The sequence below is a fragment of the Bombus flavifrons genome, chromosome 8 (genome assembly GCF_040668555.2).
Source record: "Bombus flavifrons isolate JBK064 chromosome 8, iyBomFlav1_principal, whole genome shotgun sequence".
Lineage (NCBI taxonomy): Eukaryota > Metazoa > Arthropoda > Insecta > Hymenoptera > Apidae > Bombus > Bombus flavifrons.
The window spans coordinates 16,605,298-16,749,476 of record NC_138449.1 but is presented as its reverse complement, the minus strand read 5'-3'; the positions used below and the strand labels follow the sequence as shown (position 1 = coordinate 16,749,476).

The window sequence follows — 144,179 nt, the reverse complement described above, 5'->3', positions numbered from 1 at the left end:
ACGATACTTGTCCCGACAAGCCAAGGATGCATCATGGCAGACGTTTTATAAATTATCGTAATAAAAAGATACAAAAAAATATTAAAAAATTATACTTTCAAAGATGTAAATATATATGAATTATTAAAATATAATGTCTTTTTAAATTAATTTTTATATAAAATCATTTTATATTACCTACAATACACTCGTCACATACGCGCAAAATTGTCTCGAGCTGCTGCTACGACCAACCGAAAAGGCGGTCGAGTACAAAGGGTAGTTTAAAAGTTATAAATTATTGTTCCAAATGTATTAAATTTACCTTTTGCGGACGAGTGTCGGCAAATAGCTGCCCAAGTCTTTTTACCGTTGCGGACGCGTGTCGACATATAGCTGCCTGAATCTGTTCACAGTTCCGGACAGTTATTTAGAAATGGCTGGCGTACTTCTATTTTTCTGAGCGATAATCTTATGCGTATTTGGGCATGGGTATAATAAACTAAACAGTATTATGTTATGAAGATTTTAGATCTTCAAAAAACTTATCTTCCGTTTAACGTAAACTTGCGATGCAGGATGATAGTCGAGTCAGAACAAATTTCAATCTTTCAATGGCATTACCAGATGAATCACAAAGCTTTTTATATATTTTTTACAATACCTTATACACGATGCCTAAAAGTTCCAGAAAGAACATGTTCGATAATAATAATAGTGGTGACGAACATTATTTTGAACCTGACAAGATACGCGGCCCCGTCCGCAAAGGGTTAATAGTTTAAATGTTATAAATTAATGTTCCAAATGTTACAAATTAATAGTTTAAATGTTATAAATTAATATTTTAAATATTGTAAATTAATAGTATAGGATTATTTATTCAGAAATATTAGAAATTAGGATTTCCAATGATTTCTATTCTATATGATAAATTTATTGATAGATGGATCTACTTACAGTGGATTAAACAGGAAACGATGGTTATTTAACGTGAACTTAATGTAGTAATACGATATAACTAAGACAATTAGATTGATAATTAATAACTCACAACTAATAGTTTACAACTCATGACAACTCGGCAACTCTGTCTCGACTCAACTCTCTCAGCTCAACTCTCGACTCGCAACTAACTACCTCCTCACAATTCGACTATCAATTCACGACTGCCGATTAACTTGCCTTTTTTCCTTAAGCATCCCTTTGTTCTTCTCATACCCCCACCACGTACGTGTTCCGTAACCGTCCGCGATCCTGATCACGTCGCCTTTTTCCGCGGAATCACTAGACTGAAGGACCGACGACACATTGATGGGCCGCTTGGCCCATTGAAGTTTCCCGACCCTTTCGGCCTGTCGGCACTTAGGCTCTCTCGCAAAATTGTTTATAGTTCAGCCGATATTTCTTAGACAATCTGACCACGATACTACAATAGTTTATATGTTTCAAATTAATAGTTTAAATGTTAATAAATTAATCCATTGAATTAGTTAATAAATTAATAGTAAATTGTTAGAAAAGAATAGTTTAAATGTTGTAAATTAATAGTTTAGACGTTATAAATTAATTCCTTAAATGTTATAAATTAATGGCTTGAATGTTATAAATTAATAGCTTAAGTGTTGTAAATTAATGGTTTAGACGTTATAAATTACTCGTTACAATGTTGTTGTTTGATATTTTTTCTTACTTACCTGATATTTATGTTCTTCTTCGATGTTCACTCTCCGGAATTTCAGGCACAAAAGAGCTCGCGCGCGACTTCCGTGTTCCTTATATAACTTAACAAGGCGTCGGTTTGTTAATCAAACGGTAACGATTTTTTGACATAGCAGGAGGCGGTTTTTCCATTGTAACAAAATCAAATTGAACGATTTCTTAATTTTTATCGTAAATTGGCATCTTTTACGATTTAATACGATATCCATTTTTATCATTTTAATAGTTTCTACAAACTAAGACTAAATTCGCACCTCCTTGATACTAGTTTTCGACTATCGATTAGTTTGAACAAAAAGGGAAAAGAGCCTAAGGGCAGTCGATGACGTTACTGTGAAATAAGTTAAGCTATTAAATAATCAGACAGATAAAATTTATATTAAGCGTTATATTATATTATCGATTTTCGTTCAATTAGTCGTGCTAAGTAAAAAATAAAATGTTCTTTTTTCTTGAATAACACTTACATCAGTGTATGCGATATTTACAATTCTTATTTAATACTTACTTAAATGTCAGGTTCTTTTTTAATTCCTGTCAAGTTAAACGAGTAAATTTACTCGTTATAGCTGTAACATAAAATGGCTCTTTTTTCTTTAATAGCGCTTGCATCGATGTACGTGATACAGATATTAATTATGTAGCGAATAATATTCTTCGTTAGATCTATCAAAGGATTTATTAGGCTTGATGAAGTATCAAATTCTATGAAAATTAACTGAATGATTTTATTCGATTAGTATTCGAAAGTGTCTATCATATTTAGCAACCTTTTTTCATAATAAATTTTGCTCGGATCAATTATTTTATAATAAATTGCAGGTTATGCCACTGTATATTATAAGATATTTGCCTATAGCTCTTTTATTTTTCTAATTCATTGATTTTATTATTAGTCTCGTTGATTTTTCCCGTGAGTATCTGTTGTACGTACATCTCCATTATGCTCAGATTTTTAACATCGTCGGATAACTATCTTTTTCCTAAAATAGTAATTAATCATTAGAGGAGTGAACTTGTCGGGGATTTCGTGGGTGTGAATTTTCGTAGAAAGGTATAAAATGATTCGATCTATTGTAGCTTGTCTTTTTTTTAATAAAAATTTATTTCATGCTATTCCTGGCAAATCACATGGCGCGATTAATAACTACGATACACGTTCAGTATGGACTCCAGCTTGCTGCGATTAGGCCATTGAGAAATTAAACGAAAGACGGAGAAAGAGTAACGACCATTCTCGAATCTGGCGAAAGTCTGACGCATCTTTATCTTCATCTCAAATTGACTAGTTTCCATTCTCATTCTAAGACGAGTATCGCAGAAAGGTTCGAAAAATGATTTTTCGTTGGAAAGTCAGATTTTATTCGATTTTTCATTTCTCCAATCTCTACGGAGACTTTCGTTCTTTCAGAATTTTCTTCTTATTTAACGAGTGCCTTGACGAAGGATTTCTACAGTACCAGCCATAATAGAGAGAACTCGTTTGAAACAGTTTATCGCTAGAAAGCAAACACATCATTGGGCTTTTGCACGATTAAACTTGATATGACAAATTTTAGCTTATTTTTTTGTAATAGTAAGTTACAGGTGCTTGGATAGATCTCTTTCTCAATCGAAGAAATCTTAACAAAAGGACGATAACAGTTTGTACTTTAATGTCTCGATGAAAGAAATTTTATATTTTAACGTTTCAATATTTTAATGATGCAATAGTATAATATTTTAATAAAAAGGGAGAAATGGGAGTACATTCGTATACGATTTTATATTTTTAATCGGAAAAAATGAAGTTGAAAGAGTGGAAAAGCTATTGAAAAATATTTGGATATCATCGAAGCATCTGCAGGTCGATCTTAATTCGATTTATCGAACGATGGCCCGCGGTCGGTTCGATCGTAACGTCGATTAACATTTATGAACGGCTGGACCCGCTAGCAACATCAGAATACAATTTGTTTTGCCAAGAGGAAACATTGAATTATAGGCTCGCCCTATCAACTCAAGATCAACTTCAATTGACGACTAATTAGACTCTTTGGAAAGTTTCACATCCCTCACGATCACGACAGACATTGCGCACGACGATTAATTCGTTTCGAAGTTTTTCTTTATACAGAACCAAACCCGCGACCGATGAGTTCGCGGTAGGAAACGGTAACAAGGAAGGCTCGCCGCAGGAAATTCCCGACTCTAAACCCGTGAGCAAGGAGGTTGGAGCGGAGGAAGCGATGGAAACCATGAACTTAGGGGATTAAGAAGATGCGCATCCTCCAGACCAATCTGGGACGGTCAAGACAGGCACAAGACCTGCTCTTTCAAACCATCCTGGAGAGGACGATGGCCCTAGCGGTGGTGGCCGAGCCATACAGAGTCCTGGACGCTCCGGACTGGATCGGAGATACGGATGGCTGTCACCTGGACATCAACGCCGGGAACATCCGCCCACGGGGATCCATGGGGAAAAATTTTTCGTTTGCGGCTTTGTTTTCGAGAAATTTCGACTTTGAATTTTCGCTCGGTACGCGTGCACTTTATCACGTCTCGTTATAACGGATCTCACTGTAGATCGTTGTCTCGATGGAAAAATTAAAAAAAAAAAAAAAAAAAAATAAAATAAAAAGAAAGATTTTTATTCTATATTTTCGACTTTTTTTCGCGTAGAATCACCCCCTTTCCGCTTGTACCACCAGTTACCAACCACTCTGTAGACTGGACTACAAGAATCCATTCTTTTGCTATCCGGAAAATTATATTGCCTTACGTATTACCTATTATCATTTCATACTCTGTTTTCCTTCTTTTCTTACTTCTTTCAACTTTCACGCAACAAACGTCTGCAATCCTTTTACATATTTTACAATTTTCTAACAAAACTAACCCATGTTTTGACAAATTCAATCAATATCAATCAATATCAGCGAAATCAATATCGCTGCACCTTTCACATACTCAAGTTAGGCACGCGTTTATTTTATTTACGCATCTTTGTTACACACCTCGTCTTTTCACCCTATATTTTTACGCTCTTATCATTACCTGCTGTACGCAAAACGTTTCGCATTTCCAAACGCTTTTATTTACACATCTAATTTACACATTTACGAGCTACTTCTTTCTGCCCTTTCCCCGTTTCACACTTTTTCTCCCACGCTCGCACGCAACCAACGAAATAATACATTTTCTCATTATCAGCGATTAAACGCTCTTTTCCTTCTTCCTCTTGTTAATCCTCTTGCTGCTCGTCGTTATTCGTCACAGTCCATTTCTCCAGATGCATCGTCCATCCATGCTCGCAGGGCAATTTATACAAAGAAAAACAAACCTATAACGATAATGATAACCTATAACTAGGCATGAGATATTTGGAATTACTCTTCGCATTGTACTTACCACAATTTGCGATCAACGTACCTTTGCGTTAAATTTCCATATACACAAAATATCTTACACAGTTCCGACCAACGAAAAACTCCGCAACAGTGGAACATGCGCTCGTCAGATGGCCGAGTCACCGTCATGAACTACGTAGAATTCGGATCGATCACTTTGTCCAATAAACTATTCTAATATTTTCGAATAAATTCAATATCGTATAAAAGATCCAATCGACGTATTGCCTTTGTTACGACGCTATTGCGTCTATGTCGTCTTACTTCTCTGTCTTGCATATAATTTTAGTGTCGTCTTACTTAGTTTAGTTAGACTCAACTAATGCATACGCTGCCACGGATGTTACCCAACTGTAAGTAGAATTCACTGCAGTGATACTGGTAACTTTTCGCGAATACTTCTCGACGAAATTTATGCGACTTCGCCCCTTATGTGTATAGGAAAAAGTTGATTGAAATATTGATTTCTACAACATGTCGAAATATCATCGAAATCGAAGCCTAGTCAGTCTTTCTACAGTTTCGGCCGAATCTTCTTTTTAAAACGATCTTAGACTGGATTCTTAAAATAGATTCCGTGGATTTTTCGTTGAGACAACCATTTTCTATGCAAACTTGTGGAAAAAAAATTCAAATTAGAATACTGGGATCAACTACTCCTGATTTGATCATAGCTCGGATAAACAAGGGAAGCAAAGCTGCCCCATACGCAATGCCTAGGGTTATTGGCATGTTCGAAGACGAGAAAAAATCGTCAAGCCGATTTAATAATTCGAGATTGTTTATGATTACATGATGTACACGTAGCATGCAGTATGCTGTAAAATCCACTAACCGTCGCTACATATATGTATGTACCTCGAGAGGAACAACGCGCATATACACTTATCTGTACTTACCGAATCTTTGCATTCAAAAATTCAATCACCGCAACGCAACGAGGAAAAGGGAAAAACCAAGAAGGAGATCAAAGTCAAGATAAAGTGCGAGTTTCAATGTGCGTGCACCATTGGTATTGCCTTTACTTTAATACTTAATTGTTTCGTGTTTTACTTTCTATTTCTAATATTGGTGTTTTTTTAAAAACGTATCCTTATATTTATCGCAGAAATAAAACGAAAGCAATCTCTTTATCTGTCAAACCTCTACGATCTTTATTAAATATGCAACTAAAATATATTACTTTTTAATTTCATTAAAAGTTCATGTAGTTGAAAGCAACACGGTAAAATAACTCATTGCTGTTTGAATAATCTGAAAGTATGTGTTACAATAAAATTATGTATAATCTTACCATCGTATAAAATGAGTCGCGATAGAAAGTATTTACCGCGAGAAAAGTTTCCATTGACATGGTCGCTACTTTGAAAGCTGTGATTTTGCTAAATATTAAAGTCCTTGCGAGTAAAAATTTATATAAATTATGACACTTTTTAGGAAATATATACCACATAGCCTCGCATCTAGATGAATTAATCATCAATTAACTCTTGAAATATAAGAGTGCAAACGTTTCAGAAAAGTAAAGGAGATATTCTTACGCCGCGTTGTACACCTCTTCGCTGTGATTCAATAATCTTTGCCCAGGAAGGCAGAGGACGAATATGTGAGCAACTTGCGCGAATGTAAATGATCCAAATCGTATCGTATCAGCTGCATTGCCTAGTTTCATCACAGTCTAAAAATAGCGAAGCGTTTATAGATTTGAATCAAAGAAGAATATTCTAATTTAATTATATAATGTTGTACAAATACTCGCTTCGACTCCTGCAATGCTAAGGCAGACAACGTTAAAGAACAATTGAACGAATATGGATTTGGCGAACAATGATTCGACAAGATTACAGTATCTAAGAAAAATAAAATCCATCTGTCGGTATGACGTGAAAGAAACAAACAGTATGACTGTACACTAGGATGGACCTTACTCAACTTATTTGTCAAAAGTTAATTTTGAGTTCTTTTTTTCAAAACACCCCTTAGAATAGTACCACTAGATGAATACATAATCTATGAAAAATTTAGAATCGAACGGCAAATCGTGTCACGTTGATTTTGAAAATTTGTTTATTTTTGTGACTCGTTTCTACGCGTTGCGGTACATCGTAAGTAAGTATGATGTGTCACGTGTCTCAGATATATCGTTGAATTTATCTTTTTTTCTTTTTTTGTCTTTTTACGCAAACGTTGCCGGCAGTCTCGCGACGGCAAGATTGAGGAAACAACTAGCCTAAAACCGAATACATTGATGATATTCATTTTTAAATGAATTATAATAGCTGTTTCTTACAGTCTTGCATGCGTACGTTCTGCACGGAGTCGTTAAGCTCGCCCGATCTTCGTGTATAAACAGAAGATAAGCGGCTGGCGGTCGGTAACTAATACCGACCTCTTTTGTTGCGACAAGCGTACAACTGTAGTAGGCAGCAATACCGGTGTAGCGGTACCGGCGCCTTTTCTCCAATATCACGAAAGCTAAGCGAGTTCAGCTCTTCTATGTACATATCCAAAAGTCATTGAAATCGAAGGGTACTTGGCTTTTCTACAGTTTCACGCAATTTCAGAAAGTACAACTGGTACACGATATTAGACGAAAAACTAGTAGAACTACAAGTAAGTACACTAATATTAGAGCCAGAAGAATCAGAGGAGGTGGTATCGAATAGCCGATATAAGGAACAAAATTGAAATCAAAACATTCCTAGATGATAGAGATAAAGCTTTCGCCTCAAGATACTGTCCTATATATAAATATATATGTATAAAGAGTTTAACAAATTCAAACGGGGAAGAATATTTAGGCCTTGTATTACCAATAATATACAGGATTAGGACAATTGTTCAAATATGCTTAGCTGGGAGGCATGAATGTAGTATAGTATCAGAAGGGAAAGGGGAAAAAATAAAAATAAATGACGCGCAAGTATGCCAGCTGTGTAACATGAGAAGGGAAGAAACCTTGAAATTTGAAACATGAAACAATTTGAAACATCGCTGTGCGCGATCGTGGCACAACTCACTTTATTAACGCTTGGTTTAACACTTGACGAATTCGTTTCTACAATGAATTATCATTTACACGACTACTTTGTAGTAGAAGAGCGGAACGCGACCATTTTTCTATCAGGTCTCGGAATCAGAAGTGACTCCCTGTCCTCGAATATCTGATCGATATCGCCGAGAAGATCGTCCTTTTCCTATTCGCCCGGGGCTCGTCCGTTGGCTCTGGCATTCTACACTGCGGCTGTCAATTACTGTCAAATAGCTTTAGTTCCGCGGTATAGCAACGATATAACGTATCTCGATATGTCCCCAATATCAACGATATGATATACAGAGGAGAAGAGAGAAAAGACTTCCGACAGGTACTAAGTATCGAGAACAGAGAAGAGGCAAAAAACATTTTTAATTACGTGCAACCAACGATAAAGATGAGAAGACCGCACTTGGATCTGTAATAAAGCTTAATATATGAGAAAAGATACTTTTATATACAGCCATAAATGTGAATATAGCTGTATGTACGTACTGTATGTATATATCATTGTATCGTATACGCTGTACTAGATATTACATATTAATTATTGAGAGAGAGAGAGAGAGAGAGAGAGTTAAAGTAGTATAATAAAATAGCAATATAATATAACTAACTAGGAATAAGAATGCAACAACCCCTCGTTGTGTATTAGGCTTTGAGCCTAAAGTACAAACAAATAATAATAATAAATATTGTTACAGAGCGTAAGAAGACAAATTCAACGATAAGATGAACATGTATACTTACTATATATACTACGACGTGGAAAAAATAGTCACAAAAATAAAGAAATTTGTTGCAAAATCGATATGGTACCATCTCCCGTTGTCTGGTCGATTTAAAATTTTGTACAAATCACTTTTTCATCCAGTAGTACAAGGATTGTCTCAAAAAACTTTGATAACGGGAGAATACAAGTCCATCCTACCGTACACTATGCCTACCGACCTTATTGCATTTTGATATTCTTTTATACAAAGAAACAGTTTCGTACAAATTTTCTTCTCATCTTCCGGCAATAATTCGATATTTTTGTAGTTTTCGAATAAACGATGATCCTTTAAATTTATCAAACTACTCGCATCCAAAATGTGCACAGTTCTCAATTCGTAGCTAGAAAAATTTCTTTTTCACATCAGAATTTTAAACATAATAGAGATATATGTAAACTTTACCTCACAATTGCGAACAAAGCACAGCCATGTTGAGCGTATAGCATGTACGTAGTATCACAAGAAGCAATTAAATTGGCAATCATGGCTATTGTCATGTATGAATGTATGAACAGATAATAAAAATATCGTTGTGTGTCCACGCCATAATCGAGTTCAATTGGAAAGCTTTTCTCTTCTGAATGATTCGAGGGTATAATGAAATCAATTAGCAGCGATATTGCTGGTATCGTTATGTAAGCCACCACTGTTGTGTAAACGTATACTAAGATGGGAATAAGAAAATTTGTTACCCTTTTAAATAACTGTGAAAAATGTTCGAGATCTCAGACACTTACAGGCATAATAAAGTGTAATTTTTCTTCCTTGTACGTCATAATATCGAAGAATCAGCTTTTCTGGACGATTCGCATAGTAATTATGGTTATTTTTAATTAATAAGAGTACATCCCTCATCTGTTGAAAGAAGAATAGGAGAAACATCATTTAATGGAAATTAAGAAAGAAAAGTTTCTTCTAGATTCTCTAGAATGTAGGAATTCGCAAATATATCTTCGAAAGTTTTCTTCGTGTTTTCATCGTCGTGTGTAAATGTTAATTGCAACGATAAACAAGTTGCTTTCATCTTGTGAAAATTATTCTCTATGCAACGATTCAGATAGAACCCGTTAATTAAATTAACAAATCGCGCTCGATCCTTAATAAATATTACTTTGTTAAACGAAATAAATGCATGTAGTACCTTTTTTGTGTTAAAAATTGCGTTGAGATACATCGACATTGAAAGGAAGAGTGCTATGATCGGTGGCATGCATTCGATGGCTAAACCGTAGTTGACACTCCATGCATTGGACAATCCTCTAATCTGGAAAGATCAATATATACGATATAAAATTAGAAAAATACGTAAATAAAAGTGTTTGATTACTTGAGAAATGTTACAAAATTCTATTCCATGCCAAATTATTACATTCTTCTATAAAAGATGTAAATTCTCATTAACATACGAGTATAAATAATTCACTAAACGCTTGAAATTATCTCTTTGAACTGTCATTCACCGATCGTACAAGATCCACGTATCTTAACTTGGTTGAATGATCATTAGCAAACTCGTTTTATGATCACTTATTCGGGAATTACTGTACTTCAAAAAGAACAATTTCAATTAGATGACCTCGAATAACCTCTCCGCTTGTTTATAATTACAATTGCACAACGTTTATTGCGATGTAAAGAGAAAAGAAGAAAGTATATTATATGAAAGAAATGCTATATATTCCAATCAAAAAATCGCATAAAAATAAAATTAATTCACACGTCACACTGTTAGCTTTACACATCAAGAAGATTAAAGACACCGTCCGCACGAAGGGTTTATTTCATTCTAAAATGAAAATCGTTTTACTGCAGGCGATCATTTTCCTATAGGTTGGTTTCAGTCACTCATTTAATATGATAGCAGTCGGTCGTTTCGCTTATTAAGTACAATGTTCTCCGTATAATGACGAAAAGAAAGAAAGAAGGGACGATGAAACAACAATCTTCTTTAATTAGCTATCATTTTGCGAATATATCTGACATGAAAGGAATAGAAACTGGAGGGAACCTTGTGGGATAGGTAGACGTGAAAATCTTGTCTCTCGCATTTAATGAATACAGAACGATGAACTGTTTCGGCTATTTAAATAATTAACTGGCCCGTTAATAATTCAACAAGCAAATTATCGTCAATTGCCTTCGTGCAAGTTTTATTGATTCGTTTTTACACTAGTCTACGACATACGTTGTATGTAAGTCGGAGCAATGAATGAAATGCGATGATAATCGGCATGGATTTCTTCGAGCAGCCAGCCTTTCGATTGAACAAGCGTCTTTTGTCATTCGTTGGAGTATGGCCATTTCAGAGTACTCTGCCGAAACTGTCAAGGCAAAGTGTTGTTTTAATCCCGATCTTCGTTCTGCTTACGGCCGAGGTAATTGAATAGGAGAGAAACGAATTAATTTTTATAATTACATATAACTAGATTGATTCTATTAAAACAAAAGTCTGTAATGATATAGGATGAAATTACAAAAATACACGATAGAATTTTATTATAGTTTCGTCTATGGTTCGATAAATTTGATATATTCCATGCCAAATCATCTTAAAGCACAACTGTTTGACTATAAATTTGCACTGCGTGTTTGTGATAGTAAAAAGGAAATCCACTGTTTAAACGATGTAATATTTCCAATTAAATTAGATAAGTACGTAAAAATTGTCGAAATTTTGTAATAGGATTTAGCTACTATACAATCTGAAATATATCGATAAATGTAATATCCTATGTTGTGAATGCAAACAAAACAGTTAAGGCGTAACAACAATACCATATGCGAGGATCACAATGAATTGTCACGTAACAGTGCATCGTTACAGGATTTAAATATTTGTCGGAATCAACATTGTCAATTTGGTAAGGTCAACGCGAAATTTATTAGCTTATTTGTACAGGGTATATAAATATTGTTGGTAATGATCATCACAGCGTGATTCTATATTTTCGATTCGGTGAATGTTTGACTAAAGAAAAAGTCTTGTCAAAATTGTCCTTGAAAGTCAAGGTCAAAAAGTCAGACTTTTTTGCTTGCCTCGTGTTCTACTCGTGGCGAAAACCAACTTTGTAACATGAACCACGGACTGCAACTCAACCGTTCTCCTGAAAAGTGATGTCAAAGTTTTGGTAATTATTAAATCGACTGTTCACATGACTTAAGTTTACAATGAGTTTACAATGAGAAAGTATTATAAATAGCGCGTTAATGAAGAAACAGCAGGGAGCTGCAAATAAGCTCGTGAAACATGTCGGAATCCAGTGGGGAATAATGGAAGACCACTACGTGCAGAGATGATTCCTAGGTAACTTGATTTTCAACGATTATATCAACAATTTAATAATGAAGAATTAATATTGTAACGCGTCCGATCACATCACCGAGCAGGCGGATGCCGCATCCATTGGTGGTAAGTTATCGCATTGCTCGTGCTTTTCCACTAATGGGGTTATGCAGAATAGTTTGTCAAGTGCCAATCAATCGTATGACAGTGAGAAAAATAATGATAAAATTTGCCACGTTCAAGCACTCCAACCAAATGACTATGCTGCTTGACGAAATTTTTCCCGCTGAATGCTAAATATTTGCAACACTAACCACGCTTTTGGCAACGTTTGTTTTGTTACAGACGAAAGCAACCATCCTCGATCAACGAAATGTCAAGATTTAGACTCACGGAGATTCCCAAAAATGGTTGAAAGACTTAATCAGGTATGCTTTTCTTTTTTTTTTTTTTTTCTTTTTTTGTCTCGTGCCGTTGCTTTAATGTTCAATATATAAACAAAAAGACAGTCGCTGGATACCTCGGGAACACCTCGGAAGGACAGGTGTTGCTCGTGCACGATCAATTAAGCACCTCTGTGATAGGTTACCAATCTTGATATGTATAATCTTACCAATTTTAAATGTTGGATCAAAATTCATAGAATTAATAAATTTTACGTCATTAGGTCAGCGATGAAAGTAAGATGGATAAATGTTGTGGATCAGAAATCTATCGTTACGTCGATTCTTATCTACGGTCAATTTGTTCTTCTGCTTTTATCATTACCGTAAACGAACGGGCATGTAAAACAGTATTTACTGTCCGTCAACTAGTAAAACTACTATTAAAATGAAATCTAGGTTTTTTTATAATAAAACATAACCGCGAAGAAATTAAATTTCATATTAAACCTAAGAAAAACTTTTGTGTATTGAGAATATATTAAAATTATTGCATCGCTCTCTTGATTCATTACCGTTCGAAAGGAGAGGTTTTCGTTTCTTCTCTAAAAGTAAATATAGTATACAATTAATTTCTCTTTTTAAGGCAACGTAGTTTGATTATTGTGCGATTTTGTTACTTTTATACTTGCCTATCTCGGATAGAAAAGCACGTATGAACTTTTCTGTAGGACAGTACAATTACATATAGGTTCTTGCAGCGTGAAACCACAGACGAGTATTTATTAGTGAACGATGAAATTAAATAGGTTCTTGGATATGTTAGCGTAAAGTTGCTTCCAGCATTTCGCAGATGAGGGTGGGGGAGGGGGTGGGGGCAGTACTAGTCGGGAAACAACCAGAACAATGAGCGTGAGCAACATATAGCGAGCACTCTTATTTCCTCTCTGGTTGAAGACGAGGGGCCGTGTTACAGGTTGCAGCCACAAGTTATCGTGGTCATGCACGATATTCGACCACCGATATGTATAGATATTATGAATACGAGACTCCGTGAAACCGCATGAGACGACTTGATCGCGGCCATATTGCAGCTTTAGTACGAAGCACCACTATAGGTTGTCCGGTGTACTTCGCTCTGCTGTACTCCCCATAACTCTCACAGCACTCAACATTTCGCCACTAGATACATACATACATACCTTATATATTTAATCTTGTATAATCTTGTGTGTTTCTATAAGATTTAATACGAAAACTCTATAATGCTATACGATTTCAAACACGATTCGCACGAATATAAATATTATTTTATTTGTAAACAACCTGTCTGTAAGAGTTATTAGTTCCTATTCCCCCAATCAGAACTGTGGTTAACAATAATTCTCCTGTTCACGAGTTAGGAGGTTTCTAATTGTATGTAAGTATACTTTTACACGATTGACGTAAAGCTGTGTTAATACACAGTTTGTCCTACCTTTCGGTACTACTAACAGTAAAATGCGTGAACGAAGAAGTTTGTCTTGTTCGATATCGAGCTACTTGAAAACAAACTCTCGTTTACCTCGAACGGTGGCGTCAGCAACCCCGACGCCGCCCACGCGCATGCACTAGCCTGATCGGGGGTTGAGAATGAGGCGACGAGCAGCAGAGAGGGAGAGAGAAATCGAACGCCAACACCGTCTCTCACAGTTTCCTCTCGTTGTTCGCGCGTGCATCAAAAATATTTTGCGTAATCGCTGCGTGGCTCTCAGTGGACGTGGAAACAACGAAGAACAGGACTTGAAATCGGCATTTTCGCTTCAGAATTATCCGAAAGAAAATAATAATTTTATGATAACACCCGCGTCTCTTCTATCGTGATTCTGGTGGACTCGATCGTGGAATGCGAGGGCAGCGACATTATCATCGAGGGCATCGTGAAAGCTAAGGACTCGGTTCGATCATAGCTAGGAAACGCTAAGGAATAACTGCTGATTACTAGTGAAAAGGCATGTAAGTAAAAAAAAGTTTAATATGACACGTTCAGGATGCTCGTATACATGTGAACTGGGTAACCATGGAGTCCACACAGAGTCGTACGTGACAATATGGAGGAAAGGCGAGTCGCGTGACGCAAGGACGCTGAAAGACGCGTTTTCGTGCTACTGTTTGGGAAAGGAGCTTGGTGGAATTTCTAAAAGGTGGATTTTACGAAAGGAGTTTGTCGGTTGGGAACTATGCAACGTACGAGAGACGAGTGAGTCGTTCGTTGCATGTCCGATTTAACGAAATACAAGATACGATATGTAGAAGCGGTAATAAGAGATAATTTAGATTATGTGAGATAATTTTAGATTACAAGTGTTTAGGAATTGTTGGATTGCGAGATGGGTAGTTAATGTTTATGTTTTTAAGTTAAGATGATTAAATGAACTCACGCTTACGCGGAAAATATTGAATTTGCTTGTAGTTTATTCTACTATATAGAGAATATTTATCATATCAGTAATTGATTGAATAATATTCACGGTTACAGAAAGTAAGTACTAATGTCTTTTTCTCGTGAATATTTATAATTAGTGCCCGTGTAGAATTTTTATTTTGCTTTAACAGTTTACTTATTGTATTGATAATTTAAGGGACTTTGATATTTTTGTTAAAATTACAGATCATTCTGATAATTATTAGTTACTTTTGTGAATACAACCACAAAAGCAAAGGTTTCGCTCGTTTCACTTTTCAGCAAGATAACGTACATAGTATGTAATTTGGAAAAATTAAATTCTAAATATTCGAATATGTTTTTTTGCAATTGCTTCACGTACGTACAGTTTACATGCGTATAAGAATATGGTGCAATGTATGAATATGAATGCATGTAAACCAGAACGATGTGTGTATGTATGTGCATGCCTGGATATGTGAGAAGCAAAGAAAAAACGGCGCACAATTGATGAAAAGAAACGAAGACGGTTATACATATAGTTATGACACGCGAGGACAACACTTGTATTGCCCTACATTCGGTCTAATAATTTTTTTCTTTTTTTCTTTTTTTCTTTTTAATTTATAAATTATTCTACCTAAGCTTGAAAGACAGTATCTCTGGTTCCTCTTCCGAAACCCCATTCTACGTATATATACGGGCTCGTCCGGGATAAAGACATCTACGACTACACGAGGTAGTGACGAGAAAAAAAGAAGTTGACTAACGAAGAAGACAAATGAGGATGGATGAGTCATCTAGAAAAGCAGTTGAGAAAAAGAGTTTGCACTACATTGCAAACCGTTAGTGGGAAATTATTAATCGGATAATGAAAATATCGTAGAAAGAAACAAAAGATGTACTTGTAAGTTTAATCATTCGATGGCCAATGTCAATGTATGACAGCTGAATGTTGTAAAGTAGGCGTAGAGTTCTCCAAGCCCAATAAATGGGAACAATAACAATGGAAAGTCAAGATGGTATGTTGGCGATGAGTGTTCTCGGCTCTTTGATCGAACGTCCGATTACGTAAATTCCGATTTCGTAAGGCCTCTCCTCCTCGCTTTGCCACATCACATGTTCCTACATCGATATAGTATAGATGCAAGTATTGATATTTAAATGAAATCGTTATCAATCTCCGCGGTGATTCAACAAAAGAATAGAATCTGTGACCTCTGGCTATAGCCAGAAGTGTGTCGTGCGTTATATGATACGATGGTACCGCGAAGTCTGGTATCACATATGTATTATAGTATGAAACTTGGAGCGAGTAACATCATCCTTGCCGCATTAAAGTGTTTGATTTTTGAGAAAAATATTTAAAAAAACGTATTATAAACATTATATTGCATCAAATATTTTTTGATTTACAATATCAAATAAGATATAACGTTACTCAATGTTATGAAAATATATGTATATAGAATATGTTAAATCTTTTATACTTTACAATATTAAAGGAGTAGCTATATATTCTTTTATTTTTTGAATTATCTCGATAATTATGGCTTAGTCGGTACGCGATACTTAGTCGGTATGGCGATTCTACGTATGTGAATAAATTAATCGGAAATAAATGATAGAAAAAGAATTTTTTTCGTACATTTGTTCAAAAAGGTTTTGTTCATTTAGTAGAGTATTCGTAATTGAAACGCTTAAAAATTGATATTTTTTAATCGATCAACTTTTTGATAAATCTCTTCAAGATTTAATGATCAACAGTTTCCATTTAAACAAAAATCAACCCTTTTTCATAAAAATGTAGAAAATAGACAATTATTATTTTTGGTGCTTGTTTCAAATCTATTTCCAAACACTAATTTTCCTCTTATATTAAATATTTTCCTTCCGATATTAAAATAAATAGAAGGAACGAGAATTTTTACAATCCTTGTTTAACCAACTAACTTTACACACCATTAGGTTCATTTCGAAGGAATGAAATAACAATTTTTATCATCCCTGTATATTTCACCATCAATCCTACCCGTTTATCCGCCTCCCTCCTCCTGCTATCAGTGGAACAACATCTAAATGGTTCTATAGTATACGAAGGGCTTGCATTATATTCAAAATCCTCGTCAGTTACTCAAACGAAGAAAGCTTGTTATATTATAAGCAGACATATTATTATTATTATATTGTTTCATCCTCATTCAAAAAACTTGCGGTTTGTCCCGCGCCGCCTTTTTCACGTGCTTATCCAATCATTCCAGCTGTTGAGCGAACACTTCTCTAATATCCATGCCACGATTGCAGCACGTGGCCTTAAGCGAAACTCACTACCAGGAAGGGTAGAAAGGACACGGTCGATCGATGCGTTCCTGTATCTACGATGTACATAATGTATAGCACGCAACCCAAGCGGAGACAGTTAAAAGTTAAAGGGCTTGCAGGAGAAAACGAGATAGGGATAGTAGAGAGGAGAGAGGAAGGTATACGAATCTTCTTTTTCTCAGAAAAATAGTCCGGTGCTTCATAGTTCACAGTGCATATGCAATATGCAGCTCTCATTCTCTTTCATCGTGGACTCTCTTTTCTTCTTATTATTCAACGAACATCCGAGCTTTACGTAAAACGAATAATTGTTACACTATTACACTATGTAATATAGATTATTTGAATTATAAAATACAGTATGCTAGAGAAAATGTAAAAAAATTGTTTTTCGCAAATTTACACTAATTCTAAGGCAAAATTTTATAAAGCTCAGTTTGTTAATTTCGTTCCAATGAAGAAAACCGAAGGCAATATCTCTTTTTATTTTCGCTTAAACGTTAACTAACCTATTGATAATAGATCTTATTCGACCAGACGACGCATGTTCATTCTACCTTGTACTGATTGTATACTGTAATCTTCTAAAAAATGATGGTAATTATCGTAATAGATATTGTAATGAAACTCTCAATGGTTTTCGAAAATCTGTAAACTTAATATTTAATTGGCGTATTTTACTATTATTATTATCAAATTGGCAGAATTACGTACTATTATTAGTACGCTGAGTGATCTTTATTTTTACTTTCTTCCTGAATTAAATTCGTCGATATTTCCAAAAATTAAAGTCTTAGTAAGTAATTGCTAGATGTCTGTTAGTTATCTTTCAATTATTATTGATGGAAAATTAGTAAAATTACTAGTACTGTGATTAGTATTCGGTGAGATTCCTATTTTCTATCCAGTACCTTGCGTTTTCTCCCTTGACAAAAAATACGTTGTTATCATAAAGAAAAATATATAGACATAGCTGAAATATTTAGATATGAATCGCTTTAATTATAGGATAGGCTACATTGCATGAGATTCGAGTAAGGGGGCAGGTCAAGAAATTCTCTGTGAATTGTTCCGTTAATTACCTCCTTGAAGTGCTTTGAGAATTGAGGTAAACGGATGAGAAAACAGAAGCCATAAGAAATAAGTAGGCGTGGAATAACAGAAATAAAATACAAGGCTAGTAAAACCCATACATACTTGCGTAAGATAATCCATTGTTGGTTACGGGCCTTTTACAAACGATAAACACTGCAGAAAGGAAAATTGCTTGATATACATTGACGAGATCGTGGAATATCGTAGAAAAGCAAGATTTATTTAAAATAAGCGAACAAAATATGTAAATCGTTTATTTATTTATGTTGTTTATATGTATTCATTCGTATGTAAGCCGATTTCAAATCTTCTATCGATGTAAAAGTATTAAAGGTCTTTAGGATAAAATAAAAGAAATAGAAAATAATTGAAATAAAAATTTATGATATAATTCTGTTATTTCTGTTTATTTTACTGCTGCTTCATCTGAGATATCCGATATTTATTGCTAATAAGGAGAAGACGTTTTAGAAAAATTATGAAAATTGTTTCTATTGCGTTATTTAGAAATGTAATGTAAACTAAATGTAAACTCAAGCATATCAGTTTTTCTTACGTTTCATTCATTAACTTGTTGAAAATATAAAAAAGGAAAAGGCAACAGATGAAGAATTAAAATATTTTAGTGTATCTTGTAGGCAAGTTTAACATTGAAATGATACAATAAAAATATGTTGCAGAATATATTACAGAATATATTATAGAATTAATGAAATAGTGTACATTGCAAGCATTCCGTATACATAAAGTGTTTCGAGATAAAATTCCAACAAAAAGATTTTAATCATAGAGTACTAAATGAAATATGTAACGCTTAACAACGCAAATAACTTTCTATGTAACTAAAGACTGGGGACTTGTGCAAAACCAAAGGTTTATTTGCTAAAAAAAGAATTTCAGTGACATTTAAAAATTCGTACTTATGAAAATATCAAAGAAATTAACATATGACAAATATTTTCACTCAAACAGACAATGTAATATTCGCTATCTGCACTAAAACGATCTTTTTAATTATACCAAAATTATTCGCTTTTAAACACCATATTTTAAAATCATGCGATTGAAATCAGGTTCTCAGAGAAACCCGAGCAAATGCATCTCTCGAGCCGAAAGCGTGATGGAAGCAGCGATCGATTAAACGTTTTCCACTATGCCTGCCAAACCTTTCAAACATATTCCTTTCGAAAGTACAACCTAACCAAATATAAAGGATATCCTCGTGTAATCTAAATTTCTGCGATACTAGTAAAACTTCGGAAAAAGAACAGCAACTTTTGACTAGTCGAGAAATCGGAATGGTGAAGAAAAATGACGATAAAAATGATAAAGAATCGTTCAAAATACATGTTGCATAGGAAGAGAAAGCACAGAAAGAGAAAGAGAAAGAGAAAGAGACAGAGAGTGAGGAAGAGGGAGAGAGAGAGAGAGAGAGAGAGAGAGAGAGAGTGAGTGATGAGGGAGAGAGGGAGGGAGAGAGATATAGAAAGTCGGGAGAGAAAGACGGAGCAGAGGGAAGAAGGTAGGGATATAGTGGGCGAAAAAGAGACAAGGTAGAATAGCGACGAGAGTGGTAGGAGAGTGAAAGGAGAGCAAACGAGGGTGTTGGTTGCGAGTCGATAAACCACGGGAAACGCGAGCACCCTTGCGCACGACTTCAACATGGCGGTCGGTAAGTCCCATTCCTCCTTTCCTTAGAACCCTCGGACTGATAGAGAGGAAAGAGAAGAGTTATTGGTCATTTTACAATAGGTTCGATCCAGCGTTTTTCTTCTTTCGCTCCGACAGTGAAATGAAATGATTCCGTGGGATTGATGGATATCGCGACCATGTGCGTGCATGCGTGCACGCGTGCGTGTGTGTGTGTGTGTGTGTGTGCTTTATCGTGTTTTATCGTGTTTTATCGTGTTTTATCGTGCAAAAGCAGAAAGAATCCTTTCAATCCACCTGATTAACCAACCAGTCTCTCTTGGAACTGTGTTTTCAGACGAGGATTCGATATGCGGCTCAAGGAGGCTGTCGTCTCGATACCGCTGCATCCTGGAGGATTGAACAACAAGTAAGTGCAACTGCAAATTCGTTGAGTCAAAACCGGGTTAGTCGATGTTCGTGATCCGTCTTCACCGTTCCGTAATCGCACAATTTCGTTTCGTCACCGTGGTCGTCATCGTGATCCTCATTGTAATCGTGATCGTGATCGTGATCGTGATCGTGATCGTTGTTGCGCCGTGGTCACTTTCGTTCGAAACGAGCTTTTTCACGAAAAAGGTTAAACAGTGGTTTTTAAAGGTTTCCGTGAACAGAGACAGTATTTCGTACGACAAAAAGTTTTCTTTCAGTCGTTCTAATTGGAAATTTCTAAACGAATAATAAGGCTTCCTTGCCATCTTTCCCCGCTAACTAGATCGAAATTTGTGTTTTGTTATCTTTCTTATCGGTTTCTTTTAGGTTCGCTATATTTTTATTCGTTCGATCAAAGATACGAACTTTGTTGTAAGTGAAAAATTTAGGGGGTGTTCGATATTACGTTTCGGGCTGGTTTCCCGATTTTTGCGAATTTTGTTGCGTCAACATTTTTATTGTTGTTGCGCTTAATTTGAAATTGTCATTTCATCGTCATTCATTTAATCATCGCTGTGATAATTCCCATGAAATTAATTATTTTGCATTTTTGTTCTTCGATGAATATTATTACGAGAGTGAAGTGAAACATTAAGAGATTCACACGAATAGCATCGTCATGAACTTGAGTGCAATATTTATTTCAATATCGATTAATCACGTTTCACTTAATACTGCATCCCTTTTCTTTATTTATTATCGTTAAGTAGAGTAGCTGATAATCCTTTGTAGAATTAGTAATTAGCTCACAGCTTAACGGCGTAGCTTTCACTGATCTAGCAACGAGTAGCTTTAAATGTTACTTAACTAGTCTAAATCGTAGAATATTTATTCCGTGCCTTATTATTAGCAATGCCAAGGCATTTAACTGAAAAGGAAAAACCATAAGGTTAGTGTTGACTCTAAACGGTTCCCTTTTCATAGAGTTTACCGTATACATATAATATACATATACTCATTTGTATTCATTCTTATTATTTCTCTCTTGTTATCTCCATTTTATTCACGCATTCCAAATATTCGTGCTTCTTACGTGATGTGTCGATGAGAAAGTAGAACGAGATTAAAGTAATTATGTACCTCGTTTAGTTTCTAATTTATCGATGTTGTCATTTATAAATATTTCAACCTTTTCCAAATGCATCAAACACATATACACATAAACGCACGCGCACGCGCACGCGCACTCACACGCATATACTATACATACAGACCACAATAAATGATTGTGCCGCATGTGTTTTGTAACCCATCGCCCACCCCAAGACACGAGTTTTTGGAGAAAACAGTTTTACAGTTACACGTGTCTTGTTAGCGAATACAAAGTTTCTTTTGGTCGTTCAATGATTTTTATAGTTCTCTCCTGTAAGTATCCTTAGACGTAAGGATCGTACGTATCCTTAGCAAGCGATTACGCGAAATTAATAGTAATTTTCTTTTCTTTAGTATGGTGTGTTGCCTTTATTAGATAGAGTTACGTTATCCTTTTTAATATTCGAAAACGTTGCCGCCGTGTGCACGAGATTATGCGAGACCGGACAGAAAATAGTCTATTCGTGTTCTAACGACGAATGTTCGAACCATCGCATACATCTATCTCTGTCTTTATGATCCCATGGCAATGAAATTGCAGAGTAACGCACTAATCACTTTCCTCGGTTGATTCAAAGATTCGACGAAAGCTAGCTTGAACGATGCTCTTCTGCGTTGCCTAACGTTCGAAACTCAATTTAACGACCACCTACTGTTTCATCTCAGAGAAAAAATTCGTCCTTTTGCACTGATATCGGTGTACTATACTCCAACTATTGCAGATACATATTTGTACATACTTTCTCCAATCAATGAATTAATCTCTTTCACAGAAATCTGTTCCTCTTAATAAAAGAGGGAAGAAAGATGAATGTTGTTGGTTAATTTCTGACATTATTAAGAAAGTAAGTTGAAATAGAACTGAGAATTAATATTTGATTGATTTTTGAACAAAATTTGTTGACTTGTCTATATAGGGAAATTGACAGCGATGTCGATAAAATAAAAGAAAGAAAGAAAGAAAAAGTAGTGGGAAAAAGAAAATTAAATACCAAAAGGAAGTGAAAATACACTACATATGTCGTTTATAGGAAGTATAAACAGTTTTTTCGTATGCTTTGAGAATAAGTAATTCGCACAATTTTTTAAACCAAGTGAGAAAATAAAAATTCAGTAAGTTTTAATCAATATCTGTTTAAGGTATATATGATATTTAATTATAGAAATCAACAGTTAGTTAACAGTAAGTTTTATTTTAAACCATTTTTTAAACTAGCTAACTACCTAACTAACTAACTACTACTAACTAACTTTTTTAAACAGTTTGGCAAATAATTGCGCGCCTACTTCACATACATATTCTTCATATACACACATATAAATGAAACTGCAAAAAGATTACTTCATCTCTGATTTCAATGATTTTTGCACAAGTCAAAACACGTTGAAGTCTTGAACAATTTTTTCCTGTTAAACGTATAACCGGTGATCCCGCTTTGTTTTCACGATATTCGCATAAATCTGTCAATACCACTACTACCTATGTATCCTGTTTAAATCCAACTCAAATCTAGCACTTTTCTTCTTTCATCTTTTGTTTATTTTACAATACATATACACGTTAGTTCCTTTAAAGCCGGCCACCGCTTACGTCAAGCGATAACAATTATTCTGTTGTTTCGTAAAATAATATCGATTGATCAAGTGATGTGTAAGCTTTTATCAAGTTTTACCAAAAATATTTTAATTATTCTAATTATAATGTAATTAAAATACAAAACGCGTTCGAAGAAAAAGCAACGATGATCGCGCGTCGATGTCCAAGGGAGATAGTAAATAAAGTATTGAACGATAAGGCTGAATTAGTTGCTCGTAATCGCAAATTTGATTATTCGCAAAATTAGAGCGATGTGAAAGAGCAGAGTGTAGCTCGTGCCACCTTGCAGACGTCTTACATGGGTGTGCTGCCTCTATATTTGCATCGTTATAGATCGTACGGGCCACGGCTAACGGAACGTATCGATCCATTTGGACTTATTTCTCTGTCTCACTCGCAGTCAGTTACGTAGGAGCGACCAGAGCCAGCCGATCGTCGAGGAGATCGGAAATCGTAACGGAACTTCGTCGACGACCGTAGATACGGTCGCCAGGAGCCACCAAATCAACACCGAATTCGTTGTGGAAGTTGCGCAGGATTTTCGCGTCGCCGAAGACACGACCACGTGGTCCTCGTTTGCCATCACCCGCGAAAACGTGCAAACCAATAGCTCGAACAACGAGACCAGCAACTTGAACAACAACCTGACGGTTCCGAGAATCTGTAGAAACAGTTCCGTGGAGAGTTTGGCCGACTACGAAGGTAATCATTGTTTTTTGAAATAAGAAAAATTTGATAAATAATTTGCGCAGTTTAGATAGTTCGATGAAAGTAGAAGACGAACGGAATGTTTTTGACACGCGGACGATGTACCTTGCAGAACGACAAGTACATAACTCGTTGATCCATTGCGTTCTGTCATCTTTCTCGCAAAACTTTAATGTCGTATTATTCTACAGATACACAATGGACTTGATTTCATGGACGAAATTAAAAGATTCTATTGGAAGATGACTATGAGCGCTGTGAAAATGCAGATTTTTTTATGATTCCGAAAAAAGAGATTGCGATGAATTTCATTCAGTTTCTGCGATCGTTATCCTGGCTGAATGCTTTGTGACTGAAGACTAGGTTTCTGTTGAAAATGCTGGTTGTGGTAGAAATTTATGATGGGAAAGGATTAATAATGAACTGTTTTTATAAAATACGAGGAACAATTCATCGTCGAAACTCGAGAATCATCCAAAGAGCAACGATTTAATATACGGAAAAGGGTTGCGCTAGAAAATTATGTGATTTTTACCGAGGAGCTTGTAACTTGATATGAGTCGAGACCAGTCTTTTCAAAATAGAAATATTCAAATAAGTTGGAATGTTTATTGATGCGTGACTGTTACATGATATTGATAAAGTGGAATTCTCGTCGTATTATCATCAACTTGTATTCTTTATTGTCTATACCAGCGAGACATGACAGACGTATGTAGATTGACTAATTACATCTTTTAGAAATATTAGAAAATATTAGAATTAGAAATGGGATGAAGTTGGAAACCAGTTAAGAGCTACGGCGACGATATACATGTTAAATATTTAGGAGTATCTTAGTTTAACAGTAATCTTTTATATCTTAAATTCAGCAGATTATCGCATTTCTTAATATTTCTCCAAGTCTTGAAATTCTTTATCTTAATACCTTAAGATCATGTAACATCCACTTTAAATATTCAATTTTCTAGTTGAACTTTTATTCTACACACACGCGCACAAACACATGTATGTAATTAACTAACACAAACAAGAAAGGAACGAAGAGGAAGAAGCTTTTTGACATCTTGACATCTACATCTTCCTTACATTTACATTGCCAATTCACTAATAGCATTTCCAGCACTTTCGGCTAATTTACTAATTAATTAGTATTAATTAATTACTATAGTGCAATAATAGGGAACTCTAGTAATAGTATAAGAGTTTACAAACAGCCATTACATGTATATCTGCAATTGCCAGAGCAGCGATTCGAACCATGTGAGAATGTTTAAGATCAACATGTGTGATTTAATGAAACGATTCAATGAAATCCCCGGTGAGGGGCGTCTGGTACAGCTGTGATGAGTCAGCCAGTGGCACGCTACGATTATTCAGTATTCCGGCAATGTGCGACGAGCATGAAATTCCGCAGGGCGTAACTCCTCTCACGAAGACTCGTCCCACGAGTTGACACCGTCCGAGTGGTCTGACTGGTCCGAGGAGGGAAATTTGCCTTCAGGTTGTCGCGGTATCGTCAACCCTAACTATCCTGGCTTTCAACACCTGGCGCCTTCTCTTCTATCGGACACAGATCTGACAGAGGATGAACACGAGAGCTGTCCCGATTATACAAGGTTGAACGACATCGACACCAGACCAGCCGAGAACGACAACGAGTACAACAACAACGTTGAAGACAGCATCAATCATTTGTGCGGTCAAAGGAATGAGAGGAAGATTTTTTATGAGAAACCTAAGTTTAATATACAGGTAAATAACATGCTTACGGATTTTGATTGTTCGTTGTTTAGGAAATGAATACTCATCGAAGAAGCTGATTAAAGGGCTTAAAGGACTGTAAGTAAAGGTGAACGAAGGAGGGTGAAATGTAGCGAGCGATATTTTTCTTTCCTTTTTTTTTTTTTTTTTTTTTTTTTATGGTGCACATCGTGAAATTACTTCCAATTATTATCTTTATTTTTATTATTATTTGATATTTATACAATACTTGGCAAAATGTAATTTTCAAAATAAACACAATGATCGAATACTGTAGGCATGGATTAGGTTCGGTCTTATTAGGTTCGAGCTTATTTAATCAGAAAGGTATATTTTACAAAAATATTTCTTTGGATAGATAGCTAATAAAATGAACATTTTTGAAATAGAGGCTAGACAAAGCTACGAATAATGTATCGAGAAACAACCAAGTAAGCTTAGTTAAACGGAATAAGAAACTGAAAGTTGGAAATCAGAGTCACAGCTAATATTGATTAAGCAAATTCACGCGTTTTAAATTTAGCTACAGCTTTCATTTAAACGCCGCCTTTGTTTCCGACTGGTCCAAAATACGTTCAACAGAGGAATTCTTAATTATATTCCAATTTCCCTTCGTTTCCAATTCCAAGCTTGTTCATAGTTTCTCTGCAGATTAAATTTTTCTTTCTCAAACTTAGTAAGTTAACTGTAAGTTTAACTGCATAGCTATGAAAAGTCATAACATTAAGTCAGTAACAATGTGAATGTGTCAATCGCGTTCAACGACATTCCTTTGCGACTAATACTTGACTAAGACTTAACAGTGACTGAAATATACCAACGATTGCTTTCTTTCCAACAACGCCAAACACTTTCCTCGTTATTTAATCAGAGATATGCATAAATAAAATTGCTTTGCGTCGTTTCCTGAAAAATGACATTGTTGCAATTTTATCAGTTTTCCTTCACCAATTCGGTTAATACGTATATATATATATATATCATCTTATCAATATAGATCGTATTTTATTTCCTTTCCACGTATCATCGTAATCATATGGGATGCATTAGGATCCGTTCGAATGTATTATACTAACCGTCTGTGGTCTGTACGATATACGATCCGATTATATAATGACTATATGTAAGTAGTTGGTCGACTTGTTACTGAAGGGTTAAACACGAATCGACTCTGTTTCCAGACTGTAACATCTTTGTACGAGTCGGTGGTGCCGCCATCGGAGAAATGTATAAACTACGTGAAAAGCGTTGAAGACTCTAGAACGGAAGAAAAGATCCTCACGCCGAAATCGGATATCGTGAACAGCGTGGTTGAAGCGGAGACGCATTTGACGGTGCTAGAACCGGAGGAGGCGCTTGCTAACACAGTGGCAGAGGACATTACGGAATTGTCGGAGGCAGTGTTGGAAAAGAATCAGGAACGGGAGATTCCGGTCGAGGTCGAGATCGTCGAACTGACGACTAGCGTCAAGGAGATCCTCCAATTTCCGGAGATCGAGGAAATACCAGACTCGGGGAAGACTAGCGAGGTCGGTGAGGTGGGTTTCCAGCTTTCTATCATCCATGTACAAACTTTGATATCGAATAAGTTTATTGATTTATCATACGCGTATTAGAACCAATCGAAGTGAAATTGTCGAATTGTTTTTAAAGCAAATTGTTTGAAGCAAGTTCGAGGTAACTTTTTTGAAGAATTTATGTGACCCGTAAATACAGATATACAGATATACATGTAAATACATGTGTGTTGTAACGATATTGTTATTTCGACATTGTGATTATAATTTAGATTCTAATAAACTAACATTGTTTCTATATTAAACGTATCATAAACGCTCATCTGTATAAGTTAAAATAAATTTATAATTCGATAACACACCGCGTAATGGTGCCATATCTCTTAGGAAAAAATTAACATCTGCCAGCTTCTCGTAAATCGTATGTCATTTCGGGCATTACGTTACGATGTTTGTATTACACATGTTTTGTGTTCACATTGAATCTGGCAACGATAGAGATTAAGAAAAGTGCTTAATTGTCGCAATTTTCCAAAGCGGTAGTGATACTACAGACCGATTACTGTAATACGAACGATTTCTGTTGCGATGAAGCACGAACAATCAAGATTAACGAGAATTCGCTTTATACCGTCTGTGTCACGCTTCTGCCCGTGTGTGTGGAAGACTAATAACTGCGCAGCACTGCGCACTGAACACACACGCGTGCAGAACACATCAATGTATTCGACAGAGTTCACACTACATTCCTGGTTTTAAAACAGCGTCAGTCGGCATCGACCGGCGACATGTATGTATTATAGTTACACCACTACGTTAATCAGAAATTTCCGCAAACTTTACGACTAATCAGGCTAATTTCTCGAAATCGTGTTAAAGCGTTAGTAATATTCTAAGAGGTGATGAATTTCGCGACTATATCGTGCTGTAGAACGTAGAACAAGTTGTAAAATAAACTCGAAATGAAAATCCACTGTTACACAGATTGTTATTTGAAGAAAGAAAAATTATTCGTATGATAGGGAAAATTTGAAAAATTGATAAAACTCGTTTCAATATCGTATTATTCGTACAAAATATCCTTGTTAATGCCTTTATATATTATTTTATATGTATTATTTTATGAGGTATATTATTTTATGTCATCTATATCTCTATCGTGATATTATCTTCGTGTTATATAGTTGTTTGCGACAGTTTGTTGTGATTTTCTGAAGCCATTTCAATTGCGTTGTTTCACACATTCACAAACCACTCCATCGTAACATGAATATATTTTCTATTCTAAACGATAGATTCTAAGCGATATGGGAACTATCTAAATGAAAGATCTTGCGATATTAGAATATAAAATATCATGATATATATCATAGATGAAGCGAAATCATGACTATTTAACCATTATGCACCAATGACAATTAATCAAACTGATTCGTTATATTACAGATAGAATTATTGGCTAATATTGCGTCAAATATCTATTGCATAGAATACTATTGATTGCATAGAATGCTATTAAATACCACTTTCCAAATATTATACAAATATTCAACCAATTGATATTCACGAATTAAATTGATATTTACGTTTTCCAATAATTTAATATATTCGCTGTTGATCGTAGGTAAATTCTGAAATAAAAACTACAAAAATGTTTACCAACTGTATCATAACGTATAAACATAATATTGCAATAGATATACGTAGCAGAACCCTAACTAAAATTTATGTAAATTTTAATAAATAAAGCGCTTTAAACGAATCGGGCCACTCGTAATCCAAAGTCAAACTAATCGATTCTACTTTTTACGAATTGTCTTAATAAAATTGTGCTGCATTATATCGTATTGCATTATGCGATACTCAATTTTTCAGAAACCAAAGAATCGTGTCCCGCATCTGTTTCTGCGTCGCACACATACACGCACACTGTAAAAGTACGTGCTAATTCAAATTCAAGTCACACGCAGTGAGGATTTTAAAGAGTACGCTTTTCAAGTATAACACGATACGTGTATAACAGTGTACATATTACTAGTGTACTACTAGCGCACATGCTATATGTATATAATACTCTCCATACGATGCATAGCGTTGAATAAAAGAGAAAATGAAAATTTAACTCGAATCACGTTTACGATAAATACCAAAGGTACTCGGTAAAAATCGAATGAAAAACGTCCGATGCATCCAATCGCATTGTCCGTGAAGCAAAAGGAAGCGGCTAACGAGCATTGTCTTTTCAGACAGAGGATATCGTGGTGGAGCACATCGACCTGATACGCGAGGCAAAGGAGTTGCCTCACCAGGCCCGTTCCAAAATAGGCAACCGTCAGACGGCCACGTCGAGCGGCTCCGCCGACGACGACTCGGAGAGCAATACCGACACTGACAGTTATCCGGAGGAGCAGCCCACCTACACGAAGCTCGAGGAGATTGATCTGCTCTCGAGCATCGGCCGTGATATCGGGGTCGATCTCGAGAAGTACGTGCAACCGGTACCAGACGTGGTCGCTATGGAGGCACTGGATCCTATTCACTCGTCCACGCGATCCTCTGTTCCCACGAGCAATATGACGAAAGACGACATGCAAGATACGAACAAGCTATTGGACCGTGATCTTCCGGAAGCATCGGGCGCGGATACCAAGAAGAAAGAAAAAATGGTCAGGAATCAAGCGAAACGCAGACAACAGCAGCAACAGCAACAGCAACAGTTGCAACAGTTAAGAGCGGCGAACCCACAGAAACGTGCGGACAAGAGAAGAGCTGATGCGGACAATGGACCAGGTATACTTATTATAACGTTATATTATTATTATTATTATTATATATATATATATATATATATATATATAATACATATAATAATGTATACGTTATATGTAATAATATCTATATAAATAATATTTCTGTGACATTAAGTGGTGAAAATTGAATATTTTAGCTTTTTATCCAAGTATCGTGTTTCTCTCTACAAGTATTTCACGATTATATTTTTATAGATGTAGTTCTTTTAAGGGGAGTATGTTCAAAACATTTTTTACATCCTGTTTCACATTATAACGTATAATTTTACACATTATATTATATCTATAGTCTATTATCTATAGGATTATATTTGACAAATTTTTTCAAGATCAACAATCCTTACGCAGTTATCATTTATAATTGCATTACGTAATAGCTTGTACATACGTAATTGCTGCTTTGGCTAATTTTCAATTTCCAGTAATTGAAGAAAAAGAGGAATTATTCAAGTAAATATCAAATATGCATATTTCTTTCTTTATCGAAGTTCTTCTTTATCGATGAACAAAGGAAAATACGTATATCGAATGAAATGGAGGAGATTATTTATCAACATTTCTGTTAGTAAATTGATAGCGTTACGATGGTAACAAATATCTTTTCTATTAGGTAAAAATCGCGTATTAAGAACAAATAACATTTACTAATAGATCGGATTACTAACCATTTATCGAGCAAATTATCACAGAAGAAAGATTTCTTTTTGGGGTTAGGTTAGTGTCATTTAAAAGAATAATCGAGCTTTACTGCTCATTTTTCACGTGTATCGCACAGCAACTCTGCATGATCAGTATATTATATAGTATCGAAGTATAGAAGCAGTATATTAGGTATATGTATTGTGCGTGACACGTTCCTTTCACTGTTACTCGTTTACGCTTCTTCCTAAGTATGCTCTCGCGTACACTTGCCGTGCTTCTTCCCATTTCATAGTAATAAAATAAGATTTATAAAACAAAAATTATTAGAAAAAGGAATAATAAAAATGTTAATTTGCTCTTTTCTTAATTCAACTTGTGTACATTTGTTCATTTTCGTTCAAACGATCGCTTATCTATAATGCATTATATGTATATGTTTTATGTATACGTATACTATATATCATATTATACACATAATATTTCGGTGACAAATGTAAAAAGGCTACGACCATAATAGTAAACCTAGAAATGAAGTAATTATGATGGTTGACGAAGAAAATAATAAAGTAAAAATCGTTATTTTCTATGTGACTCGACTTGCAATAACTTAACATTACATAATTAAGATTGTAACGATATCTCATGCGATCATCTCTTCATGTAAGGTGGCTTCGACGTCTACAATATCGAGACAGCGATGCCAAAGATCGATCTGGATGCGATCGAATCTCACCTGAGAGCTGCACGCGAAGAAGAACGACGAGTGAGTAAACAGCTATTTACATATGTCTAATTGCATTGGTGTCGCGCGTAGCAACGTTTTCGTTACAAGGCCGATTCAAGAGAAACGAGGTATGTTAACGTTGTATTTCTCGAATAATAATTTTTAGTAGAAGGGGTAATGATAGAAAGTAACGAAACGTCGAACGTAAGCGTGCAACTGTTAATTACGTTAATTACGATCGCGTAATTTTTGTATAGGAAGGTAAATTCGGCTGGCCAATGTTCTCACAGACAGATGATAATAGGGTAAAATTCAATGAACGTTCACGCGACGATATTGAATCGTCAAAGGCCGAGATATACTCATAATTATAAATGTCGACCGCTGTAAATAAAACTGTAAAGGATGCGATAGGCGTACACAAAGATAGATATCGATCTCAGTTTAGGCGCGATATGCGATATAAAAATTGTTGCAACCAGTAGGTTTAGCGAAAAACTGGAAAGTCGCCAGTATATTCCCAATTGTGAAATATCTTCGTTAATTGAAACCATAATGTTTCCACTTGAAAATCAAAGAAATAGAAAACGCAAAAGTTTGTTTAACTAGTCGAGAAACTTTCTTCGAACATTAATTAACCTAATTATTTCTCAGAAATGGAAAAGAAATACAGGTTTTCTCCTTAGCTTTTCTTTTTGTTGGGGAACAAGAAGGATTATGTCGAGTTTAAATGACAATTGGAAAATCCCGTTTAACCTACTTTATCGGTGAAACAATTAACGAAGAAAACGAATCCGTGAAAGAGAATGTTTCACTTGCGCGTAGGCTCGCAAGAGCTGCTTGCAAGAGAGAAAAGAGGTGTTTCGCGCGAGTAATTTTTTGACCATTGACGCGGAAAATGAGGTCGATGAGGCTTGGGACCTCGTTTCAGGGTCCCGATAGCGATAGTCTCGTTAAATGCACAGACGATCTATATTCGCCGGCGCGGCGCAATGTCCATTGTATGGAAATGGGGGAGCAGGAAACGGATGTCGCCACGAAGAGGATCAATGCAACTGTCATGTCGGATAGAGTGTAACACTATTTAGCACGTAAAACCTTCGAGTAGCCTTAACGATGCGTAATAAATTATGAGAGAAAATAAATAATGGAGACGATAAACACATTTTTGAAAAGAATTTATCGCTCGTATGTGCATGTATAAATGCACATATTACTTTTCGATATTTTATTTTTCTTTCATGTATAGGATCAAACAAATCGATGTGTTAATTTTATGTTTCAATTGAGGATTGTATCGTCAATGACGGTATCGTATTGGGAAACATCGTGTATCTACCGACTATCTCAAAATTTTGTTTAAACCAGTACTTGAATTCCTATATGTGTCGGTAAATGTTTTCAAAGAAATGAGGCATCGTGTGTTTATTGACGTTAAAGAATATTTCACCGTTACATTCGTATAGATATTACAAGTTTATGCGTAAAAAGATAATTACGACTGATCTATCATAAACTAATGCATCGAAAGAGATTTCGTTTTACCCATAAACCAGTTTTGACGAGGTGCAACTAACTCTCTAACATCTTCGGTTCACGTATCCTTTTCACCTTCGGTTTCACGTAGGTGAAAAGAGTACTCGAGCGTGAGCAGTCAAGCGAAACATTTTGCGTACAATTTGTGAAGGTACATATACCATCTTTAGCAGTGATAATCAAAAGATTTGTTTCGAAATACCAAACGTTTTACAAATAGAACTGCGATTTTAGAAAAGCAAGTGCGATTATAGAACTAACAAGGACAAGCAATACCTATGAAATACTTATAAAAGCATAATTTAAGGCATTCGAGAGAAATGTTGAATCAACTCTTTGCTTGATTCATACTCTATGTCTATTTATTAGGTTAAATGTTAATAGAATAACAGAATAGAATAAGCAGTAATTCACTTTCTAAATTACTATTGCCATTTATAATATTTTAAATCAATCAATATCAATCAAAAGAATTCTATCGGGGAATAATCAAATAATAATATCCAATAAGTAATACAATAGCTAATAGAAAATACTATATATCAGCGGTAAAATCAATCTTAAATTAAATTTTAATTATAATACCGAATAGCTGATTTTTTCGAATAATATTCAAACAGCCAACTATTTGCATTAATCATTCGTCGTATCAGAGTCTTAAATTGCTTATTTCGAGCTGTTTTGTCTTACGACGTATAACTGATGTGTAACTTGCGCTACTAAATCAACCGCCTGTGCTTCTGAACGTAGTTCTCTCTCTCTCTCTCTCTCTCTCTCTCTCTCTCTCTCTCTCTCTCTCTCTCTCTCTCTCCTGTTTCCCGTGAAAAGTCGAAACTACTTGCCGAACTTTAAACCGTATAATTGATCAAGAATAAACCGTATAAACTAAATGTTTCCTTGTTGTAAACGTGAATAAACACGAACACTCGCGCATCAAATAAGCTAACTACTTTCACCGAACACTGTGAAAAGCTAGTTCAGCCTCCGTAGACGGTTAATGGCACCATCGGCTTTACCACCTCCTTCGAGTAAACGTTACCGGAAGATCGGTTCGCCGCTCACTTGACTCATTTTATGCCAGTCCCGTGTTGTTCTCGTCTCGCGCGAGTCCAGTCACGTCGTAAAAACTCCAGTATCTTTCCATGTTTCCGATCTGTTGTTTTATCACGAGTAAAAAGCTAGAAAAAATATCTTGTCTCTATGAACGACAATGAACGACAATGAACGACAATGAACGACAATAAACGACAGTGAATCGTGACTCGAGATAAAAGTTTCGTTGATTGATCGAACAGCTATTTGCCAAACTATGTGAAATTTACTAAACTTTAAATGCATCTAACATCGGCAAACAGTGTATAAAGTTTATTTTCACTCGAATCGTCGGCAGTTCGATCTTCTTCCGCATCCGTTACTTGAGGAACGATGTTTCGTTGGCGCTGCGGCTTACTTTATGAGAGTCAAAGGAGAAATTGATATTCTTGGCGTGATAAATGCGACGAAGTTTGAATAACAGTGTCCTCGTGATCTTCTTCGACAATTTGGTTTACTTTAGTAGTGCTGTGCAACTATTAGCGAAATATATATTTCATCGTGATTCGTTGTACATTCTGATCAAAGAATCCCGAAAATCATATAGATCGTATACTTTTTGAAGGTTATGTTGAATATCAGTATTCGCGAGGAAAATAGCTTGGCGATGTTACTAGAGATGGCGTGCGAAATCACTGACATTTGATGATTTATGATTTATTACGGTGATTGCAGAATCACGATTATGGTCTGATCTAGCTTTATTCATAACTATGAACGTGATTCTGTTATCTCGAGTGAATTTGCTCACTGTAATCGTAATTCTTCATCCTGATTGTCTGTGATACGTTTCCTTCGTTTATCGTAGATTTACTTTATTTAATATTCGAAACGAGGAATTATTCATTTTATTCTTTGCCTCTTTTTTCTATCCTATGTCAGTATCTTAAAATTCTGAATTTGTCCTTTCGGTTTCAAAATTGTTGATACAGATATCGTTGATACAAAACATACGGGTTATGTGATGCTTGCAAATAATGGTTATGCTGTTCACCAATCAGAAGCGATTACGAAAAATCGCAAATCACTGTGAGGAACCAGCGTGATCGGTAACGAACGTGATCGAATCACTCTTGATTCGCAAGTAGCAGTTCACGTCGTCTCTAGATGCTACAATATAGATCGAATCGTCATAAATCGAAAGGCGCGTGTAATTAAACTATACTTACGTTTCATTTGCATCATAAACACGGTCTTGTATCTAATAGCGTCTTGTGACGTTGTTCGTCTGCCTTTTATTATATATAATCGAAAGCACGCGCCAGAGTGTCTGCCGAGGTGAACAAACGCGTTATAGTCGTTTGTGACATCGGTAGGAGGAAAGCCCAACTGTTGGGAACGAGCGAGGATATCGATCGAATTGCAAATTGAATCGCAAATTGAATCGCAAATTGAATCGCAAAATATCATCAAATTCTTCTTAAAGAAAAAAGGAAAGACCTTTTCTGTTTACTCTTTTAGTAGATGGCGTGTAGCTTTAAGATTTTAGATTTTAAAATTGATATCTTAAAAATATTTACATCTCTTCGTACAGTAACTTGATTACGATGAATCCTACATTATATATGTACATTAGGAGATTAGAAAGGCAGATTTTTTGTTGATATTGATACTACTCGTAAATAGTATTCTCGTACGATATTTCAATATTTTTTTCAACATGTTTGAATATAGAGATTTAATGTATTTCACCAGACCTACACCAATCACTCGCCCTTATTGTTACCTTATTGTTAGACTTTCATTTTTTAAGTAGAGCCAAGACGAAACTAATGCTTGCTAGAAATAAGAATGACGATGAATAATTTGAGAACAATGTCGACGGAGAATTAGTCTCCGACATAATAATTCCCTGGACGCAATAGGAAAACGAACGATAGAAGAAAGTTTTCACGCTATATCACACGGCGAATGAATGAAAAGAAAGTAACCGATAGATAATATAAGAAAATTGGATTTTTATTCTCGTGCCTTGCGCATATAACGAATAAGAAATCATTCGATGAAGCCATTTATCTATTACTCTCGAGCTGTCCGGCATACGAGCAAGAGGAAGAATTTATTGTTGCGCGCGATAGCATGTAGACGTAGCACCTATTATAGACATGGTGAACGAAGAAATATCAACGGGTCTGTCAAATCTGTCGGCTTCTTCTCCTTCCATTAATGTTAATGGTTTTCCAATTCGCCTGTTGAACTGCTTTCGTACTGATACGCGGAGATGAGACTGTGTAAACAGAGTGAAGGAAAAATGCGTATGGTGTTCTTGTGGAGATAAACAGTTGACAAGGAAAAAGCTTGACGGAAAAGCTTAAAACGTGAAAGAACAACTAGGGCAAAATCTTGAAAACATGGGTAGTAGCAACAAGACAAGAAAACATTATAAAAAGGACTCCCGATTCGTCACGGATCTATACACATTTACATACGATGACTTCGATCTCGTAAGATATACATACATAGCCTCCAATACATTATCAGTTATCAGCCGAAAGAATGGCGATAGATTAAACACGTATGTATATATACGTACGTATCTCTGTTTTGCCGCTTAATGTGCTTTAAAATAACGTTTTATAAAATAATATTATAATATTAATGATAGGATCGTAGAATAGTAAATGTATAATAGTTATAATATAACAACTAGATAGGAAGTAAAAATATGAATACCGATAAGTAACGAATAAGTAGGTGGTCGATAAGCTGCGGACATTTATGCCACGTGTTAATTATTAAGTATTAAATATAACTAGGAATATAATTGTTCGTTAAGAAATTGTGAAAAAGTTTTCGGAAATGATTTCATGTCCTATTGGCAGACAGCCCCTTAGTGCAATTTCTCTACTATACAGTGGAAGTAAAAAGCAAATCATTCTTATTGTTATTATTAAGAAAACACAAAGCATAGATAGGCTTAAAACGACGAGAAACGGAAAGAATACGGATACTGATCTATTCGTCTTTTGGTAATCTCAAACTTTTCATCGAAAAAAAGGGGCGAAACGCTAAAACCTGTCATGGCAGATATGTCATTGTTGAAAAGGGCTACAGTTCATATATATATATATATATATATATATATATATAAATATCGTTTTAGTTATTTATACAGGGTGTCTCTGTGATACCGACATCTTAGAGGAAAATAAATACAAATGGCACGTGTGTTTCATGCGATATTTTTTACAAAATAAAAATTAAAATATCCACTAAACTGATAAATAGTTTTCCCACGTGAGTAGGTTAATGTATTATTGCTGCCATATATATGATGATATGATTCCATTTAGAAAACAAACTTGACCTTTATATGTCCATGTCTTACTATAATGTACTATATTGTACTACTATAATCCAATAGGGTATACAAAAAAAAGCCAATAACACGAATAGAAAAATATACCCAACTCCCCCGAAGCTTTTTATCTCTTACCTGAAATATTTTCGCTACAAATAATAATAGACAAGTAAATGAAGGTGTCGATATCGACTGAAAAATTCTATATGCCGCATTAATACTCTTCTAATGAAATAAATCGCTTAAAATTTAAAATATTCTGATTCCATGAAATTGCACTCTACTCTGAAGTATAATAGATTTCTATCTATTTAAATCTATTTCAAATCAAATCAAATCTATTTCTCTGAAGTAGATATCAAATCTAAATATTTATATATGGTGTGTGTGTGTGTGTGTGTGTGTGTGTGTGTGTGTGTGTGTGTGTTTGTATATTTACTATAAAATTAAGAGAAACGGATAAGACATTTTTTATCTACCGATATATATGCCTTTCTTCAAATTGAAGCATTTGGAAAGTAGTTAAAAACGACACCGAGATGTTATTACATACGAGTTATTGCTCGTCGTCTAATTTCACACAAATACAAAAATACAAAGCGTTAAAGGAAAAGGAGGAAAGAAAGTTGAGTGTTGGCTGAGTACATCGAGCATTGCATTATCACTTATTACTCGTCACTATTCTTTTGCTTTGCGCGCGAATCTCTGTCGCCATTCGCACGACTGAATATCGTTCTGATTATTTTTATTGGTGGTAATCAAACGTATCGATCGTTACATTGAATTGACTTTCATTTCTGGGACATCAGGATGACGATAAAGAGACCGACAAGGAACAGCCAAAGTCGGAAGGAACGACTTTATTGCTACAGAAGCCCGACGAAACAAAAGATGTTGAAAGGGAAGATCTCGTTATGCGATTCGATAGAGTAGTGCGGAGAGAACCGGATGAAACTTTTCAGGTGTGACTTCCGGTGACCTTCCATTCCAAAGAATGCTTCCTTTCTAAATAGTTTTTCCTACTAGTCGCGAAATTTTACTAAAGGGAAACGGTTGGTTCTTAAATTCCGTTACGGTGCAGAATCATCATGGTTTACTTTCAATTTCTTGTCTATAATTCAGTTTAATATACATATTTATATCAAGTGTAGAAATTTTGTAATGACATATTACGGCATATTAGATAATTCGTTAGAATAATATCTAACCATGGTGGATTTGTAATTCTAATTGACTCATAGTAATAGGGAAAAAGTGGAATTCCAATGGCATCATTTATAATAAGAATGGAAATTTTAGAGAAATGATATTTTTAAATAGTAAAGATTCGCTATTCCTATATTTTCTATTAATAATCACGATTATTTATTGTATATAGTTAGATATTAATATTTGTGAATACATTCTAAATTTGAGAATACATTCATTCGTACTAATTTTGAACATTTTTATTTACTACATGGTTTATTTTCAAAAATTATTCTTAATTGATCACAAATCATACAATCATTCTTGTGTAAGAACCACTTTACTCGAATTTACGTGTAATGTACGTAATGTAATTTACGTAATAATAAATTACGTAACCACATATTAAAACAAAAATTCTATCGAAACAGCATTCCATCGTTACGTTACAAAATATAGGATCAATTATTTATTTAGAATTTAAATTAATTATAATAAATAGAATTGAGAGACGTTTGCTGTTCCTTATCACGTAAAGTCATTATAAACATCGCTTCTAATAGATATTATAGTTCTACTATTGGTCCATTTCGTTTCGATTGGCAAACACCAATTACTCTATCCTTCCCACACGTCACCGTGTAAAAATCATAAAGAAAAGTACAATAAACGGATAATCTATCGACAGCAACCCTTTTCCTTTCCAATTAATGACATATTATACGTAGTATAATGTCTAATGTCTAATTTACAGTATACGTTAGAGAAGCTAAATACCGTCAATGTCGATAATAACTTTACTCTCACGCATAGGCACAGTCTCGAAAAAAGCAATTAGGAAGAATTAAAGCATGAAGACGGTTTTCTACCACCTTCGTGTTTACATTTTAGATTTCTCTGTTTGTTCACAGCGGCGAAATGATCGCGAAGAGATACGAAGGAGATTGGCAATGGGTCCAGACGCTGAAGACTTGCGCGCTGAACGCGGAAGAAAACCGAGTCTCCAGTCGCGGCTGCAAAGCGGTCCGTATCACTTGAACATTTCGCAAGAAGCGTATCTCGTTAGTCGCATCTTTCGTGGAAAAGCATCGATCTATACCCATAGATCAATTATAGTTGTAGTGACATTATTGATCGAATAACTGCAATGGTATATGATTATTGATTTAATGTTTGGTTTTCTTTTATTTCAACTTTATTATGGATATGTATCGCGTGCGTGGCGTGGAGTGCGGACTCTGACGATATGTGAAAGATTCAAGTTAGAATAAAATTTTCAAGGCATGGAGATCCTTTGTTTGAAAATGCTACACACATTAATTCTTCGCGACAAATTAATATCTTCGAAGATAATCTATCCTATATACAGAGGTAGATAAGCGTGTACAATTTCATTTTAGAATTACAACATTTTACATTTAGAAAATCAATTGCTTTCTTCAGGGATGAATCTACAGATCTGCTTCATGAACGAAACACCCTCGGACACGGAGTCTCCGTGTTCAGAGAACGATGCATCCCCTGGATCCACGCCGAGCCCACTGAACTCGAAGCAACAACAGAAACAACAAATGCCAGTCAGACCTCAAGTGCTGAGCCTTCCACCTTTGAGACTGGATAGCGGTTTGAATTCAGCACCGATCGACGAAGCCGACTTCTTCGCCAGACAGGCCAGATTGCAAACCGAGGCACGGATGGCCCTGGCACAGGCCAAAGAAATGGCGCATATGCAGATGGAAGTGGAGAGGCAAAGGCTAAAACAAAGTCCCATTACCGAGATGGTGCGATCTAGCCTCGAAAAAGTGAGTTTTATCATATATGTATATATATATGCTTCAAGCTTTTTCCATCTAATCGTGCTTTCCTTTCCGCGAGTTTCCTAGTTTCAAGAAAAATATATTTAACTCGAAAAGTCTTTGATCAAACAAAGGATATTGATCAAATTATAGATTAGATTTACAGTGAGCTCGTCGATTAGCGGTTGCCTCGGTGATTTCGATGATTTTTAAATGTGTCATAATCTCTATGATATCTTCAACGACTCTTTCCTCTCACGAAAATATCGAACTCTTCTTAGCTTCCGAGATATTTGTGGTTATTGGATCGAAAATGATCGTTAGAGAGCTGAAGAAAGATTAACGTTCGTATCGTTGTACTCTGGTCTTTCTTTCAATCTGGGAACCGTATGTTGTGCTATGTCGAATCGCTACTCAATCAGGCTCGCTTTTACGACCATTGTTTAAGAAACGGATGTTCTCGAGCTGGACATAACTGGTACAACTTCTGAACAAGACAAAGACCAGAGACACCCCAACCTAACCCCAACCTAACCCCCCTTCAGTAAAGTCTGCCTCTTAATCTCTCGTATCTTTTTTTCTCACTCCAAGGAACTCCGTATCGTATTCTAGTTTAAACGTGTATGTTAATATTAAAACTATCAGATTCTTCGATCTATATCCTGGAATCTAATAATATCATGAAATTAAGCATTAATCGATGCATTAATTATCCCGTAATAGCAACCAAAACTAAAACTATATATAAAACTTCCTATCGGACAAACAGAGGTGTTCTCCAACTTGTGTTTCCAAAAAGATGCTAACATACGAAGAACAAAGTGTGGAGAACAATTAGATCTATGTGTCGTTATTTTTACTGCTATGAAACATCGAAAGGAAAACGTGTTCGAATAACTGGAATATAATATTTTGCGTTAAAAAGAATAAAAAGGTCTGTTCGTTATTATCCCTAGGTTGGCGTTCAGCTGGGTGAGGATAGGCGCAGATTGTCTCGAGTACTTTTAACGGAGCTAAATGTCGCGCAACTTCAAGTAGTCGCGAACGATTTGCATGCAAGAATCGCTGCTCTGAACGAGGCTCTGGTCGAAGGACTTTTGAGAAGAGACGACTTACACATGGAACAAGATTCGATGCTCGTCGACGTCGAAGATCTCACTCGATATCTGTAAGTTTTTCGCTCACACTTTATACGATTCTATTCCTTCCTTCGTCCTTTCAAACCACGATTATACAAAAGAGCGATAAACGGTAAGCAGTAAGCAATAAGGAGTAAACGATAAGCTGCTGTATGTGGCCTATATAAATCTATAGCAGGAATTCTCAGACTTTATTTTTCGCGGACCACTCGTATATTATCTATATGAATAGAGTTACGTACCATCGATTAAAATTAAGATAAATGTTATAGTGCGCGGCACACGTATGCTACGCTTCAGCAATGTTAGAACATGCTACGAATTTAACTGATTTATGACGCGTAAAAAGTATTAGAAAAAGTATTGGAAAAATTTTAAAAAATTTTTTAAAATACCTGCTAATGAATGAGGTAAATGACGGTGAATGAGGTTTGAAAGAAGCGATCGATATAGTGGATCGACAAGGGTTCGACACAACATAGTTTTAAGCTCGCAGCTTTAGATTCGGCTCGATGATTATTTTAGTTCGGAATTGATTCTTTATCGGCACCATGACAGAATATTCGCTTTCACGCGAGTAAGTGGTAGAAAATGCAAGTAAAAACTTGCTGAGAACCGTTCCTTCTTGCCTTTGGCCAAAATTCAGCTGACCGAAACGTTGTGAATTCGATTTTTGAGCCTCGTTCGCAACACAGCTCTGTTAAAGATTCTTCCTCGTCGTTAGAGTTTCGGCGAGAGTATCCGTGAATGGATTTTTTATCCAGGTATAGTCTATAGTTATCCAGGTATAATCTTTGAAATATACTGAAAAAGTTTCGCCGAGTAGTTGACGATACTCTGCCATGATATGATATCACTGCCAATTCGTATCGCTGAGGCGGTCGTTATTAACTTTCACATGCATAGGAAATAGGCCATATAACAAATGAGCGACAGAGAAGGCGACAAATTTTCGCCGTTACGTCATTCCTTTATTATGTTAATTGTTATTGTAGTAGATACCCGAGCGACAAAAAATACGTAGTAACTAACGACGAATGCGAAGAACTATCTTGATATCGAATCTTTAAGAGCTGAACCGCAGTGTAGGCCGATTTTATGGCAGGATAATCGTAAAGATTACGGAAATGAGTCTATGATGGGTAAAATATGGCAAGAAGTAGGACGTAACCGCTTGTGTATGATTTTGCCGCTTATCGCTCGTCGCTCTCTGTATAATCACGGCCATAGATGTTTCTTTAACGATAGTAGCGTTTTCCGGGCAAGCTATGACGAACCTATATATTTTCCGGCCTGTCGCGTTAATAAACAGCTTCTGCTGCGTTCACATGCACAGAGGTGCCAAGCAGGAGTCACTGAAGAAAAAGCAGAACGCGAGGGAGCAGCAAACAACGAGCAGAAGTCACCAACAAGTAAACGCAGGGCAGAACAAGTCGTCGATGAAGCCAAAGCTTACGCACCGCGGTCTAGTCTCGTTGGTAAGAAAATAATGCCTCGCCACGAGACTGCGTAGTCTCGTTGGCAATTAAGCGGGAATTAAGGAATTATTTACTATTTATCTGGTACATAGCACAACATCCGGAGAACACGAATACGTTAGATTAGATCTGCTCGATTCGACGTTCGAGCTCTAGCTCGAGAATCACACTGATATGGACGAGATGCGATATGAATTGCGCCGCGTTCGGCGGACAACCGAAATTCCGATTGCGATTCCGATGTCGACACTCGGATTCCCTCTTCCATTTGGAAGAGCAACCAGAAATTGTATTACGAAAAGAAAGAGAAATGAATGTTTCGAGGCAACGGTAGAAAAACGGGTAGTTTTCTCTTATCGCGCGGAAAAAGAAGTTATAGCAAGAAAATACAACCGTTTTCTTCTTTCTTAATGGAGATTCGAAGATATACCGTAGTACGTATCGCAACGAAGAATCCTCTTTTTCCCTGTTTGATAAATGTGTTTTCGACAGGGAAGAAGGGCATCTTTTTCCAAAGTTTTTACAGCTTTGTCGTTATCAGCATAAAAGCTAAAGTAATATGTAAATACGTACAGCTCCGTTCGTAATTATATATACCTATGTACATATTAAGACATTTACGGATAATAAGGTAAATCCAAAGAATTATTAGAAAACTATTTTTTTCCCATCCATGCATGCCACGCACGCATTTCTTCTATCGTTACCTAAACTTTAATCGATTCCAATATTTATATTATTATCCCTTTTATCATTGTTATTTGTTGTTATTTAGTTGTACGCGTTATCGGTAATTCCATAAACCGGATTTAGACTTTGACAAACTTCCCTGAATTATCTACTTGATCGTCTTAAATTTGTTCAATCGGTGATTCATCGAGACCAACATATCGCTTCTTGACATTAGCGACCTATCACGCAACTTGGAAAATAAAAATTGTTTGTAACTTACGTTCATCAGTTTGTACCATGTTGTATACACGTTAGTATAGTTTCGTAAGACCTTGTTATTTCTATTCGATGCTGTTACAACGTGACTAAACTAAATTTTTACTCTTCGGGCTATTCTTTTTACTTTGTCTAAATTTACTTAATTCTGGCGTGACAAATTGAGATAGAGATGTATACCGTTTCACGCGATACAATTTATTACGAATAAAAACAAAAATTAATTTCTTTTTTTTTTTTTTTGTCTGCCACTATCTGCGTCGATAAGCGATATGGTAATTCGTCGTATATTGAAATGTCGAACATTTCCAAATAATTTTATAACTTTCTCATATGTTTTATAGCACGCAATGTCTTATTATGTAACGTTTGATTCCTTATCCTTCACGAATACACAATACTGATCGATTAATCATTTCCTTCACTAATTGACTAATTGAATTATCGTGTTTTATACGAAATCATTAGGTATTCTAATATTTATGAACGGGGATACATGTACGTGCATATAACATACATAGCAAAAAAAAAAAACAAAAAAATAGCAACGAGCAACAAATTCCCTTAGTTAATCCACCTATCTTATGTTCGATGCAGACAAACGATACGTTACACGTAGTTGCAATCGCATTCTGTGCGGTTCGACAGCTTCGTACATACATACACGTATGTTTTCAATGTTTTTTCAATGTGGTTTCAATGTAGTTTCAATGGCGGCTGGATTCTCAACCCATGAATCGCGATTTCTTACAAAAGTACAAATTGTCTTTTGCAGGGCTTCTTCCAACGTGATTATTTTTAGTTTTATGAAACTTGCTTCTAGAAACACACAATTCGTCACAATGATTTTCAGAGTATTTCAGATTTATCGTAAGTACGGGTTCTATCAGTGATTGTAAACAATGATATTTATTATATTATTATCATTCTTATCATTGTTGTCATTATTACATATATTATTATGGCATGCTCGATCATAGTTCTGAACTGATTCTATTACGGCCAATCCGTCAATATGTCATTCTCTGTTTTCTAGCTCCTGTCTGTTGCATATAGCATTTGTTTTGTAAGTTATCCAATTCCCTGGCCTTACTATTGTCCGTTTCTATCTTCTTGTCAGCGTCATTTAATCTCGTGGTAATCACTAGTGGCAATTTGGTATTTAGGTAGTTGGCTTTTGCTATTTTTGTTGTATTTTTGATACATATGTGGGTAAATTGTCTTTGCGGAAGAGTTTCTCTAGTACTTGTTACTAATTACTTGGCTTAATTCGGCTGCTATTGCTGAGTTATTAATTCCATATCCACGGTTATCCAGTTTGCCTTTCTTTATTTCAGCGAACCAGTTCCTTTTCGAGTCTCGGTGTTTCTCTGTCCCATTTTTTCGATAATTCTTCAAGTATCTACTTTTAGGTACCCTATGGTCATCCATGTTCGTTAGTTTTGTCCAGTAATTTAACGTTTCCTCCCCCCCCCCCCGCCTCTTTTCAACATTTGATGCTCCAAGAGCATTCTTCCAGTTCCTAACCTCAACATACATAGGTGCATCCTGATATACTACGAGATACAGTTGACACAATTTTCAGGAGACTCGATTACACTTTTTCCATCTTCGTATTCATATTTCACATAGCTTTACTACCGTGTCCTAGCTATTATATTTTGTCGTTACTAATGATTTCCAGATCGTGCCTGCCGCGACTATTGCCCGAGTTGTAAAATGTTTTATTGCCGTATGAAACGTGGCTGACTTTGAAAATGATATTCTTACATAGATGTATAGACGTCTAGCTCTTCTACGTTTTGGCCTTCGTATTTCGTTTTTCCGCTTCCTACTTTTCCATTTGTTCTTCTGAATACTAATATTTTAGTTTTCTCCTCGTTCACTTCGAAACTGTTTTCTCTAGAATAGTTCCGTAGTGTGTGTTTCCATTTTTTCTTCGCACAACTTGTGTCCACTATTGATAAGGTGTTTGTCGATGTCGGATAACATGAGAATGTTTATTACATTGCCCAGTGAAAAATGTCCTTTTATGCAAACGTGACGAGGAAACCTCACATGTACTTATATCTGATAAAGAATTTGGCACTTTTCATGATTTGTAATAATTATTCATTCTCATTTTGTTGTAGTAGATAATAAAATTCGAAAAGTATTATTCACCAATGTGGCGAAAGCATAATTCGACGCATGGAGAATAATTGGTTTAATGTTAAATAGCATCGAATTATAACAAAGAATGGCTTTTAAAAATTTGTTAACGCACGTTTTATGAAAACTCTCATTCCTTCGCTTTTCTATTAATATTTCACTAGCTGAATCTTACGTAATTTATAATCATTTGTATCCATGTATAAAATTGCCGAGTCGCACAGCGTCATAAGTACAAAATCACAATGAGCACGACGTTTCATCGCTCGTTTGCATCGGAGTTTGATCGCCCTGGATCGAAACGAATGAAATTGGATCGTTTATGTAGCCGGTATATCCCTCCTTTTCTACTCTGGTTAAAACTTGCGGCCATGCATGCACGTGTTTGCCGAATGTATCGCCTTTATATATACATACATGTAATAGCGTTTTAAACGATAGGCAGATCTCTTATCTGTGTTATAAATAAAGGACACGGGCCAGCTGCGAAGGCTCGAATAGGCGAATATTTGCTACATACGTCCTTCGTCACTAACGTCATCGCTACACGTACGATGGAACACTGATTTTTTGTTCTCCGTAGTCGAGGATATTTCTTTCTCTCTCGACGTCTTCCAATCCCTTAAATCGACTCAACCGACTGTTTCATTAACGAATTGATAGCGTTTTCTGACGTTTACAGCGGAGATCGTGATAGAACGATGACGATAAATATGGTCGTTTGAAACTGAGTTCTTGCTGCTTTACAATCGATTCACCGAAAAGAATCATTCTAGTAGAAAAAAATCATTGTTTTATAATATTTAATTGTTTGAAGATTCGAAGCATTGTCTCGTTTGTGCTATTGGCGTAAACGCGGATAGAACATGGACGAGGAAATTGGTAGAAAGAAGCGCGACAGACTTGGAGAATCGTCATCCTATGGTATTGGATATCGTACAACTTTCGGTGAGTTTGTTGTACCTGAGAAAGATATTCTTGTTTTTCAGCTGTACCGTTCATCAAAGATGCGTAAAATAGGAGCACGATCGTAAACGCTAAGAACATTCAGGCGACCGGTTCACATTCACTTCAGCTGAACCCGAGATTCGGTTCTTCTGTATACGAAATTATTGATAAAGCGTACATCGTAAATTTACTTGGTAAGAAAAGACGAAACGCGAATGATGTTAGCCGAGCATTGTTAATTGTCACACATGCGAATATACATACGTATGTATATATGGTCGCAATGTTAGAGAAATTTAAGGTTAAATTTAAGATGCAATAATAATATGCCGAAGAAAGAGCAACAGAGAAGCAAGTATGAATCCTACAAACGATATCTTTTTTCTTGAATCGCAAGAATATACGGGGTATACATATGTATGTACGTATGTATATGTCATCATAAAACGTTTAACTTTTAATTGGTACATGTAACGTTAAATCGTTAAAACATCGACCCATAAGAGAGTTAGATCAAGTTATTTTATTCTTAAGTATTTCATACGGATTTATATCCTGTGTTTCACGTTAATATTCGGGCATCCTTTAAAATGGAATAACTTTTTCAAAATTGGACCAAACAACTTGAGTTTTTTCACAAGCAAGAAGCATCGATTTACCGGATGACGGGTAAAAACAATTTTGAAAAAGATTGCTTTTGATCGGAATCGCGAAGAATATATTCATCGTAACGGCAACTTTTTACGATATTTTTTTATTTATCTGAGCCTGTAGCGGAAGTTACGTAGGTGAAAAGTATACGTTTCGTAGATTCGTGTCACTTATGCGTACTGAAAATTTCATGGAGATCGAGCTACAAACGGTCAACAATGATGAAGATCACAGTTTTTTCACAACTTTCTGCCTCTAACTGTAATAAATCGAAAGATTCTTACATCGTTTCGTTATCTTTCGCTTGTGTCTCGCCAACCGGCTAAAAAAGTTAATAAAGTTACAGGGTGCCCATATTAACGCATGCTCGATATTAATGTGGCCGTCTATCAGCAAAAATGAGATAACCTTAAAAATTTTGTCATCTCTTATGAACCAATTCTATCAGGTGAAAATTAAGGATACTTAAATTAACAATAATTTCTTTTGATTTTCTTCCATTCTCTAACGTTTTTGTCATAATTTATACTCGTGTTCGATAGATTGAAATGAATTTTGAATCAAAAGCATGCACAAATAAAAACTATAGCAGATAATTGATATTACATCAAAATCGGGACGAGTGGTTCTCATTTCCTTATCTTTTAATTCATTTGCAAGTCATAAACATTATATATATATATCGTGCGAAAGAAGTGGCTACAATCATATGTACATACATATACAAGTACGTAATGATAATTTTGTAAAAAGAAAATCTCTGAAAACATCGAAAATAGCATTTACAATACAAATATTTTACCTGTATCTAAAGGTAAATTCGTGAGCGTACATGGGACATAGCCGAGTACGTATGTATTTAAAAGTTCATTGAATCGAGGCACTATCGATGCTTATCGAAACGTATTTCAGAGATTTAACTACCTTTAATCTCGCGCAAGTCACGACGTATCTCAAATATGTTATTATTATTATTATTATTATTATTATTATTATTATTATTATTTTTTTTTTTTTTTTATTATCATCGTCATCATCATCATCATCATCATCATCATCATCATTATCGTTATGATTATTAAAGTATTATTATTATTGGTATTATCATTATTAGATTAAATGTAATTTATTATTATTAAATAAAATATAAATATTCCTGGTCAACCTGTCGATGTTTAACATCCACGTGGAGACTTTCACCAGACTTTTCTTAATCGCTTTGTATGTCGCGTGACGTTGCATAGAACGAGGAAAATGGTAAAAACGGGTGGACGGAATCCAATGACCTTGAAAAAGATGAAATAGCGTGCAAGCTATTAAACTGCGTATCAGGATGGCACTTTTTTTTTAAATTTTTCCTTCGTATTCTCCGATGGTAGTCGACGAATAGAGCCGAGACATAACAGTTTGGTGCTCTTGCGATTAGTCTACCGTGTGACTTACTATATCTTATGCATGAGAGACAAACGCTTTAAAGCGTTTATCTTTGTTGATACTGTTGTATGATCTTTGTGGTGTGGTTGCGATATTGATCGGGCTATATGCATACGTAAATATTTTTCCCGTCGACGGAAAGCGATCGTTTTTATTGTTAATCATTATGTAAAATGATATTTGCCAAGTCGATTCATCCATTGATCATAACTTTTGAACTGGCGTATTCTTAAACTCGATACCATTATATTCGCTACATTCGTCTCTCTATTCATCGAGTACGATTAGAAAATACAGAAACTGTTTAAAAAATAGTGGTGCTCGGAAACGAATTTTATTACCCTTTTATTGTTTTCCTCGTTATATACACGACACAACGTATTGAATATAAAAAAAGATTGGGAATTTTTGAATTTTCAATTTTGAGAGAAGTCAGAAACCATGAGAGTATTACACATCGGCAGGTTCGACGTATTTCCTCGTGACATAGTGATAAAGTAAGCATACGATATGGAAAAAAATAAAAACTGAATAATTATGTTTGATATGGATCGATCAAAATCCTCGATCGCTAGATTTTTTAAGTGACGATAATATTCAACACAAATAATATTATTACATTAAAGGCATGACAATTTTTCTCAGGCCATTTGTCAAAAGCATTTAAAGAATGCTTCTTTGTCTATTCATAGAAAGTACTTACTTGGTCTATGCATACATATTACTAGTTGATCCTTGTTTGCAAACTCTACGACGTGTCTGTTTGAAAATATTTATTTTAAAAAAGTCAGGTTAATCGCGATCTCCGAAGGGTTAAAGAAATCAGGTAATTTCAAGGGAAAGATTCATATTTTCAGATTTGTGCACTGTAATGAACGTAAGTTTGTCGTTACGTGTTTAATAACGTGTATTAGTGAGAATCGATACTTACTTCGGTAATCATTTAGAAAGCTGCCGCCATCTTGGATTTTGATAATTTTTTAATATGTGCGAGGAAATCAACATTCTGAATAACTTTTTCCTTTGCATGTAAACGCCGTTCGGTCTTAGTTTCCGAGATATCTGCAAAAAATTGTCGATACCACTACGGTGAATTCTGCCTACGATTGTATTAAATACCTGACTATATAAACTATGAACAAAAGATGAGAATTAGGTTTGGGTTAAACGTTGTTTTGTCTGGCCGCTGTAAGCTCACCGACGCACGATTATAAGCAGAATTCGCTGCAACGGTACCGACAGTTTTTTGCAATCGTCTCAGAAACTAAGGCCTTACACGTATCGAAAGATCATCTAAATACAAGATGGCGACACCTTTCTAAATAATTACCTTCATTTCTGTCGGTGTCTGGTTGTTTCCAAAGGGTACAGATGTCTCTTTTGTATCGTAATACAGTATCAACGATTGTGAACGTGGAATTAATCGCTTGTAGTTATGTATTTTCTTCAATTAATTAAGACTATTCGATTACTAAATATCTAATTACCTCAGATAGAACAGTTCTTGCTTCAGCTTTTGTAAATTTGTTTAATTAAGCCGCGAGCGACGAAAGAGAACGAAGAATGCATTACATATATTTTGAGTATCAAAAACCTACGATCGAATAGGCAAAAGAAAACGATTAGTTCACGAACGTAAACGCGTATTCAAATAGGAACAAACAACTAACTATGCCGAGTTTGTGACGAGAACAAGACTCTGTTGTCGACCGCCCGTTAATATAACTTTAGACTTTAGCGAAAGCATAATCAAAAGTATGTTAATCGTGCAAGTACTTGGAAAGGGGTTATCCAAGTTTTGCATAAAACTATTCACGTACTGATTTACATGTATTCATACATTAAGGACTTAAAAAGGTATCCAGGTACAGTAAGTTTATTAAAGAGAACACAGAACGTATGCATTACCTATCGAATTTCGACGTTCTTTCATATTTACGCTAGCCTTGCGTGAATTACTTAACAGAGATATGAAAAATTATTATAAGCGAACAAGTAAACGACAAATAAATGGCAGAACGTTTGATCTCCGAGGAACAACACGATGTTATTCACCCCTTCGAAACTGACAATAGGAGAATCTAAAATGATTTTTCTAAATTAAAAGAAATCACACTTTTCCAATTTTTCTAAATTCCTAATAACTAGAGTGGAAGAGAACAAAATTTGCTAACTTAAAGCGCATTTTACGCCCCTTACAAACAAAAACTTTTATTCGGATTTTGCACTAATCTAATACGTATCACGTTTCGAACAGTTTCGAAATGTAATCGCTGATTACAATGTGACGAAAACGATACACAGAGCACGGCAGTTTTCAAGGCTTGTATCGAAAAGTGCAATCAAAATATAAAAATGTTCTTCCCGATTGCGTAACAATCGTTTGTGAAAAAAAAAACGCGGTGACGATCAAATTGTCGATCTCGAAGAATAATTAGAGGGTCATCGACGCGTATTCACTCTGCAAGAAGAACCCTTTCGTCGTGAAGGGTCGACAAAGTGAAGCCGAGACATCACTTTGCCCTCTTCGCGCATTGTAAACAAGCAAAGGCCACTAATCGATCGTGTTCTAATCAAAGATCAAGTATCCTTAGAAACTTGAAACATGATGAGGAATGAGATTTGCGAAATTCAACGAGAGTTGAGAGAAGCAACTACGAAGCTAACTGCATGCATTTTTTCGAAGAAATAATATTAAAGAAATTCTCATGTAATGTAAATTATGATTAAAATTAATTTGCTACGAATTAAATATCCACGAACGATCTTTTCTAAATTCATTAGGAAATATTCGAACTCGAAATGACTCGACGTACATGTATTAACTGGTCGGCTGTTTGCATAGGAAACAAAGATAGATTACATTGTAAAACGGTTTATCTCGAAATTTTGATTACAGGTAAAATAAAGTCATAAAGATTTAACATATACACATGTATATAGAAAATTGTACACAGTACGCAAAAGAGATATAGAAGAAGGTTTTACATAAAGCTCGATACTCGCTATTGTATTAACAATAATGACATTCGATCAAATTTATCACTCAAAGATTTTTGCACATCCGTAATAATCTACAAACGGTGCTCCAGATGAGGTATTTTTATTTCAACAAGACAAGAAAGGGAAAGAAGAAAACATAGGAATAATTCGTTCTCTTTTATATGCCATTTCTTACCTTTGATTACTATAAATGACTACAATCGAATAAGATTATCAGCCGGAAAGTCTAAGAAAGAAAAACAAATTGTAGGATAGAGAGAAGATCAAATACATATTTAGAAACATCTAATCTATTCGACAATGAGATTAAATTCATTGTTCGGTGATAGTGGAAAACGTCTACATAGACTCGCGTTTTATCTACAAAATACTTTAATCGTAATATTAATTAATAATATACAGCTTGTTAATAACTAAACAATAATAAAATATGCTGTAACAAGTTTTTTCACTTCTGCTTGCTTCTCTATCTATCTATCTGTGTCTATCTGTGTCTGTCTGCCTGTCTCTCTCTCTCTCTCTCTCTCTCTCTCCCCCCCTCTCTCTCATTCTCTCTCTCTCTCTCTCTCTCTCGCCCTATTTTATATCTCGCGTTGTCGAAAATTCCTTTCCAATCTATAAAAAAATAGTCCAACAGGCAGGCGGAACAGCGTAAAATACACGGGCTAATTTAATTAAAAACGTGGGCTTCCTACTTTCATAATCGTTTGCGTATATCTAGCTCTTTCACATCTTAATAAATCAACGGATGACGTCACATACATACTGAGCTTCCTTTATCTCCCGGAAACTTGAAAACTAAATGAAAGCAGAGTGTAAAAAGAAGAATAGAAGGAAAAGGCAGCTAAGAAAAAGGATAAAGAAAAGGGACGCAAAATGTACCATATAAAAGGACGTCTCAGATGGAAAGAAAGATGTTGCAACCTACCTAAGAAGAGTCGGGACAAGTTCTGTAAAGCGACCGAGAAATTTCATTTTTCTCTCGGCCCAGACCAACGTGATGAATATACGCACACGTCACTGAGGTACACCGTGGATAGAACACAAACGGCGACGATGATTTTTTTTAATAATAATAATAATGATGATGATAATGATGATCATGATGATGATGATGATGATGATGATGATGATGATGATGATGATGATGATGATGATGATGATGATAATAATAATAATAACAAGTTTCATTAGCTCATTACACTTTTTTTCCTTTTTCCTTCATCTTGATGCCTCTGTTGCTCCTCGTACAAATCTTTTCTAACTCGGCACCAATTTTTATAGCATTGTTCCTAAGCCTCTCTCGACTACATGCGCGATTTTGCGCTTTTTCAGTGTTTCACATCGCCCATCCTTTCAGCAATCTGTAGCGGATATATCGTACATCGTATTAAAAAATTCTTATCTTACAATTGTAAATATCGTATTTCTATTATACAATGAAGCTCGTTTGTGGCGGTATTCCTTAATATTTTACCATTGTGCTCGTTCTAAAATTTAACTTTTTCTCTCCCTCTTACAATTTCACCCTTACTTTATTGCTTGGTCGCAATATGCATTCATATTCTAATGAATACATGGCAACAGAAACGAAAATTCACAAAATATACAGAGCGCCTGTTGAATCTTGAAAGGTCTTCGAAAATATGAATTGAAGATTTAAAACAAGAATTTTGAACTAATAAATACAACAATAATTTTGAAAAAGAAAGCAAGAAAACAAAAAGATGTAGAAGGTTCTTCCAAGATTCTAAAAATGTGTTCGTGATAATTTAAAAATCTGGGATATTCCAAGACTATCAACTTCAAAATTTAAATAGTGTATCTCCCATTAATAATTCTGTGATGAAGTATTTCCAATATTCATTATCTCACGTTTATATCTATCTACCGACGCATTTCCCAATGATTCGATTAAACATAATAACGCGTTTCTCATACTAAAAGAAGAAACTTTGGCAGCCGCTCTAGCCAGCTGAATAGCACGCGTACTTCTACGCAAAAATCAATTCCATTCCTTCTCTTCTTAACGTAATTAAATATCGATATACTTTAATCTCAGAACGTATAAAAATAATAATACTATCAATCCGGCGTAGTAAATACACAATATTATCGAGTTCTCAATGTTCTCGCCTTTAAATAATCGCTAATGACCGGAGAATATTATATATATCGCACAAACAACAATTTTTTTTTCTTCTTTTTTTTTTGCGAAAGCATTGTAATGTCCACCCATTTCACAATATCGTTGCAAAAGTCAATGAACGAGCTGCTTAAACAACTGAGAAGCAGTTCTTACGGCCGTAATTTATGTACAGGGAAATCATCTTTGAATTTAAGCATTCACGGAAAAAATAAATCAACATAAAAATCCATTCGCACGTACGAAAAATATTCATAAAACAATGCGCGATGATGGTCTCTTGGAAATACTATGCAAATCATTGACAAACTTGCTCGTCGAATACGATATCGAACATAACGCTGTAGTTTGATAAATCCGAGAAACGCGGCCCACATACTCAAATTCGTTACGATCACTATATTCATTTATATAAACACTATTATCATTACTTTGTCTTGTTAATAACAGCTACACACTCCCACTTATTACTCGCCTCGTTTCCCCCTCCTGAAAACTTTCATCTTATAACATTTCCTGATGAGCGTCTTGTTTCTTCAATTTCCTTTAGATCATTCGAGTTCCATCATCGTCAGTATATATTAAAGGCACGTTTGATTCGTTTAACAAACATGTACCTACAAATAACGATCAATACAAGTAAAAATGTCAACGAACGATTTTATGGAGAATCCTCGCATTCGTCAAAAAGTTGATAATGACATGTTTCTCTGCGCATTCAGATCGGCGGATGTTTTTAAGATACATGAACTCCAGATGTCTCAAGATATTTTCCAGATAACATAGAATGTCGAAAATTATTTTCGCATACTTGAATCTCATTGCAAATCATTTGTCTGACCAACTGATTGAATTTATATGTTTTAAATAGATCGATTGAGAAGGACGTCGAAGCAACGAATTCCAATCGAGTATTATCGATACTAGCTAAGGTCACTTGCCCATGCTGGCATTTGCTGGCAGAGTCGCGGATCGTTGTTGCACCGATAAATATGGCTTCAAGGTGGATCTCGTAGACTCTCTGAAATATGTAAATCGTTATCGATGAAATTCGACTTGTGGAAGATCGTAACTATCGCATTTACCAAGAAATATCACGAGTATAGACTAATATAAGAAGAAAAAAAAAAAAAAGAAATAAGCTTTAGAAGCAAAATAACAGTTTTTATCTATAAGAGCTAGTAGTTATAAATGTTAAAGCCCCATCTCAATAAAAAAAAAGCATTGAAATTCATGGTGATTTTGTTGATCCGTTTTTTTAGAATTACAAAGTTTACTTTTAAAATCTTTAGACTTTTTATTTAGGATCAATTTATAGTAATGTTTTCTTCTGTACTCTTTAAATGACAAACTTTGTATCAATAATCACATTGAACAATTTGCTATTAAAAGTAAACTCTGAACGTGTCAATATTCATTACTATCTAACAGTTTTGCCGTGCATAATGTCAAATATATTTTGTCATTCTGCATATCGTATTTCGTAATTATTACCATGCAATTTTTGGAGAAGAAAAAAGCTATACGATTATACGAATTCTCTCATTACAACGTAAAAATAATTTCGCAACTGAAAATCTTAAGCTGCTGCTCGATTATAGGTTATGATTTTCTACTTGTTAAAGTATCGTAAAGTTCCATTAAAAAGAAAATATAAACAAAATATTATAATAAGTATATATGTACATAAAAAATATATTTCCATCTTAATTTATAATATTCTCAAATTAATTTTCATGCATTATGAATCTTATCAATTTACAACTTCTGCTAATACTAAACAAAGTTAAAACAATGCGACATCATATATTTACTTATTGAAGGGTATGTATATTTAAACTAGCAGCGAGATCAATAGAAATAAAATGAACAATCATTCTCGGCGAAAAAATGTGCTAATGTTCAAGCGCATGCAAATGACAATTGAATCGAATCAACTAACAATATCCTATTCTAGTTTTAAACAAACTCAAACAGAAACCAACATATCAATAACCGCAATAATAATAATCGGAAAAAACAAAGTTTAGATTGCTTCGATCTATCGAACAATATTTATATATAATTTCGATTTTGAACAAAGCAATTATGTCGGTTTTTAAATTTTTCAAAAGTTGGAATGATTACAAAACACGCTTAATAAGATTACCTAAAGTCTTCATAATACATTTTCAAATTTCAAAACTGCTTTATATCTGTATCTATATTTATATCTATATCTATATCTATATCTATATATATAGAAATAGATAGATAGATATATAGATAGGTAGATTAAAGCAATCTGAAACATAATCAATAATGGCATTCCATTATATTATGTTTTGTTTCTATAACAATGATATCTTCTAAGCGCACTGCACTTACGAAACGCTGCCAACGATGTCTTTTTTGTATTTTCATGTTCGTTGAAAATGCGATTCTGTATATAGATATGGGAGTGCAAGAAAAATCAAACGACTCTAACCTCGCTACACCCAATCATGCGATGCCACAATACAAGAGAGCTACTTAGTCTCCGGTTACGTTGAGTCGCACCGCTACGCTACCTTGGCGAGACACGTTGCCCCGTGCCATCGACGTGCGAGTTTGCTTTGTAGCCACATTTTTGTACACGTCTAGACAGTCTTGCGACCCAATATTTCTGTTCGTCAGGACTACCAGCCAATATTAATAATTCACGAGCACTGTTTGGATCGTAGTGTAATTTGCAGGGTGCTATGGCATCTTCCTTTTTGTCCAAATGCTCCTTATGAACTTTTATACGACACCCTGTACACACGCAATAACAATTTCATTACATATTTTATTATAAATAATTCTTTATTTTATGAAGCAGATTTTTTATTTTGCTTGTTGACGAAAGAAAACGAATTATGTCACATCATTATGAATTTAATAAAATTTATTACAAAAAATAGTTTTATAAATCTCTTCAAAATATAAGTAGAAACGACGAATCGCGAGCAATAGCACATCACCCCACGAATGGGCAAAGATTTGAAAATGATATGTTTAAAGCAAGGTAGTAATTATAAAAACGTAAAAATTCGTTGAACGAAACATTGTTTCATACTTACTTCGGCACTCGAGAGCTGGTGGCGGTCGAAACATATGCCACAATTGTTTTGAGCATACCTCGCAAGTAGTCGGCATATGATACGATATTGACACAAATTCGTGACCTTTTAACGATTGTGTGCCTGGTTTGTCCGTAAGTTGTGGCAGTTCCACTCCGGGCAGTGTGTTTCCTTCATCACCAGGACGTCTTGCTTCGCCTTCACCAGCATATAATAACTAAACAAGAGAAGAAAAAATGTAATTGAGTATATCATTCGATAAGTAGGGAACCAATTATTCAACATGTTATGTACCTGGAAAATTCTCGGAATATCTTTGGCATCAGCTCGGATGACATCACCCTGAGTAACAGATCTAACGTGGAAGACTTTATTTAGGTCCAATATCAAGACTGGATCGGCATTTAATTTATCATTTTCACTATTATAAAATATTATTTTCTTCGAAGAGACGACAACGTATTGTTTTTTCCATCCATGCCTTTTAATGTTCTGTTTATTTGGCACATTTAACCAACCTTCCAATCGCATGGTTCCATGTTCCGATAAAACAGAATCTTCTCCGTCATTTTCTACGGACGAAACGCTAGCGGTTTCTGAGTTGAGCGAAGCAATTTTCATTTGTAAAGTTTCTATTTCGGAATCTTTCGAATCGAGTTCCATTTGTAACCTCAATTTCGCTTGATTTTCTTCCACCAATTGTGCCTATAGAAATATAATGATGCTAGAGATAATATATAAATATTTGTAAAAATGAAACGACGTTTAGTATTTTACTTACTTGTAAATCTTGCAAATCTTTTTGCCATTTAGCTGTTAACTGTCCGTATTTTTCTCTCTCTTGAGTAAGCTCTTGTTGTAAACGCCTGCAATCTTTTTCCTTCTTTCTTAAATCTGCTGCAGAAGCTTTATTCTTGGATTTACCACTTGAAGATAAATCTTTCCTGTTCATAATCTCTGCTAACTTATTAACTGCTTGTTGTTTTAATAATTGCTCAGTTTTCAATTTACTGCTCAGTTTTTCTATTTCTTCACCATTAGACTGTGCTTTAGAAAGTTGATCTTGCAATTCTTTAAACCGTTTATTTAAATCTTCCTTTTCTTTAAGATATTGATCAACATTTTTCTTAAGTTCACCTTCACTATCCTTAAGCCGATTTATAATTTGTTCTTTTGCATTCAATTCTTGGTGATGTTTGGCTACTCCATCTTTATATTCTAATTCCTTCATTGTTCGTTCCTTTTCGAGGTCTGCGACAGTTTCTTCAGCTATTGATCTTGCCAAAGCTTCACTATCACCTCTCGCTAGAGATAATTGTAACTGATGCACTAAAGAGCTACGTTCTTCTTCTAATTCTTGTTGTAAACGTATTTTTTCATCAAGTTCTTCCCGAAGTTCTTGCGTCTGTGTTTTATAAAGTGTCTGGAAATAACACATTAAAATTTATAATAAATATATCAAAAGAAAATAATAGCTTTTTCGCTGATAGTTTGTTGAGATGTGAATTTACCGAAAAGTAAGCTTCTGCTTCTAATTGTTCTTGTAATTCCTTAGTTTGTAGTTGATCCACATTTCTTTGAGTTTTCAAGTGATATAATTCATCCTCTATTTGACGTTTTGCTTCTCTTAGCTGAGCAACTTCGCCAGCTAATTGCTGTTCCCTGGCACGTAATCGTCCTGCTTCGGACGATTGCTGTGCTAAGTCAGTCTGTAGAATGTTTCTTTTCTGCTGTTCTTGTTCGACCTGACCTTGTAGCACTTTTACCTTTTCAACTTCTTGCCTATGTTCTCCTTCCAGTTTCTGTAATCGCTGTTGAATCTGTCGATAATCCACAGAGAGCATAGAGGTTTGCCTTTCCTTTTCTTGTGCAAGTAATTCAGCACGTTGCCTCCCACTTTTTTCTTCATTTAATTTTGCTTGTAATGCTGTTAATGTTACATTAATACATGTATAAGGATAACTCGCAATAAATTGATAAATTTAAGTATAAAGGAGTACCGTACATACTGTAAATAGAAATACCATTGAGCGCGAGCATTCCGAAATTTGAAAAATTGCAATTAGTGATAAAGTGGGTTAAGGATAAAACAAAATAATTATATGGAGATGCAGTTATAGGGTAAATAGGTGTATGAATGAAATGCAACTTTTAAAACATCAAAATTTTTAGAACATTCATGATGTTTAAATACATTATGATATATGTATCCTATAATTTATTACATTTAACATAAATACGAAAAAATATTTATATTAGCCTAAAATGAGTATTTTTTCTCACCCTGACATGCTTATCAGTATAAAAATATGGACTTTTAAAAACCTTCATATTACAATTATTAAGTACAAATGTAAATAAAATTACCTTTAACTACTTCTAAATTAGCTTCTTCTTTGGATAGTATGCGTGAACGTTCCGTTTCTTGATGGGCTACCACTTCCTGATTATACCTAGCTTGCGCAGCTTTTAATTCAAGAGTTAAACTTGCTGCTTCTTTTTCCAATGCTGAGATTTTTTCAGTTAGTTGCCTGTTATCCATGATTGCTTTCTCCTCTTTCTCTCGACTATGTTCGAGTTCGACATGAAGAGCTGAGAGTCGGCTTTCTAATTCAGCAGTTAACGATGAGGCTTGTGATCGAGAACTACGCTCTTTCGACAATTGTCCCTGCGAAATTATGTATAAAAATATAAGTTTATGTTTGAAAATGAGTATTTCTAATCAATTTTTTTTTTTTTTAACATAAACACTTACTTGTAATGTAGCCACTTCTTGCTGTAAATTATCTCGTTGCGCTTGTAATTTCGCTCTTTCCACTTGTAGTTCATTTGCCATTTGTTCTGCAGCTTGGCGAGCAACAGTAATCTCAGTAGCTTGTTTCCGTAACCTCGTTACCATTTCTGTTTCTCTTTCCAATTTCGATTGCATTTCTTTAATTTGTTTTTCTAAACTTGTTACACGTTCAGAAGTTTGTTGTGAATTACTTGCATCACGTGCTCGTTTCGTCTGCTCTTCATCATACTTCTTTTTCAACTCCACAATTAATGACTCCGCTTTTCTACGTGACTCAGTTTCATGCTCCACCCTACGTTGTGCTTCTTTGTAGTTATGCCTCAACAAAGTCAATTCTTTGTCCGCTCTACCTATTTCTTCACGCAATTCGGTTTCCCGGCGTGTCATAGCTTCTAATCGTGTTGTTAAAGCTTTCTGCCTTGATTCTAAAGATTCTACCTGTCTCTTTTCTTTATCCAATAAGTTTTCTAATTGAGAAATTTTAATATCATCGCTCGTACCATTATTGATATGATTTTCTAATCCATCTACCGACTCCTTGCCGCTAGAAGCCATTAACTGATAATCTTCTGAATATGTAAAACCAATAAAAGGTAAATGGTTTCCAGAAAATGCTTTTGGTATTGGAAAACTTTCCTCTGGTCCATCTTCTTTATCGACATCCTCAAAATTGCTAGTATCATCATCGCCAGAAAGTTCTGGCACGACAGGAGGCACACATTCTCGTAAATTTTCAAATGTCCACTGATCGTTTTTAAAGAAAGGATGATTTTTTATTTCTTCCACGCCATTTCTACCCAAACGTTTAGTTCTATCCGTAAGAAAACCACATATCAAATTCTTGGCAGAATGAGAAATATCAACTTCTTGTGGAAAATGTAATGAATTTCTATGATCCATAATTTTTGAATATGTTCCAACTAATGAATCTGCATAAAACGGAGTATCACCAACAAGCATTTCATATAAAAATACACCAACTGACCACCAATCACATTCTCTTCCATATACACCTTCACCACCTTGAGATTGAAGCACTTCAGGTGATATATAATCAGGTGTACCTACTGCAGTATCAGATCGAACAAGACCATCCTAAAAGACATATAAGATAAGATATTTTTATATAATGTTACATTGTTAGAAATTTGATAGAAAATGCTAAAAAAAAAAAATATACATACAGCATCCATTCTCATACAAGTGCCAAAATCTGCAAGTTTTAAATGACCATACTTATCAAGTAACATATTATCTGGCTTTACATCTCTATGAACAAATCCCATAAGATGTATTGCATCTAATGCAAGCACCACTTCTGCACAATAAAATTTTGCCCATTTTTCTGGCACGTCATAATTTGACATTAAATTCACTAAATCACCACCTGGCATGTAATCCATCACCATGTAAAGATATTTTTGATCTTGAAATGCAAAATGAAGCTGAACTATCCACTGAGAATTGGCATGTGCCATTATATCACGTTCTTCCCAAAAGAAGGCTGAATCTGATCGTTTGATCTGTAGAATACACAAAAATAAAGTGTGCAGTATACACATAAATTATCCATTTGTGATTTATACATGTCTTACCATTTCAAATTTACTGAGTAATTTCATAGCATATACTTTCTGTGTAGATTTATGTCTTACTAATTGTACTTCACCAAATGAACCACGACCTATCACTTTTATTAGGGTGAAGTCATCTGTACGCATTCGCATTTTACAAATATCTTGAGCTACTGAGTCATCTGAAAGTATAAATAATTTTTATTACATCTTTTCCTTGAAAAATTAATATTAGCATCGCAACATCAATAAATATATTAACATGTTTCATTTAGTTATATCTGATTTATTTACTCCTCTGTATCTATTACATAAGATGAATCGTTGTATTATTATATTAACATATTATTCTAACACATAGCAATTTGCTTATTGATAATAAAATGCCTAACTTTTCTAAAATATACACTTTATACTAAATTAATGAAGTATCTATTACTCTGTATTTTAGTAAATGCATTATTTAATAAGAATATTTTTCGTAACAACAGAAAGGTTAAGTACTTACATCTATTCATATATGCTTCTATGTTTTTCATACGTTTTACGCTGGGATGATCACAATCTGCCACCAGGGCCTGAACTGTATCCAACAAGCAATCAATGTTTGTGATACTTCTTGGATCCTTCACGCGTTCCTCCAGCACCCTCAGGCGCCTGCGCCTGTCTTCATCTCGTACTACATCCATCTCTCCTATTAAAAGCTAGGAATAATTTCCTTCAAAAATGTAATATTTTTTTTGACGCATCAAAAACAATACAAAGCAAAAGGCTACATATAGTATAAGCACAATTTATGCACTGTTGCAATACTGGATGGGCAGTCCATGTTTCCTGAAACAAAATTATATATATATATATACATATAAATGTATATAAATATATATGTATATATACATAAATGTTAACATATAATCATTATTGCCATATTATTGTACAAAGATTTACATGAAATATAGATGACTTTTTTTACTCCATAAATGAAATAACCAAGTCTATATTTAAATAATACCATATATAAATATAGCTTTAAATAATATAAAGATATAATTATTGATAAGTTTAAAATAGTTTAATTTGTGCATTGTATTTATATTACTAGTCGTGTGCACCCATGCAACAAGATAAAAATTACAATATTATAAAATTATATAAATAGATTTAGAATTAAAGTAATATAAAGTAAAAGATTAATAAAATTATTAGTTCCATGTGTACCTTTTACTAGAAGGATTAGTTAATTAAATGACACAATAATTTAAATAACACAATTTAAAAGGTATACAAATTTGTGAGAGAATAGATACAACAGAATATAATATATGATGACTCAACATGATTTATGTGTCAAGATCATTAAGAAACAGTGATTACTAAACAGTGTGAAAACAAAACATATATTTAATTATTTAGAAAAATAGGAATTCCCAGACTAACATTTATTTAGATATTTTGCACTGAAATTCATCATTAACTTGCAAACAAAATTTTATCAGTTCGTCTTGTCATTTTCACAAAGAAACTTTTATAAAATAAAAATACAAATTGTAGAAATCGTTAAACAAATGTGAATTTAATGTTTGCATTTCAATATTTCAATGAAAATTAAGAAATTCAGAAAATAACAAATCAAAGAAGTCTGTTAGGAAGCTTGCAGAAATAAGGTGGATCCCGTGCAGGTACTTCTGAATCCGTCATGAAGGATTTTCTAAATATTCCGTATTTTTCATTATCGATTAATTAATGTCAAAAGAAAATTCACTCTAACGTACCTAATATCACGAATACCGTATCCAGTACTTCGTCTAACTGAATAAAAATACTATAAAATACATTATGTTTCTACGTAAATTGGTTGCGATTGCACACAGCTGAGCCGTGTATGCGCCATTGAGAAAATTCACAACGGTCATCAAAGCCAATGAAAGCTCGGGGAAAACGTAGAGTAATTCGCTTTTCAATTCATGTACAGTGATCGAGGGAAATTTTCCAATTTTATTCGAGAACTCTGGCACCTACTTCAGATGTGAAATCTCACATTATTCAATTTGAAAATATAACAGTATTTTCAATGAGATTTTTGGTTATTTTCACTCTACTTGACACCGTTTGAATTAGTTCGTTGTTTTAAAATTGGCAACATATAAGTCACCCTTTCTTCATACATATATATTTATTTGAATCAAATAAAACTTCGAAAGTTTCACGAATTAATGAAAACTACGTCAAAAGTCGTTGAGACAGAACATCAACGACTTCGGAAAAACGATATAATAAATTGCAGGCATAACCAAGATGGCGTAGTATTCGACGCACTAACTGAGATACAGGTTTTTGCACTTGTACTGTCTGCTTATAATTTAGAATTTCTTTAGTTAACCTGAATATTGTTTTCAGGATTGTAGTTCTGAACAAATTGCGTGATCTAAATCTGTATGATACGCATCACGCAGTTCTATAATATGGAAAAATTCTTAGTTTTCCCGCGCGTATTTTGATGCTCATTGAACACTTTAACGGATTTTTTTTAGCACCATTTATATCATATTTTGTATTTATAGCGATAATACATATCACAAATAGATAGGTACGTATAGTCATCAAACCTAATATGTCAAAGTATTGCTTTTGCAATATTTAAATCCTTTTTTTGTAATTGATTCTTCTTTTATCCTTTTTTTATTCTTACCTTTATTATTGCAGTTTTAGTCAACGTATAATTACGTGAGTCGTATTTAATCTCATATTCTGAATTCTGTAGAAATGGATCTGCCTTGTGATTGGCAGACCAACAAACAAAGACTTTCAGAACGCAGTCAATATTTATTAGAGACAGGACAATGGTCTGACTGCAAATTTGTAGTTGGGCAAGAACCCCATCAGCAAACATTAAAGGGACATAAATTATTTTTAGCTATGTCTAGCCCTGTCTTTGAAGCTATGTTTTTTGGGGGTATGGCAGAAAAAAATGACCTGATACCTATTCGAGATGTTCAACCAGAAGCTTTTAAAGCTCTTTTAGAATACATATATACAGATCGAGTTGATTTAAGTTCTTTTGAACTAGCCTGTGAATTATATTATTGTGCCAAAAAATATATGCTTCCTCCTCTGGTAAAAGAATGTACAAAGTATCTATGTTCTGACCTGTCTCCAAAAACAGCTTGCAGAGCATATGAATTTGCTAGATTATTTGATGAGCATGTACTGATGGAAAAGTGTCTTCAAATCATTTGCACAAAGACAAATGAAGTTTTAAAAGAACCTAATTGGGAAGAAGTTGAATTGGGAACACTATTGACAGTGCTAGAACAAGAAGATTTACAAATAAACTCTGAAGTGGAATTATTTAATGCAGTGGAACGTTGGGCAAAAGCTGAATGCACAAGAAAATCTCTTGATCCTAATGATGGAAAGTCTTTAAAGTCAGTAATTGGTAATGCATTATCAAAAATTAGATTTTTAAGTTTAAGTGCTCAGGAATTTGCAGAAGGGCCAGGAATGTCACCGTTACTTACTCAAGATGAAACTTTTGCAATACTCATGAACACACTATGCACTGGAAATAAAGCACCTATGCCTGAAGGATTTTCAACTAATTCACACAGTAGAGTTAATATATATAAACCTCCAATTACACGTACAAATTGTTCCATTGTAAGTTGGATAGATATTGCATGATAACTTTTGGATTTTAACTATTCTTCATGAGATTTCATTTTGTAGAGGTTTAAGCCAGTTAATCCATGTTATAACTCATTTATGTCACATTGCTGGTCTTTACCAACATCTACATATCGTGAACCTGTTTTTATTAATGATGCTGAATCTAGCAGTACATTACGAAATACACCGCCAACAGCAATTGATAGTGGAGTAAGAAAGGATGCTGAAAATTTATCTGTAATTGAAGGTGGTATACAAGAGGGATTAAAATATTATTGTCTAAGATCTGTTATTCGATTAACAGAATGTCTTAATGCAAATGTGTTGGACTGTTCCGTGACCTTTAGTGTAGACAAAAATATTTATGTATTAGGTGTACAAGTACCTACACAGATGACTGAAGTAGTAAGTTAAATAATATCGGAGACAAACACAATGTTCAGACTTTACATTAACCGCTATATATTATTTTTATTACAGACTAATGACTTGAATTATCCTCTTAGTAGTACTTCATATACCGAAATTTTGTATGCTCATCTTCTCGATTCTGATAATACACGATTAACTTACACGCACTTTTCGACAAAAGTAAAAATTAATACCCTTGTGGAAATTACGTTTAATCGACCTGTTTATATTCAAAAGAATAAGGTATATATTCAAATAATAATTTTAAGCATACTAGAATGAAAATCTGTAAGTACTTGTGAAAATCATTTTTACTTTTTTCAACTATAGGTTTATCGAGTTGGGGTAGTTTTTAATACACTTGGGTGGTATCCAATTGGACTTTGTACCCAAGATATGACCTGTGATTCTGTATCCTTCTCATTTGGTGTCGGTAATAGTGCGGATAATGTGCGAGATGGTCTCATTCGGTCTATAGTTTTTACATACAATGATAATATGTAATACCAATAATAAAATTGGCTGGCGTAAAAATAAATTTAATACGTATTTAATATTATACGTATATTAAATTTTAATAACAAAACAGTATGTTTTATTCTGTTTTATACTATTGATGTATTATTGTATCTCTCAAATTATGTCGGTGCTATTATTAAAAACTGTACAAAGATATATTCACATACATTGGTTCTAGTTATAATGAAAGTCAAATTTGTATAAAACTATTCTTTTAATTTGTATATATAGAAATATTAATGTTTATTCTATAAACAGAAAAGTCTGAATTTTACAATTTAAATTTTAAATCAGTGGATTACATATTAATACAATATATATATGTTTTTGTTTATTATTCTAACATTAGTATTATTGTATTAAATTATAACTTTTAAGGAATTGTTACTGTACAAAAGAATGTTATAAAAAATTTGAATATAAAAACATGATTATGCTAATAATATATAAAACATGTTTCTTTTGTATTATGTTTGATTTAATTTTATATGTATACATAGCAGAACTGATTATATTCCTTTTATCTGAATTGTTTAACTTTCTTTTAATATTTTGGAGTATTATTGATTTATATGATACACAGCGTGTCCATAAGTATCTTGAAAACAATGGATGATACAAAAAATTGACCTTACAATGATTTTGGAAAGCCTTGTGAAGGTCATAATTATATTCTTAAGTGGGAACTACATTTTTTTATTCCATATTCTTATAGCCGACGGCAAAACATTTTCAAAATACTACTTGTACTTTTTGCACCATCGAGATATTAATTGTTAAGAAGGATGGAAAGTTGTATTCTTTTCAAAGATATCCACATAAAAGGACAAGCGACTAGCCTTTCTAGTAATAGTATTTAGTACACACATACAATCGGCTCTTTTTAGTTAATTATTATTTTGTATACAATTTTAGCAATCTCCCTATGATATACAATGGATACCGCCAATGTAGCCGGCATATCAAGTTTGATATCTAACATTTCAATAGTGATTCATGCAAAAAATACAAGCAATGGTGTTTTGAAAAGGTTTGGATACCGGTTACAAAGGTATGAAACAAAAAGATATGGTTCCCATTTAAAAATATAACCGTGATCTTTGTAGAGCTTTTCAAGGACATTGCAAGATGGAATGAATATCAGTATGATACGCCCCCCTCGAAATCGGACAACGTACAATATTTGTTTCAAGTATGTTTCGACATCCATAGTTTTCAAAATATTCGAAATAAGGAAATTGAAAATTTAAGGAAATGTATTTTCAGATAAAACGGACACATTGTATATAATGTAAATATAATTTATCTTAAATATATAACTGTTTATTTTTCTATATAGTTTTCATAACATAATTATATGATAATTATAAGTATTAAAGTTTATATCATTATATTTATTTGTTTATATTTATATTTGCTTATTATATACATATAATAAGAGGGAATTTTATAAAATGTAATCAGTCTATATAATTTATCATATACTTTTCGTTATGTAAAAAAGTAAGAAGAATAATACATCTAGATATGTGAATTAAACTTGTACCTTGAACATTTGAACAATGTTCTTACAATTATTAAAATTTGTTCTTTATAATATCAACATACAATGTATATATAATTGATACATTAAATAACTTTTGATACAAGCAGATAACAATTTTATATATGTATACTTAAAAAAACTTTACATCTTTGATTGTCTATTATGTTTTATGTATAATAAAATCCCATGTGTCTTTCCATCTGAACTTTAAAACTTCCTTGGCACTTAAATGAGTTGTGCCATAACTAAGTATAATAAATTTTTTAAATACATAAATAATAAAGGTCATCCATACGATAGTACAAAACTTCAATGTATATATCAAAAAATTGTGCTGATATCGAACTCTGGAAATTAAAAAAGCTGAGTTAAATTTTATAAGTGTGTTTCAAAAAATTAATAAATTATAAGTGATAAATCATGCAACTGGAACAGGTGATCTTTTTCTTGGAAGGAACGTTTTCTTTTTCTAATAAAACATTAATTTCAAAATATTTTACGACATATTATACATATATGTATAACATAATGTAATTTTTCGATCTCCTAACCCTAGTATCTTAAAATTATGCTCCCACTAAAAAATCACTGTATACAATTACAGAAGCACCATTGTATCGACAATTATTATTATTACGACGATCTTTTTTCTAATTATTATTGAAAAAGTTTCCAGTTACATAAGATCCGTTTTGTATATAATCTTCTAACATACCTAATTATGTAATATAAATGTTCTATTGTTGCTGCTGTAAGCAGTAGTTTAAAAATAAATGCTGGTAAATAATGATGAAGAAATAGAGTTCTTTCAACAAATATAAAAGGCAAAAAATGTAATAAATATCCAGCTAACAACATGCTTCCAACATTAACAAATTTCTTCCACTCTTCATATGCAATATCAAAACACATTCGTTTCCGTCTTAACATATAAAATATTAAAAGAGATGAATAGACAATTACACATGCCGTTCCAGAATACCAAATTGCTATATTCCCTAATAAATGCACTTGAGCCTGTTATAAAAATATACATATGTATATATATATATATATATATATATATATATATATATATATAAATATACATATGTATATATATATATATATATAACTACATTAATATTAATAAGTAATAATGAATATTATTGAATTGTAATAAAATCGGATAATTTGTTTAGAAAAACATATTTCAATACATATTTACATTACTGTCATTAGAAACCCAATATGCAATTCCTCTAGACATTAATGGCCAATCTAAAGGATCACTAGAATACATATGACTGTTTTGTCCTTCTTGACCGCTGAAAAGCATTTTTATCTGCAATTCTACAAATTTCTCCCAAAAGCTCAAAGTAGTTGCTTGTAATGGAATCATTTCAGCATTAATTAATTCTCTTTCTCTTTGCTTCTGATCTTCACTTTTAGTATATCTATGTTCTTCAACATTCCATATGGAGTCTGTTTGGTCTACTAATCTATCTGCCACTACTTCATGCTGATTGAAGCCCCAGTCAGGCAATTGCCTTCCACTAAATTTTAGTGCATAATCTGTATTTACATGTATTAATCGAATCTGGCTTTGAATCGCATGCCAAACATCACCAGTATTATCTTTGTTAGTAACCTCCACTTTCCAAAAATTTTGGGCAGGCATAGATACATTGTAATCAATATAACAAGACACCTCTTGACTCTGAGGTGTCATTGGGGCAGCAACATCATGTGAGTTTAAAGCTCGACTTGTAATTCCATGTACTAATTGTATTATATCTCCATGTTTTATTGGTTCACTGGGTTTTGTAACAACTAAATCATTTCGCTCTGGTTTTTTCACAATCCACCAATTGTTGACATCTTTAAATGAGTAACATGTAACTTGTTGTTGGTGAGAACTGCCTCTTCCATCTGGATATCTTAATGGATACATATGACTATGACTATGAAGCCAACAAGCTCTTCCATATGTATGTCTCAAGGTAATCTGTGATCCATGCGTAACTTCTAAAGGTTGGCCTTTTGTAATGCTAGCAAGACCACCATCTAGACTTGCTTGAAAAGCACTTGTCATCACTGAATCGTGTGGTCCAGCTTTAGAGAGTATTGTTAAATGTATATAAAATACAGTCAAGTAAACAGTACAAATAACACTTAATATTATCAATATTCTTATCATAAGATGAATGCATAATATTGTGTTAGATAAAGTTTTTCTTGGTATTAGATTCCAATAATCATAAGCAATTAAAAATAATGCAAGGATCAATGAATATAATCCAACATATTTTACACTGAAAGAAATTTATATTAAATTTATGTTAATAACCTCGTTTATAGAAATATTTACATAATATTTTTAAAGTTTTACCACAATGCACATGTTAAATTAGTAATGCCCAAAATTAACCATATCCACGAAGATAAACATGTTAGTCTATCCATTACTTTTCTGAATTTGATAATACATATCAGTCCAAATAATGAAAACTGCATTAGAATGCTTTCCATTAAAATAAATCTAGATTGTGTTAATAAAGCATTGTCTGAAACAATAATACAAAAACATATAACTAATACAATATAAATATGTATATGTATTGTATATTCTGTAATAAAAATATAATATGATAAATTACCGAATAGTAATAAAATTCCCGCCAAAACAGCAGTCCATTGTTTTAAACCTAATTCTAAAATCAAATGATAGGCTGTCGGAATTAATAGACTGCCGCATAATGCCGGTACTAATCGTAATGCGAACAAAGGGACAATATCTGCGTAAGGGCTTCCTATCCTGTCAAATTTAAATTGACCATCGAAATCAGCTAAATACGCTACTGCAGAAATAAGCTGTTTTCCCAAAGGAGGATGTGAATCAAAAAAAAATGTTCTTTTCATGTAAAGTCCTATATATTTTCCATAATGCAATTCATCAAACCTGTTTTAAATACATCAATAATTATTATGATATTTTAATTGAAAAATATGCGGAAATACTTAAATTTCTACACAAAATTCCATAGTTTATATACAAACTTTTAATTTAAGAAAATTGAAATTTGTGATATTTATAAATACACCTCAAATTTATATTATATATAAAACATATATATCATGATGTATTATTACGTGTATTCTCTGTATAATATATATATTAACGGTCAGAAAATAACTTTATTTTATACTTTCATTAATATAAAAAATAACTTACACTATACTCCGTGGTTCTTCTAAACGATAAAATCGAGTAAAAATTCCACTTACTAATAAAATAACTGAAATTAAATCAACTTCGAGACTGATTTTAATTCGAGTTTTTAGCGTTTCCAGCGTCTTAAACTTCTCAATTACATTTGAAACAATTTCTCCGTCTTTCTATTAAAAAAGAAAACTAATTGTGCTGTATGTGAGTATGTATATACAGGCTATGTTAGTTAAATATACAAAATGTGTAAATATATGCATATAAATTCACTAAAGTTTGGAAAGAAGATATAAATATTGAATGATTGATATAAATATTCAATGATAAAGAATAAGTTTGAGTTGGTAGTTAAAAATATCAAATAAAAAACAAACGGGCTAAAGATATAAAAAAGATTTCAAGAAAAATTAAAAGTTATCTTTTAATTGCTTAATTATTTAATTATTTACCTACCTCCTCCTGTTCGACAACATTTTCGACACAATTGGTAGAAATATGTTCATAATCAAACTTGGCGCTTTGCACCTGCGATTGCTTGTTATCTAATGTCCTTCGCCTTCGACGAACTATCATTGCACAAATTTGCTATTCGAAACAGCCGTTGTACTATACCTATATCGTATTTTTATTTTCTTAATTGCTAGTATTTCGAAAAAATCAAGAGAATCGTTACTGAGCCACTACTTGATGTCTAATGTCGACCCACGTCATCAATCGAGGAATAGATTGGACACAAATTTCTGCTTATAAAAATTTCAATTTCCGTAAAAGTGATATCCTAATTTCTTTATTATTAAGTAGAGGAAGTGTTAAACATTACGATAAAATATTGAAAATATAGAATTGATATAAGTGACCATCAAGCTTAAGGTATACGATGTGATATACATGTAAGATAACGGTACTATCTCCGACATTCCCTTTGAAAATCCTTTCTCCGTATCGTATGGTAGTTTTGTACAGTATATACATATACGTCATTTTATTTATAAGGAACGAAAGTTTCTTTGAAATTTAAAAAAATTGTGAATGATTTCAAAATTGTTTAATACACGATATTCAATATTTTATATCATCTGGTATTTAACAAATTATAATACTAATTTTCCATCATTTCCAAAATATATTGCATTGTTTTTATAATTATTAGGTATAATGTGTTTATATTTATATATTCGTATTGTAGATTGAGACATGGACAATGATAAAATTTGTTGTCCCATCTGTTCTAAAGAATTTTCTTCTGTAATAATAGAGAATCATGTTAGTAAATGTTTATTCCTAAATGAATCAGCAAGCAAAGAATCTTCATCATCCTTTAAAGATGGAAGTCCTGCAAGGAAGTATATGAAATTAAGCAATACCAAAGTAAAAAAGGACGATGTAGGATTAGTAAAAAATACAACTAAAATGGTATCATCAGTAATGAATATAGATTCTCAAAGTCCAAAGACATCAATTAATATTAATGTACTTATCTTTTTTCCTTTTATAAAAAGGAGAAGAATATTAAAATAGAAAGCTGTTAATAATAATAATTTCTAGACAGATAAAGAAATTGCAAAGTTATTTGGGAACGATCATATACCTCTTGCTGAACGTATGAGACCTACAACACTTTCAGGGTATGTTGGTCAATTGCATGTTCTTGGACCATCTACTGTTTTATATCAATTGTTAAATAAGTCTGAAATACCAAATATAATTTTATGGGGTCCACCTGGTTGTGGAAAGGTATACTAAAATAATTTTATTATACATAATTTTTATATTGGTGTAAAAATTTTATTATACATAATTTTTATATTGGTTTAAATTGGTGTAACAAAATTTTGTTTATATAAATGTATATATATGTAGGTTTATTTAATTACAGACGTCTTTGGCAAATGTTATAGCTTACATATGTAAGAATAAGTCAAATGGTAAAATGAGATATGTTAAGTTATCTGCAGCAATGGCTGGTGTAAATGAAGTAAAAGAAGTAATCACTATAGCTTCTAATGAGTTAAAATTTAACAGACGTACAGTGATTTTCATGGATGAAATACATCGTTTTAATAAAATTCAGCAAGATGTATTTTTACCACATGTTGAATCTGGTATCATTACACTAATTGGTGCAACAACAGAAAATCCATCTTTCAGCTTAAATTCGGCACTTTTGAGTCGTTGTAGAGTCATTGTTTTGGAGAAATTGAACACATCTAATTTAATGTCTATATTGAATCGAGCAGTGTCTTCACTAGAGGGAACAGTATATAGCTCAAATAAGAAATTGGAAAGTGCAAATCAAATACCAAAATTTATTATAGATGAACCGACCATAGAATGGCTGGCAGAAACTTGTGATGGTGACGCGCGTATAGCATTAAGTGGACTAGAATTAGCAGTTCAATGTAAAATACAGAGCAATGAAGAATTTTTACAAAATGGTCCTGTGACCATAACATTAGCTAACATTAAAGAAGGCCTTAAGAAAACTCATATGTTATATGACAAGAGAGGTGACCAACATTATGACATGATTTCAGCTCTACATAAATCTGTTAGAGCAAGTGATGAAAATGCTTCTCTTTATTGGTTAACAAGAATGATATTAGGTGGTGAAGATCCAGTTTACATTGCACGAAGATTAGTTAGAATGGCATGTGAAGATATTGGTTTAGAAGATCCAAAAGCACTTGGTAACATTAAACATTCATAAGACTAATTATCTATTTTATCTGGAGTCTTATGCTATATTATATGATTATTTGGGAAATAATTTCCAGGAATTGCTGTACATACAATGCATGGTTGCAAGATGATAGGAATGCCTGAATGTGATGTCCTTTTAGCACAGTGTACAACATATTTAGCAAGAGCACCAAAGTCTAGATTAATGGAAGATGCACTCAGAGCTGCTCAAAGAGTAATAGCTGAACATAAAGGACCTCAGCCTGGAGTACCTTTATATTTAAGAAATGCTCCAACAAAGCTTATGAAGAATCTAGGTAATCATTACATATTGCTTGCCATCATTAAGAATCATGTGTAATGAAATTTAAGACCATTAAAAAGTATTTTCTTAATAATATATAATATATTATATAAATTTTATTTTAGGATATAGCAAAGGTTACAATATGAAACATAAAGATGAATCAGGAATGAATTATTTACCAGAAGGATTAGAAAATGTAAACTTCTTTGATTACCATAAGAATTATATGACATAAGTATAAACTTGAATAAAATTGAATGAAAGATTGGTTACAATATATTTATAATATTGAAGAATACAGAATAATAATATTGCATACATATTAATTATCGAGATACAGATTTAAGTAAGAAAACTATACTAGTTATCAAAATGCAAATCTAATAGTTTTAATATACATTTTGTAGTCGAAGCAAAATTATGCAGAATTTCAATAAAAACAGGAAGACAGTGCAAACTTAATGTGATTTCATTTCAATTATTTAAGATTTATGATAGATTTTAACTGTTAGACATATATGAACATTCATTTGTTTAAATCGGAACAACGCTATAACGACGTTAATAACTGAAGCTATTTTATAAAATACCTGAAAATACGGTTTTTGGACTGGTATTTTTCATCTTACTGACTCAATTATTTCACTGTTACTATGTACTTAACATTTTTTCCATATAATAGTTTTATTGTTAGCAGGCATGTCAATAACATTTATTAACTTAATACCATTCTTTTCTGCTAATGCCTTCAGATCATTAATATCTCTCAGGCCCCAGTTTGAATCTTGAAGCTTCAATGATTTATTGAAATTAACGTTACTTTCTGGCGTTATTTTTCCGTCTATAGCATAAGGTCCATATGTAAATAAAATACCATCATCCTTCAACAGTTTACCCGCATTATTAAATAAACCAACACAACACTGATAAGGTGAAATGTGTATCATATTCGCATTATATATATAATCAATATTGGCTTCTTTAAAGATATTATTACCCCAAGTATGAAAATCTGTTGTAATATCTATTTTTAAAGGGTCTTTCACATTTATAAGTCCATTTGTATGAGCTGCAATACTTTCGAATAGCCTTGATTCATATTCTGAAGGATAAAATGAAATTTGGGGAAAATGAGTAGCAAAATAGGCTATATGTTGTCCAGAACCAGATGCAATTTCCAAAAAAGTTTTATCTGGACTATGCTGAATATATTTTTGAAGAACTGACAAAATTGGACTTTTGTTACGTTCAGCTGCAGGATAAATTAGCTTTTTGGTAGCCATAATTCTGGACCTTAAATTAGAATCTAACATATTATTTGCCACCTAAATTTAATTCTTATTTTCTTATTTATTTATTTTATTGAATTTAATAATTATTTCCTTATTTCCTTTATTAGTATTTAAATATTAAATATGGTCTGTTCTTTTGTACACTATCTTTTAATACTATTTTCATAACTAATTGTTTAAAAACTACTTAAAAAAAGAAAAAACGAATATAAATCTTACCTATGATTAGCAGCACAGTGAATAATTGCATTCATATCTAGTTACTGCACTCATATTAATATTTTACCTGAAAAATTTAAGTGTAAATCTTACAATTTTTTTTGCCACAAAAATAATATATATTATTTAAAATTATGATGTAAAATATAATACATATCAGCAATGTCTATTAAATTTAAGCTTCATATAAATTAATTTACATTTATTATATTTTGGTGTGTTATAATTGTATTGATCTTTATATTATATTATGCTTACAATACAATGAAACAAGCATTCGTATGAAGTAAAAACTAATTTATGCAAATATATATTTCTATTATGTTTATTTAATAACAATGTCTAGAATGTATATCAAAAGTACAATAATACATGATCATTTATATGTTTTATTAATTGAGTATTTTTCACATTTCTTGAACTAACTACACTAAATTGAATCAAGTAACATATAACTTGTTTAATCGTCAAAACACTAATGACTCCTTTTATCATTGTTCCCCTTGCCTTTACTCAATTTTTCTTGATTTCTTTTATTTTTCACTGAACTTGGTATATATACAGAATGTCCTGTCTTTTTCAAGTGTTCAAATAATTTATTTTTACTAGGAAATTCAAGTTTACACATGACACAACAATGTGCTAAATCTGGTACTTCAATGCTTTGTGATCCATTCCTATTTTTACCTCCATTTTCTTTTTCTAAAGATTTTCTTTTTGCACTTTTAACCTTCTTACTTTTAGATTTCTCATTAATTGCAGTATTTGTTTCTAAATTATTAGGTAATAATTCTCTTTCATCTATTTCTTTGATTATCTCTTCCTCACATTTCCTTATTTCATCATTGGACAATTTTTGATTATTCTCAACAACTTTATTTAATATTGTCTGCTTGTGTTGCTGTTTTTTACGTTGTTTTTTTGATAACAAAATATCTTCATTGATATTTAGATCTTCGTCACTAATTTGTTCTACTACTGGATTCTGAACATTCTTTTTCTGTTTTTTCTTTTTTTGTTTCTTAGGTCGCACAATTTCTTTATTTTCTTGGTCAGAAATAAGTTCATCTTCAGAAGTTGTATATTCATTATTATATTTCAGTACTTTAGGTGATACGCGAAGGAAATCGTCCATCTGAGATTCCACAGCAAATTTAGATTCTTCTGGATAGCACATTATTCCTTCTGGTTTTGCAAAATCCTTAAATTCTTCATCATCTGATATTAATTCTGCCTCTGAAATTTCTTTTTCAGCACTACTTTTATTCTCCATATTATTTTGAACAGGATTTAATAAAAAATCAGGAATTTGTGAATCTGTTGCTAGTTTTTTCTCACATTGTGAGATTGATTCAGAATTAACATCACTTTCTTGAACATTTCCAAATTTGTTACATTCTTTCATCATAGATAGTTTTATCATTGCAATATTATCTTTATGTCTTTTAGAGTTTTCATGATTTTTAAATGCTTTATGTGTTTTAAATATTTTATTGCAAGCTACACAATACAGAGAATTATCATCTATTGCATTTTCATCATCCATGTCTCCTTCAGAAGATAAATCTTCTCCAAATTCTTGATCAAGGTTAGCTTCAATATTTTTAAGCTCGGCCTCTATATTTGAAGATGTTGACCATTCTGATACTTTATGTTCTTTTAATTGTTTTTGTCTTTCTAATAATTGTTGTCTTCTTCGTTCCTCTACCTTTTTCAAATTTTCTTTTGCATGTTCACTAAGCTTAACTATATGAGCCTGTACTCGTTTATCACGTTTACGTATAAATGCAACTAAATTTCTTACTTGTTCATTTCTTTCTTTCTTAGCTTTGTCTCGAACTTTCTTATTTTCTTTCTCAATAAGACGTGCGACTTTTCTATTAGGAGCATCTCTAATGTCATAAGGATCTAACCATGCAAATGATCTTTTTGTGTTATAACTTTGCCAATAAGCATAAAATTTATGAACAATTTCTTTATATGAACTTTGTGAATCTCCAAATCCTGGAATTTCTTCATCTAAATCTTTTTCTTTTGCAAATTCTATGTCCTCAACTGCTAATTTTTCAAATACATTACGATAAGTAGTATAAAATCCTTTTTCATCGTCTCCATAACCCTTGAAACAAGTAGTTGAGAAATATTGAAAGAGATCAATAGAGTCATCCTTATAATCTCCATCAATACCACCTTTTAAAATAGCTTCACGATGGTTGTCATACCAGGTACGTTCATGAGGATCACTTAATACTTCCCAAGCTTGTTGAACAAGCTGAAACTGTTCCTTTGCTTCTTCTGGATTATTTAAATTTTTGTCTGGATGCCACTTTAAAGCTAGTTTTCTGTAAGCCTTTTTTAAGTCATCATCAGAAGCATTTCGTGGTACCCCTAATATCTCATAGTGACACTTCATTGTAGCAATGACTAATATTTCTTATCTTCAATATTACAAATTGTAATTTCGCAATATAAAATTATGTAAATCATACACTACAAGAAGATCATTAAATTGATGATGATATTGATATTGATAACAAAATATTCATATTGCGTATTTCTATTCGTTTACTGATAGTCTCTATTATCATATTTTATATCGTATACGACGTAAAAAGTATTTATATTAATAGATCTAAATACTATCATATCTTACCGAATGTTTCTTAAATGCTTATTTACGCTTGAATTTTTGCTTTATGCTTTAATAATGTCCGTATTTATTAAGAATCATAAAATGATACTAGATAGTTCTTTTTACAACTCTTTAAATATAATTATGCTATACAATAACAAGATTCAGCAATTTCAGCTTATTTTATATTATTATTTCAGCTTATATTCCTACATACATACAAAATATGTATATATGAAGTTATCTTTACTTCGAAACACTTGTCACGTTTATCTTAAGACTGACCCACATTTTTAAATTATATAGGCATATATAAGTACTTATATTTATATAGTAAACTTTAAATAATTGGATAAGAAGACAATTTTTTAAGTAATATGAATTCAATTAAATATCAATATGATTTTATTTTTAAGTAATGATATATCTTTTTTGTTATCACATTGTTTACGAATATATTTCATCTAGAGATTGATATATTTTTTCGTGAATTTCTCTGAAATCTTACATTAATGAAACTAATGTGTGATCCACGTGCTTCTTTTATAAATAATAATGTTAATCTAACAAATTAAATGAATTTTTAATTTAATTTTCTGTCTCTGTAATGTAAATATCAAAAAATAATCAAACATATTGTAACTCTTGCTTGCTTCAGTTTATATTGAATTAGAGAGGATTTTACTAGGGATAGGGATCTTTTGACGTGGAACAGCTGATTCTATGCGTTATTCGTCTGACTATTTCCAACATCAAGATGGCCACGGTCGTGAGAGTACAGTAAGGGTTGTATGATTTTTGGCATATATCGCCAGTTACGACGTTTGGAGCCGTTGTCATTAATATTCAGTATTTTCGGTAAATATATCTATGTTTTTTTACATAGAATACATGTTGATTTGTTAAAATAATTGCATATAAACGCGATAAAATTAGAACCTTACAAATTGTCAGTGACATCTCGTGAACGTGATATAGCAGACGCCTCTAATTGCTTTTAATAGGTTTTCTTCGAGGACTTAATGTATCGCGTTATAACGATGGCCTTTATGGTAGATGCTTGTCAAACCCTTTTTGCTATGGACGAAGAATTCACTTGCTATCAATGAAAATATTTGTTATTAATATTAATATAATACTGACTATTCTTTGAGTACTTTATAATAAGGTTTTGTCATTCATTTATTACGGGATTATTTGATTGCACTGTCATTTAACGACTTCCTTTGAATTGTTTCTTTGAATTACTGTTATTTTATATCATCTATGTCAGAGGAACATATGTTGTAGATTTAGCAATTTTCATCCTTATAGTTTTACAAAATAAAACATGTACTTATGCATAGCCTATATGTATTGTGTTTTTATATTATCAAAACAAAAACTTTTTCTTTTACTAACTGAAAAAGTTAATATGCTGTGCATTTATATCACAATGGCTTATTCAAAAAATAAGTTCTGTTCCTTTATATCGTTTACAATAATTATATTAAATAAACATATAATACATTTTGTTTTAGCATACGAGTAAATGAATTTATTCCGAAATAGAACATGTAATGAAAATAATTATTACATATAAATTTGTGGAAATTTGTAATAGTTTTAAAGTTCAAAATTAAATAGTTGTATCTATGTTTGTAATATATTTTACATTTATAGTATTTAAATATTACTACAGATATGAAAATTTCTTATATCTTCAATCAAACTTGGGATACTTCTAAAGGATATTAAAATGATATATCATCATTATAGAATTATTTTCATTAAAAAATGTTAATAATTTGTTACACATAATGTTATGTATAATTATAACAAAAAAGACAAGAGTTCATTTTAATTACGTTTACAAAATATAAATAAGTTGTTTAAAGATTTCATTCAATTTTATATTAATTATATTTGTTATATTCCAACTTTATGTTCAATGTTACAATGACTATGTGTGCTAAAATAATAAGTTAATTAAGTAGATATGTCGGTATTAATTTTTACTTAATCCAGTTTGTAATAAATTGTAGGTTGAATTTTTAAAATGACAGCGGGCACAAGCTTAGTAGTACCCATAGTTTTATGGGGACGCATAGCTCCAACTCATTGTGTTTCCTGTATCTATTTGTCTCGAGATCAAAAAACATTAGTAACAGGATGTTATGATGGCCAGATATGTTTGTGGCAAGTAGACCCTGAAACATTGAAGGTAAATGTATAATTACATTTTAATCCATTTAATTAATTTCAGAAATATTAATATTAGCATTAAATGATTATGTTATTAATTATATATTAAGATGAGTCCAAGATGTTTACTTGTTGGTCATACTGCTCCAATAATGTGCCTGAGTCGAGCAAGTGTTATTATGGAACAAAATTATATTGTCAGTAGCAGTGAAAGTGGAGAAATGTGTACATGGGACTTAGTTGATGGAAAATGCAGGGAAGCTGTAAAGCTCACCAGTGTTCATACACAGATGTTGCCTTATGTCTCTGCTGGTGGAGAAGATGTTAGATTGTTTTGTTCGGGGTATATTATAATTGTATTATTCTTTAAAACAGTATATACATTTCTTTAACAAATTTCTAATTTAAGGAATATTCATTTTATAATTTCAGATACTATCCTGAGGTTTTAGTAATGGACCCTTTTAGTTTGGAAGTTTTATTCACCTTAAGCTCCCGTGTTAATCCTGACTGGATCAGTGCTTTGCACGTTTTGCGGCCGGCCAAACGGAAAGGTCGGTTCTACGTGCATACAAGTTAGTTACACTCCATCACACCTATGCTTTATACCATAAATTGCAACCTTATCTTTCTCTGATTTCTCTACCAATCTGTATTGTGCAAAAATTTATTGCTCTAAAGAGATACTATTTCATTATAATATAAGTGAATTATTTCGATTAAATATTAAGTACAATATTTATTTGTACAATATGCTTGGTATCTCCTGGCCTATTAATTTTTTATATACTATCTTTCTGCTCAACAGGTGTTTCCTTTAGATATCGAACAAAGTCGTCCATGAAAATATATATTCTTTGTGCACTATACTATTTAATTGGAATATATAATAAATTTTGTAATATTTTTTTAGTAAAGTAATTAACAAAGATAAAAATTTATATGCATAGATATTTTTATCTTTTTGTGATTTAGAATTTTCTGCTAATTTTTTCAAGCAATTAATGAAAAAAGCTTTGGGTAGATTAAAAACTTTGCATTTAACTATTTATGTATCTTTTCTTTTGTAAAGGGTATTTTGTAATCATTCAAATTGATAGTACTATCTAATATATCTTATATTGTATCATTTAGCGGTGTTAATCTAAATATTATTATAAATTAATGAAAATTACATTGTTGCAGCATGTTAATGAAACAAATGCGGAGACATATCAGTGTTTTTACACTGGTAGTTAAGGCTCTATCATTTTTTTCATATTTTTTTCTCCTCTGATTTTTGACTCTCATTTTCTAGAATAATAAAATCAAATGAGCAGGCATTATACTTGAACAAACCTTTCTTTTATGCTACTCTCCTTCATTCGCATTTCCTTTCACAAAATCATTATGGCATACATTGCATTTATCTACATTAATCACTTTCATATCATTTATGGTATACTATATCTATCGTAAGTATATATTTAAACTGATAATTTCTAGAACAAGTTTAGTGTTTGAATGCAATGAATGCACTTGTATGAAAATTTTAGTGCTGGTATTTTATTATACAATAAAATACCATATGATTAAAATTTTATTGATTACCAGAATAAAGTTCTATTTTCATATTTTCTATAGGATTTTTAGTAAAGATATGTAAGAAAACTATTTTACTATATAAAATATTATATCTACAATGATAAATTTTATAGAATAAGAGTCTTTTAAGTACATCCCTAGAATTGGCAATGAATGAAAAAGAATGTAAATAATGTAAAAAAGTGTAATTTTGCATGTACTGTAATTCATCAAGAATATTGTTTACAATACTAGCACATCAGATGTATCTGTTTTTAGTGTATATACATAAATCTTAAAGGTTATATCCCTTAATATATAGTATCTTAGAAGTTGAAAACTTTTAGAGGGCCAGCAAAACAAATATAAGTCAATAGATTTGTTCTAAAAACTGGTATATGTACATATATGAGGTATGTCTTATATAAATCTCTTGCCAACGTTCAAACCATTATAGCGATTTTCTGGCTTTCCAAAAGTTAATAATAAGAGTCTATTAACTAATACAAAATGTCTAATAGTCTAATGTATTTTGTCTTTATGTAATTATGCTATATCTGGGAATGAATAATTATTGATTAGATTTTTAAGATGCTCTGTGGATTATTTAGCATGACTCAAAATCTCTTTATAGATAACTGTTTAATTTAATTTGAAACATTTTATTTTGCATGAAATTATAGCACTATATTACAGAAGCTTGATCATTTATGGTTGAAATTATTAACTGTTTTAAATAGTTTGTGTTTCCTACTTTTAGCATATTTATTCATCAATACTACAACAAAGTTTCATAATTTTGTATAAAATTAATATTTTTTCATATGTTTATGATATTTATAAAGTGTCATTTTATTGACCCTTACTAAAAATTCTTTTGCTTAAAACGCTATGACACCTTCTTAGATATAGTTAACGCGCAACAGGCGCTTCCATTCATTTAAAGATGATGTTGTGCTGGCCTTAACGACGACTGGTACAGTCAAGGTGTGGACTCTTCTTGGACATGAGAATCGTAACAGTGAGCCTCTTTATGAACATGAAAGCAAACAAATACGATGTTTAAATGCACTTGCAATGACTTGTTGCCCATATAATCAGAGAACTGTATTAATTGTATGCTCTAAACATTGGCAGGTATATCTTATTTATTAGTATAGTTTCACAAATTACTTAAATTTGATTTTTACTAATATATCATCCACATTAGATATATGATGCCGGTGATTTCTCCCTTCTATGTTCAATCACTGCACCTTGTGGCGAACGTTGGATGGCTGGAGACTTCTTATCTGCAGACAGAGTAATCCTGTGGAGTGATGAAGGTCGTGGTTATCTCTATAAACTACCAGCTAAGTACGTTTTTAAGTAGAATATCTATCCCTTTTTCTTCTTATTTTATGTTTTTACTATTATATTTAATATTTCATATTTTGGACTTGTTGCAAAGAAGTTATCAACGATGATGAGCATTAAATATTTCTAAAACAAAAGATTCATTATAAAACAAGTTTGAAATATAGATTTATTTAATAAAATATTTATTTGTTGCTTATAGGGTTCTGGTACATCTTGACAGGTAGTTTTTATAAATTCAATATTGCCAATTATCTTTAATATAAGAATTAACATATCAAGTTTTAATAAGAAAAGATATTTATTGAAAAAAGATGCTTAATCTTATAGCATGACACTAGATACTAATTTGTACTTATATACTCTAACACAAATATAATAGCTAACAAATTCAAAAACGGTAATACAACAATTACAATTTAAGAAACGTAAGAAAAATTGTATATAAGTAAAAGCTATATGTAGTAAAAGTAGAAATATTTTATTTTATTATATTATTTTATTTTATAATATATGAAATAATATATTTTAGAGAAACAAAATATATTATTGCAAGCATAATTAAAATAAAATGTAATATAAATTGGTTGAAATGTAGTTATCTATCTTGATGCCAATGTCATTTGCAGTTAATAATTTTTTCTTCAATATACTTCATTTATTGCTAGATGCATAGACGGATCTTATAACCAAACATATTTTTTTCAATTAATTAGAATCTTTAATTTACAGTTTTTGGAACTAAATGCTATTTTATAGACGCACTTGCTGGCAATGCACATTTAATATTTGTTCCCCTTATATTGTTTTACTTCATTTACCATGAACATTCATATTCAATCACAAATAGGAAATATAAATTATGTATTTTCTATATTACGATGAAAATTAATGACAACATTTTAATGATTAAGTAAAATAATTCTTACAAATAAGTAGGAAATGTAAAAATGTAGTAATGTTGATCTTTGGAAAATATCTATTATTCCTTTTTCTTAATAATATTTTATCTTTAATAAGAATATAATTAAATATAGATATACATTTATATCTCAAAAATTTCATGAAATGTCTATAGAGTTCTTTATATGTGAGAATGAAAAGATAGAATGAATATCTTTTTTTAAAGTTTACTTATATTTTACTATAGCAGAGTTTTCATTGAGTTTTCTCGAAAAGCAAAAAAAAGAACACCAAAAATAATTAAAATAAAAGTTATATTAAAAAGATAATTTTGCTGTAATTAAGTATATTGTAACTGTATGTATTTGTAATTTACATATGTTACAAACAATTCATGATATAACTTGTTTTTACGGTGATGTGTCTTTTTCATATAACACACATCTACTGCATTCTACGGTGGATCTGGTGTTCTTCTAGCAAGTTGAAGGGCAAGGCTCTTAGCAGGTAATCCTGCGTTATCTCTGTTACACACTTTCTTCTTGTATTCTTCATTGCAAGTTTTGTCTCTTTATTTATGTTCTTCATATTTGTTTTGCTACGTATAGCATTCTTCTACAAGTTCACTTTTCTTCTTTCCTATTTCTTATTCCCATTAAAAATGATGAATGAAGTATAATATTTATAAATTTCTTACATGCATAAATACAAAACAATTTGAAGTACTTTTTAAAACCATAAAAATATAATCAATGACTATATTAGTGATAATACTCATCTTCTATTTTATTATTAGTAGTTTACAGATATTTTTTAATCATAGAGACAAATTAAAGCTGATTAAAAGTTAATCAATTAATTAATAAACAAATTATATGAATTTTCTTACATTTTGTTTGTTTTGACCTTATGTTTAGATTAACATTCTTTGTAATATGACTATATGATCGTAAAATACTATAAAGAATAAATATATAATTTCAAATTATACAAATGTTATAATTGAAATATAATTTGTTATGTTATATCATAATTGCCAGCACAAATATTTCATAACTAATTATTCTTTTGTCAAAATCTATATAGATTATATGATAGAAATTTATATTAAACCAAAATATTATACAGCTGTATTATATCTCTCTGCATTTCATCTTACGTTTTCATCTTTATCTGTCCTAAGTTGCTTTACATGTATCAATATCTCATATCACAAGTTAGGTAAATAATGGAAACAACTATTTCAATAAAATATAATAGTGCTATGCCAGCTTATGTAGTTTTAGTAAGCCATGCTATATTACTTAGTTATATTTACATAAATAAATTTATACATGTATTTAAACAATCTTCATTTCTGCATTTACCATATAACAAATTATTATGTAACTAATACAAGTAGCATACTAATTTAAATAATTTATAAAAGACATTATTAATTATTGGTATGCATAATAAATCAGGTAATATAAATTAAGTTATTAAAATAAATAAATAAAAAACAATTTATAACAATAAATATATATAAATATATAAATATATAAATAAATAAATAAATATATATGTATATATATATAACAATTTATAATAATTTTAAACAATAAATAACATTTACTATTTACCGATTGCAAAGCATTCTTAATTTTATAGTTTGCAATTTATTATAGTATATCAAAATCTATTATGAATTATAGTATATCAAAGTCTATTATGAATTAATATTCTAAATAATATTATTCCAAGAAAGCAATTTTTTTTATTGTATAGTAGCGTTGCAGACAACAAAAATTTTCATACCGCCGGTGTTGAATATGATCAACCTTATCTCTACTGCACTTTGACGCAACCTGGAGTCAAGGTCAGTTTAAAATTGGTGTTTAACAATTTTAATTTCCTACAAATTATACACTTCAAGGTAATTAATTATTATGTTTCCTTTTCCATTTTAGCCTCTATCATGCCCACCAGCAATGCGACTAGTTACAGTTCAAAAACAAAGTAAAACGTTAAAGTATTTATTACGTGGTGATAGTGGAGGAGTTGTTCTCTGGACAGTTCCAGAAGTAACGACTCAACAATTAGCTCAAATTTGTCAAAATGACCGTTCAACTCCACTTTCACTACCACCAGCAGTAAAAACGAGTATTACAACTGCTTGGGAGGAAATGAAACCATCACCAGTTGGAATATTAGATCAATTAGACAGTGGAGATGGACATGGTATAAAATTAACAGCTAGTATATATTTACCACAACAAAGTCGTTTAGTTGTCGGTCGTGAAGACGGCAGTATTATCATTGTTCCTGCAACACAAACAGTCATGCTTCAATTACTTCATGGCAATCATCAACAATATGATGGTACAATAAATTTATTAATTCAAAAGTAGCAATATTTTTCTTTTCATTCAATTGGGCAATTTGAATAATTATAATCGTGATGTTCATATAAATTTCTTTCAATCATACTTCTTTCTCTTTATTCTATTATGATGGTTTATAGACTGGCCTCCTCACCAAGTATTGTTGGGTCACTCCGGCCGAGTGAACTGCCTTTTGTATCCACATGGAGCAGCACCACGTTATGATCGGACACATCTCGTTTCTGGATCTGTTGATTTTGCTGTATGTTTATGGGATCTTTATGCTGGTACACTCATTCATAGATTCTGCGTCCATGCAGGTGAAATTACGCAATTAATGGTACCGCCTGATAACTGTAGTGTACGTTCAATTTTTTTTATAAGTACATTATTAACTAGCAATATTTTATTATATATCTGTCTTTTGTCTCACAAATTATACATAATTATAATTTTATTATCTTTTTAGCCTAGAATACAGAAGTGTGTTTGCAGTGTTGCATCAGATCATAGTGTTACTTTGTTATCATTAGCAGAAAGAAAATGTGTTGTTCTTGCTTCTCGGCACTTATTCCCAGTTGTTACGATAAAATGGAGACCATTGGATGACTTTATGATAGTTGGATGTTCAGACGGAGCTGTGTATGTATGGCAAATGGAAACCGGCCATCTAGATCGTGTATTGCATGGTAATCTTTATATTTTTAAATGTAATAATAAATTATAAATATCATATTTTCGCTATTATGATTTTTGTCAACTAATATATTATTTAGCATCTAATACATCAAAATTTATTCTTGTAAAATTTGAAAAAAAATCTGTACAGGTATTATTGCAGAAGAAGTGCTCTATGCTTGCGATGAAAATACAATCGCTGCGTCTGGTGGATCTGCTACTGGTGGTGAACTAGGTTTAGCTAATCCTGCTGTACATTTTTTTAGGTAAATGAAACCTTGCAAAATGAATGATAGGGATACTGAGTAAATTTTAGAACCAAGTCTCTAAAAGATTTTCTTTCTTTTCGTTATGTTTTTCATGTTTTGTTTCTTTAGAGGCTTGAGACATAGAAATCTGTCTGCTATAAGACACGCAACCCAAAGAGGATTGCATCAATTGCAACAACTTCATGGTGGACAAGGAGTTGATCATGGAAATCAAATAAAGACAAAAGGCACACCTTTAATGATTCAAGGTTTTAGAAGTAATCCTAAAGATCCAGAAAGCCATATTTTATTTTTTGACATAGAAGCATTGATAGGTAATATCTTTTTTAATTCTAAAAAAAATATATATAAAATGTTAATACTTTACATAAAGACACTTAAAAATTAGGTTTATTTGTTCTCTTTTTTACATAGTACAATTACTTAATGATGAATATGGAGCAATGTCACCTGGTTCTTTGGAAGCACAAGGTCTTATTTCAGCCTCTGAGTATCAAAAAGTTGCAGCACTTACACAGTCTGCTAGTCCAGATGCTCATAAAAAAATTGCAGGTAAACATGTCTGAGATATTTTTATTTGCTCATACATATAAATACTAACTTCGAGCATTTAATCGATATCTATATTAATAAAAAAAAAACTTGAACAAACATGCCACTTTATAGACTTTTTCGGTCGCGTCAAGGATAAGGCAGGCGACGTTGAACGAATTTTAAAGGAGAAGGATCGCCACGGTATTGTGTTGTTATAGTTTCATTTTGTAAATCGTAGTTTGTATGCAATTTTTTTATATACTTGTATACAGCAAAAATTTAACAAGATCTTTATATAAAAATATTGGCCTTATTTCACATATTACGTTTAATGCAAATAATACAATATATAGTCTTCATGCATACTAAAATATTAATCACATGTTTTGCGATGCAGACAGATACATATATTCTTGGATGTAATATAACATTCAAGCCAAAATTCTATTATTAAAAGACATTTGTTTTAAGTACAATATGTTATTTTTGTTTGAATTTTCAATATTTACATTGAAACTCTTAATCAATTGACATTTTTTACATTGATTCATTAAGGAACACAAAATTAAACAAGATGTACAACCTTAATTTAAAGAAATAAAGAAAATTTAAAGTAGGTATTTTATCATGAATTAGCTGTTTGTATTTTTAATTTGCTTAATGCTTGGTAGTATTTCTTTTCTATTAGGCATATTGATTTACACAAATATATTTCCTTTTCGAATATTTATTTCATATGCATAATACTTACAGGAAATTTCATAGTATGTTCAACATTTCAACTGTTGTAGTTAGAAGAATTCATGTTGAAAAAGTATACTCACTTATAGCATCTAAAGCCAATTTCTTTCTGTAGGTATATTGGCTAAAATGAAGGAGGGCGCAGAGAACGTACATACTAAGATTCAGGCCAAGGTGGAAAGCGTTGGCCTCAAGCCGTCGACTCTCGACGGCAAAGGTTAGCCATGATTTAAGGAAGATGGCAAAATTATTGTACTTTCTACTGTTGAATTACGTGGCATGGATTTTTGTTGTTAGTTTAGATTTGTCATCTGCTTTCCATTTCCATTTTTTTTTTTTTTTTTTTCATATAAAATATATTAATTTATAGTGTTTTTTGTTAATATCCAAAATACAAATGATTGAAAGTTTTACTGATTTCCCTGGTTTGTTGTATTTGTATACTGATAAAAATTCAAACATTTGTGGATTTTATCATAAATATGTTTAATTATTTGTAGTATCATTTAGTAAATACATAATGTTATATTTTTATAAAAATGAGTTGAAAATTAAACACTTTTTAAAAGTAAGAAACACACAGTTAGGTGTTATATTTTGTAAAACATATTTTATACTTCGAACGTTCCTGTTTTCACTGTATTATTTGCTTCTTTTTCTTCCTTAATTAATATACTTAAAATTCGTTATAGTATTTATTTACATAGGGCAAATCAGAGTTCATAGTGTGACTGTAAAGAATTTAAAATCAGACGAGTAGTTTCTAAATGAAATTTTGTGTATTTGTAAGAAAAATTGCCTAAAAAATTATTTGCTTACTTTTTTCTTAAATTATAAACGTGATTTTGTTTATTTCATCATTTTCATTAATATTTTATCATGTTCTGATGATAGCACGCTGCATTTTATATGTTAATGTTTTTATTCATAAACTTTTTGTCGTTGTATATTATTGTAAAATTTCTCATACGTCTCATTGATCAAGACGTTTAAAACAAACATTTAATATCTCTTCATTTAAATATTTTTACATCTAAAATGTTGATGTGGGAATGTACAAACAATCTTTAAGTTATAGATTTATGTTATATTTTATTTCTTCAGTGTTTCTTTGTACATTTAGGATTAATAAATTTCCGATTATATTTACAAAATTTTATTCTTTTACAGGTGATAATTGGAATAATAATGAAATTGCGAAAAACAATTTAAAACGAAATGGAGCGTTTAGTGAACCAAATGCCACTATGGAAGTTGCTCAGCTTATATTAAGTTTATTGCATGCTTGGGGTATTGATCCAGATTTAGATCGCGTTTGCGAAGGAAAGTTAGGTTTATTAAGACCTATGGTTCCTGTTTCATTTGGAGTATTGTCAAAAGGAGGTACGAGCGAATATGATTTAGTTTATTAAATGCATGTGACTTCTCATGATTCAATTAATATTATTTTTTGAAGGTTACATGTCATTATTATTACCAACTTGGCAAATGCAATTGGAACCAATTGGCGAACCTACAACTCAATTAGAACAACGTTTACCAGCAGAATTAGTTAGACAAGAAAGACTTACCAGAGCATTCACAGCAAGGGCACATTGGGAGTTATCTACCACATTAACCAGCAATCATTTATTAGCAGTAGTAGCTTTAGCAAATACTTTAATGTCAATGAACAATGCCACTTTTGTACCTGAACAAGAACGAAATCGTAAAATGCATAGGTGAATAATTAATATTATTTGTTTTTCTATCCTTTTAAATATCTAATTAAAATTAAATACAAATTTTATCTACACTTTATTTAATATACTTAGGCCTGGTAATAGATCTACAGTTAATTGGAATAAAGCAGAAGAAGAAAACGAAGAAATTTATACAGCGCAACAAGCACAGATTAAGCAAGGTTGGTCTCTCTTAGCAACATTACACTGTGTACTATTGCCCGATAAAATAGTTTCACAAGGTGGTGTTAAGACTTTTAAACGGCCTCAAGTTGAAATGATGGCTCGTAGATGGCAACATCAATGTCTTGAGGTTTGTTATATACTGATGTATATATAAAGTTGCATTAAACTTATAATGTTATACAAAATAATAATATTTTAGATTCGCGAAGCTGCTCAAGCTTTATTACTTGCTGAATTAGGAAGAATGGGTCCAAAAGGAAGGAAAACACTTGTAGATAGCTGGTCACAATATCTACCAATGTATAGCACTCAAGAACCTATTGCACCACAATCGCAAAATCAAAGTCCACCAGCTCCAGGTAGTCCAATTCCACCATCTGAATCACATACGGAGGAGGAAGATGAAGAAGAGGAACTGGCAGAAGGTGAGAATAAATTATAAAATTTCGCTTATATAATTTTAGTATTGGAGGAAGTATTTTTGTAATTTCTTTACATACATTAGCAGAAATAAATGTAGCTAGGAAACCATCGAGCGTGGCGGAATTAAAACGAAAGCAAACGACAGCAGTTGTATTACTAGGGGTAATAGGTGCAGAATTTGGGCAAGACGTTACTACCACAAATCAGAAAAGAGATAACGAACAAAGACGAAAGAGTTCAATTGTAGAAGGTTTTGGAATAGGAAATAATAATCTTGCCAGGCATACTAGTATGGCACTCACGCACTTGTTACACGCACCTCACTCTCCGAAATTACCTTTACATACGGCATTGCGAAGAGCCGCAATTGATCTCATTGGTAGAGGTTTCACTGTTTGGGAACCATATCTTGACGTATCGAAAGTAAGAATCGTATTAACAAATTAATCTTATAACTAATATAATTTATAAGGGTAAGTAAGATTTGTCAATGTATCCAATACAGGTATTATTGGGATTACTAGAAATGTGTTGTGATGCTGATAAATTGGTACCAAATATGACATATGGCCTTCCGCTTACACCTCAAGCTGATACCTGTCGTACAGCAAGACATGCTTTAACTTTAATAGCTACTGCTCGACCTGCAGCATTTATTACTACGATGGCACGAGAAGTAGCTAGATACAATACACTACAACAAAATGCGCAAACATTAAATGTAAATATGGGTGCAAGTGTTTTGGTTAGGGCAAAACCAGAAATACTTAGGATTGTTGAACAATTAATTGATAAAATGCAGAGTGAAATGAGCGATCTCTTAGTTGAGGTGAGAATAACTCAAATTATTATGAAAATGAAACATAATTGTATATTTAATATAATAATTAATATTTGTAGGTCATGGATATTATCTTACATTGTTTGGATCCAGGTCATCTTAAGACTAAACCATTGAATGATGTGTTTCCAGCAGTATGTAGATTTAATCAAGTAAGTTGAGTTATGTTAATATTGTTTATATAATTTTTTAAATACTTAGCTGATAATAAAATATCTATTTATTTCAGGTAAGTCATTGTCCGGCAACACGCAGAATAGCAGTAGGTAGTCGCAACGGTCAGCTCGCTTTGTATGAATTACGAGGCAATGTTAAATGTCAAACAGTACCTGCGCATGTTGCATCTGTAACTGCATTAGCGTTTTCACCTGAAGGCAAGTTTCTGGTTAGTTATTCTTGTACGGAAAATAAATTATGCTTTTGGCAGGTAAGATGTTCTCTATTTATATATATATATATATATTGCTGTAACTCACATTAATCAATTAGTCAATTTTATTGTTAATTTAAGTAATTTTCAATGTTCTCAGCAAACAAGTAGTGGTATGTTCGGCCTAGGGAACTCTCAAACACGTTGTGTGAAATCATATAGCACTGCACCCATTAACGATGTAGCACGATTAAACCCTATGCGACTAGCTCGATTGATATGGATAAATAATCGAACAGTTACACTAATGCTTGCTGATGGATCAGAAACACGATTCAATGTTTAAACTGTGAAGATGCTCCCTTCTATCCCAATAATGAATAAATGAAGATAAGTACAGTATAAAATGGGATCAGCCTATAGCAGAAATATGGAATAACTGTTTTAGGCAAAAGAAATACCCGAAAGTGATGTCGTGAATATTGGTGCGCTTATTGGTACTTAATAGTACTAGTGCTAAAATAATTGGATATCATATGGAGTATACACAAATGAAGTTTATCATTGCACGACGCAGGATATGGTTTAGCGATTATCGTCAAGTATGGTATGAAAAATTGTTTTTTCTTTTCAATTTCTTACACTTATCTATCTTTTTATTTCATATATATAATTTAAATATTTCATTTCTTGGTCGCGCACGAATATGCTACATTTTGGTGTTTTCATAGCACACAAGAGAGTTTGATGCCATCAGGTTTCAACAAAAAGTATTTCTTTTATCTAGTAATTTAACTGCATTATCATTTCATTGCCAATAATGTAGTTATGATACTAAAGTATTTCATTGAAATTTCGTGAATTTAGATCAAAGTAAAGTAATACGATGAAACGCTTTCATACTGTCACACGTATATCATAGATGTTGTTAGTTATTTCTACATGAGGATTTGTGTGGACATGTGCTGTACTGTACATTACGCAATGTTACATTATTGCGTATACTATTCAAAGCCATGATTACATATTCCTGAAATCCTGATATAATAGATAAAAAGATGGTTACCATATGAAAAACTGGAACCTCGCGTTGAAAGTACATACCTGTGTATATATACATATAAAGAAGAAAAAGAAAAGAATTCTCGCTGAAGATTTGTATATACATAACGCAATGGCGAATCGTATAAGTCAATATAATAACTTGTATGAACATCATATATTTAATTTGTTTATGTATAATTAAACGCTTCAAATGAATTCCTGTTTTACAAATTTTACATGTGTTATTTGTCCGCGTAATTTGTACCGCTTAACGAAAGATAAATATTTCCGTATCTTAGAATGATATACGTCGAGATCTGATTCCTAAAGAGACTAATAATTGATCACGCATGTTTCGGTACTTAGGACTAAGGCTAGAATAGAGAACCACACTGGCGTCTTATACGCTACGTGTTGCATATTGCGTTTCCCCGCCGAAGCAGGATCTTGAGTGGATGAGCGTTTTACGGGCATCTTACACGCTACGGGTTAGACACCGTATTCAGGAAGAATTAATTCAATACAAAAATGAATTTTGTACAGCCTTGATGCCTTACTACTCTATGCGTAATATTAAAAAACAGGAAAAAGCGTAATAGTCGTTAGTGAATATATATCGAACATTTTTCAATCACGTTTTTACTTTCCACTGCTGTGTAGTTAAACCGATACTAAACATTGTATCATTGTATCGCATTGCCAGCGTGTTTTATTTTCAAACTTTGGTGGAGAAAACGGGGGACGTGCAAGACGAACCGTATAAAACGCCCGTGTAGTTCAAGCCTAGAAGTCAGTCTAGACACACGCACACGCGCGCGCGCGCGCGCGTGAGAGAGGGAGAGAGAGTAATTTTTAAAGCAGTTATTCAGAATTCAAGATATATTTTACAGTTACCTTACGATTTTTATAAATATTCTACGCGAAAATTATTAGTAATATTTATCTCGTTTAAAATGAAGCAATTGAAAGCTAAATTAAAGCTAATCTATATGTAGGTATTATCCATATGTAAAGTGTGTTGCTTCTTTTTTTATTTTTCCTCGTGAAATAAAATTTTCTCCATCCTTGAGAAACTGGATAAATAGTGAATATAGACGATAATAAGTTCGTTTAGTATAATTTATTGTGATTATTGCCTTTTATGAATTTTGCACAATATTCTGTGTAAATAGACAATGATCGTGTATACATATGTGTATATGGTTTAAAAATTGATAACATTATTCAAGTTATTACAGATATTGTGACAAGTCCAGCGAGGTATACAGTTGTATGTATGTACAATCCTTATGTTACGATTTAGTTACCTATCATAAATCGCACAAAATCATGAATAAATTTTCTAAGAGATTGTGCTAATCAAGCGAAATATAATGCATATCTGTTAAAATTTTTGTTATCGGTGATATATTGCGTTTATTAAGTTGATTCGTTACTACTTTAAAAGTATGCAAAGTTTTATTATTTTTTTTAACGATATTTTAAGCTTTCTATCATTGAGTGTTGATAATATGAAGAATATGAAGAAAGATATTGTAGAATACTTTTAATAGTTTTGATCTTTTCTTTTATTTGAAATATCACCAGAAAAGTGAACAGAAAGATGAAACTAACATATTTATCGATAACAAAACTTAAAAGGTATTAGATTCGTAATTATTGCGAAGGCTAAGAGACATTTGTACCGCAAGCATTTGTCACGCAGGCGTGTCTAGAATCGGTACCAAAACAAAATACTCGTAAGCAGAAGCCGAAAGGAAGTGTTGGTTTTAGAAACATGTACGAAAATGACGAGATTCATTTCTCAATCGTAATATCCTATCGCGATAAATTAAACAATTTCAATGCGTTACACATACGCATACATGTATCTTGTATATATATAAAATCAAACTATGCCTAATTGTAACTATGTAATTATTTATGTGTACATTATATTTTATCGTGCGCTGCGTATGACCGGATGAAATTGGATCAATAATGAAAATGATCGATAACTATTATTCTTATCGATCATTCTCTTGTAGTCAATAATAATTGTCAGTGATGGATATTCGATATTTTCAGATTTTAACATAAGTAGATTTCTATATAGAAACTTTCGATAAATTCTTACAATTTTTATAAAACAACTTTTCCAAATTCCATTATTCCTACGAAATATTAAACGCGATGTATTAATCTTGTGGAAAAGTTGAATTGTTCATGTAGTATTTGTATGAAGTGTGTGGAACAACATTTAAACATATAAGTCTCTAAAAGTCTCATATTTTTATCTTCAAATATTTGGATTTCTTATTATTTCAATACATTCTATCGTTTATTTTAAATGCTATATGTGACTTTCGATTCCATCACTAAGAGCTGTTTTACACGGAGATATGATTCTATTTATGTAAGCGCATGTAATATTTCCTATCTATCACGAATTGTGATGCATGTATTTCCGTGTGAAAGAACTCTAACGGTAATGTTTAAAATGTAAAAGGAATGTGACGCACGTGTTGTTAATCGTTATGCAATAATTAAATGTATTTAAATGTATCCAATGTGAAACGCGTTGCGTTAAAGATCCGATAATATATATATATATATACACACACTATGAAGATGAAGATCTTGATCTTGATGAATCTTATGCTGTCGCGTTAATTACTTAAAAAAAAAAAAAAAAAAAAGAAAAAATAATCATTTATATTTGAGGAAATACCAAAATATCCATTTCTTAAGTTGCAAATGATACAACAGACGTCCCTAATTGGGATTAGAAGACTATAATTGAAAGCTTTAATAGTAGCAATTTTTACAGAAGAGGTGATACGTGATATTTAAATAAACGTTCAATGTTGTATTTGTAAATAGCACTACCTGTTCACAAACTAAATGAGATATTAGTTTATATACAATTCTATAAAATCGATTCCCCGTAAAATATATTGTTAGAACTTATTTCGTTATTTTTATGTATAGTCATATTTGTTAATTAGAAGTACTTTTTTCCGTCGTAGAATATCTATTGATCACGCCCTTTTAATTCTAAATAAATTTACATTGAATTCAGTACCTCATCTTTATAATATTACTTATTTATTACTGTTTACATTAATCTCCAAGTTCATTAAATCGCATTTTAATACATTTTTATCATGTGAAAAGGGGTCAGGAGTAAAAATAGAAGATTTAATGAATATTCTGTAGTATTGTATATAAAATTTTAATTTCATGTTTAGTCAATACTTCCGCCGTAAGCGATGGTGCATTATATCTATGAGTGATGTGATACTACACAAATGGATGTTACAAACGAAATTAAAGTTTTAACAATAAATTATATGTATATATATTTTATTAAAGTAACATAAGAATTTTAGCCATTACTTATTCTGAGAATACAGTAATTAATATCGTATAAAAAATGGAGAATGAATTAAGCTTCGTTTAAAGTTAAATTTAAAATAAAGCTTCTGAACATGTTCAAAGTCTCTTGATCCATATTTATAAGTAACGAACGTCCACTGATTGTAGGTCACACATCTGAAACCAAAAATCCTAACTTTTTTTACATGAATAACACAAATACTCTTTATTTATTACTTTTTCGATAAGCTTCAGAAAATACATACAATATACTTTTTGTGAATATTGTTTAACATACGTAGTTACAAAAATATTTTAATTGATGAGGCGTATCACTTTCCTAGAGTAGTACTAAAGCAAAGTACGTTGAATTGCGAACGTGTTCACGCTTAGTCATAATGTAAATCAACAAATTTTATATATCAAACGCATGAAAAGATGTTTAATATTTTTTTAAATGTTTTATGATATGGAAATATATAATACAATAATTCTACGCAAAATATAGTAAAATTACTCGAAGTATACAGGGTGGTTGATAACTGGCGGTGGTACAAGTGGAAAGGGGGGTGATTCTACGAGAAAAAAGAAGTCGAAAATATAGAATAAAAATTTTTCGCTTGAGGCTTTGTTTTCGAGAAAATCGACTTTGAATTTTCGCTCGGTACGCGTGCACTTCATCACGTCTCGTTATAACGGATGTCACTGTAGATCGTTGTCTCGATGGAAAAATAAAAAAAAAGAAAATTTTTATTCTATATTTTCGAGTTCTTTTTTCGCGTAGAATCACCCCCCATTTCCGCTTGTACCACCAGTTACCAACCACCCTGTATATTATGACATAAGTTTTGTAAAATTGAAAATAGTTCAATTATTACATTGTCACGTTTGTAAGCGCGCACGTTGGCGTTTCTTGTCCTGCCTGATACTGAGCGCGGCCAGCCAAGATTCGACACTATCTACTATCACTTTACCACCAATAGTGAGTGAGACTCTAACGTCTCTAGGGTGCATCATCACTGCAACTGAAGCAGTCTATTGCCAGCAGTGAGGGAGCGCGGGTCCGGCAACGCCCGGAAGTCTAGATTAGTTCGATACCCTCCGTCAGGTGCACAAGGTCGACCACCCACGATCATACCACCATCTTTCTCGCAACTGAAAACTAACCTGGCCCCTCAACTCCGAACATATACATAAGACAACCAAACTGAAGGAAGATCAGTGTATGCAGAGATCACAAACCAGGTTGATATTTTGACTTAACGCTCCCTTAACATTTTTTGGAAACTCGAAGGGCATTCTATAGACACGCGTCTCAAGCTTTCACCTTCATTGTGGTAGCCAGCGCAGGGAGAAGTAGCTAGCACGGACGCTCACAACACCCTTTCCGCAGATCTACCTCCACCCACGTTTATTCATAAGTAGACCAGCGGTCGTTTAGCGGTTCGAAAGTAGATTTTTCTACTCTTTACACTTCATTTTTCTTTCTTTCTTTTACATTTTTACCTCTTTGAAGGTATTACAACTGCCATTTTCGTTAGATGAAACAAACCAAATTTGCGAGTTCAAAGGTCCAAATTAGTAGACAAAGACAAAGATTTATAGCGAACTTCCTGGATGATAACGTGGATCCACTCCGACCGTTAAATTGACTGAAATCGCATTCAGTAGACCGAGTTACTCAGATGTAGGCAGGATACCGAAAGAAGATCCTCAGGTACAAACAATATATACAAAAATTGCTTGATTCCGCCCGTCAAGTTTAAGTTGTTCATTGCTTACGTTTTGTTAAATAAATTATTTTTGTTACCGGCAATTTAATTCTTTCTTTTCACCTTTTACAATCCGAACGCTCTCAACGAAAAAGGCTGCTAGCCGGTCACATGAACGGAAAAAGCTCGGGAATTTCAAATTGTATTTTAGGACCCAACAATATTGATAATTTTGGTATTTTGAGTCAAACACTGCAATAAAAAAAAAAAAGAAAACTATTTAGAAAATTGTATTTAGATGATTTTCTTTTATTATTTATATATTAAGTTTCAGTATAATATACGAACAATAATTGTCATCTTTTATTCAGAACTCTAGCCAAAATTTCATCATAATACATGAAAATATACATAAGTATTGTCTACTTAAGCATCCACGGTCCGCGAACATATTGGCGATGCATCTAGGCAGTTAATCATTTTGAGAATTTAACTGAGCGAAACAGATATGACGTGATTAAAATATACGAGTATTTCTTTTTGTCATTCGTATAATTGATAGTAAAATCATGATAGTTGTTATTGTCTGAATAAATAATCACCTTTTAAAGTATGATATATCATCAAAACAATTCCACCTCATAGCAGCTTCTAACGTCCTAAAAAAAAAAAAAACTGCAATTACCACTTGAACGTATTAAAAACTTGAATATATATGAATCTCTGTTTTTCTCAGTGAAAGTGTACACGTTGGATTTTTGAAGCTTCGTCATTATGCTCAGCCCCGAAAGAAAATCATCATTATATTTTAGAAATTTTTGCATAAAATAAGATATATAAAATGAAAAAGAAATATGTGGAGTTAAATATCTGTAGGTTTGATGTACCGTCGAAATAATTACTTTAAAAAATGTATATTACCTTAAACACTCCTATTCAAAAACGATGACTTGGGGTGCGTATAGCGTACAAAATTAATTTTTTGTTTCATCTAGTCCATTAAGTACGAAGAAATATTTAAAGGGATGATTAGTTAAATCAAAACTATATAATGATCACATATGCCTTATTTTAATTCAACATTTGATATAATCATAATCCTTCGAAATTTCGTAATATGATTTTAGCGTCATTAATTTTGACACGTAAATTTCGACACGTTTGTATATTTTCCTCCTGCAAAACAAAAAGTATTTTATTAGTATTAATATTATACGAGCATATACATGTTAATTCAAGTGAAAATTTTGAAGCAATACACCGAGGACACGTTCAGATAATCATTGAAATCTTTCATTAATCACATATTTGTCATCGTAGAAAGGAATGTTGCAAAAAAATATTTAATCCTAACTCAATAGACAAAGAAAAGCAAGACAACATTGAAACAAACCTTATGATTCCGCACGCATTCTTTTGCACACATTTTGCGTTTGTATATTGAATACATACGGGATGGTGAAATAGATGCAATTAAATGTGAAGTGTGCAAATCTGTAAATGAAAATTCTATTATCAGAGAAAGTGACATGTGGTACTTTGTATAATTGTCTTAAATTCTATATAATTAGTGCATTAAAAAAAATTCTAAAAAATTTGGAATAAGTGAAGATTAGATATAATTATATCATATATAATCTCATTATTCCATATTACAATACAATCCAATATAATTATTCGTTTGATTCTTAAAGGTATATAATAATTTTTATGTAAATTTACCTTTTCACTTTTCAATACGTTTTATTCATTCCCTCAGCTAGCAACTGCTATTAGTATCTGTAAACATAAACACTAATATAAATATTTTACATAAAAACAATATATTAAAAGTTTTAATACAGTATGCAATGAATTAATACTTTTTGTACACAAATTACATTTGAAGTTAACGATTACAGATCGTTACAATCAATGAAGCGATTGTTCACAGAGATTACTTCCACATCTTAAACTTCAAGAGTATAATAATACCTTCCATACAAATATGAACTCTGTTATACGACATGAAACATTTTTCACCCCTTCGATAATTAAAATTGTGTAAGTAAAAATTCATGTTGCGTATATGTATAATACATTAAAAATATAATACCGTTTTATACAGTGTAAAACATGTAAATTTGCAAATAAATTAAAATTAACAATCTTTAAAATATAGAAATAGTATAGACTGCATAGGTCTTACAAACGAAAATTCTTTATGGGTATAACTATATATAGTTTCAGATTTTAAACATTAAAATATCTAACCTTTTTAAATAATATTTGATAGCACTAAATGCATAAATTATAAGTATAGTATATTTGATAAAGTGGCCTATATATATATATATATATATATATCTACCACCCAAGGTATAAGTATAGCCAATACGATATTGCAGTTTTGTTGTTCAAGTAACAATTAGATATATATCAGCCTAGATTTCAATAATGAACCCAGACAACCTTTGCTAAAGTTGGTATACAAGAATATTTTGGTTGTCATAGGTAAAAACACGGACTAGGCTGGTAAATTTGTACACAAGTATTATTAGGTTTTTATAAAATCATATAATAAAACGATTAGATTTTCATAATAGTTAGCTTGGTTGAATATGAAGTCAATGGTATATTGAATACATACAATTAACAAAATAAACCATTCTATATCGTAATTTCCTATTCGTTTGCTAATTTTGGATAACGTTATAAGTTCAATCTCACTGGTAAAGATTACAAATTATTAGACTCGTTCAAAAATATGGAGCTCCTTAATTGCTGAAATATAATTTATGTATTCAATATTAAGTAAATAAGGATTAAAATGATGAAATATATGTAACATTTATGTTATGTGCCATTTATACTATTTCATAATCTTTACCATATATTCATATAAATGTCCCACCCGAAGATTAAAATAGAAGTACGCATAATAACAGTTTTACAAAGTCTACTCACCTCGTACCAGTAGTTTCACTGACTAGTAGTTTCAAGTATGTAAGCCTATCTTGTGATTGCAGACTCTCCTCCGTTAAGAGATTCTTGATTAACAACAGTCAGTTTATATCGCGCATTATTAGGAATTTCAAACAAATGCGTATTACTTGCACATAACAGTTTCCTTCGATAAAGAAATTGGATAACTTTGATCGCAAGAAATACTTATTTTCATATAATTCATATTATTATCTAGACACTTATTCAATAATGACAATATTTGTCATGTAATGTGTATAGGCATTGCCAGAAAAATTCTCAAATAAAGATATAGTAGTCTGACCATATCCATTTTTCATAATCAGTTTAGTGGTGTGTTTAAAGTAGTAAAGATTCTCGTTCATTAAGGCCTCTTATGTATACACATCTCATGTGTTTATATAATGTATAAATTATGTAATGCAGATATGTTAAGAACATGTTCATTAAATTCATTAAATTTTGGCGAATCTCATTGTAAATGTTCACTTTCATTCAGAAAACACAAGATGAATTTGTATTACATTTTTTAATGCACCGTCTATAAAGTAGTTATTATTATAATACGAGAATACACAATAATATTAAACGAAGTCACGTTTGGAAATTCTTCAATGACGAACCATGTAATAATGACATTCTAGGGGTAAGATTTTACAGAGAGACAGAAAATGTGGGTAAAGAATAATGGAGAATAATGAAGAATGAATTTCATGAAAATATACATTCCTCTAAGAACTTGTTCATTGTTAAAAATTATCACATTATTGGAAACTTTATAGAAATAAAATGTGTGATGTCCATAATGTCGAAGGTTTCCTGAAAGAAATGCGGTGATATATTTGAAAATAATAATAGACCAGATAATATTACTTTTTCAGCAGAACTTTTCAGTTTTCTCCAAGCAAATACTTCTAATTGTACTTAATTACATTATATTATGCTTACTTTTATTTGGAACGTCAATATCAAAATTTTAATTTACTCCCAAAAAAAAAAAAAGGAGGTTTAAATACTTTTTAATGGTTGAAATTTATCTCAGACGAATCCTTAAAAGTTTATAAAAAGAAATACATCTTAATAGCATTATATATCAGCATTTAAGATAGAACATAATACTGTTGTTATTATCATTTTCTATTTTAACTATAACATCCCTACCTCTCTTTAGGAAATTCATAACTCGCAATCAAGTTAGAACAGTTTAACAAATATACCATTATCGAAATATCTTCGCTTAATATTCACCTATAAGCGGTGATGATTAGTGGCTTAATAGTAAAATAAGCTTAACCTCCGAACACACTGTCTTCGTATATTTCTATAAGAAGAATAATATCTGTCGTATAATTACTTCTCGGATTCTTATAAAAATCTATTTGTCAAGTATTCTAGTACTTGTTTCAATCCGTAGTTCTCCATAAATATCAACCCATCACGGTATAAACTTTTTTTAAATTATAGAAAAAGATGTTACAAGATATAAATGTGTAACAATGTAACATAAAATCATCATTGCAGTAGTGTTATTCAAAGTTGCAGGCATACAAATTATAACTTATATGGAGTGTTCATATTTAATTTCCTCTTATAACTTATAGAGATAAATTGTATATCCCTATGATGTAAGTTTGTACGACATATTTAAGATTCAATTGCATAATAAGCATATAACTCAGTATTGTATAACTGAGTATAACTCATTGAGTATAACATTGAAAACAATATCTTTCAAATAAACGCGATATTCGCGAAATTTTAACGAAGAAGATTAGTAATTAAATAAACGTTGGTGTATTATATATTCCTATGTATGGATATATGTAAACCTTTATTCATAAAATTACTTTCTGTCAATTATGTTCCTTCACAAAGTTTGAATAGCATAAGCGCAGATTGATTACTGCTGCTGCTGAGATATACGTCTTATTCTAATATAATAATTACTTTTATAAAGCTTCAAGTAATGCAGATATTGCATATACTTCTTCTCGTGGCGACATTCACACCATCGTTAACATAAAGACACGTAACGTATGAATATGCATAATGCACGGGGTAAAACTTTGACACAGACACGTATATAAGAAATTTTACTCGTTATTAGAAAGATAAGTTACCAAATGACCGATATTGATTTCAGTCAATACTAAACGCACTTTTTACTTACGAACTAACTTTTTAATCGTAAAGAACAAAGCTAAAAGTACGGACAGCGTACATATACTTTCACCCTGAAAAACTACCGAATCAAATGAAATAACGAACTATGAATAGTATATAGTATGACAATACAATAGTAATGAAAAGTAATATACTATATTATTTGTAATATTTACATATTGTTTCATAAAGAGAAACTTCTATGAGATGATTATTTTATTGAAAGTACTAATTGACAGTGAATATACGTTTGTCTACATTACTGTATGTATAGTGACACCGCAAATTTAAATTCAGTTTTTCCATTGTATGCGATTCTCATCTTTAGAACAGTCTTATGGGGGATTAAGAGGCGTACAAGTTGAAATCGTTTCTTTATCCTTGAAAAAGATATGATTATGTTAATAGTCAATAGTTTTAACAGTACCTTTGATGTTTTGCTTTTTGGATGGCTCAAAAGTTAAAATATTTACAATTTGTTAATACATCAAATTGAAAAGTACTATTAAATCCTTTTAAAAGGGCTTCCCATGTATTTAACACGCATTCGTAAATTTATATTTGGAAGGGAGTACCCCTAACCTTGTCGGTTTTTCGAAAAACCGAAGATATTTTCAACGTTTCATAGAGTATTGCAGTTGGATTTTTTGAAATTCGAAAATTGGCGAAGTTACGGCACCAAAAATCACTGTATATTGCGTCAGGTAGGAAGATCTAATATAACGTTTGTGAAACAGAAATTTCGGTTAATTTTTCGATATCGATAAAACTTTCTAATTTTTTGTTTATCGAAGTAATTGTTAGTTGTTGACCCGTCTCGGGTCAAGTAATCCGGAAAAACGATATGGACTGATTCACGCAAAACAATAAGAGTGAGTGTAAATTCTGTAATTTGGACAATTGTCCCGAAGACAATAATCTGTAATAAGAAAATGGAAAATGACGATGAGAAAAATTGCAGATTTCGTTGCTGCTAGTATTCTCAACGGTGTATATAAAACAATATCATTAATGAAGCAATTTATGAAACCGGTTATTGGAAGTAGTGCAAGCAATTTTTTTGCAGAAGTAAACAAACAACACCTAAACGCGCGAAAATTCAGGAACACGATAAAGGTCGAAAGAAATTCCATAGTTACTAAAGAGTAGCTTTAAAACAAGCTGATGAAAGTTTCCGAGCCAGAAGTATCCTGTTATAGAGTTAGAACCGCGAGCTAAGGATAAATTCTTAAAATGTTTGTTTTATTTCGTTAAAATATTGGCTTAAATGGCTATGACCACGATTTCCTCGAAAACATCGTTTTCACGTGAGACCCAAGATAGATATCAAGAACTAAGTATATTCGACTAACTTTTTAAATTTTTACGTATTATTTCTTATAAGATTACGTAAAATGCATAGCGTACGATCTTCTCTGACATTTAAATTCGTTCAACTTTTACAAAAGTTAACTTCATTGGGTGAAAACCTATTTCCTTTCAAATACCATCACTTGTATATTACTGAATGTTACCTAAGGTTAGTGAGCTACGACGTTATAGATAGTTTATTCTTGTTTAGGTTGATATGGAAATTTTTCTTGTTTTACGTTCCAGTCGCTTCCGATACCAGATTCCAAGGTTTTATTAAACATGACAATAGATAATGTTGCATAACTCCGCCGTTTTGTAATTTCAGACAATAGATGAAACTGAATATAAAACGTTGCCCAACATCCTTTGAAAGAAAATCCCGATATTTCACACAATAATCACCCTGAGAAGGAAAGTCTTAATTTATCTGTTTTCTAGGCTCACAAGATAGGGTACTCCCTTGAAATTTGTTGAAGTAATGCCTCATGAATAAAATAATTCGCGATATCACGAAATCAGATCCACATTGAAAAATATAAAAGCACACTCTCTCAATCATTACATATCACCCTTTCATCATTGTTGCCTATTCATTCTTATTAATATTGTTTCGCCTTTATGCACAGCATTTCGATCAATGGACAAAAAATAAAAGAAAAGAGAGAAATAAGAAAGAAAAGACAAAAAAGAAAAGAGAGAGAGAGAGAGGAAATGAAAAAAAGAATTAGAATTTACAGATTGTTCTATCTTGAAATGCGTAGTTTATAATATTAACGTGACTTTTTTCAATATATCGATTTGTTACTAAAATTCAGACATAAAGTTTATCACAAAAATCAGAGCATTTGCATATTTAATCTGATTTTTCTTAAAATTCAGTATTCTATCACCTTTGAAACTGGTGAGAGTAAATTCAATTTCAATTTCAATTTCAAATAATTTCAGTAATAACAAATAATCTTAACTTTTTTAATGCGAAGAATAGTAGTAAATTTTATATTAAAATCAAAGTTTCAATCGTCTAAAATTTGTTCAAAATAGAAAAGATGGTCAAAATGGCACGCTTGAGCGTTACGCAATGCTATATGGACCCACTAAACATTCGTAATCCTTCATTATATAGATACTGTTTATTTTTCTTAAAATTTTTGTTTGTTTGCTATAGTTATCGTATTACTTTTGTACAGTATTATTAATATAGTCATATTACAAATTTGATAGTATTATATATCTTGTAATTTCTATTTTCTTGAAAAACAAATTCAGATAAGAACACGAAATAGTATTTAAAGACTGTTACAAAAAACAATAACGATATATTTCTCTATTTATGAATGGCATAATATGCCTTTATATATATTACTAATTTACGGAATAGATATTATTACACGCGCAACAATATTTATCAAAACGTGGTCTAAAGAATGTATGCTAAGTTAGACATAATGAAATAAGATATATACGGAAACGTCATAGCCTCAAAAGTTCTAGGGAAAACTGTAATAAAAATTTGTACAATTTACTTATCATAAACTATGATACAACTGTGTCAAAACACAGAAAATGATATAATAAACATTAAGGAAATATTGAACTGCACATATCAGGTAATATTTAATAGCAACAAACGATTCCACTGTCATGATGCAAACACACGTATGTTCTGAATCTGGCCCTGAATGAATATAATCGCAGTATTTACATTTTAACAAAGAATGAAAGTCCAATTTAAAACTAAAGAGTGAATTGAAGAAAAAATTGTGTACAGATACAATGTTATGATTTTTGCCCTGAACGCCCATATACTCGAAACACTGTGCCATGATATAAAACGTGAAAGATGATCGATAACAAATTTTGTTGGAAAAAATGACTACAATGCGAACTATCGATTCTTCTCGATCGATTAGAAAAAGGAAGTTATGTTAATACCGCAACATTTTTAATAGCGTCTTCTTTTATTAGGATAGTCATCCTGACGATTACGATCACTTCCACCTTGCCAACGTCCACTACCACCACTACCTCCACGACCACCACCCATATTACCCATATCGACCCTCATATCCATCAAATCCATTATTTGACTACGATCGTCATTGTAACCCCCACGACTACCACGATCCATACTATTATAAGCATCCATAAAAGACTTTGGATCCTAATCATCATTACAGAGAAAGGTGAATTTAATTATTACGCGTAAAGTAAAAACAAAATGATATTTTAAGGACGAAGTAGTCGAAAGTTATGAGCCGATATCACCGAAATGAATGCCAACGATTTTTGTTTAATACGGTGAATAACGGTGTTTTGTAGATTTTGGATGTACCATAAATACATTTCACGGTTCAGGGCGACCATCCATGTTTGACAGCAGCACAGGTCATCGTCAATTTTCGTCAAATCACATAGAAAAGAAAGGGGAAAACACAATGTTAGATGTTGTTTGTACGTACAACATTAGTAGAATGGAATGCGTGAATAATACACGCGCTAGAACAAATCATAGATACGAATAGTTACACTGCTTTCAGAGTATGCCGTTTTCTCAACATCGATTAGCCTTATTAAACCAAGCAAATGCCCAACATACGATCGACAATGGTTACCGTCTAAGTCAGTGCATACAAGTCTGGTGAAATAGGTTAGAAGAATATCCTTACAATGTATTTCTTCGTCTACAATATTTTGCATAAGTCTGTTCATTTAAATGCACCCTTAACTTTATAAGTCATATTTTAAGATTGAATTCGAGTCATAAAATTAAAGGTTTAGAACTTTCGGGATTAAAGTAGAAGTATAGATGTATCACTAGATTCCACTAGATTCCTATGGATGTAATTTAACTGAAAGAATATACGCTATTATATTATTCCATACCGCTACAGAAATTTCTCTGAAATTGTTAAAAATTTTAATTTACACAATAGATATTTCAAATTCGGTACCAAGCCCTCGTTAAACAATGTTAAACGCACGATAAACATTCATATATAGAACGAACATTAGGGGTTTTAAAGTATAGAAACGCATACGAGGTCCTTAATTTAAGTACCCAACACGTAGTTATACGACTTTTAAAAATATAACCGTTCTAGTGTACTAATAAGAAGTATCTCGTCATATTAGTTACATCAATAGTGTGTATTTTTAGCGATAATGTTGTAACAATTAATATTGAATTAATTTTACACAACTCTGAAGCTTAAATATTGGTATAAGTGACAAAGAGATGTGATCAAGATCTCTAAGCAAACTTTATACAATATCTATACTACAGAATCGTGCATGTAGGTATGTAATAAATAGTTCACAAAATATATAGTTTGGAATATGAAAAAAAAATTCATAAATATAACAATAAAAACTCAAAATTATATTCGTTTAGATAAATGAAGTATAAAGATTATTTTAAGCTCTTTTACTTATTGTAAATCAAAATTGATATTGCTGTACTCAGAAACAATGTTTAAATTACACTTAATCTTCAAGTAAACATCTCTAAATAAATGTATATGTGTATATATTTAAATATATACTATATTTAAATAAAAATAATTTCTGAATACAGCTAATTATGTTTAATTAACACTCAATGTAGTTGGGCATTTGTTGGTTAATAAATATCAAATTATTACTATGGAACTATTTAAGTGAGGAAATATTCAATTTAATTCTAATGTTCAGATTTATACGTTGAACGATGCTAGTTCCATAGTATGTAAGCATACCTAATACCTAATTCTTAATGTAACTAGAGAAAATAGAAGAACAGAGCCTCCTGTCTGCAAGCATATGGAGAAGCCAATGAGGCACGAAATATTAATTCAGTTTTAGCTTCAATTTTACTGATGAATGTCTAAAAAGTATTCCTAGATTCAATATTTATGAATTCCAAAGCCCTGTTTATGAAGAATATATTCGAATTGAATACGTAGAACATTAACCCAAAGCTTATTACCAGTATAAACTGAAAAAGCGGATTCCCTCAAATGCTTATAAAAGTATTATCGTTAACAATAAAATTCACGTCCTATAGATAAAAGCGAAGATGTTTCGGAATTAATCATGTATGGTATAGGTAAAAATAAGCGACTGCTGGCTTAAATGTACTGATCTCACAGTGCAGTTAAAAAATTAAAAATTTAGGTATGGCGAGAAGAGTCCGTCCAATAAAACCTTTACCTACCTATACAACCTTTATATTTCGCATTATTTATAATAGGTTAATAAAAATTTCCTAACATTTCTCCAAAATTTCGTACATTTACCTTTAAATATCCTCTGTTAATTTCATAACTTTGAATACTTATAAATGTCAGCATGATAAAACCTTCCAACCAGCAATAAATGCTTTAAAATATTTTTATCAGCATAGAATCATACATTTTTACAAGAAGTAGAACTACATTAAAAAAACCAAAAATGTCACATGTTTCAGTAATCGTTTGTAGTAGACAATAATAGAAACCATATCACATGCGTTTGCAATACAAATGAAGAATATTTAACAAAGATTGCGGCGGTGTGTTACGTGAACGTAGATAAAAGGTTTCAAATACAAGATATGATAAGTATCGTTCTTATTACCTCGCAAAATACTTCGGTTCTATGAAGACCGAATAAATTAATTTAAACTTCTGTATCTATTCACGCTACAACAAATGATCTCCTGTTAAGTAGAAAATTTAATGTTAAGGCCCATTGACACCTCCACATGTTATAATAAACGAATTAAAAGTTATTATTGTACGATATATATATTCGATATTAGATTGATTTTAATACTATTGCCATTGTTGCAGACATTAGAACCCTGCTATATTGGAAAGCATGCTTTATAGGAATATTCGTAAAGTTCTTTCACTTATGTTTTTCGCAAGTGTTCACTAATAATACTCGCGATTTTACCATGCAAGGCAGTTCAATTATTTCTAACAAAAGATTCTCATATATAGGTAGAATAATTTGTTTAGTAATATCACCAAATGGAAATACACATAAATGAAATATCAAAGAAATAGTTTCAGAAAAAATAAATACTTTATGAAAAAAAAATATATATATATATATACATACATACATACATACATACACATATATATATGCGTGTGTGTGATATGCATATATATGTGCATATATATATAGAATGATACTTTAATGGGGGATACATTACCACTGGCATGCTGCTTCCACCTGTAACGAAGTAAATTTTTCCATTACAAATAGTTTTGAAGAATTTTGAATGAATGTTTCATGTAAAAATTTATATATAATTTTATATATAATAATAACAATCAGTATAAAATATAAATTTCTATTTCAAGGAGAACTAATTGAATTCAAATATACTAGTAAGTAAATACACATTATATGCTAGAGAAATATTGAAGTTTATGAAGAATAACATTTCAATATCTTAAGAAACTTACCATCTGGCTGTCCATATCCATCGCGGTCATTATTACCAACGGAATCATAATTTTTTCCTCCCATCCCGCCTCCTCCACCTCCTCTCATTGTTTGCTCCTTAAATATAAGAGGAGCATAAGCACAAGCGTTAGTTAAAAAACAAAACGAAAAAATACAAATATTCTGACACACAAATATTATAAGTAGCGCTACTATCCTATTCCTATCACTATGATAATGATAATAAATGTTAACACTTTACCGACCGATAGCCTATTAATTAATCGGCCTTTTGTCGCAGACAATCTTTCTCGTTATTTGAACAGTAATTTGTTATTTACTGTACTAAGGCACCTTGCTCAGTTGCGTTGCTTTGTAAGCTCCCACAGTTTTATACCAATTTAAAAAAATTACCGTTCGCGATGAACGAAAAGAATGGTATCGGAGAGTCTAAACTGAAACAGAGCCAGCGCCTGAGATGCCGGTCGGACGTGCGTATGCTGTTGAATCGCTAGCGGTCGGTAAAGTGTTAATAATAAATAAAAGATACGTTCTCGCAAACGCATAAAAAATAAAAATCTTTTATGTAACCTCCGCATGTAGTTTTTTAAATACATGTTTCTAATAAATACATGTTACTGATCTCTATTGTCATCCCTATAGTATAAAGATGTTAAAATTTCAACCTATTATCATAGAAAATTTCTGTAATCCCAATGAATTTAGTTTTCTGTTAACGTTGCCAAGTAATTACCTGCATGAACAAATTATTTTCTTGTTGACGACGATGTAGCTCCTCTTCTTGTCTTCTAATACGCATTGCCATTTCTTCCTGTTGTCTCCTTCGTAGTTCTTCTTCACGCGTTCTTTGTTCTTCAGCCTGTCTTTCTTTCATTTCCCATTCTCGCTTTTGTCTCTCACGATCGGCCTCGCGCATACGCAATTCTATCAATTAAAGAAAATCAACTTATTGATTTCCTGATTTATTACACTTACATTACTTGTGCGATGTATATGTATATATTAAAGCAATATCTTTTAATGATGTTAAAATACTTACGTTCTCTCAACAATTCAGTTTCGTGTTCATATCGTGCAAATTCCATTTGAGCTTCCAATTTTTCTTCTTCCATTGCCATTTCTCTTTTTAGTGCTTCTTCTTTCTGTTCATATAATTCGTGCAGCTGTTTCCACCTCGTTCCATATTCATATTCAAAACTTCCTATCTTTGCAAACCTTGGACCAATATCGCGAGCTGTAAAAAATTCCTGATTTTTCCGAGGTAGATTTTTGTCTGAATAACCATCAATGTCATCTAGTAATTCAAATGGTTTAACAACTACAGGACGTAGAGACCTATAAGTAAATTTTCGAATGTAAATTTTCTTAGTTCTCTCTCTTTGTTTCAATAAAATTATATTTAAAATAATGTTTTGTGTTCCAATTTGCGGCACACAATACAAACATCTATTGTATCATGCTTCCTTTGGGAACTACTTTTCTTTCCCCCATTATGATCAATTTTTAGGCACTTGTAGATAAATTAAATACGTCAAACAAGCGTGGCTTTGGGGTAAACAACATTTTTATTTATAGTAAAAACGTACGCGGTTAAAAAGTAGCATCCTTCTGTGCACTTTCGTAAAGCAAGTTGGGCTGACGGTTTTCTGCAGAATTCTACAATTCCCTCTCCAGTAGATTTTCCCTTGTCATCCGCTATAACTATCGCTCGTTCAATTTCACCAAAGACACTGAATGCCCTCTCAAGCAATTCATTCGTAATCCAAGGTGTAAGATTTTTAACTTTAACTGTCGAAGAATGTGGAGCAAAACGAACTTTAAGTGCACGTCCTTTACTATTTGTAAATACATTTTTTCCATCTAACTCATGTTTTGCCTTCTCGGCATTTACCCTATAATCCTATAAAATAAAAAAGATTAAGTTATAGTTTAATGCCATACATACAAATCCATATATACATATATATATACATAGCAATGCATCATATAGTATAAGATAGCAGCCAAAATCTTATCATTTTCTTTCAAACGGTAATTATTTTAATCATTTTTTTTATGTAAACATTACGAGAAAAAAAAAGAAAGAAAGAAAAAGTATTGAACTTACCATCCTAAGAAATGCAAAGTTTTTCTCTTTATTTACAAAAAGTTCAGATATTTCACCATATTGTTGAAAGATCTGTTGAATTTCCTCTTCTGTAACATCATTTGACAAGTTTCCAATATACAGACGATTACGACCACTGAATTTCTTTTCCGTGGTTTCTGGGGGTGGTAGATCATGCGTAGGACCACTAATAGCCATAATCCGTTCCATTAAACGATCCTGATCACGAAAATAAAAGCAGCATTAATAAGATTATAAAAAGGTATTATGTATTAATATGTACACATTGATTTCTCGATTTATACTGATCTTTTTAATGTTAGTTTACGATTGCAATTTCATTTTACATCAGAAAACATTTCCTTATTGTATATTAGTATACATAATATATAAATTCTCGCTTGATTAGCTAATTATTACATCATTCCAATCTTTTCTGCTTAACTTACGTATATTATATTAACACATTCAATGTGGCATACAAAATCGAAGAGGGCCTCTGATGGCGGAAATCGATTTTTCTATAACATGTATCTCACTTATTCAGGCGTCATCCGCAAGAAAATAGGAAACCTGGAAATGCATACGTTCGCGTCTTCTGCATTGAATGCGTTAAGCGCGTTTTTACAAGTAGCAAGGATATTGATTTCGTGTTAATTAAAAGAGAAAAGAGAGACTATTTTGAGCTACAGAGTACTAACAACAACGAGGAATAAAATTTCTTTTGGTTCTGTAAGCTCTCATTATTATCCTTTTTTTATGAAAATATGAAATAAATAATTTTATAACTTATATTGATTTTCTCTATAAATAATTCTTTTGTAGTAATTTTTATCTACGTAAAGAATCCACATATAGAACACATACTTCGCGTTAATTGAAAAATTAATGTGTACATATAATTTCTTTAATTTATACTTACATCTTGTGATCGATTTCCCATGTTTCTATCACCCCCTCCACGGCCACCTCTACCACCACGCATTCCACCGCCACGTCCAATACCCATACCCATACCTCCACCCATACCTCCGCCTATTCCTTCGTTCATGGTATTGTCCATACCACCATCCATAGGATCATTCATTTTCATCTGTAACATTTATAAAATTCAAGCACGTTTATATACATATTTATTATTTGTATACATATTTATAATTTCTGATGTGTTTATTATTATTATTATCTTTCACAACTGACATTTGTTTTCTATTAAAAAATAAATTATATCATAGACGGACAAGGAGTTAGCTATATAAAAGTGGTCTCACGATTAATCCTTTGCGAACTACCGCCGCATATATGCGTTCTGCGTAAGTCATCAATTTGGCCGAAGAACTGATATATGCGTTTGACGAAAACAACTGATAGAACCAAAGGACTCATATGTGTGTCATTTTATTTATCCTGTGGAGAATCTGTGCATGTACATATGTCTAGAATTTAACATCTATGAACGAAAAACGCGTCTAAGCAGAAATGTGCGACGGCAATTTTAAACGACTATGAGAGCACGGTACGGTTGACTTCGAATCGTCCCGTCCGCAAAGGGTTAATACAAGACCCATTTTAACCCTTTTGTTACTAGTTAATTATAATCGACATTAGTTAGATATAAATATTTGAATTAAGCGTGAAGCGGGCCCTACACGATGAAACACGCCTCGACTTATAATTGACAGTATGGACAGCTTCCAAGCAATGAAATATCATTTCCATACGAAAAGTTACAATTGCTTAGGTACAGCGGCAAATATGTGTATTGAAGAGGGAAGAATGTTGGCTGATTGCCATAAATACAGATCCGTTTAGGATTTGATCTTGGATGTTCCACAAATATGAGAAATCTCTATATAATACGATACAATCTTCTCGTAACATACGATCGGAGTATGCGGAAATCCGAATGTGTTGAGTCGGGCCAGAAGAAATCAGATAAATTCGGACGGGCACCCGACACGTTCGTACACTCGGGTAATCTGACTCTCACGCATCAGGCGAGAAGAGGTCAGGCGAGCGGGGGCTCGGCCGAGTTTTCATGATACTCGTGGTCGTGATTCGATCCGAGATTATGTTTGAAACTGATTGTACGTATTACGTTCATTATGCAGTTCTCGATACTTGGCATTTTTAGGTAACTAAGTACTCAATAAACATGTACAAAATCTTTGTCTAAATGCAAGTTTCAAAATGAAAAAAAACTTCAGTCGATGTAACCTGTATATTCATTTTATAGAAAGTATATGAATTAAATTTGTATATTATCGAAATTTGAAAATGCATTCTATAGAGGGATTAATTTTTTAATATTATAGTACTAAATATACACCTAGAAAGGGATAACAAAGACAATTGTTCCAAATAATAAAGTTACTGCATGTACCCAATTCTTTGAGACCGTTTTCTTTTTTTACGTGATATTTTTGCCCTTCATTACACATATCTACTGCTATAACCAAACAATTGTAACTTTCTTCGCACAGAAATAATATTTTATTACTTGGAAGATGCCAATAATGGCAATTATAAATAGGTTTCATAAAAACCAGCACGCATCGTACGAGATCGTCTCGAGGCAAATCACATCGAGGCAAATACTGAAATGATACCTGACGTTATGAATTTTACAAATTGTTATTATTATTACCTAGAGCTAAATTAATTCAAATTTTAAATAATTTTGAAATTCCAAATTCCCATTTGAAATCTAGAAAATTTACATTTAGATCGCTACAAATACATTAATAAAATATATTATACTATTTATAGGAGAACAAAAATGTTTTAACCACGTGTTGTAAAGGCGAGGATACACTTATCTGCCATTTCAATTTTCGTACACGCCATTTTGTAACTACTCTGATGAAGAATCAATATATTATAATCATTTCTTCATACAGAAACTCTGGTAAACAACAATGTTTACTGATTGTACTCACAGCAATAAAATTATTGACTATAATGTATTTTATATCGACCTTACAGAATAATAGAACTAAAAAATCTCAGTTTACTTTATCAGCGCTTCTTTTTCGATATATCTAATATTCCAATTTGAGAAATATTAATATAACTTCTCGAGTACTTGTAAATTTTATTTAAATATTTGCCTACAGTAACGGTATACATATATGTTAATGTAATTAAAATACAGTTAATTAAATAGTATTTACACTACATCACAAAAAAGACTAACATTATTTTAGTTGCAACACTATAATAAATTGGTGTGTATATAACATAAATAAAAATTATATTTATAAATAATGGTATTTAATGAATCGAAAGGGCAGAAGTTTAAAACCAGTGGAAATATTACGCATCAATTTATAGCAAATATGGCGGTAGGAACAACGAATATAGTCTCAAAAAAAAAAATATATATATATATATAAAAGAATTATATGAAATTCTTACCGGTCCATCGTTATTTCTGTTTCCTCCGCCCATTCCGCCACCACGTCCGCCAGAAAAACGTGTTCCTCCTTTTCGCCCACGAGGACCGCGGTTGCCGCCACCAGGAGGATTCCGTTCTCGTGGATTTTCATTACTATTCTCTGTAGATGCATTCTGCGATTCCTGTTTTAATTTAGGTGATTCGGCTCCTGCCATCGTCCGCTCAAATGTTTCAAGCCGTAATTATTAAAGACAAGGTTTTTCGCGAAAAAGTTCGATTTACTTTCCAGTCTTCTGCAAAACGAAGCGTTGATTATGGCGTCCGACAACGAAGTGAACGAAGAAGCAAAATTGGAGATCTACTAGAGGAACTGTCCCACTACGTACCTCCATCTCCGGTGCATTATGGGTATATTTCTCTAAGAACATGATTGGTTGTTTTATTAATAGAGATTGCATTTGATTGGTTAATTCAAACAGATGCAACGTCGCCATTGTTAATGAATAAAATTAACCGGAAGTACCATTTTAATTCTAGATTTTGTGAATCTAGACTAATATATATAATATTTATTTTCATCTGTTAATGCTATATTAAAATATATTTTATGCTTCCTATGATTATATGTTTTGTGATATTAATTACAACTATATATTTTTAAAATAGTACGTATTTTCCAACTTTTTTCAAGCCTATCCGAGTGCGTAATCTCGGGTATTCGCACACTATTAAACGAAGAAGTCATTCCGAACCACGTATATATTTTTTAACAATTAGAAAGAGATATTATGTACAACCTTTTGTTCTGTTATAAAAACAAATGATTTTTTATTTTTATGACGTAAAGTAATATAAAGTAAAATTCAATCTATGTATACGTATATGAAATATATAAATTAGGATCTGATATGTTCGATCGAAAATTTGACAAATTCAATGCAACTATGTACCAAAGATGGCACTTTCATCGCGTACATCATGATTTCTTTACAACGTTTCTACTATCTGTACGATATCTATTTCAAAGTTTCAGATGCATATATCACGGAAATTGTCAGCGTTAGCGATTCGAGATATTGATTTGTCGTGAACAATTGCAGCTTACCGCGTCTGTGAGTAATCACAAGAAATTTTTGCGAAAAACTATTGATCTGAGGTTTTAAATAAATCTTGCTAGATATGTGAATATTTTTCAAACTTCTAAAAAATAATTCGTTCAAAATCGTGTGTACTTTTTGTTTAACATACCTAGGCTAATATGCGGATGTCATCGATGTTTTTATTAATAAATATATTATTTTTCAGACATTAGCATGCAAAAATGATGCTTGCTAGAGTATGTCGAAGTACTGTTTCATCAAATTTGGTTAGTCTACTAAAGACTCCAATTAATTCGAAACCGTTTATTCCGAGAATCCAATCTACCAGATTATTTGCTAACGATGGACGAAGTACATTTGCAAGATCGGCTCGTAGATCAGCCACTATTTCAGAGCAGGCAATGGCTCCTGCAGGAGAAACAGGTAAGATTTCAATTCATACATAAAGTATGCAGAACAAAAGTAATAATAGAGAACACATATGCAATATGATGCAATCGCAATTATAAATATGGATTATAGGTTATTTCATATGACCTGTTCCAAATTTTTGTGTATTCATTGAATGTAGTAATAAGGAGGAGAGAGGGGTGATCCTATTTTATAAGTATTTTTTAACATTTCTAAGATTTATCATGTAATATACATTATAACCAATTTATTGGTATAATGTTATACGTGCGCAATAAATAATCCTAATATGTTTCTTTCATTTCTAAAATTCATTTACTTTGTTAATTCTTGAGTCTTAATTCTTCTGTGTTAATAGCAGTCAAATTAATTCTGTGATATATGTATTAAACTTACTATTGAAAATACTTTTGCATTCATAGCATTCACTATTGGAAAAGGAGCTGTTGCTGGTGGTGCTATAATAGGAATAGGTTCATTGTGCTATTATGGTTTGGGTTTGTCACCATCTATGGGAGCTGTGGATTATGCAAAGTATTTTCTTTTAATCAGTGTTACAGTTATGAGAATATTATCAGTTGTAGAATAGCAAAATAGAATATAATACAATATATAATTCTTTATAGGTTATGGCCCCAATATGTGAAAGATAGAATTAAGACTACATACATGTACCTTGGTGCATCTATAGCAAGCAGCACTGTAGCTGCAGCACTATGTTTACGTTCACCAACTATGATGAACTTGGTAATGCGTCAAGGATGGGTTGCCATGTTAGTAACATTAGCATCTGTTTGGGGTAGTGGAATATTGTTACAGACTATCCCATACAAAGAAGGTTTTGGTGCAAAACAAATAGCATGGTTGATACATACTGGTACTGTTGGTGCATTTCTTGCACCTTTGTACTTACTTGGGGGACCTTTGGTTCTTAGAGCTGCATGGTATACTGCTGGTGTAGTTGGTGGTTTATCAGTAGTTTCAGTTTGTGCACCACATGAAAAGTTTCTGAACATGGGAGGTCCATTAGCGATTGGCTTGGGTTTTGTATTTGCAAGTAGTGTTGGATCAATGTTTTTACCACCTACAACAGCTCTTGGATCTGGTTTATATTCAATATCTTTGTATGGTGGTCTGGTGCTCTTCTCTATGCTTCTTCTGTATGATACACAACGTATCATCAAACAAGCAGAAACATATCCAACCCATGACTACCTAGCAAGGCCATACGATCCAATTAATAAGTAAGTAATTTAATAAACATGTGAAATTTGACAAACACAACGTATACATTTTATACTTCTTATTTCAGCGCGATTTCTGTTTATATGGATGCAGTGAATATCTTTGTAAGAATCCTCACAATGTTAGCAAATGGAGGAAGTAAAAGACAAAAGTAAAAGAATGGATGTCTTTTTGAGTAGGTCAATAAAAGAATTATGGAGTCTCATACCATGTTTGAAAAACGCCGTGATTTAGTATTAAACTTAAAATAAACTTAAAATTATTTTGCAATAAATCAGCTTTATATATACAATCTACTTCATGTTATATTATAAGATGATATGTAAATTATTAGCATATTTAAAATAAAGTATAAAACAGAAAAAGTAAATTTCTTTTGGAAAACATGCAGAGGACGTATTTATACTTAATTACTAGCGATAAAATTAAATGCAGTTTATTGTCGTTTCTCAAACACATTGTTCGAGAACAAAGTAAGATACAGCTACTAAACTAATCATAGGTATTTTACAAATTTAAGCCAGTCACTTAATTTTAAATCGAGGTACAGTGAGAAAGATAATGCAGTGCAATCGATACTGTGCATAGTGTCAAAGGATAGTGTCGCAGATAAAGTAGATTTAACCTTTCATCTGCATACCAGGTCGTTGTCGACTAGTAATTATAACTATTAATTAGGAAATTTCTCAGTTTACCTATATTTTCGTTTAAATTTAGCTTCTCTTAAAGAAATGAAGGTAAGATGTAGCAATGAAAACTATGAAATAATACTCTAGAGATCTGGAAGAGTATTAAAAAATTTTTGGGGATCTTTTAAAACACAAAAGACCTAAATGGATGTGGATGGATTTAAGTGAACCAGTATGCAGACAACGTTAGTGAAAATAAAGTTGCAGACGGAGGGTGTAATGCCGTGTCATTCTCAACATGATTACGTTTTAAATTCTGTTGCAGTGTTTGTACATTAAGTATCGAAGGAACGATTACTTCGCTTAGTTCCATGAATTATGCGAAATATAAGAATTATTTTCAACTGGTGCTATCGCACTGCAGATAATGACATTGGTTTATATGTGTATTTGTATTTAATTATACATGATCGCCAAGAAGGTTAACCCTTCCAAACTAAAATTAGTTTGTCCTAAGAAAATAAACTTTTATTAATAAGAAACTCATCAATAGACAGTAAATGTAGATAAATGCAAATAAATAATATAAAAATTATCATACTTTGAGACATATGTTCATCAAACGATAATAAGATTTGGATTGAATATACATAATATGTATCGCAATTAATATGCTTAGAAAGATTAAAGGAATACACGAAGAATTAATGATTTTTTTACGAAAGCACGATTAAAGGAGCACCTCGAGGAGATTATTTAAATTTCTTATTGCCTAGTTTATCACTGATACGCATTTTACCTGATATCTTTCTTCATTTACAGAAGTGTTTTGATTCACCTTTTAGATTTAAAAAACATATTTTAAACTTATTTTTTGTGATTTGTCTTGAACGGTACACAATATATTTTAAAATCGTCCATTTCGTATTTCATGTTATATGGTAGGTGTCGATAAGTACAATGAATATTCAAGCATTATCAGGCTACACATTAACAGAATCTGACTTCGCACCTAATGACGATGAAGAATGCCTTCTAAGATAACCAGCGAATAGTTGCCTCGCTTGATTGAGCACTCGAATAACGTTATGTCGACGAACCATTTTATCGAAATGCATTGCCATTTCGTTATAATCCATTTGATTACGCATAACAAAGTCTCTGTGTTGCAATAACAGAGTAATACAGAGGAACATAAGAAACGGATTACCACCACCAAATTCGTGAGGTGGAGGTAGAGAAGTTTCCCCCAACTGATCTTCGCAAGTTCCTGCTGGAATAAGATTTGTAAGCTCTGTGGCTTCTTCACAGTGCTCTTGTACCGATTGTTTTATTGGACTTTCTTGTACTGTTGCATTTTGGTGCCAACTTTCTGCCTCCTCGCTGTCCGAAGCAGATTCGGACCTATGAAATTTTATAATTTTTATATTTAAGGCTGTGTACACTTCGAAATATACAATTGTTGTGAAATTATAAAAAAAGTTGGTCTATACCTTGTAGTCCGTTTAAGTAATCTAATTGGGGTAACAGATTTAACACCATTCTGATCTTCTAATATTTCGCCATCATACTCGAGTTCTGCTTGCTCATCTGGAGTAGTTGGATGATTCTTTTGCTGTAACGTGTGCAGAGGATTCTCCCATACAAATACATCCGCAGCTGGACTACACCTTGCTAACTCTGTATCTGTTTCGCTGTCGGCTAATTCGCTTTCTCTTTTAGATAGAACACAATCACATTGTTGATCACTTGGCGGTGATGGTCCGAAGACTTGTCGATCGAGTGATTCTAGTTCCAGTCTTAATTCTCTAGTCATTGATGTAGTCATTGGAAAAAAATCTGTCGGGTCATCCGGCGAACTTGGTTCATCTCTTAAAACTCTAATTACTCCGCTCTCGCTCGAAACACGTCTAAAAAATAATATATTTACCGGCTATAACATTATTTTTACCCATTATTTATATAAAACGGATAAGAATAACATGCTAGTATTTCTGATAAATTATGTTTATCTATATTGAATTGAATTGTATTTATATTGAAAATATATTGTTTCACCTCAACTCTGGTTCAGCATCGCTTGGTGTTATTTTGCTACGGTTGAGGCTCGTGAAGTTCAAAAATTCGTTCAAATTCTTTACTACTCGGGCGCATTTCTTTTCACCATCATTTTCATTATTTTTTGTTTGTTGATGTTCTTTACTAGGTAACGACAGTCTTTCTTTCAATTCCAGCAAGTTTACGCGTTTAGATTTACCAGACAGAGAATCTGTACTTAGGCACTTTTCCGTAGATTCTGTGTTTCTTCGATTTTTCGCTGTCGTCAAATCATTTTCTGGCTCAGAAAACGTCTCGTAAGGAGAGCTCGATCTGTAGACAGCGGGTTTCACTTTATATTATTATTTCTATTTCACTGCTTTCATCGATTTGCATAGAAGTACCTTTTTGAGTCACCGTTAGTTTCTGTAGAGCTTTGCAAAGATGGATCCTCCGCGTTAAGAGTCTTTCTTTTACCAGTAGTGGCGATACTCGCGGAAGAGCTTTGTCGTCTGATAGCACAAACTTTCGTGTATGCGTTCTCACGAATATGTTTTACGTTTGGGCTTGGCGGTGGCGAAGGTGGAGGAAAAGGTACTTCGGCCAGACTAAGTTCTCCGTTTGGCGGTGACGCTGGCAAAGCAGCCCACAAAACTTCGAGCATTCTCAGAGCGTCGTCCAAAGCAAATTCACGTTTCATTTCTAATAAAAGCCATCGATAACAGAACAATAGATCGTCCGCTTGATGGGATTTTAAATAAGCATAGAAGTCTGGGTCATAATGTTGTAAACCTTAAAAAATGTAGATATTTTATAACAATTGATACAGACGTAATATTTATTAAATGAATTTTCTAATTTGAAAGAATTATATACATCGATTAGAAGATTGTTTTCTTTCTATTCTAACAACAAGCAACATCAATCAGTTGCTTTTTGAAAGATAATCTTTTCCTTTCTCGTTTACCGTTCATTTTAATGTAAAAAAATGGTTCCATATCATAATTTTTTAATAATATATAATAATATATATTTTTTAATAACCGGGAATATATAAGTTACTTTATATTTTATATTTCAGTTATAGCTGTAACTATTATAGCTATAATATTACGTTGTAACTTTTTACGCATATAACATTTTTTTATACTAAAGAAATCACAATCTCCTAATTATTTAAATAACATATACAATTTTACATACCTTCAGCCAAATGTGCAAATTTTGTAGTCATAGCAATTCCATCGAGCATAAAGTTGTCTTTCAACCTCCTCATAAGAGCGCACAGGCATATGTATGCTTGTGCTTCGTCCCTCATAGTAACCAATAAAGGTGAAGCCAGATCGCTCATACCTTGACAGTAACTGACACTCGGATGATTTAAGGCATACGTAGTTAAGATATTAAAGAGACTAGCCGTATTCTGATTATCGTCAGAACCACCGTAAAACTTGTGATGTCTATCGGTTCTTAGAACATCTTTCCGTACCATACTCGTTACATATGCCAAATCTCCGACATTTTGTCCCTTTTGTACCAACATTTTCCATCTTTCTCGAAGATTTTGATACTCTTGCGACTTTTTCTTCATATAATCCATCCTCTCGCGACCGGACATTCCTTCGGGATATACATTTAGAATGTGTTTCCAAACCACTTTTCGCAGGCTAGGTTCGATTCCACCGAAGTATATGACGGCTCGTAATTCTTTAGGGTGTATTACTTGTCCGATGGGATCCAAAAATCGTCGGAACTCTGCGTCTGTCAATGGTGGTCGTGGTGGTTGAGCACATTGCTGGTGCGAAGATTCTTCGCTCAAATTACCCAGAGCACGTTGAACCATGTTCAGTGTTCTTTCCATCTGTAAAAAAAAAAAAAAAAAAAAAAAAAAAACAAAAAGAAAAACCGGTCAGATTTATAACGTATACACCTATTCTATGGTAATTGATCTTTTTAAATTTTATGAATTAGCGAAATACTTTTTTATGAATATATTAATTCTGATCAATCTTATCTTTGCTTTAAATGCTTCGGAAAAAGTGAGATATAATCGAGATGTCGAAAAAATTGTAGGCCATGCTCAAAATTAGGAGAAAATTGCATGTATAATTTTGAAGATTTTGTGGCAGACGGTTGAAAAAATATAATAAAAAATCGAGAGAAACGCGAGAGAAATTTTAAAATAACGTTTTTCACTAATAAATTTGCGTAACTTTTGCAGAAGTTTAAATTTTGATAAACCACTTTGGTTTATACGATATTAAAATGACCAAAAGGAGGAAATTTTGTTAGACTAATCGATGACCATAAAAAATAATGTAACAAGTAAACGGGGACTATAAAATAGGTAAAAGAGAAATTTTCTGTGTCGCATGTTGCTACAAGTAACGCGTTAGAAATTAAAAAATTTAATATACATTTCAATTCTATCATAAATAACATTCCAAGGTTAACCATTCAGATGTCTTGTAATCACCTCAAACATACATACAAACATATTGTATATGATATCCTTGTATTCAGTTAAGAAGGAAGTGGAAAATAAAATGAATAACTGGAAGCAGAATGACAGATGATCGAGGGACAACGAGTGAAGTACTCGCCTTGTTCATTATTAGACCCGGTAACTTGGGCGTCTTGTATGGAAACCCGGTTTCTTGTCGAGTCGACACTTCCTGTGCATTTTGTTCCCAATAACATTCGCAGTCGCCTGTCTCTCCGAACGGCTTTAAGTTGACTTGCAGATATAGATACGGTTCAGAAGCGCTATAATAAAATACGTTATCGGTTGAAACAACGGAGTTCGGTATCTTTAATCACCTAGGTACCAGTGGTATTATATAAAATATTTACCTGATAAATGCTGCATCCAAGTCCCAGTCAGAAAGTAGGAATAAGTATGTTTCCGATCCATAGTCATCTATTGCTCGATAAGAAACTGTGAATTCTCTGGAAATATTTCAGAAACTTATTTCTTTTATCGCAATGCTTTTAAATCTACGTTCTTTAATCTATATATTTATCAATTTTAAATTTCTAATTTATATTGTAACTATTATACATTAAGTTGTGGTGTGTGTGTGTGCGTGCGTGCGTGCGTGCGTGCGTGTGTGTGTTAGTTTAGTGCGACACGGTGAATTAAATATTGTAAGAATTTGTAGATTTGAAAGTCTTGCAACCCGATAGGGGTGATATCAATAAATTAGGATTAAACTGCTATATATAGCGTGCATAATTTTGAAATTATTAACATTTCCCTCTGCCGATTAAATCTGTTTGTATTATTTCGAAACATTTGCATGGTAAATGAATGATTCATAGAAAGTAGCAGACAATTGCAAACCGATCGAGCTATCTACCATTAATCGACGCAACGATAAAGTGAAAAAATATATTCCAAAATTATTGTAATTCAAAGTCAAATCGGAATTTCTCGCCATCTGCCGTTACGTTCATTTCTTTTATACTTTCGATACATGTAATTAAATACTACCTCTTTCTTTTGTGATAGTAACATGAGAATACAATCTAATTTAATTATTGGCGAAAGTAACACAAATGGCATTCAGATAGCGCTCGATTCGTATCGTATTTATTACGATTCTGTCATAATTAAACACCGATCTCGTTCTTAGTTGTTGGTTAGTAGTTGGAGTTTAAATAATTCAGAAAAAGCTTAACAAAACATTAATTTCTAGATAAAATTCAAATGAAAAATTTTATGTTTAATTTATAAGACTTCCATATTCTTTTCGAAAATGTTTTTATTTATTTTATAACGTTTCTTTACGTCTTCTTATTATTCTTTTTCTATTATTACTATCTAATAGTTTATGTTTAGCTTTCATAGTTGGTAATGAGAAAAGACTCGTGGAAAATTTTCCTTCTCCGACCTAACGTGTTGTGAAACGCGTGCTCGGTTTTATAGACAAATGGTAATCGCTACGCGTCCAAAGCAAATGAACATTAGCCGAAGGTAGAGTAGCGGTCAAAAGTTTTGCACGACTACGTATTGTTGACAGATTATCGCACTATGTTACAGATATTAAAATTATATAATCAACAGTTCGCAATTGTCCTTACAATCACGCGCACGCGCACTCACGCTCTATCTACGAACCAGCAAGAGAGTTCATTGAAACGCGAACAATACTTGACACAACAAATATAAAACGATTCGGTGTTGTATTTGCTGCGAATATTAATTTAAGACGAATATTCAAATACAGCGGTGCGTTGAATTAATAGGTTAAAATAGCAAGACTATTTAAAATAATATATTAAATTTGTAATAGCAATTACTAAATTGAAGCGAAGAACATGGGTAGAGCCAATAATCTACCTAGCCCACAAGATAAAAGATTCGTCAAAAGCAGACCGATGGCATTGTAGGTACTTCTTGCAGGTACTGCACTCTATTACGATAAACCGAAATGTAGTAGACCCCTGTACCCTTTATACGAAAAGGATCGCTTTCGGAACTCTTACAAATGATCTTAACTTTTTTCTATAAACTTTTGTCCGGCTTGAAATTTTTTCTTATTCCTGAGTTTCACTCACGACCATTGCTCGGCGTTAATAACAGTAAAATCTCACCCTTTGATATCGAACGCTTTGATGAGTATACTTTGAAGCACTTCGATGGATGTTATCTGCGGGTCCACGCTGAACTTCCGATACTCTGGCTGATGTCTGGTCTCGCATTTCTAAACATAAATATACCGAACGTTCGATCAATTTTCCTTCTGTTTACCTCTGTTATAAAACGTGTGTCCCGTATCGTTTCCTTTGGTTTCTAGAATTGAAATTCTCTTCGACAGAATTAAACAATTCACTGTATTGTATGACGGTAAAATGTCGAAAAATTGTTTTTATACAGAAAGCAGAAAATATATCTTATATGGTTGTTATTAATTTCAACATTTAAATAAATAATTGCTACATATATACGAGAAATTTGTTAAGTGTTATCAAAGTGGTTTACTTAACCTATCTTTTCTAGGCACAACGTATATATCGTATGTATACATACTTTAAATGGTAGATATTATTTACATATATATATATATATATAGTACAGGGAGGATTAAAGTCTTCCAGGCGTAGTTGATAAATCTCGTTTGATTTTTCATGAATCGAAAACTAAGTTTCAGTGTTATTTTCACTGTGCATAATATTAGCCTTGAATTGTTTGACCGTTAAACGCAAGAACTTGAAAAGAGGTACTTTTCCAAGGTACAAAAATGACCAATCTTTCTGTAGCTCAAGCAATAGAAATATTTGTACATCATTCTATAGGTTCCAAGAAATTATAAAAGCACACTCCTTTACCGGTTATTAAGATAATGGGAGAGCCGTAGACAAAGTTCAAATGACGAAGCAAACGAAACGAAAGATTGGTACTCGTTAACTTCAAATGATCGTAGCTTTATCGTAACAAATGGATGAAATTTAAATATTCGAACGCTATTTTGCGGATAAAACATACATACAAGTACAAACAAAGTAGAACAAAATATTCTTACAGAATATTATGATTCTTTTAAATGGAGATACCGTATCGAATTGGTGTTACACGTGCATACGAGCCAATACATTGAAGCTTAAGAAAAGTTTGCGAAAGTAATAGACGTACAAAAATTCCATAAAATCTATTACACTTTGCAATTATATTATTTAAGTATATTTAAATAATAATAATATAATAGGATATACATGTATAACATTATATTATAAAAAGGAACTTGACGTTTATATTAACGAAAGCAATATGTACACGAAAGTACCTAACGAAAGTACCTAACGAAAGTACATATAATTATGTAAGAAAAAAGAGAGAGAGAGAGAGAGAGAGAGAGAGAGAGAGAGATAAAGGAAAAAAGCAGGACAAGATTAGAATAATATTAAAAGGATTTCTATATATAAAATTAGAAGTCGATTTCGGTCACACCTATTATATAAATGCTCTTTTAATTATACTTGTTTTAACTTCGATCGAATGTATTGAATCACTTTATGCCATTGCCAGATAATATTAACACGTGCAGAATTGCAGGATTTTGAGGTTAAGGTTAGATATTGAAACGAAACTGTTAATATTTTCGATTTAATACGAAATATGAAATACATATATACATATATGAAACAAAATGATTGGTTGTAATGTTTCCAGTAATGTTTCCATATAGGACACACGAACAGACATTTTTTTTCTTAGTATTTTAATAAGCTATCATCAATAACGAGTACAAATAAATAAACCATAACATGAGAGTTTCAAAATAATAAAATCCGCTTTATAACAGCAATATATTACGAGTTATTAGAAATATTTTAGTCAACCAGTATTTTTCCAATTTTTGCACATGTAGAATATGTTCGATAACAGACACAAAAGAGATCCATATTTGTATCTCTGTAAAAGCAGATGTCTTGTGCTTTTAAATTTTGTTTGTTAATTTTTTGAAGGTAAAAATAATTGCCGGGAAATGGGATGAAACTTCGATTCTCAAACTGTGTACTAATAAATAAATATATATATATATATATATATATATATATATATATATATATATATAACAAGATAAGATATAAGATACATAAATAAATATATATAACAGGATGTTACCATATACATTGTCTCGGTACAGACAACTCTTCGACATTTGTTTAATTTTCTGTCAAGTGTCACACGTAGGCATTTGCAGAGTTTGCATAGGAAAATAGGAGAGATGTTACGGCTGTTACTGATTCGAAATTTCTGCCGCAATGCCATAGGAACATTTTGTCGAATACCCGGTGAAATAGCGACGCGTTCTAATTATTTTTACAGAACGTTGGTTATTCCAATTACGAAACGCGACGTGTTGCCGTTGCCGCGCGACGCCTCGCTTTCTTTATCCGAATCTACTTAAAAGATGTACACGTACATATATGTACATATGTGTGCATATCAGAAACTTTCTACGGTTAGTAACAATTTACAACTACCTAGGAAGATAGAAATGGAATTCTTCTTTATTTTCTGGAGCGAATTCACGCTTCGATTTCGAGTTCGAGTGATATTGAGCTTATATGATATTGAGACTGCGTTTCCAATGATGTTACATTGAAGCTTTAAATCCCTATGCTCCTACCGCAAATTTATCATTTCAAGTATTTTGTAAACAATGTCACTAATATATATATATATATATAAAAAGAGTGAATAGTAAACGCAGGGAAATATCGTTATCAATGAAGAATATTTCTTTTTTATCAAATTCAACAATGAGAATTTCACTATTCGACAATCAGAATAGATTTGGGTTTTAAATGTCCTTTAGCGTGTAATAATGAAACATTATTTTCGAGAAAGTTTCATTGTAATTTTATGCGAGGTGTCGATGTAATGGCGAAACGTGCAATATTATGTTGTATAACATGAACTGTACCTTTACTTTGACGCGCACAGCTTCTCTAGGACAACCGAACATGTTTGACGTTGATATTCAGGCTATTTCGTGCACGCGAAAAAGAACGTTCAATAATTCAGGACAGCTCCAGATTCATCAAAATGTGCATCTCCTCGAGGACGTTCTTATGACACCGAACGAAGCTCCACATTTTTATGGGTAATCCAGTTCTGATAGGTTCTGATAGGTTAATTCGTTTCACGCGATGCGTAACGAGCCACCTTAAAGCTTTCACTTTTTCCCAAGAAAAGCATAGTAGTGTCTTGTCAGGGCACAGCACCACCACGTTTCCCTAACAGAATCCAAGTTTTTGAACAACCACCGATTGACATTTGGCATAAGAGTTCATGATCGTTCGCGATGACGAGGTGTATCCCAAAACCCCAACAGCTGTCGATGATGACACGTTTCAGAATATTAGGTTTCGAAATCGTTTCGCGCGTTGCTCGAGTTTCGACTACACAAAGATCAGTCGTCGTCACCGTGATCGTTGACTGACGATACCGTCTGCTCCCGTGATTCGTGTCTCGTGTTTAATCGGCCGAAATTGTATGTCCCTTTCTTGGTTAAAATCACTGATGTTGAGACGAACGGAGGGATGGTATTTCGAAAGATGACAAGCAGAACGCAGACGAATAGAAATGCCGATGGAAATTGGCGTTACGTTCTCGTGAGGAAAGAGAGAAAGAGCGAGAAAGAAAGAAACGAGCGAACTGAAGCGAGCCGCGTTTGACGCCAAATTTAGTTTAACCAGAGAGGAAATGAGTGCTCACGCCCGTAGTTCTAGTTGTTCCACGGTACAGCTGCTGCACCATGCGGCCAGGTGCTGAGTTTAATTGACATTAGCATGTACAAGAACCTATAAAATTAGGGATCTGCTCTGTTTGGTTGGAATTTAGCATATACAAGAACCTATGTATTTAAGCTTAAAGTTAGGGATCTGCCCTGTTTGGTCGTGCACTAGCATGGACAAGAACCTATTTAATTGTACGGTTCTACGGAAAAATTCTTATCTACTATTCTATCCCAGATAGAGAAATATAAGAATGACAAAATCGCGCAACAATAAAACTAGTTGTAAGTTGCCTAAAAAGGAGAAATTAATTGTTTACTATATTTTTGAACGATGACACGTATAAGGCAATAGTAGAAATTCCTCTCTGGTGTTATAAAATAAAAATTTTATGACCTAAACATCAATTAATAGCAAAGTAAACAATGATAAATTATTCTCAATTAAAGAAATTTCTCTTTTTATGACAGTTTCGCTATCGATTCTCCAGGACTATTCTAAACTACTAATTATTAACAATTTTTAAGGATTACATTTGTCTTTAATAAAGACACTTACAAAGCAGGATAGAACAATTTTCCCGATTTTCATGTAATAATAAGTAGTAACATACCATATTTTATGCAATAATAACAACTTTACTCGTGTAACACATAAAAGCTTTTCATTAAGAACATAATCTTATTCGTAATCGCTACCGAATATTGTCTTAAATATGTTTCCTATTCCTCAATTTCATCAATTTCACTGTTTGAATACACTAAGTTTGCGCGCGCTTGTATATACGAAAATTGTGCGCTCCTATTTGCGCAATGTATCGCAAAGTCAAATCGAGCGTGCCTATTGGCGCAGAATATTGTCAAAGTCAAATTTGGCGTGCCTATTGGTGCAGAATATTGTCAAATGAAATTGTGCGTTCCTATTGGCGCAATATATTGTCACGTCGAATCGAGCATTCCTATTGGTGCGAAATATTGGAAAGTCGTAGTTTCGAGGAGAAACGTGCCGTGGGGTGACGTTGTACATTTGAAAGTTATGGAGCGAAAATTCATTTCGACTTTATCGACATTTCTACACTTCTATCTGCTTCATACAAATAGTACGTTCGTATTTAACCGTTTATTGATTATAATTTTAGTAAAATTAAGTAGTATCCGAAATCTTCTTTTACTTTTATCGTTGATTGCGTATTTGACAGGTTACAGTCAACGATAGCTTATATTACCGGTCTTTGAGCCAGAATTTGGCTCTTATATTTCTGATAGTTAAAATTATCGATAATTCACATTACCGGCCTTTGAGGCTGACTTTGGATTTTATTATTGCTTTATCTTACTATAATTTGTTCTGTTATTGTAAATTATTGGTTTTGTTATACATTTGTCTGAGATTGCTTTGGTTTTCTTTTGTACAGATCATTGGGCGGTCACGGGACTGAAAGAATAGAGGTTCACATCACAGACGCCATAGTCGATTAATAATCGATAATTCGAACTGATACGAAATGGACGCCGCAGATTATTAATAATCGAGTCGTTGGTTTCTCATGCAGATTTGGCAATTCTGCCAAATAGAATTTTTTCTATTTGTTGATATTGTAACAAAGTAGACGTATGTACACGATTATTTTCGCTTTTTTAATTGTATAATTTGTTGAAAATATTAAAATGAAAAAAACGGAAATTAAAAAAGTCACTTCATCACAATTCATTTAATTGTTATTAGAAAATAATCTATCGCGCTCAATGCGGCGATAGAGTCAGTGTTTGCTGCGTAATAACATCTTGTATATTTTTTCTCGAGTGCGATAGCTCTTAATAATTATAAATTCAATTAGAATACTTGTACGCGAAAGTAGAGACAGTGTGTTCGCCGATTGTTACTTTAATAGGCTTTCTTTTTCTTTTTCTTTTTCTTCTTCTTTTTTAAACGCAGGTTTTAAACGCAGGTTTTAAACGCAAAATCGCAGGTTCCGCAAGAGGATACAGCCTCTCCTGGAACTCAAGAATGTAAGTATTTCTGTATATTGTATTCTAATTTATTTTATTATTCGTATTTTGATCGAACTATTATTAATTTCCATTGACATAAAATCTAAAAATTATAATTATATTAATTATATAATTATAAAAATTATAGCATGCTTCGCAAACTATTAGATTATCATCATTTCTAGGTTAAAAATTGTTACTTTAGCGTTCATATTTTTATAGTAATTAGATTTTAACAGGATTTCAATTTTTATTATTATTAAAATTTCGAACAGAGATTAGAGTTTAGAAATTTTGAATGGAGTTTTATCTTTCATTAGTTTAGGACTCCTTAAACAATGAAGGATATACTTTTAAGAACAAATTGTAATATTTCACATGTTTTGTTTCAGTTTTTCACAACTTGTGCTTTTTCTTGTGCTTCGGAAAGGACGCAGTGATGCTTGGAAACTAAGCGTGTAAGAATCTTTGCATATCGTATTCCAATTAATTTCATTCCTCTGATTATTCTACTTTAATTATTCATAATGAAAAAACAAGTTTGACTTTAAAATTTAATATCAGTGTTTCAATTGTTGGAGTAGTTAGAGTTTACTAGTAATTTAATCATTCTGTTATCATTAAAGTTGAAAGTTTTCATGGAGTTTCATATTACATTATCTGAAATTTTTTGGTGAATCATCACTTAGTTCTGAAAATATATTATTCGCGGATATATTATTCATATATGTATAGTAAGTCATATTTTGTTAAAGGTTTATCGCTCCTTTCTCTTCCTCCTATTTCCTAAAAAGGACCAAGTGGGGCTTCAAAAGCTAAGAATGTAAGTAATTTTGTAATCTGTCATTTAATTCTAGTCCTTGTATTTCAATTTGCTATTCCTGATTTAAATATCGCCATTGAAATTTTAACAGAGATTAATCTTACGCTACTTCAAATTTTCCAATTAATTAACGTCATATTTAAGAGTAAATTATGATATTCCATGCATTGTTACAGTTTTTTCCATGATGAAATTGCATGGCTCCTCCTTGATGGCGGTCTTCACGACGATTTCCCCTGGGCTATCACAGCATCGATGACTACGTTCCTCGCATCTTATCGTGAGTCGCATGCATTTTTGTTCCTCCGGTCACTCGATCGTGTCGTAGGACGAAAGGTCCGAATCGACACGGGTGACTGGTTGTATTACGTAGAATTTTTTGCGAGCACAGTAACCACGGGCATTTACTATACCCGTGAGTAGTAACATTATCTTTTTCTGTGTATTATTTGTTAGTTCAGGATAGGTCTTCTTGCGCATCGCGTTTTTTTTTCTTTTATATTAATTACACGATACTGACAAATTTTGTATTAACAATATTAATAATAGTACTAACTGGTACAAACGATATTATATTGACAATTAATTTGAATATTTGCGATTGAAGGTGTGTTCGCTATAATTACTTTTAAAGTCGGAATGTATCAAAAATATATATTTATAAAAAGAAATTGCGACGGCTTAATGAAATATATCGTAGTGACGAAGTCGGATACCATTCGACTTCGTTGCGTTAAAAATTGCAATTATTGCGTATCTATTGATAATAATAATAATAAGACATCTTTTAATTTCACCTTCTGTTCTCTGATGGCATTGTTTCAATGGATTTAATTGTTTGCAATTCATTTTTGAATTTGAGTATTAACGTAAAATACGCATATGGAGATATTAAAGTTCAATTCTGCCGTAGAAAAATTGAAATATGATATGAAATTTTATGCGCAAGAAGAGATTTCGCGACAGGTAAATTTTGGAATCAAAGCAACAGGTTTTGAACGTTGCTTTCGCATTTTCGATAATGTGCTTTGACGAAGGGATTGCCTGAGGTTGTTTGCATTAATATTTAACTTTTCAATTATCAAATTATCAGTCAATTATTAAATAAATTTCTTATTTATCGTCAATTTGTCTCTTTTGTAATAGAATTTCAATAATTCATAGAGTCTAAATAAAGAGTATAAATAAATAAATTCAATATTATTAGTATTGTGGTAATTTATTAAATTAACGAAGTAAAGTATACAGTATTACTAATTGAGATAAAATTCGAAGATGCAAAATGAAGAAAGATTAGCCCGTTAAAGACAAAATAGATACGCTAATACCTTTTTTTTTTTTTTTTTTTGTAGTTAGGATTTTCAGGTTTCACCCTTTCCGTGTCCATTGACAGGATCTCGCTCACGTGCCCAGGTGCTACTTGGGTGAGAGAAAGGCAATGGATACGATGACCATTGATTTTATTATAACAATTTCTAAGCGACTGACGATGTGTTAGCGTATCGTGCACGATGTACTTTCCACATAGTGTGTGTGTGTGTGTGTGTGTGGTTAGGCTGTGGAATTGCATCGTTTTAGAGTACTTATTCCATTTGCTATAAATTTAAATTATAAAAAATAAATTCACACAAGTGAATCATCATTTCAATCACAACCTGTAAATCACTGTCGAATACAGCAAATTAGAGATATTAGTATTATTAATCTTGTTGTTAAATTGTAATAAATGGTAGGAAATTTTGCAGCATCTGTAACTTGTTTGACAATTAAATGTGAGATTTACTTTTATCGCGTTGTACGCAATGGTCGTTAGCCTTCGTCGGTCGATTTCAGGAAAATGGGTAGGTAATAATAGATTGTGCAAGTTGTGTGCGAAACTCGGGTGTCGCAGGCGTCCCGGGACGTTCTCTCTAGTGTGTAGGTGCTTGCGCCCGAGTGTCATGCGTGAGAATCGTATAGCGATTTTGTTGGTGTGCCTTTTTTGTCATTTTTGGAATGAAATTAATGAATAGCGCTAGCTAGGATAGGCAGCATATTTTCTGGTGTGTTTGTTAACTGTAAGTAGGTAGGACCGGGCAGGTTGACACAGTCTCTGGCCGGGTAGGCGCGTTTTCGCGTGTTCAACCTGTTTCAGGGAATTTCATTAGAAAAATCGACGGTGAAGCTGGTTACATACAATGGAACATACCATTGTCTGCCTGGCTTTGGCTATCGATTTTTCGAATTCCGCGGTCGTGGTCGCGGGTGGATTTCGACACGAACGTTGACGTATTGCCCGAGCATGCACATGCGAACGGACAGCGATCTCTTTATGATCAGATTTCGCGATTTACATTTTTATTTCACCTTTGTAAGTTATTTTTTGGTTTGCGATTTAGAAAGTCTCGAGCTTACTTAGACGTAAGTTTCAAGGGGCATCACGGCCGAAGAAAAGAAGAGGCTACGAGCCGAAGAGGATCTTCTGGATCGTCCAGAGAATGGAAAGTCATTCTCGTTACTACTTTGTCACTGTGCTCGCCTAAATTATTTGTAGTAGTATTAGTTGTGATTTGTTTGTTAGCCGATCCATTGTCATGTTGGGCTAACCCCGATCTTTGCAATTAGCGTTGCGAATTATAAGACATCGCGATTGTTCTTGGTATTTTCTATCGCGAATAATTATTAGAATTTGTCAAAGAGTAGAATTTGAATTTGTCGCGTGTTATGTGAATTAAAATCACGTTAGTATTTAATTAATTTCGTAGCGTTGCGATTTGTGACTATCGCGTATGATTGAAATCATGTTTTTTTCTCATCTATAGATGGTAATTTTACATTAAATTCGTTTTAAGATCTCTAGCGTTGCGTTAATTAATAATCGCGTTCTTATACGTAGTGTTGCGTCTATGAAATGCCCAAATTTCTGCTTGTTTTTCTTTCTTTCCTTTTTTCTTTTTTTTCTTTTTTTTTGTCAGTAGCATATTTAAATAACATCGAAAACGCGATAAAGCACTGCTCGCGATTTATTTCGAGATATTTATACCTTGCAGTTACGGACTTGAAAAATTAGCGTTGCGAAATAGAAAAATATCCCACTCACGGTTTGTTCGCGATTCTATCGAGTGGGTCGCCTTTCCGGCTATCGGATCTATCTCTTTTTCAGCATCCCCTTGAGCGTTTGTTAATGGAAATACCGTCGAACAGTATATCTGTTCGATACTGATGATTTAATTTAATTTAATTCGTTGTTATAGTACTTAAAGTTATTATAAATGGTTTTATTTCGTAATTATACGTATATTACATTTGAGGAGAAATGACAAGTGATATATCAGCATGTTTGAATTACTTAAATTTAATATCATAAAAATAATTTTCTAGCAAATGAAAAAAAGGGCAAAGTAATGATAATGAGGTTAATAACATTTTGCAGAGTATTAGTCTATTTAAGATTTTATTTCATTATTTCGAAACATAAACAGTGATCGTTGGTTATTAGAGTTATAATTTTCTCGTGCATAGTATTTTCGATTAATTAGCCACAAAGTAATCTTATAAATGTTTCAATGTGCTGTGCATAAGTCATCGTTTATTTTCAAGGATCTTGCATTAACGGTTATCTTTTTGCCTGCTGCTTGCTTCTAGAAACAAGTTAGATAGTCTTGCAGCGTGAAACTCGATATGTTCTTGTCTAGATAGGTACTAGTGTGTGAGCAAACAGGGCAGATCCCTAACTTTTATAGGTTTTTGTATATGCTAACGCGAATTAAACTCAGCACTTGGCCGCATGGTGCAGCACTAGTCCCGGAACAACCAGGTTCATAAGCGTGCGCACACTCATTTCCTCCCTTCTAGTATCGGCCCCAGTACGGGTAGAATCACAAATCCTTCGTTATTCGATGTATCGTTATGGAATTCCCGCTGGATCGACGCTCTCTTCAAATGACGCACGATTTATGTACGCGTGTGGTTTATACTATCGTCCTACTCACATATGCTAGGCTGTATACTAGCAAAGAGGGAATTAGAGTGCTCGCGCGCGTCCTTGTGTTGTCCCCTATACAAGTGCTGTACCAAACAGCCAAGTGTTGCAGTGGTTTAACCACAGACGAGTATATGCATAAGATAAATCACATATAATCCAAGTACGATCGTATTAAATAGGTTTCGACACTCGCTGGGGAAAACCGTTCGAAAATTGAGTCGTCAAAAATTAACATGGAAGACAATAAAGTTCTTCTTATTCTGCTCATGCATAATACGCGCATAAACATAGATACTACTAGATTAATAAATCATAATTTTTTAAATTAGCTTTATGTTAAACTATATTAAATTTTAGCTATCCTAGTTAATTACAATAAATAACAAATCCAATTATTGTCAATTAAATGTCCGATTAGGTGGATTATTATTCGTACAAAAAAATGTTAGTACTTATCGGAAGTTCATATTTATTTTATGTGTATAGCTGTTTAGTAGATCTGTGTGTATAGCTGCATTTGAAATATGTAAACAATCAAATCATGTGGGACTATATGATATTGTAGCAGCAGTAAAAATATTTTTGTTTCGTCTGGCGGTCGAGGTTTTAAAGTACGTATAATGTATGATAATGATAATTATTTTTAATTATTTATACAATAATATAATATTTTATCAATACCGTAGAAAAATGGTTTATTTATTTAACTTAATAAGACGTTATTATTTGTTATACGCATGCATTGCCTATCATATATATTATTATGTTTTATGATGTTTATGCATTATTTAAAAAATTAGGATCAATTTTCATTAATTTCTTTCGTAGACATATCTCTACTCTTAAATAGTTTTATGTTCTGGTAATTTTTCGTAATTTTCTAGACGGTATAATGATCCTTTTGGCTGAACAAAGCAAGAAATAAGAAGAAAAGAGAAGGAAACACAGAGGTGAAAGAGTCGATAAAAGAAGTGGTAATGGAAGGAAGGAAAGCTAAGTCTGGATCGAAGGGTACGGGAGCTGGAGAAGGCAGAGGAAAGATCTCTGAATAAATAGGTAATTAGAAGAGGAGGTTGGAGGATTTATAAAGAAGAACGTGGAAACTGAGATGGAAATAAAAATATTAGTTCGACGAAAGTAAGATTGGCTGGCATAGAAGACAAGAAAATAATAATGCGGAACAAGGAAAAATTAAAAGTTAAGGACTATATATATATATATATACAACGATATTGTATATATATACTATAGGACTATATGTATAACAACGATAGAGTGTGTAATACAGAGAGAAATAAGCAAGACAGCAGCAATAGAGAAGGTAAAAGTTAATGGAAATCAGTTGTAAGAAGCTATTTAGAAATGGAAACAAATATATATATATATATATATATATATATATAGAGAGAGAGAGAGAGAGAAAGGCGTTTGATCTTAGTAAGAGAGGGTTATTTCTTGAGAAACCAGCCGACAAAAATTAACAGGGTACTCGAAGAATTACAAATACGCAGAGAGCAGGGGATGAAGAGACCATTTAAAAGGAGGAGGTTTAATGGTAGAATGTGCATTATTTATAATATTAAGGAAATTAAAAAGAAAGAGAAGGTGAAAGAAACTGAAATAATAAGAGAAAGTGAAACATGGTTTCGCGCCCGAAATAGTATAAAAAATAAGAACTATAATATCAGTGATATACACGTTAAGGAAGAGAGAATGTAACTGACTCAGAGAGTTTTTAGTAAAGACCATAAGGACAGATGTTGAGACTCGTTTAGTTGAATAACATGCCAAAGAAAAGTAAACGAAGATTACGGATGAATCTCAGAAGCAGGGTTAAATAGAATTACAGTTTATTTATAATATAAATAGAATAGCGTGTGTACAAATGTATACTATGTATATACTATCTGTATGACAAATACTACCAAATCAGCGATAGTAAGATAGAAATAAGTACAAATTATAAGTAAATAATAATAATTGATATGATATAGAATAAGAATGATTATTTAAAAAAGTGAAATGTAATGAACGATTGCCCAACACAATAAACGAATACACTATATGTATACATACAGTCTATTAGCGGTAGAGTGTATTATTAAATGTATAACTTTTTATCATTTCTAATTTAAAAAATATGTAACGTTCGGTTTTATAGCTTCTATTGCCTGGATTTATTATAATCGTTTTAATAATAAAAGAAGCTCGATAAAAGGGTAACTATCTAGTAATCAACTTTTAAAACATTCGAAATAAATCGCAATTTTCCGCGTGTGCGCACAACGCGAACTTTTTGTTGGCTTACATGTTGATTTTCTTGCGACTCAATTTTCACACGGTTTCTCTTATGCTTCGGTATATGAGCGTCGAGACTTGTTTGATCGTGAACGGTGTGAGATCCGTTTACACGACAGTGTCTAGGAGAGTGGTACATTTGTCGCCCATGGTCACCACATTTCTATCAGTGTTCTGTCCATTACGGATAGTTGAACCTTCCTCGAAGGAACGATCTGCTCGAGCGGTCCTTGACGGTCCTTGACGGTCCTGTATTCCGTGGAACCTCGGAGGGCCTCAAAGTCCGTATTGCATATACACGCAAGTTATTATTATATACGAATAAAAAATATATAACATGTATCTCTTTCTATTTATTTATTCATATAATATGTAACGAATCCCATTTCACGATTTACGTATTATTTGAAATTTTACGCAGATCTTGGGGATCTAGGGTAGGAAAAAATTATTTAACGGGGGTTCGTGGTAAACAAAAGGTTAGAAACTGCCGGGGTCTACTCGTAGTATCGCTTGCCTTTAAAATTAACCTAATGCGACAATTCCTTTCTTGTAAATGTCCCTTTTAACACAAATTAACTGGGCAATGTGCGTGCAAGGAGGAACGAAAGAGTATGAGGAAATATAAAAAGCGCAATATCTGTAATTTCTACTCAACGTTAATGGCGAGGTCCTTGCTGGATTAATAAAAGTATAGAGTGGCACTTTTTTATTGAAAAATCGAACTGAAACCGAAACCCAATAACATGTATGACGTTCAGTCTTAAACTTAAAGTTACAGGTAATAACGGACATTTTTTGGATATGCACGTTATACACGGGGCGTTTAAGCTCGCTCGATCCTTGTTTATAAAGAGGAGACGAAGGAAGAGAAGAGGTAAGGGTCAAGCTGCGTAGATCCGGTAGCTTTTAGATCATACTCACGATCTTTGCTTCTACACACAACGATGGTGATTTTTGACCAAGAGGAAAAACTAGATCATGGTGTATCGATAAAACTTGTGACAAGAGCGGAAAATTATTCAGCCAAAAGTTCACTCGCGTAAAATAGCGTCTTTTGACTCGCAGTTTAAAGCACTTGGTCTCTCCTTCTCTACTTTCGAAACGTTTTTGCCAATAGCTTCTCAGCTGGCTGAGATCCTGACTTGATCCTTGTGGCTTCTACACGACGGTTGCGCGCATCGAATCGCTTCCATTCACGAAACTTTGTTCAACTTTTGGAAAGAGAGAAGGGGGCTGACAGTGGTAGACAAACGAGCCTCGCGGTCGTGGCACGTTTTTTTAGCCGGTAACTAATCTTTTCCATTCTTCGAAAATCATAGTATAAGTAGTTATTTGCAGTGCAAAAAAATTAAAAAATTGCTATTCGATTATTTGTGAAACCGCTGGTAATCACAGTCTCCAGCAATCCTTTCCTCTTAGTATCAAAGAAGAGCCTCTCCGTTCGGACCTTTCTGATCATCTTCATAGAGATGCAGAAATAAAAGTTGCTATTTCACAGATGGTATCGACGCGATAATTTCATTTTCCTTCGGATAACCGTCCATCAATGAGTGGACGATCGCGTCTCTTTCGCGTTACAAAGTTTCATACAGCGAATCAAACTTTCATCGTTGGATTATAACCGGCGAGGCGGCCGGTCTGACGGCAAATTGGCATGTCGCGCCGCCTCCTTTCTTCTCGCATCGTCGACTCGTCCGCTTTCCTCCTACACCGAGCGTAAATCGACACACGAAATGGACGATAGGGACGTGACAGAAGGAAGGGTGGATTTCCTGGAATCTCGTTATACTCTGCCGCTGACTTGGCTCCATCTGCTCGGGATCGTGCGTGTGCGCATGCACGTTTACAGGGTCGGTTTGCCCGTGAAAATTCTCTAGCATCGACAACATTTCCTAACATCCACCTCCACGGTGGTAACGTGTTTACATCTGATCCATTACGTGTTACAAATTTTATCGGTTTTGCGTTTAGAGTAACGAGCTATGGAAATTGCTAAATTACGATGTATTTTATTTGATGTTTATATTTTTGATTTTTTTTGCTTACTATCATTATTAACATTTAATATTTGATAATTAACTAACGATTGGAAAATACGTGATTGAGCGATGCCCTCTAAAAGCATTGGAATTACTCACAAAGTTGTCAATTTTGTTGAAAAGAGCAGAAACAGCGATTGACGTTGTAAATATTTTTTGTAACTTTAATTCTGTAACGAGCTGCATCGTTCGTTGCGTGTATTCGTATCTTGCAAAAAACATGTTTACCAGCTGATACTTGAAAATCATGCTTCGTGTTCGACATGTTGGACGTGTTGCGTATTTTCTGGACAAAGCGACATTTTAGCAAGGATTAGTTATATATTGATCTATAAATTTCTCTCATCGCGACGAAACACCATATAAAAACTGTAAAATCTGTCAACGGCAGTTTTTCATTGATTTCGATCGTAACCAGTAGGTTTCGTTCGATCGGGCCACACTCGCGAGAAACGATGAAAACGAAAGATGGAAGGAAGCGACACTATGCTCTACGTACTTTTCGAGTTACGCATGTTCGAAGAAGATGTCCCAGGTGTCCGCTTCGTGTCTCGACACACGCTATTGCACGCCTCACATTCGTTCGCGCACTCGCTCGCTATTAGTCGGAATAGTTACTCGTAGCAGCGCACCGTGTACATTGTTCACTCGCGTTCAATACAAAATAGATGTTAAATGTGTGAAAAGGAAGAAAAGAAGCTTTAGAATAAAAGATTCAGATCGGTGGTAGACGTATAATGGATCCTTTTCGCTATCCATCATCGATCGTACGTACGCTCGAAAGCGGAGGTGTATTTTCTTGCTTATATTAGCGTGCAAATTTACACACCCTGAATCACTCGAGTATCGACGTTCGCTTATGAATCACTCTCTATATACGACGCACAGCGAGAATATTACAATGTAGCGTTGCACGATCCGCAAACGATAAGAAGTGCACGGCCTTCGACAATTTGACGATTTCAACGTTGCATCGATGCGAACGGCCACCGCTTCGAACGCGTGTTCCAACGTAAGATTGATTGATTGCTTGCTTGATTATATATCGTCCAATGATCCTGTGTATCAGAGGCCGTTGAAATCGTCCAAACGTCTTTTATTCTGCCAGGAATAGAAAAGTATGGCAAGCGATCTAAAAATATCGAGGTGACCTTCGGGTCTAGTGAAACGAACAAATTATTACTATCTAAATACTACGTATTACGGCTTCCTCCGTACCACGTGACTTTTGTACAGGGACGTGGATCGAGACGTGGATCGAGACGAGGATCGGCGCGAAAAGCCGGCCGAAAAATCTAGGCACCCTCGCGAAGACGATAACGGTCGCCACTTGTACGATGACACACCACCCAACGATCGACGTACGTAACGATAGCTTATCCGTATTTACGTATTGTGTTCTGTAAGCTATAAAGGTATTTTAATAGATTTTAATAGATTAGATCAATGTAGATATTATTTAGAAAAAGAAGGGACAAAGAAAGACGATATTCAAACTCGGAATAATATACTCGTGAATTAATGAGCACGGATAATACGTCATAAAGGATGATATCGAACATAAATATCGTAATGAAAATTTTTGAAAGCAACGAAAAATGTTGTTGCTTCGGTTAAAAATATTATTAGAGAATTGAAAACAGTGTGAATCATCTGGCCATCTATAAAGAATGTAATCGAGCATTTTAATTTTTAAATTTAATTTCTAAAATACGTCAATGGTTGTTATGTATTATTTGTGGCCGGAAAGATAGAAAATGGAAGATAGATCGGAATGGATAGGGAGAAGATGATTGCCACACGAAGGTGAACGCCGATCATTGCATCTGCGTGATTGTCCGTTGTGAACCTCGTGGTCACGACGACGTGTGAAACGAGTCATGAAACGAACGAATCTCAGAAGCATGTTCCATGCTCAGGGCACGCTGCCAGAAATTCGTTCCACCGCGATAGTTGGCAGATTTCGTGGCGATAAAGCCGCGTTTTCTCTCCTCCTCTAAACTTATCGGGCAACGGCCGCGTTTCAATACCGATGGTTTTAACTTGCAGTAAAGTATTAGAAAATAGAACTAACAACCACGTAGCGCTTCGGAAAATTGGCGAGTAAATAAAGCTAATAAAGACGAGACATTCTACGTGATACTAAATGAAGTTACGCGTGTCGAACGACGTTTCCCCTTCGCTTCTATCAAACGCATTACCGCCCCACTGCGAGTAAATGGTTACTTACGAACATTTCGCTGAGAAGAGAATTAAAATAACGAGTAAATTAAACGTTGATTTTATGATTATCGTAGATCCCCTCGATAATTCAGCCTGCGAGAGCACAACACAAGTAATAATCGCGATAGTAATCGTAATTGTTCGATGACGTCTTTCGTTATTGTTTTGGCATTGAGGCTTGTCGAACCTCGTAGGTTCCTCCGCGTAACTATAGTATAACGAATAAAATTCGGTTTTATACTATTTTCTATCAATGAAACGGCGATTTATTCGTTAGCCCTAAATAGGGCTGAGTTTCTAATTTGACAACTAGACAAATACTACATACGTTACTACTATACGCTATATTATACGCTATATTATACGCTATATTATACGCATGCTAATACGAAATAACTTATTTATACGTATTGTACGTACTTATTAGGTGAAGTAAAAAGTTCTGAGCGCTTTTTCGCTTTATTTCGACGATGAAATTAACATAGTCAAGATTATTCGATTTAGATTAAATATGCGCCGTTTTGTTCGATTACTTTTGTCCATTTTGAAGGCAATTTCATAATTCCGCGGTTGAAGAAGTCCTCGTCCCTATTGGTAAAAAACTTGACCAGCTCATTTTCACAAGCCTCTCTTGAGGCCAGTTTTGTACCATCAAGAAAATTTTGCAAAAACTTAAAAAGGTGATAATCGCTTGGTGCCAGGTCTGGACTGTACGGCGGATGCGATAGAACCTCCCAGCCAAGCTCTCGGAGCTTCTGACGCGTCGTTAAAGATGTGTGCGGCCTGGCGTTGTCTTGATGGAACACAACACCTTTCCTATTGGCCAATTCTGGCCGCTTCTGGTCGATCGCCTGCTTCAGTCTGGTCAGTTGTTGACAATAGAGGTCCGAATTAAGTGTTTGCCCCGATGGGAGCAGCTCATAATGGATGATTCCCTTCCAATCCCACCAAACACACAATAAAACCTTCTTGGCCGTTAATCCACGCTTGGCGATCGTTTGGGCCGGCCCACCGCGATTGGACCACGATCTTTTTCGGCTGTTGTTCTCGTATGTGACCCATTTTTCATCGCCAGTCACCATCCGCTTCAAAAATGGGTCGATTTCGTTACGTCTCAACAAAGAATCGCAGGCATCAATTCGGTCCAAAAGGTTCTTTTGCGTCAATTCATGTGGCACCCATACGTCGAGCTTCTTCTTGAGACCAGCCTTATGCAAATGGTTCCAAACGGTTTTCTGGCTAATCTTCAGTTCCTGGGCAATGGAATAAGTGCTCACATGCCGGTCCGACTCGACGATTTCCATGATTTTATCCACATTTTCGACGATTGGCCTACCAGAGCGTGCCTCATCTTCGACGTCCATATTACCAGAACGGAATCGT

The 144,179-nt window shown here is 32.9% G+C and overlaps 11 protein-coding genes and 2 long non-coding RNA genes across 44 annotated transcripts; 7 read left to right on the top strand and 6 right to left on the bottom strand.

Annotated features, from left to right (window-relative positions):
* Positions 1-6,171: 6,171 nt before the first annotated feature.
* Positions 6,172-12,613, bottom strand: LOC138182233 (odorant receptor 13a-like). The gene is made up of 9 exons (XM_069117867.1): positions 12,498-12,613; positions 10,042-10,164; positions 9,638-9,755; positions 9,303-9,564; positions 9,076-9,240; positions 6,850-6,940; positions 6,632-6,768; positions 6,421-6,553; positions 6,172-6,344 (listed from the first exon to the last, which is right to left on the bottom strand). The coding sequence occupies exons 1-9, from the start codon at positions 12,540-12,542 to the stop codon at positions 6,294-6,296; spliced, it is 1,125 nt and encodes a 374-aa protein (XP_068973968.1). The 5' UTR covers positions 12,543-12,613; the 3' UTR covers positions 6,172-6,293.
* Positions 12,614-14,216: 1,603 nt separating this feature from the next.
* Schip1 (Schwannomin interacting protein 1) lies at positions 14,217-49,596 on the top strand. 8 transcript variants are annotated; one of them, XM_069117860.1, is made up of 14 exons: positions 14,217-14,561; positions 14,641-14,805; positions 20,396-20,467; positions 23,619-23,920; positions 25,344-25,681; positions 26,872-27,219; positions 29,454-29,997; positions 31,325-31,422; positions 38,122-38,274; positions 39,412-39,523; positions 39,944-40,302; positions 41,253-41,464; positions 42,748-42,913; positions 47,002-49,596. In XM_069117860.1, the coding sequence occupies exons 2-14, from the start codon at positions 14,786-14,788 to the stop codon at positions 47,044-47,046; spliced, it is 2,769 nt and encodes a 922-aa protein (XP_068973961.1). In that variant the 5' UTR covers positions 14,217-14,561; positions 14,641-14,785; the 3' UTR covers positions 47,047-49,596. The 8 variants fall into 8 exon arrangements, with proteins under 8 accessions (XP_068973961.1, XP_068973962.1, XP_068973959.1 ...); XM_069117861.1 differs by having other exon boundaries at positions 14,219-14,561; positions 26,872-27,228; positions 42,772-42,913; XM_069117858.1 differs by having other exon boundaries at positions 14,219-14,561; positions 26,872-27,228.
* Positions 49,597-52,400: 2,804 nt separating this feature from the next.
* Positions 52,401-63,554, bottom strand: ROCK2 (Rho-associated, coiled-coil containing protein kinase 2). 4 transcript variants are annotated; one of them, XR_011173746.1, is made up of 13 exons: positions 63,415-63,554; positions 62,151-62,476; positions 61,664-61,824; positions 61,253-61,591; positions 60,030-61,163; positions 59,642-59,942; positions 58,786-59,201; positions 58,056-58,697; positions 57,569-57,979; positions 57,275-57,491; positions 56,744-56,966; positions 54,897-55,215; positions 52,401-54,811 (listed from the first exon to the last, which is right to left on the bottom strand). XR_011173746.1 is itself a non-coding variant. In XM_069117847.1 (12 exons), exons 2-12 carry the CDS (start codon positions 62,329-62,331, stop codon positions 55,128-55,130), a joined length of 4,113 nt encoding a protein of 1,370 aa, XP_068973948.1. In that variant the 5' UTR covers positions 62,332-62,476; positions 63,415-63,554; the 3' UTR covers positions 52,401-55,127. The 4 variants fall into 4 exon arrangements, 2 of the variants coding, with proteins under 2 accessions (XP_068973948.1, XP_068973949.1); XR_011173747.1 differs by having other exon boundaries at positions 52,401-55,215; positions 56,662-56,966; XM_069117847.1 differs by having other exon boundaries at positions 52,401-55,215.
* Positions 63,555-63,968: 414 nt separating this feature from the next.
* Positions 63,969-66,262, top strand: LOC138182229 (BTB/POZ domain-containing protein 1). The gene is made up of 5 exons (XM_069117853.1): positions 63,969-64,229; positions 64,346-65,299; positions 65,369-65,713; positions 65,789-65,962; positions 66,050-66,262. Exons 2-5 carry the CDS (start codon positions 64,406-64,408, stop codon positions 66,221-66,223), a joined length of 1,587 nt encoding a protein of 528 aa, XP_068973954.1. The 5' UTR covers positions 63,969-64,229; positions 64,346-64,405; the 3' UTR covers positions 66,224-66,262.
* A 1,116-nt stretch (positions 66,263-67,378) lies between these two features.
* On the bottom strand, positions 67,379-78,144 carry rt (Protein O-mannosyltransferase rt). The gene is made up of 10 exons (XM_069118690.1): positions 75,966-78,144; positions 73,080-73,237; positions 72,093-72,235; positions 71,446-71,577; positions 70,999-71,162; positions 70,424-70,725; positions 70,156-70,330; positions 68,992-70,078; positions 68,500-68,801; positions 67,379-68,131 (listed from the first exon to the last, which is right to left on the bottom strand). Exons 1-10 carry the CDS (start codon positions 77,900-77,902, stop codon positions 67,945-67,947), a joined length of 4,587 nt encoding a protein of 1,528 aa, XP_068974791.1. The 5' UTR covers positions 77,903-78,144; the 3' UTR covers positions 67,379-67,944.
* Positions 71,588-74,435, top strand: LOC138182228 (ATPase WRNIP1). The gene is made up of 6 exons (XM_069117852.1): positions 71,588-71,862; positions 72,179-72,462; positions 72,538-72,726; positions 72,869-73,679; positions 73,767-73,988; positions 74,101-74,435. Exons 2-6 carry the CDS (start codon positions 72,187-72,189, stop codon positions 74,211-74,213), a joined length of 1,611 nt encoding a protein of 536 aa, XP_068973953.1. The 5' UTR covers positions 71,588-71,862; positions 72,179-72,186; the 3' UTR covers positions 74,214-74,435.
* On the bottom strand, positions 74,638-78,279 carry LOC138182231 (methyltransferase-like 26). Of its 2 annotated transcripts, none has more exons than XM_069117856.1 (3): positions 78,143-78,279; positions 75,490-75,556; positions 74,638-75,271 (listed from the first exon to the last, which is right to left on the bottom strand). In XM_069117856.1, exons 2-3 carry the CDS (start codon positions 75,522-75,524, stop codon positions 74,638-74,640), a joined length of 669 nt encoding a protein of 222 aa, XP_068973957.1. In that variant the 5' UTR covers positions 75,525-75,556; positions 78,143-78,279. The 2 variants fall into 2 exon arrangements, with proteins under 2 accessions (XP_068973957.1, XP_068973958.1); XM_069117857.1 differs by lacking the exon at positions 78,143-78,279 and adding an exon at positions 75,997-76,107.
* A 546-nt stretch (positions 78,280-78,825) lies between these two features.
* Rbcn-3B (WD repeat-containing protein Rbcn-3B) lies at positions 78,826-94,937 on the top strand. 17 transcript variants are annotated; one of them, XR_011173745.1, is made up of 27 exons: positions 78,826-78,979; positions 80,146-80,324; positions 80,416-80,648; positions 80,738-80,880; positions 82,815-83,005; positions 83,079-83,224; positions 83,427-83,447; positions 84,608-84,634; positions 85,895-85,985; positions 86,077-86,488; positions 86,631-86,851; positions 86,960-87,179; positions 87,320-87,434; positions 87,546-87,751; positions 87,852-87,989; positions 88,104-88,172; positions 88,828-88,929; positions 89,883-90,095; positions 90,169-90,433; positions 90,527-90,746; positions 90,819-91,044; positions 91,125-91,465; positions 91,548-91,871; positions 91,943-92,035; positions 92,113-92,310; positions 92,414-92,860; positions 92,985-94,937. XR_011173745.1 is itself a non-coding variant. In XM_069117832.1 (27 exons), exons 3-27 carry the CDS (start codon positions 80,160-80,162, stop codon positions 92,597-92,599), a joined length of 4,566 nt encoding a protein of 1,521 aa, XP_068973933.1. In that variant the 5' UTR covers positions 78,883-78,979; positions 79,126-79,173; positions 80,146-80,159; the 3' UTR covers positions 92,600-94,937. The 17 variants fall into 17 exon arrangements, 16 of the variants coding, with proteins under 16 accessions (XP_068973934.1, XP_068973936.1, XP_068973935.1 ...); XM_069117832.1 differs by adding an exon at positions 79,126-79,173 and having other exon boundaries at positions 78,883-78,979; positions 92,414-94,937; XM_069117831.1 differs by adding an exon at positions 79,126-79,289 and having other exon boundaries at positions 78,883-78,979; positions 92,414-94,937.
* A 1,688-nt stretch (positions 94,938-96,625) lies between these two features.
* LOC138182226 (hrp65 protein) lies at positions 96,626-116,141 on the bottom strand. 3 transcript variants are annotated; one of them, XR_011173748.1, is made up of 14 exons: positions 115,807-116,140; positions 113,312-113,482; positions 112,390-112,608; positions 111,869-112,182; positions 111,322-111,617; positions 111,016-111,206; positions 110,282-110,378; positions 110,026-110,045; positions 100,089-100,145; positions 99,760-99,860; positions 99,288-99,542; positions 98,969-99,025; positions 98,490-98,618; positions 96,626-96,831 (listed from the first exon to the last, which is right to left on the bottom strand). XR_011173748.1 is itself a non-coding variant. In XM_069117850.1 (9 exons), exons 1-9 carry the CDS (start codon positions 115,999-116,001, stop codon positions 106,789-106,791), a joined length of 1,722 nt encoding a protein of 573 aa, XP_068973951.1. In that variant the 5' UTR covers positions 116,002-116,141; the 3' UTR covers positions 106,444-106,788. The 3 variants fall into 3 exon arrangements, 1 of the variants encoding a protein (XP_068973951.1); XR_011173749.1 differs by lacking the exon at positions 98,490-98,618; XM_069117850.1 differs by lacking the exons at positions 96,626-96,831; positions 98,490-98,618; positions 98,969-99,025; ... (1 more) ...; positions 99,760-99,860; positions 100,089-100,145 and adding an exon at positions 106,444-107,007 and having other exon boundaries at positions 115,807-116,141.
* A 606-nt stretch (positions 116,142-116,747) lies between these two features.
* LOC138182230 (growth hormone-inducible transmembrane protein) lies at positions 116,748-118,929 on the top strand. Of its 2 annotated transcripts, none has more exons than XM_069117854.1 (5): positions 116,748-116,898; positions 117,092-117,309; positions 117,720-117,831; positions 117,924-118,541; positions 118,610-118,929. In XM_069117854.1, the coding sequence occupies exons 2-5, from the start codon at positions 117,108-117,110 to the stop codon at positions 118,695-118,697; spliced, it is 1,020 nt and encodes a 339-aa protein (XP_068973955.1). In that variant the 5' UTR covers positions 116,748-116,898; positions 117,092-117,107; the 3' UTR covers positions 118,698-118,929. The 2 variants fall into 2 exon arrangements, with proteins under 2 accessions (XP_068973955.1, XP_068973956.1); XM_069117855.1 differs by having other exon boundaries at positions 116,774-117,010.
* LOC138182225 (TBC1 domain family member 25) lies at positions 118,820-129,425 on the bottom strand. Its single transcript, XM_069117849.1, has 9 exons — positions 128,642-129,425; positions 125,805-125,914; positions 124,062-124,157; positions 123,812-123,974; positions 122,412-123,069; positions 121,613-122,000; positions 121,230-121,541; positions 120,665-121,081; positions 118,820-120,575 (listed from the first exon to the last, which is right to left on the bottom strand). Exons 1-9 carry the CDS (start codon positions 128,681-128,683, stop codon positions 120,155-120,157), a joined length of 2,607 nt encoding a protein of 868 aa, XP_068973950.1. The 5' UTR covers positions 128,684-129,425; the 3' UTR covers positions 118,820-120,154.
* Positions 129,426-131,836: 2,411 nt separating this feature from the next.
* On the top strand, positions 131,837-134,719 carry LOC138182272 (uncharacterized). Of its 2 annotated transcripts, XR_011173759.1 has the most exons (4): positions 131,837-131,904; positions 132,202-132,269; positions 132,446-132,549; positions 134,648-134,719. It is a non-coding gene; the product is annotated as an uncharacterized LOC138182272 (long non-coding RNA). The 2 variants fall into 2 exon arrangements; XR_011173758.1 differs by lacking the exon at positions 134,648-134,719 and having other exon boundaries at positions 132,446-132,664.
* A 519-nt stretch (positions 134,720-135,238) lies between these two features.
* On the top strand, positions 135,239-137,209 carry LOC138182475 (uncharacterized). The gene is made up of 4 exons (XR_011173803.1): positions 135,239-135,663; positions 135,901-136,393; positions 136,720-136,844; positions 137,118-137,209. It is a non-coding gene; the product is annotated as an uncharacterized LOC138182475 (long non-coding RNA).
* The last annotated feature ends 6,970 nt before the right edge of the window (positions 137,210-144,179 follow it).

Coding starts and splice junctions, on each gene's coding strand:
- LOC138182233 (XM_069117867.1), bottom strand. CDS start 12,542: ATGGTTGCTTTCGTCTGTAACAAAACAAACGTTGCCAAAAGCGTG. Junction 10,165..12,497: donor CAAACGTTGCCAAAAGCGTG/GTTAGTGTTGCA, acceptor TGATCTTTCCAG/ATTAGAGGATTGTCCAATGC. Junction 9,756..10,041: donor CAATTTTTAACACAAAAAAG/GTACTACATGCA, acceptor TTCTTTCAACAG/ATGAGGGATGTACTCTTATT.
- Schip1 (XM_069117858.1), top strand. CDS start 14,786: ATGCAACGTACGAGAGACGA. Junction 40,303..41,252: donor TGCGATCTAGCCTCGAAAAA/GTGAGTTTTATC, acceptor TATTATCCCTAG/GTTGGCGTTCAGCTGGGTGA. Junction 42,914..47,001: donor ACCGCGGTCTAGTCTCGTTG/GTAAGAAAATAA, acceptor CTTGTTTTTCAG/CTGTACCGTTCATCAAAGAT.
- ROCK2 (XM_069117847.1), bottom strand. CDS start 62,331: ATGGATGTAGTACGAGATGAAGACAGGCGCAGGCGCCTGAGGGTGCTG. Junction 59,943..60,029: donor AAGAAGTGGCTACATTACAA/GTAAGTGTTTAT, acceptor ATAATTTCGCAG/GGACAATTGTCGAAAGAGCG. Junction 58,698..58,785: donor AAGCAGAAGCTTACTTTTCG/GTAAATTCACAT, acceptor TGTTATTTCCAG/ACACTTTATAAAACACAGAC.
- LOC138182229 (XM_069117853.1), top strand. CDS start 64,406: ATGGATCTGCCTTGTGATTGGCAGACCAACAAACAAAGACTTTCAGAA. Junction 65,300..65,368: donor CACGTACAAATTGTTCCATT/GTAAGTTGGATA, acceptor TTCATTTTGTAG/AGGTTTAAGCCAGTTAATCC. Junction 65,963..66,049: donor TTTATATTCAAAAGAATAAG/GTATATATTCAA, acceptor TTTCAACTATAG/GTTTATCGAGTTGGGGTAGT.
- LOC138182228 (XM_069117852.1), top strand. CDS start 72,187: ATGGACAATGATAAAATTTGTTGTCCCATCTGTTCTAAAGAATTTTCT. Junction 72,727..72,868: donor GTCCACCTGGTTGTGGAAAG/GTATACTAAAAT, acceptor ATTTAATTACAG/ACGTCTTTGGCAAATGTTAT. Junction 73,680..73,766: donor AGAAGATCCAAAAGCACTTG/GTAACATTAAAC, acceptor AATAATTTCCAG/GAATTGCTGTACATACAATG.
- LOC138182231 (XM_069117856.1), bottom strand. CDS start 75,524: ATGAATGCAATTATTCACTGTGCTGCTAATCATAG. Junction 75,272..75,489: donor CACTGTGCTGCTAATCATAG/GTAAGATTTATA, acceptor TTCTAATTTAAG/GTCCAGAATTATGGCTACCA.
- rt (XM_069118690.1), bottom strand. CDS start 77,902: ATGAAGTGTCACTATGAGATATTAGGGGTACCACGAAATGCTTCTGAT. Junction 72,236..73,079: donor GATACCAGATTCAACATGTG/GTAAAAATACAT, acceptor CTATTATTACAG/AAGAAAATTCTTTAGAACAG. Junction 70,331..70,423: donor GGGAATTTTATTACTATTCG/GTAATTTATCAT, acceptor TTATTGTTTCAG/ACAATGCTTTATTAACACAA.
- Rbcn-3B (XM_069117830.1), top strand. CDS start 80,160: ATGACAGCGGGCACAAGCTTAGTAGTACCCATAGTTTTATGGGGACGC. Junction 80,881..82,814: donor TCGGTTCTACGTGCATACAA/GTTAGTTACACT, acceptor ATTCATTTAAAG/ATGATGTTGTGCTGGCCTTA. Junction 86,852..86,959: donor TACCGCCTGATAACTGTAGT/GTACGTTCAATT, acceptor TTATCTTTTTAG/CCTAGAATACAGAAGTGTGT.
- LOC138182226 (XM_069117850.1), bottom strand. CDS start 116,001: ATGGCAGGAGCCGAATCACCTAAATTAAAACAGGAATCGCAGAATGCA. Junction 111,207..111,321: donor AACTGAATTGTTGAGAGAAC/GTAAGTATTTTA, acceptor TTTAATTGATAG/AATTGCGTATGCGCGAGGCC. Junction 110,046..110,281: donor TGGATATGGACAGCCAGATG/GTAAGTTTCTTA, acceptor ACTTCGTTACAG/GTGGAAGCAGCATGCCAGTG.
- LOC138182230 (XM_069117854.1), top strand. CDS start 117,108: ATGATGCTTGCTAGAGTATGTCGAAGTACTGTTTCATCAAATTTGGTT. Junction 117,832..117,923: donor GGAGCTGTGGATTATGCAAA/GTATTTTCTTTT, acceptor AATTCTTTATAG/GTTATGGCCCCAATATGTGA. Junction 118,542..118,609: donor CCATACGATCCAATTAATAA/GTAAGTAATTTA, acceptor TTCTTATTTCAG/CGCGATTTCTGTTTATATGG.
- LOC138182225 (XM_069117849.1), bottom strand. CDS start 128,683: ATGTTCGGTTGTCCTAGAGAAGCTGTGCGCGTCAAAGTAAAG. Junction 121,542..121,612: donor ACTAACGGTGACTCAAAAAG/GTACTTCTATGC, acceptor CGCTGTCTACAG/ATCGAGCTCTCCTTACGAGA. Junction 121,082..121,229: donor GATGCTGAACCAGAGTTGAG/GTGAAACAATAT, acceptor ATTATTTTTTAG/ACGTGTTTCGAGCGAGAGCG.